Genomic DNA, 144,179 nt, shown 5'->3' with positions numbered 1-144,179 from the left:
ACACAGAAGAAAATGAAGCCAACTCAAAGCTTAATTTGAAGCCAACTTCAAAGCTTGGTGTGTTATATCCATACAGGTGCTTAAGTACAAGAGCTTCATCTTGAGCTTCATCTTGCCATTGTTCCCTGAGAGAACAGGTAGAGAGCAGGGAATTGAAAAGTCAGCCTTGGAGCTGGATTTTCTCTGCTGAATTGACTGCAATTTTGCTACTGATTTTGGAAGTGACATATGTGAACCAGCATTTTCCCACCTGCACAGGCTCTTTCTCTGTCACCTATTCCAGATTAAACACAATCAAGTGAGTTTCTTCATTAGGCAATAGGTGGTGACTAGGCCAATGCATATGACCTGGGCAATGCATTTCCTAAAATTAGTTTCTACTAATACAGGCAAAACCACAAAGCTCATAAAAATAAACAGATTCTGTGTGGTCATGAGTTTATGTACTTGTATATACCAGTGGTTAAGGCACTTGAACACTTCCCACGTGTTAGCTGCTTAATGTGAGGGAGTGGGCTTGGAGTAGGAAAAGTAGTAAAGTAGTGCAGTAGAGATGGGTAGGTCAAAGGTGGTACATTGGAGGAACTTCCTAGGAAATTTTGCCTTTTTGTCCATTTGTCCAGTTTGGTGGTCTGAACAGAGGGCAGAATGGGATCTGCAAACAAAAACATGATGTAGGATGTCCTTTATAACCTTTGCAGGTATGACTTTTTAGCCTGGGAGACATAACTCACCACCACATGGTAAGATGAACTTGGTCTCTGACATGGAGTTTTGTGACCAGCATGAGAACCACAGGTGCAAAATCTTAAACTGCTGTATAAATGGGCTCTGACATCATCAAACTGCTCATTTTCAGGTGACATCTGAATGCAGATTTGTGAAAATTATATTTTGTCTCTCAAGGCTAAAAAATATGTGTTTTGTTCCTAACTGCTCACCAAATATCTCAGCCCTGTCCAAATGCGTGACTGTGTTTTCCCATGTACCGGGAGGAAATGGAGCGTCTCATTGCCCTGCAGCTGTGACTCCCCCTGCAGTGAATAGGTGATGACAGATGGGACATTGGTTTTGGAATTCACATGATTTTTGAAATCCCATATGCCTGTTGGTGGGCATGGCAGTGTTTATTCTCATCGTTTTACACCCAGGTTTTCCCTCTGCTGGTTTATCTTAGAAAAGATAAAGGCAATTACTATGTGTACATATATATATATATATATATATATATGTATATATATTAGTATTATTTGGAAAAAAAAAAAAAAAAGCTTAGATATTTTCTGCACTTTTTCCACTCCTGCCTCCCACTATAGCCCAGCCCAGCCCACCCTGGGGAAACACTTCTCATGCTGAGGGCGTGCATTGTGTGGGTACTGGCAAGTGCTCAGGGGATACGCTAGGAGGGAGGCAGCAGCTGAGTCAGAAGCAGTGTGGTAGCACTGGGCTAGGGGCAGTCAGCAATGAAACAGTGGAGAGACAGTTCTTCTGCTTCTGGCTGCTAATGAGCTTTCTGGTGGCAGCACCGTTCTCATCAGGCCTATTTGTTTTTACAGGCTGCCCTTTGTTGACATTAGGCTTGTTTTCTTTGCCATGCAATACAAATATTCTCAGGCGTTAAGCTTTCCTTGCCCTGACTGCCTTCTTCTCATCTGGGACCATGTAGGAGCTAAATTTAAACTTGATTGATAGCGTTTAATCCAGAGAGGGTCAGGGTACTATTTTCCTGTTAAACGTTCTCTGGTTTGCTTCTTCTGTTTACAATCATGTCTCTAAAGTACTGTACTCAGTTCTGCTTCCCAATGAAATCTCTTCTGCTTTCCTTGCTGCTGTGGGATGGTTGCTCTTAATTATGTGGAGCCTCATGCCGCTTTGTCTGATCCTAGATGGAAAAGAACAACAGCCATGGGTCTTTAAACCAGATGATGCCATGACTTACATTCTCCTTCCATTATAATAGATAGCAGGCCCTGAATTCCACTATTGTGAACCACTAAACATGGAAATACGAAAGAATTCCTGGTTGTGTTTTCCCTGTCCTGGCAGTCTTTGAGAAACATCTTCCTTGAGCAACCACATGTTCAGCATAACCATATGATTTTTTTTTTTATAGCTCTGAAGACAGCAATCTTACTGTCTGTCTCAGTACTGGATGTAAGTAAAAAATTTTCTCTCTACCAGATGTCTGCACAGTCCTATGCACATTATTTGCACATACTTTGAGCATGAGAACTGTTGCTGACGTCAACTAACCATATGCATAGGCTTTTACTGACTTTACCTATTTACTGTATACTATCAATGTCTCTGTGCTAGAATTCTGACATTCTTAGCAGCAGAAGAAAGATGGAGAAATTTAGGGCTAGGGAAAGAAACACCTCAAGCTTTATAAATTTTCACTTTGTCGGGAGAGTGTATGCTTTTATCGAGGAGATACAGTCTTCAGTTTTAAAAAATATTCCCAGCCGGAACTAATGAAATAAACACACATACACCCACACAAGAAATAAATGAAAAAAACCACACCTGAACCATTAAGTGAAGTTGGAGTTCTTTTTAATGATTTAAGACCCCCTGTACATTTGTTCAGCTCTGTAGTCATGTCATATTCTTTATGGTTTACCTGCAGTGTTCTTTAAAATACATTTCCTCATTGACAGTCATCTGCCTACACATGTGTATATAGTTAACTAATCAGTGCTTTTTCATGATATAGTCTATTGGGGTTAGAAATTAGATTTTATGACTTGTTGACAAATCTATCATAAAAAAAAAATACGTGTCCTGACTCTGACACTGCTTTCAAGTAGCTGGTGTTTCCTGTTCTGACAACCTGTAGAAAAAAGTGACTTTAATATGCAGAATTTTGAATATAAATGACTTTTTTAATTATATCATAGCAGAGATAATGGTCCTGGGCAAGCTGCTCTAGGTGGCCCTTCTTGAGCAAGGGATTGGACAAGATGACCTCCAGTGGTCTCTTCCAGCCATTCTGTGATTCTGTGAGAAAACTTCTGTTACCTCGCAATCTAGAATCTTGACAGTTTTCAAACACAATTATGCATTTACATGCTGCAAGAGCTGAAGAAGAAATCTTCTGCAGATTCATGCAGGTGTATACACACACACTCACACCCTCTACTTCATGGAGAGGGAGAACACATTTAAACACGTACATCTTTTGAACCATGCTGTTAGAATCCTTAGGGCTGAACCACTAGAAAACCAAGAGCATCAGACTACCTTGTGTATAAAAAAATAGATACTGCTTGAAATAATATTTGTCAATTGGAATTGAAAAATTTGGAAACAGAAAATTACTCTCCTGAGAAAACAAAAACAATGCAAAAAAAAATAAAAATATATATCTCCCAAAGCCTAACAAGAAAACATGAGGAAAATAGATGGGAAGGACAGTCCAAGATCCTGTGACCCTGTGAACTGCTTGAAAATGGAAGAAGGATTAATTTATTTTTCAAGAGAGAATCACCAGTGGTTTTTTTTCTTTTTTTTTGTTTTGTTTTGTTTTTTAAAAAAAGGCAGATTTCTACATCTTACAGACAAAAGACAAGAGCTTCACCTAACCTACTTTATTTGTGTAAAAAAAAAAAATAAATCTAAAAAGTTAAATTATAAGGCAGTTGTGTAGTGCCTTCTTGACATTTTATCAATGTGGGATATAGAAGTGGCCACAGAAATGTCAGTACTAGTTGAGAGCGAATGTACCTATTGTTGGTCTTCCTTCTGCACAATCCATAAATGGATGACTAAAACATTAGTAAGGGCAGTGCTATACATCTGTGTTGCATGAGGAACCATCTCCTTTTGTTTGCTCCAAACCTGGATCTACCACCTTCATGTGATAGTTTCTACCAGGACTACCTGGGGATCTAGGTGAATAACTTAGGTATTAGGGTAGATGACTCATGGTGAGATTGCTATACTTAGATTCATTTCACTGTCAAATAATCCAATGCTGCTTTCTCAATCAGTTTGGAAAAGAAGTGATGTTAGGTAAAGAAAGACATTAAAACACATCACCATGTGTAGAAGCATGTGAAATTACTGCTCTGATAAAGGCAGTACTTAGTAGAGATTAGCTGCAGGAGTCATTTGACAACAATGGCTGTTTTTTGTTTGTTTGTTTGTTTGTTTTTGTTTTTTGTTTTTTTTTTTTTTTTGTTTTTTGTTTTTATCAGCTTCAGTTGATACAAATATGCTTGAATCTATGGGTGTTAGATTTATATCAGCCAAAGTTGTTTGCCTGAATGGTTCAACATTTTTCTCCCTCTTCATGCTTTTCTTTAAGCTCCGCAGATTTTCCTTCACCCTCAAAAATCATTATGTAGGGAGCAGAGTTAATGCAGATATATTTTTTTCTCACTTTGTTTTTGCTTACCTAAGTGATCCAAGTTGGTGTGTGACCTTTGTTGGCAGTAAAGGGAGGTTGGGAAACACATAGGAGGTAGTGAAGGAGGGACCGTGGCTTTGGCACAGGTTTCTTCATAGACTGAACTAAGCCAGTCATGAAACCTCACCCTTGGTTTACAAATGCTAATTATCTTTTAATATTACCATTGTAATTAATGTTCTATTCCCATTTATTTGTTTATGCCTCTCCCTGGGGGAATAATTTATATTTTCATTGTCTTTCTTTGTACTGAAAAGGCTAAAAACTTAATTTTAAATATGCATGAAACTCAGTACTCCCTTCATACCCTACTGTAAATCACTTGGCATTAAATAGCTCAAAACAACATTACCTTAAATCTTGGTAAGTGTAATATATGGTAAATGCAAAATTGTCTAACCCACCAACCTGAAAACCAGTGTTTCCTCTGTGCAAATTTCATGAGTGCAAACGAAAATCTGAATGTAGCACTGAAAGTCAGTTTTACCCCATCTTTGCCAATCTACATGCAAATGTGTATGTCTGATAGAAGTGTACATGTGGGGTTCTAGAAAAAGAAGCTGAGTTTTGGTTATGGGGTTCTTACCAGATACACCAGCATCTTTAGTAGAACATCAGGAGGCAACTTTTCTACTAATATGTTGATTTATGGTAAACATCATGATATATAATAATAGACTAAGATGTAGGAAATGTAAGGAAAATGTAAGAAATTAAAAATGAAGACTCACCTTATGTTACTGCAGGAATTTTGTTTTTCCAGAGAAACTTGAGCAGAGGAAAAATATTTACATCCCTCCTTTGAGTGTCTTTCCTCTAGTCTCACAACCTTCATGTTGTTTAAACAGAAAATTCTTAAAATAAAAAGCAATCATGCAGGGGCTTAAATGGGACTGTAATTTACACTCTTCAGACTGTCCCCGTCCATCCTGCTTAATGTCTCTCTCTTACATGGCCTTTGCCCAGGTACTGAATTGAGGAAGACTCAATCCCCACCTCCTTTATCACTAATGACAAGAACTATCACTAATTTCAATTCTGTAAGGTTAAACCTGAAATTACTGCAGATTGACAACACAACTAATCATGGAAAACAAATAAATACCCGCTTCTCCCATCTGGGTGATTTATTGGTAGATTACTTAATTCATGATGTTTGAGATTTTGTAAATCACTCATGAATAAATCCCTGTATCAATGTGCTCAGGACATGTCCCAGCATCAACTGCTGTAAATGGGAGCATTCTGTGGATTTTAATAATTTGCTTTTGAAACAGGCTTTTATTGCATGTCTTCTGTTTCTCTTTCCTACTGTAGGAGGCTCTGATTAGAATATTTCTCTCTTTTCCCTCTCTTCCTCCCTCCCTCTTTTTCACGTTCATGGAAACATAATGCCCCAGACAAAACTGCAGCTATGGACACTACACAGATGCCAGGGCAGCATGTCAAATACTTTCTGTTTTCACACTGAGAGTGTAAAAATCTGTTGCCCTTTTTCTCTGCTCCTATGTCTACCAACCTCTTTGGAGTTCTTTTTTGCCAGATTTAGCTAGCCGCTAACCTAACACCCAAGTTGAACTAAAACAACACAGCCACAGGTAAGATAAATTCTGTAATAACTGTGAGGATCTGAAAGAAAGTACTTGGCAAAAATATCTGCTTCATTGAACGCGCAGAAGGTGTCCTGTGAGAGCTCAAAAAGTCCAAAAGTTACAAGTTGAGCCTTGGATCTCTCAGTTTCATCCTGGGTAGTAAAGAAGCAGAACTAACAAAAACACAAAACAAAACAAAACCTTCTGAGTCTTTTTCAATCCGCAGCAACTGCCCTAGGGACAGTCTTGTCTATTATGCACTTTTCTCATAGGCTGTTTCTGGTAAACAGTTTGCCTTAAAAATGTCTGTCACTATTATCCCTGCACTTACATTTTGAATGCACAAAATGCCCCACTGAGACAGCCATGTAGTCAATACCAGGCTGTCTGATGGCACTCTGAAAAATATTCCTTGAGGATTGTTGAGTATAGCTATTTCTTGAACTTGCTCCCTGTGGTAGAATACAATTGCCTGAATTTTTCCAAAAGAGAAACCTCTTGTAAAAAAGTCCCCTGTAAAAGTAGCCTGGTGAGCTACTGGAGGACAAAAACCTTTGTATGAGGAGCTGTTCTCTGTAGAAATTCCTTTTATTTTTTTATTTTTTTTTTGAGTGCCCATTTCTTACTCTTTGCCATATGAATTGTCTGAAAATTAAAGTCCAAGCTGCATGCCATTCCTTCCTTAACTGCCAGATAGATTGTATCTTTCCTTACTGTGTTACCTGTACTGACAGAGAGAACCTGAAAAACAATCAAAACCCCCACAAATTAGGGCAGCATGTTTATGGTGGTTGTGTGTAGGACGCTATAGGAATATGAAGAAGTAAGACAACATCGACTGACTTCATGAAAGTATTACCAGTTTATCTCTGTCATTCTACCATCTTACCCCACCTGCAGGCAAAAATATTTTCAGAGTACAGTTCAGTTCCTGACCCACAACTGAAGATAAGTCCTAAAATATTAATGTGACCAATACATATTACAAAATTACAACCCAATTTGAGAAGAGTTCATTAAGGTCCTTACATCTCCCAGCAAGACAAAGGAGGATCTCTGAATTCTCACCTACAACAATTTGTTGTTGTGTGTCATAGATACACACCTCGAGTACTGTGTTCAGTTTTGGGCCCCTCGCTACAAGAAGGACATGGAGGTGCTTGAGCGGGTACAGAGAAGGGCAACGAAGCTGGTGAGGGGCCTGGAGAACAAGTCCTATGAGGAGCGGCTGAGGGAGCTGGGCTTGTTCAGCCTGGAGAAGAGGAGGCTCAGGGGCGACCTTATCGCTCTCTATGGGTACCTCAAGGGAGGCTGTAGCGAGGTGGGGGTTGGCCTGTTCTCCCACGTGCCTGGTGACAGGACGAGGGGGAATGGGCTTAAGTTGAGCCAGGGGAGTTTTAGGTTAGATGTTAGGAAGAACTTCTTTACTGAAAGGGTTGTGAGGCACTGGAACAGGCTGCCCAGGGAAGTGGTGGAGTCACCATCCCTGGAAGTCTTCAAAAGACGTTTAGATGTAGAGCTTAGGGATATGGTTTAGTGGGGACTGTTAGCGTTAGGTCAGAGGTTGGACTCGATGATCTTGAGGTCTCTTCCAACCTAGAAAATTCTGTGATTCTGTGATTCTGTGATAAACAGTGTTATTGCAAAGGTGTAATACACCTGGAATGCAACTTCAGATTGCATTTGTCAAAGGTAAGAGTTTATTGTGTCCTCTTCCTCTGGTGAGACCTCAGCTGTCCAGACCACACTGAGGAAAATGGAAGGAACCTGGGACCCCACTGGCCCCTGTAAAAGAATTAGTAAGAAGAATACAAAGGAGAAAAAATAATGAGGTTAAAGAAACTTGACCTATGGGAAGGGTCAGAGGAAGGGATTTGTTTAGTCTAGAATTGACAAAAGTGAGGGAGGACATCATGGCAGTTTTCTAATATGTAAACAGTTATAAAGAAGATAAATTAATTGTTCCCCATATCCATTAGACTTAAGACAAGAAATAATCAGATTAATATTAAGTGAAGAGGTTTAAGTTAGACAATAGGAAAAAACACTTTCCAATATAGAAATATTGAAACACTGGAGCAGACAGACTAGAGAGTAGAGGGTTTCATCCATTGGAGATCTCTGAAAGAAGGGAAGATAAACCTCCCACTCAGATTGTCTTGGTAAATGTCATCCTATGTCTGAGTAAAAGGATGGCACAGATAACCCACTGTGGTACTTTGCAGCCCTATAAATCTTTTCTCTTCAACCACCTGTGAAAGACTACGTACAAAAGACCCACAGATGCATAATAAAATACATGAGGATGGAATTTTGAGACAGCCAGCTAGAACCTTATTCTTTTAATCTACAAACAGCATGGCAGGACACAGGATGTGAACAAAACCTGTTCTTCTGGTTGTCCACCTTGAAAGCCTTCTTAGAAATTACATCCAGCATCTGTAGAAGCCTTGACCACATTCATCTAACTAGGACAAAAAGATTTCCCTGCTGCTTTATCCAGACTTCTGCCTAGAATGAAAACCTACATTTTATGGCTTCCATTTTCTACTGTCTTACCAATACTTTGACTTATTGCCAAAAAAAATATCAAAAATGTCCTGTGTAAAGGAGGAATCTCATGCTCCTCTACTTGCTGCACAGTTAGAAACAACTGAACTTGGAGCCAAGGAAATTGTTTGGTTTTCAAGTCCTAAGGGTCAATAAAGAAAGATATTTTTTTGAGAATTGTGTCTTTCTCTTCCTAGGTCTTCCTTCTCTCTAGTAACCTCAAAAACAGACCTGTTCTTTACTTACCAAAACCTAGAAAACATATTAATATAGAAATTTGATCAAAATCTAGTATTGCTGGTCAAAAAGGAACAAAAAAAGTGTTGAAAAGAAACTTGTCACTAGTGCAGATCACTGAATATCCTTCAGCTACCTTCCATGCATCCAGATCCCTGATGACTTGCCTGATTAGAGGAGTTCCTGATATTCTTTGTGAATAGGACTGATTCCAACTCTCTCATTCAAATTTCAGCAATTGTCTTCCTTTCCAGCACTGTCTTTGATACCCACCTGTGTCCATGCTTTCCTGGCTTGCAGTGAGCCTTGGGGATGTCTCAAAAGGCTCTGCAGTCCCACACCGGGCCTATAACAGAGAATGCAGGAATGCTTCATGAGAAAGAATGTAGGGAGGCCACCAAGCTCTGCTTTGTCAGTTCTCACCATCCCTTTGGGGGGAATAAAACATTTAAATTGTTTCTTATTCCATAAAGTTGTCTTTACTCTTCTAATTACAACTGCATTGTTAAGCAATCAAGTATGGGATTTCTAATAAATCCAGCCAACAGCCATTGGCCCGATCTCTTCAAATTTTCCTTCAAGCAAGCTGTAGGTTGCGCAACTCTTCATTCGATCATGATATACACAGGAAGTTTAATGAAATACCTGATTCTCCCCTAAAAAGTAAAATCCATTACCTTTTTTCCAGAGGCAGCATTCAAGCACATTCTGTAGCTTTCTGCCCTTGGATGCTACATTTGTTTCATCATTTCAAAATCCTTAATGTGTTGCTGTATTACTGCCACCTCACTGTAGGCAAAAAATTACTCACAGTAACTATATGCCACATTTTCCTTGTTTTTACTCCTTTCTTTTTTGCCTCAGAACATGCTCCAATACATGAAAACGGGTCTGTCAAGATGAAAAATTTCCTATAGCCCATCCATTCATCTTTAGGATTTGAGATTCCCGTACACTTTCTCTGTGGAAGTTTCTTCACATTTTATTCTTGTTTTCTTGACTAGCTACCTGTCAGTCTTCTCCACTCTACCACTCTTCTGGATTCTCTGTAGTAGTCTTACTCTCTGTCCGCTGCTCCCTCCTTTCAGCAGCATTCACACTCCACTGTATCAGCAAATATCCTTTCCTCTGGGTTTGACAGAGATCTTCTCATTCAGAATGGGACCTTGATCAGTGGTTGCCGTTTGCTCAGAAATAGGTCACCTTGAACTACAGAAATGATCCTTATGAAGTGAACTCTAAAAATTATTTTCAATTCAAATGATGTATCCACATATTCCACAAATCTCCATTTCCATATTCTTTATATCAAAGGCATCCTCAATGAATTGTCTCACTCCAGAATATCCGGCACAGACAATGCTCAGCAGAACAGCAGATTAAACAGGTCTGTACAGTCTAGGTGACTAATAGAAATAGTCCAGGAATTCACCAGAAGACTCTGTGTTGTGTTATCATAGAAAAGCTCTGTTCTACCCAAATCTGTCAGAGAGGTTGTAAAAGTTGTCAGAAGTGAAGAAATGTGAATTAAAGATATGGTTGCTTTATCATCCTAGAAATCGGATCCAGAGAAAATAACAGTATAGTAGGCCTTGAATTCTTTGCCACCTACTTGTGTTTCTACACCAGGAGAGACTCCTAATAATTTCAGCAAATGAGTCACAGCAAGAAAACACAAATAGGATTTGCATCCATGTCCATGGGTAGTGGAATCAAGTCATGCATTTGTGCAACAACATCCTACGAGAACTTTTCTGCTGAAATAACCATAAGCCAGAGTGCGATATTCTGCTCAAGAGTTCTTTCTGGCATCTCTTACATATCTAAGGGAAGACTCAGAAGCTGTTTGCCATCTCTGATGCTTACTCACAACAGGATATCAGGCTTTGGGTCTCATGGTTTCTCATTTTAGTACAGAGATTTGAATGAAAACAAGGAATCCAATTCATATTCTGAGAATCTCCTGCTTCAGGATGCTAGTGGCTCTCATAACCTCTTGAGTAGAGGAGCCAACTTCATGAAGATTCCCTACAGTGGATATGGTCATGCTTATAGACAAAAAGCTGGCAAACTTTTTTATTTATTTGTGTTTGTGTGTGTGTGTGTTTTGTGTGTGTGTGTGCGTGTGTGTGCATACATTTCTGGCATGTTATGGTGCTGGTGGAGATCACTGCTCACTTTCTAAAGACACATATGGTGTTTCCTAGGAGTATCAGACCACTAGAAACAATTCCAGTTTTCCAGCAGCACTCCCCAGTTACCACTCACAGGTAGCAAACAAAATGAGGTTTGCTCTAGATCTTCCTTTCCCTTCAGCTCACTCCTTCTGGTTCCCTTGCTCCTTGATGCCTCTGAGTTCCTGCTCACCACAGGGTATGAACCACTTGTTACAGCAGCAATGCTCATAACCTGGGAGGGTAAATTAGTGAGTTCAGCCACATTTGGGAAGTAATTTCTGCCTCCAGCTGCAAGGAAGCAGCACCAGGTTACCCAGACCCTAATGAGAACAGGGTCTTTTCAAGAGAACTTTCTGAAGAACCTTCTCTTCAGGAGAGCTCTTTGACTTCCCCACGGGAGTCTGAAAACATCTAGCTGGGAGACGAGGGAAAAGCAAGAGCTTTTCTTTCCTTCTCCCTCTGGTTTAAATGTCCTGTTTTTATCAGAGATGAGGGATGTGGAAGTCTGTGCTGGTGGTTGTTAGCAATGAAAGTCATGTAAAGACTTTGGATTTTCAGGCACCAGCCAAGCCCAAATCCTCCAAATGTGGAGCTGTCATACATTTGACTGGTTGATGAGCTGCATTTCCAAAGACAAGCTAGACTAGTGTATGGAGATGATGCCATGGATAGTCCTGATGCAGCGATGTGATGAGCCTAGAACACAGGTTTTGAACTGGCAAGGGAAACATGATGGGTGTCAACTCAAAGTTCAGATCCTGACGGGGAGTGTCTGCAGAGACATTCCTCTACCCAGGGATGAGCTCGCTGCACATGGCAGAAGGAGCATTGCTGTTGCTTTTACCATAGTCACACAGAGTTACAGTTGTCTGTGATAGGTATGTATGGTTCAGAAGTTTAAGAAAAAACAAAGCTGTGAGTGGATTGAACATATAAAATGAATTTGCTGTTTTGAATTCCTTAACAGAGATAGAAAAAAATCCAGTAACTAGTTTCACAAAAGCCTGAGTAAGGCATAGAGAACGGGAACCATAGTTTTTATATGACAGTTTTGCAAACAGTTGGGTATGTCTTTAAATGAAACCAATAGGAACATTAAGCATTGCCTTTCGGGAATATTAAACATGGAGATTATGAGCTGATCTCCAAGAACATAGCTTGGTGCCGGGTTCTGTTTTCTCATGTTGATTTTTCTATGCAAAAATACTCTGTGTGCATGTACGCTGGGCTAGAACAATTTACTCCCATAACACCTCATTTAAAATTGTATTTAGTAGCTTAGACTAGAAGCTGTTTTATATTTCCTTTTTTTTTTTTTTTCTTCTCTTAACATTCAGTTTTAATATGGGGATTGCGGATGTATGGTTACCTGCAGTGTGGGAGGCAGTGTGGAGAGGAAGCTGGAAGGGGAGCATGTAGAGCCTTTTGGGTTCCTCCCTGTAGCAGAGATGACAGCTGGGATTCATGCGCCTAAGCGGTGTCTAAAGCAGGAATGGTCACGGGCAAAATGCCATGCCACAGTCTATGGCATAAGACATTGAGAAATGAAAAGAAGAAAACCATGTTAAGATCTGCAAGTTACTTAAAATTTAAGGAAAGAAAACTTTGACTGCATTATGCAGAATACTTGTGAAAACAAACTTTACACAAAAGGATTTTTGGAAGTATTCTTGGTAGCCTCAAATGACATATTTCCAGTGTCTTTTGAAAATACGGAATGGAAGATTTATTTAAAGGTGCCTGTAGGGGGAGATGGTTGCCCAGGAGATTGGCAGTAAACATTTCATCTCCAGGTCACCAGCCCAAGCCAGCCCCGCTGACTAGTGGCTAAAAGTCTACTGCATTATTGTAATTAGGAAAGGACATGAATCATCTGAGAGTCTGTGAAGACATGAGAATGTCTGGTTCAATAACATATATAAATTATTTTCTTATAATCCTTTTGGGGATTTCTGAAGTACACACACAAACATCTTTCTGAATGTTTACATGAATGCTAGTCTAGAAAACCTAGTCATTTTAGATTTAAAAAAAACCCTAACCTCATTAACTATATCAACTGAACTAAAATCTCCTCTCCTCTCCTCTCCTCTCCTCTCCTCTCCTCTCCTCTCCTCTCCTCTCCTCTCCTCTCCTCTCCTCTCCTCTCCTCTCCTCTCCTCTCCTCTCCTCTCCTCTCCTCTCCTCTCCTCTCCTCTCCTCTCCTCTCCTCTCCTCTCCTCTCCTCTCCTCTCCTCTCCTCTCCTCTCCTCTCCTCTCCTCTCCTCTCCTCTCCTCTCCTCTCCTCTCCTCTCCTCTCCTCTCCTCTCCTCTCCTTCCTTCCTTCCTTCCTTCCTTCCTTCCTTCCTTCCTTCCTTCCTTCCTTCCTTCCTTCCTTCCTTCCTTCCTTCCTTCCTTCCTTCCCTGTGTTTCTTTCTCTCTCTCTTTCTATTTCTTTCACTCTTTCAGTTTGCTTGTGAAGTATCTTAAAGAAGACCCCAAATTTTATAAGAAGGCTTTATCATCTGCTTTCTTTTAAAGTATAGCAGACCATTGGAATTCTGGAGAAAAATAAATTACAGTTGGGACAATTTTTCCTCTAGAAAAACAATAATAAACAAGGCACTAAACAAAATGTTTTGCAGCAGCCACTGTCTGAAGTGTATTTTAGAAAGGCATGATATACTAAAAAGCAACTTGATCGGATTTGATTCAGGGTGATGTCTTTCTTTAATCCACTGGAGAAGAGAACAAAGCTTAAATGTTTTTATTTAATAACAAACAGACAACAATATCAATAATACTTCCCATTTAACTTATGGCAACCATTAATATGTGCTGTGTGCATACCCAAGAAAAAGAGACATTTTTCCCCATTTGATGGGTTTCATCCTTTGAAGCATGTCTCCACCAAAAAGCAGATTTCAATTTCCTTCAAGGACCACAAAATACCCAGCTCTTTTCCCCTCCCTCACTGTGGTTAGAAGTTTATTTTTCAGTTGTGGTAAGTGCTTTGCACCATATTTATCTGCATGTTGTTTGTTTTAGGAGTGGAGCACAGAACATGCTATTTTCAACATAGTCTTCTACCAGGGGAAAGGCTAACAAGCAAGAGACAGCACAGAAATAGTTTAATGAAATTGTTATGAGCAACCATACTGGTTGAATCAAAGTCTGCGAGAGTCTCTAGACCATAGTGGAGGAGCTTCTCCTGCAAGAAATATGTGACTGTAGGCTTGAACACAGGCCCAACCAGCAGTGGGACTGGGCTGCCTTTGGTTTGTAACCCCCAGGCCAGTCATTTCACTTTCCAAATCCTTGTCCACGTAAGGGACGTTTTCTATATAATTCCCACCCCCCACCCCCCCTTGCCTCGTTCACTATGCACTGACATGCATACAGGGCTCTCACAGTCTTTCATATTGCTGCAATGGCAAATTGATATTGACAGCTGGTGAAAGTGTGAAGTCTCATGGAAAACAGGCAAGCCCTCCCTAAGCCAGGATTTTTGGGGCTAAGAGGGATCTTAGTTCATGTAATTTGGTTGTGCAATGATTCTACCACCAGTGATTTCAGTAACTCTCAGACATTTCTAAGGGGTTTGCAAACCTGATTAGAGTTTGGCCTTCTATTTTGGAGGGCAACAGAGAGGTGATGGTAGAGGTCATCATTGTGTAATGAAATTAAAAGGTTTGTCATCTTTTTTTTTTTCCCCTATGTGTTCTGAGGCAAAGAGGGAAAAGGACAGTTAAGCCAATATTAAAAGGTTCATTAAATATGTTTGCGTGTGCACAAGTGTGTACACATGCACGTTTTCCACATTACCGACTCAGAGTTGACTATATTTTTTTTCCCCAAGACCATCTGTGTGAATGGAGAACAAATATTGTAAGGCATCTCTAAGGCGTCTCAGCAATTTGAAGGGGCTGATTTTAATTCATTGTGTATTTTTTTGTCATTAACATCTGTTTAGCACAAACTCTCTGTAAACAGTTGAATGGGATGACCTAGAAGAATTTCTTTGAAAGCAGGAAAAAAGAGACATTGAAACTTCTGATTTTTCCAGGTAAAACTCATGAGGAAAATTACACATTTCTTGTATGTATGTAGAAAGTATGTTTTGTTTGTTTCTTGATTTGTCAGGTTTCATATTTTTGCTTTGAAATTGCTCATTAAGATTCTGGCCTTTATTTTCTACTTGAATTATTGGATATTTTGCAGCTGTGATCATCCTGATGCCAATTTCACTACAGTATCGTTCTTTCATCTTCTGATACTATTATGTTGAAATCAGAATAAAATTTATATGTCCATCAGACTTTTGCAATATTGTTTTTACGTAACATTGCTATTTTTTCTGAAGTGATTTTGAGAGGTATTCAAAACATTTTTTTTTTGTTGCAAATACATTTTTGTTTATATTTCCAGTAATCCTACTCTGTCTTGTATTCAAAGTCATTTTTCACCCCTACTTTTTGCCCTTGCTTAATCATTTTACCTAAGCAAAGAACAGTTCAATAGACCCTTTGACTTCTGCAGTTGTACATAAATGTCTCTACCTCGTACAGAGCTGTGTTAGGCAAAGTGGTTGAGGGAGGTGGTCCTTCCCCTCTGCTGAGAACTGATGAGACACCTGGAGGGCTTGGTCTGGTTCTGGGCTCCCCAGTACAAGGGAGACATGGATGTGCTGGACTGAGTCCAGCAAAAGCCACCAAGCTGGTCAAGGACTGGAGCACAGGACATCTGGTAGGATGAGAGGCAACAGATTCAAATTGTAAGAAGAAAAGCTCCATTTAGGAGTCGTGTTTTTCTTCCCTTCCCTTCCCTTCCCTTCCCTTCCCTTCCCTTCCCTTCCCTTCCCTTCCCTTCCCTTCCCTTCCCTTCCCTTCCCTTCCCTTCCCTTCCCTTCCCTTCCCTTCCCTTCCCTTCCCTTCCCTTCCCTTCCCTTCCCTTCCCTTCCCTTCCCTTCCCTTCCCTTCCCTTCCCTTCCCGAGTGCCATCAAACATTGAAACAGGCATCTGGAGAAGTGAAATCTCCACCCTTGTAGTCAAAACTCAATTAGACATGGCCCGAGCAACCCTTCTATCTATTTTATTCTGGTTATTAATATGGAAACATGGACCATGATATAGTTTTGCTCTCTGATTTCTATGGCTTAGCCACTTTGATACTATGAATAATTGTATTCCTTATTGTCTTTACATGCTTCTTCTCTGCGTGTCTGTCTTTCTGTGCATTAACAATTGCATGCTAATAGTAATCAATGTGTTCCTGAACTCTGAGAAAAACTAAACAGATGAATAATTATTACAATGTATATTTTTTGATTTATTGTGGAGATCTGATTTGGTAGCATGCTTTCATAGAAACAAAAGATAAGTAATAAATAAATAAATAAATAAAAGCCTTATAAAAATTAAGTTCTTATAAGGCTTCATTTTAATCTGAAATTGTTGATAGTGGGTTGAAAAAGAAAACATATATCAGCAGAAGAAAACAGAACTTACATTATGAAATACAAGTGTGTTCCCTCTGCAAAAGTCAGAAGTCTGTGGTTGATTTCTCTTCCACCAGAAAAAAAGAAGCAAAGCTTAGAAAAGTCAGCTTCCAAATATGCTTTGTCACTTTCAGCCTCGAGTAAGACTTATGAACTTTTTTATCATACCCAAAATCATATTTTCAGTATTTGGAATTGCCTTTTCACATAAAGAAATTATGCATTAAAAATTACCATAATTTCATAGTTAAAAGAAAAAAAAAAAAAAAAAAAGCTTGAGATGTATCTTACCAGTCTGCTGGGGTTTCCAGCAGCTACAAGGGAATATTGCTTGAAACAAAGAATAGCAAAGCAGGAAATAATACACAAGGGATAGATGTGTACCACAGAGGTATTTAGCACTTGGAAAAATGTGATGTTTCTTTCACCAATAAGTATAGCATACCATTAAGATAAAGTAATGTCAGAGAAAAAGTGGCCAACAGTATTTTGAATATTATTTATCTAAATCATGCCACATCTCTGACTTGAGATGGAGGCTGAGATTCGAGTATGCAACACGTGCCCCCAGAAGTTAAAATAATATGGCCAAGGAAATGCTCTCTGTTATTGGTTGTATAATAAATTGACATCATAAACTTTTAGGACATTTGGAAAACTGCCTTTTTTACATCAGTTCCTTTTTTGTGTTTTTGTGTTTGGCACAAGCCTCTTAGAATTGATGACACTGAGGCAAAATTGCTGTGTATATTGGATAACATTTATGTGTGGTGTAATTTCATCCTGGGTTTTCATCAGAAGGTGAATTTGGCCCATTGAAAATGGGATGTTTGTCCATAGCTGGAAAAGCTTTGGATTTCATTAGTTGTTGGCACATGGATAATTTTTGAATAAAATATTCTATTTAACTAAATAAAAAAGCAGAGAGCCTGAACTGCAAATAAAATATATGAATGGAAGGGGTGGGAAACTAAATGGGAATGAACTGACACAGTTGCTCTACTTTTAAAAAGTAATTTTTAACTAATCTGCAATCCAGTTCTTTTGACTGCATTGTTTTTTGCATGTACTTGCATGTACGCATTGGGACTTTGTATTAGCCTGCACGAAGTGTCAGATCTAAAACTGAAAGAATGGAATTTCAGTGGCTCTCCTAATGTTAACAAAAGCCATATTCCATACGGTCTTTTATCTAAATCCCTGCTTAAGAAGTATTAAGAAGTACTAATGGTTACAACATGACTGAAGCAAAGATGACTTAGATGACTTTTATTTTATTTTATTTGTAATTAAAATTAATCAAATCAAACAGATTTTACAGCCTTTGTAAAATGACTTTTCAAGACAATTCCCAGTGAAAGCCTTGACTGATTTAATATTAAGAAATATATAGAGGTAAGCCAAAAGTTTCTTTACTAAAAAGCTATAGCATATCCTGGTTTAGGGCCACTTCCAAGTTTTTAAAACCTACATTTAAAATAGACATTTTTTTAATACTTAGTTTCATGTCAGAGGGAGTTTAGGAAAGTTTTGTGCTAAAGTGTGATATTTATCATCATTACTGCTAAAACCAAACTTCGTTCTTCACCAGGGAAGGTTGGATCAGCTGAGCTCTGAGGCCCCTTCCAACCTGGGCTTTTCTCAGATTCTGTGATTCTTTCTTTCACTTCGGTTCACGTGAACTTGTACCTCTGCATTTCCTCTTTGGCATCATATTAAAACAAATTCACTGTCAGGATGAAGCTTAACTGAACTGTATGGAACAGTGAATCTTGCATGGTTCCTGTTTACTGTTTTTCGTGTTTTTTTTTTTTTTTTTTTTTTTCTTTTCTTTTTCTTTTTTCCCCCGTTTTTTCCTGCTGCTTAGCCCAGGGTACTCATCAGTGTACAAGAAACATTTGGTAGAGTCCACCTCGAGTGTGGGCTGATTTCTAGCAGCCTGCTCCAGGCTCTTGTGCAGCATTCACATGGGAAGCTTGGCAGAAGCCCCGTGCTTCCTTCCCTTTGGGGACATTTAGAGGGAGAGCCACTGCTGACCTGCCCTGAAATGAGCACTCGTCCTCCAGGACAGAGGGATTTACAGAGCAGCAGCCTGTGCCAGACATGACAAGGCTGTCCCATGCTGTGCTGCAGCATTGCATCTAATGGCAATTTGGTTTTCAAATAGTACAGGTTTGGGATAAAATCTAGGCTTTATTTGCACAGAAAACACTAGTTTGGTAAAAGACCGGCTGGGACATAAGCTGAGGCATTGCTGCGCAGGACAATGGTATGTGACAACTAGCAGGGAACCTGTCAGCTACTACAGGCTCTGCATGAAACAGTGATGCCAAGTAATGCTGAGTCCTGTGGATGTTGACAGGTTAATGAAAGCAAGAGGTCTACAAACCAGCTAGCCCAAAACCTGCAGCTTTAGCTGAAAATGCCTGCGAAATGAATGAGCTCCAGTAGCAATGATGAGGATGTTTGTGTGGTCAACAATTTTTGTACACAATGGTTACTGTGCATACATATGAAATATGTACAGTTATCTATGTAGATAATTGGCAAAGGCATAACACTATGCTTTTGGAAGTGTTTTGTTTATGGAGAGAGACTGGCTAGTAAACTTGGTGATCCTAGCTGCAGGGTGGTTATACCCACTGCTTGATGTTTGGCCAGTATTCTGCTGCCTGTCAAACTGCCTGAATGAAGGAAACTTGAGTAATGAGTCTGATATCAAGTCAAATTTGTAGCAAGGGGGGGGCGGGAGGGGGTTCGTGTCTCCAGCTAATGGGAGTGGTAGCCCTGGGAAAAAAAGTCATTTCCATCTCCTAGGAATCCTAACTCAATGCCAATGCCTGCTCTCCAAGACCAGCATTGTCTCAAGCACTGATTCTAATCAGGGACCAACGCAGAGTCTCCCTTGTTCATGCCCAGCTCCATTTATCCAGCAGCTCTCTTAAAAGAACTAACAGAGCCAATTGCATGTGCTATTAGCATGAAGTCTTCACCTACACAAAGGCACATGCAGGGTGTGTTTTGGGGGTGGACCTTTTGCCTAAAGGATCCTAGACCCCCCTGTGCAGACACTTAGTGCCACCTACCACAACATTAACAACCTATCCAACTGACAGATGCCCAACAACACCAGGAAAAAATTAAATGGAAACTTCAAATCTAGTAGTGTATATTATGTATATTATATTATTATGAGTTTCAGCACGCTGTAAGCTATCTCTTATACCGAAGAGTCCTAGGACAAACTTACCCTTAGATCCATTCAGCAACTTTGCAAGCAGGTAATTTGCTGAAGTCAGTAGAAAGTACTCCAGGGTGAAGGCTGCTTTGGGAACAGATACCTTCCCCTTGTGTGACTGGGCAGAAGCAGCTATTAAGCAGCACTAGGAAAGTGTCAGAGGATGCATACGTGAAGGTGTGCTTGCCCTGTTGTGACATTGTCATTTCTACTACTGGAGAGCTGCAGTATTCTATATCTCCACGCATACTGAGAACAACTACATAAAACATGAAGCAGCACATCATGCTCTGCGTCTTTCCTACAAAAACTGAGAGAAAATTAGTTTGTCCAGCTTTAGTTACTTACTCTGGAACCTGGCCAAGATAATAGGGCTAATCTCATTCTTGCCAAATCTGTGTCACAGGGTATTCATGTGGTCAGCACCTTGGCGGATACATTATACGCAGCCCCTGTTTAGATAACTCTTTTCATACAAATACAGAAGGATCTGGCTTTTACATACAAAGTAATCGTGAACCGGAATGTACTTATTGCATGAGTGAAGCAAAATATTTCTGGAAAATTGTTTTCCTCCTCCCTGCTAATCGGTTACAATTACATGGGATGGCCAGGGTGTAGTGCAGATGGAAACAATCAGGGCTCAGGAAAATATTCAGTTTCCATTAGCAGTTTTTCCCCCCCCCAAAGCTTATAGTTTGATTACTCTTATTTTGATGTTCTCCAATCCCTTGCAGCATGAGATTACCTTCTTCCCTGAGAATATCTTGATTACAAGTTTAGGAGCACGGATTTGAATTCAGTCAAACCGTTGACTTCTTCAGAGAGGAAACCCACATCTTGCCCAAGGTGAATCTCCACAGACTCCCACTGTAATCTGGGGACTGGCAGATGATCCTCCAAACATTGATTCACAGCTCCCACTGCAGGCTCCTGCTCTGAATCTGACACCAAAATTAGGTGCATAAGATAAGGCCAAGTCAGCATTTTTCTTTGGCTCTTTCCATTGGCTAATGGACCAACTTGAGGGACATTTGCTAGGACAGATAGTTGTTTTCAGAGAAAATACTTAACGTCCAGAGAGGTGGTATAGACATGTACAAATAAAACATGAAAGAAATGTTCTCAGCTGCCACTTTATGCCTGATTGACCCTTGCCTTGAGGCAAGAAACAATTCTGCGGAGTCACTATGAATCTCTCTATTCCCTGTACAAAAAATTATCCCCATCCTTACTATCTGCAGGAAGTTCCAGCAGAAGACATTCTGGGGGCAAGCTGAGGAAGTGAGATAAAATGCCTAAAGGAATTTCATACACTGGTGATTTTGTAAAGGGTCATTCCAGAAGTCGGGGTTACTGGTACTGTACCAAGCTGATCCATATCAGGCCTCAAAAAAATCACATCACTAGCATTGGCACAAGGACATAGTTCCCTGTTATCCTTAATACAATCCAGTATGGAGGAAAAAGTACCAAAGGGAAGGCATGACAGATGTGAGTCACCTCTATTAACTTGCAAAAGTCATGTACATGTGTCAAAACAGCATATTAAAATGGATTAGCCATTCATACAAATAAGAACAACATGTGCATTTGTTTCAGCTAGGATAAAAATCACAAAGGCAATCAATTCTCATGAAACATATGTGAAAGAGAACTTGGCACAAGGGATGGCTTACCCCAAGTGTTCAGATACACATTTTAAGTTTGCATGGTATTTTTTTTTCAGCTTTCAGGTTACTAGTCAGCTCCAGCAGGCCATAAGAAACCACAGCTTGAAGGGAAAAATAATGATTTTGCACTCTCAATTTATTCTATACGGTAATGATTTTTTGTCTCATTTGAACTTTTTTCCATGTGGCTTTAAATCCTATTCATATGACCATGCTAAAACAACATTAAGCTGCACAGTAAATACATTGTAATAAGTACATTTTTCTGGACAATAAATATTTGGACATTTTTCTATGACTGTTTCAACAATAAACAATTTTACCTTATACATAGCTGCCATTTAGCATGCATAGAGGATATTTTCCAGCAGTTGGACTTCCACTGTCAGCCACGCATAACAACCATGTTGATGGATAAACCATATTTACTGGCAATATTTTGGATCAAAGAAGATTATGGTTTAGGCAAGTACTCATGTTTTGTTATTGCTGTATAATATTCCCAATAAGTTGCTCCTTCCACTGGGATTTTGCAAACAGTTACCAGTCATGTTTCAGAGGTGCTAAGAAATGTCACTTTGCTCATCAGTTCTCACATGCAGCAGAAATGTATTGATGAGTAGCTCATCCCTTGAAGTAGGGACGCAGCTTCTTAACTCCAAAGCCTGCTGCCACGAGCTCTGTAAGAGCAGGGGGTCAGAACACAGCTAGATGGGCATCCAGCTTTGCTGCCTTACAGCTGTCCTATTGAAAATCAGGCAGAGAAAAACATTTTAGGAAGATAAAATTAGAGTAGCTGCTTTCCTCTCATTTTATCTGACAGCTCAGCATATCTACGCATTGCCTGCTTTTAAATTAGACCCTACAGTTCTGTTTTCTTCAATGACAATGACAAACTTACAGGGCAATAGTACTGCTTTGGAAAACACTTAAAAGGCCTGAGGTCTTCTTTTGGTCACACTTCTGGTCGGTGCTCTTGTGGCTGAAAAGAAGCTGCAAACCTGTGTTTCCAACCATTACAGTGGCTTTTCTAAAGAAAAAGCACTTTTTACACCTTGTGCAAAATGCAGCAGCTGCTTCAGCACACAGCCCTGAAAGTGCAAGCCTACTGCTGGCAGAGACAGGTGTCACAGCAAGGCAAGGCAGGAGTCTCGGGCTTCGCTGGTGACTTTTGTGAAGTATTGGATCTATTTGGTCCTGGATAAATTGGGGAATATGATGTGATCGCAGCAACAGGTACCAGATTGTGTCCATCCAGAGAGACTGCTGCTTGCTGCTGCTGAGCCAAATTGGCTTTGATTGAAGGTTTGATTCTCAGGCAGTTGGCTGATAATCTATTTGAAATCTTTTCCTTGTGTTCAATTTCTTATTTTTTTTTTAACACACTTAAGTTGGTAACTTTTATGTTTCTTTTTAAATGCCAGAGATCAAGCAAATTAAAAATAACCTCAGGGATCTCTGAGTTCCTGAGTTTTTTTTTTTTTTTTTTTTTCCCCCTGTCATTCAAGGGTGGAAAGAGTTTTCTGCTTTAATTAACTGGAGAATAAAAATCAGCATCCAGCTGAGTTGCAGGGGCTTTCTTCCCGTGGAACCAATTCTCCCACAGAAAAAAAGATGTTTGCGCTAGGAACGCCGACTCGAATGCAATTAGACCACTGTGATCAGAGACGTCAAGAGCACCAGAGATTAACGTTGCATTAAATCCTCGCGGCTGAAAAGAAGCCACAACAGTCAAGCCCCTTCTCCCTGGACACCCGCTATGCTTCATTGCCCTCCCATTCCTCCTTTCTTATATTTCACAACGCGGGTGTATACGTGTGCGTGCGTACACATATGTGGGAGGGTGCTAAGCTTTGCTCTCATTATGCTCTGTTTCCTCTGGTAGTGCCTGCCTTCCTCCCTGATGTTTGCACTGCTGTGAGTGCCAGCAGCATCTATGCACACTCAGTGAATTATGCAGAGTTGCCTCAGAAGCCAAAGGAGGAGGTGACAATTGGTGGACATCTTTCTCTGCCTGACAGCATATGTAGAAACGGTCCAGCTGGACAGGCTCATTCTGTGCCGAGGGGACTAGCGGATCATTTCTGCAACTTACTGGCTTGAAAGCTCAGCATTTTAATGCCTCACTGAGTAGAAAGCTATTGGGCACAAAATCCTGAGAACATGAGAACAGGCCTTGGAAAACAGTGTTTGTGCCTCCCCCTATTTTTCCATCTTAATTTCAGCGGGCAAAGAGTATAGTCAATGTTGAAAGGAGAGGTATAATAATACTGGTAATTTATAATCTGGCAATAGAAGGCAATTTATAGAGTGAAGAAACAGCCATTCAAGTTTCTGAAAATCCCTGTAACAAGCATAATAGTAGCTGAAGTTTTTTGCCTTCCCCCTGTCCCTTCAGAGAGAGCTCAGCTGATACAAAGCAGTGATGGAAACACCAGTGGGCTTTCATTCTCAGAGCTGGTCCCTGTAGCTCAGGTGGAGGCTCAAGGGCAAGAAGGGGCAAAAGCAAGTCCTGCTGCTGCATTTGCCTTAGTTACTAGACTCTGGTCTCTCATCTTCTCATCTTTCAAGATCCAGAAATTATTTTAACTCTTAAAAGAGTTTAAAGTTTACTTCTATTACAGTGAAACCTAAAGCAGGACGTGCAGGGGGCAGGGGGAGGGGGCTGTCCTTCCGTTAGCGATGGTCCCATTGCCAGTGTGGGAGCAGACTGCTGGTAATGTGCTTGCCAGGGCATTTCCAGCCAAAGGCACTTGTCTAGCTCAAAAGGCTATTCAGTTCTCAGGGGAATGATGTTCTTGGGCTGATCCTTCTGGGTGACATTCTGTACTGTGCCTTGTCTTCACTGGGAAAAAAACAAAACCAAAAAAACACTGGTGCTATGGGCATGTTAGCTCGGGGTTCCCAGCCATTGCTGGAGCATCCTAGGAGCTACCTCTGAGCTGGCCATGGGGTCTGCACAGCCCCAAAGCTGGCAGGAGCAGTAATGCTGTTTATACTGTGTATCACAAAGAGGTCCTCAGCCCCAGCGCTACTGCCCAGGGTAAGAGAGAGGACACCCCCCCCACACCCCGGGCAGCTGTGAGGCACTGCCCGTGGAGACTTTTGAGCAACTCTCCTTGGTTTAAGAAGACCAGCAGACACTCTCGACTCTTAACAGACTTTGAAGGGGAATTGTCTTAGAAGCAGTGGTTCTCCCTAAACCTTTTTTCTATTATGGTCATTGTACAGACAGTGAACTTAACACACTGGTGCTTGCACACTGGATTCATAGCAAGCCCTCCTGTGTCATCTTATTTGTGAAATTGAAGCGACACCTTGAATCAGCATCTCTTAAAGACAGGTCTTTGAGGCAATCAAAAGATATATAAATTATATCTACTCTGAATAATAATAATAATAATAAAAAAGTGTCCTTAGGAGTCCGGATAAGTAATTTTTAATTTATGCATTTGGCCAAACACCAAATATTATGAGCCAAATATTATGAGAACTGTAAAGCAGTTCTGTATGAACATTTGACTTGTAACATGATTATTCAAGTGCTTAACTTGGGGCGCACTTCAACATTTTCCTCAGTTTGGAGTCATAAAGCCAGTTCCTACCTCTCCTCATGCCATGGAAAACAGAAACTCAGAGCTGCTCAGGTTATGCTGGAGTCTCTCAGTAATGGGATAGCACAGACGTGAAGTCCTCTGCCTGATCCCCAAGCAGACCTGCACAGGAGTTCTGCAAGTGTCTCTTGTGAGTATTGTTTCGGGCAAAGACTAATTTTTAATTTACCTCTTACCATGTAAAACATCACATTTTTTCCAATTATATTGTTACTGCTTAGCACATTTGTCCCTGAATTACTTTTATATGTCTTGTAAAGGAAAATCAGCTTGTGAATTTTTTTGTTTGTTTTGGTGCAGGCAGTGTTTGCAACATGTCTGCAACATGCAGATTTGTTAGAAAATGGGAAATTCTAAAACAATCCCATAGCAGAAAGTGAAAAACAGAGGCAAAGAGAGTGTGAATGTAAGAAAGCTCAGTGTTGTAAACTGTTCTGTGAGGCAATCATGCTCCATACAGCAAAATAAAAACTAACATTTTTTACCTCTGACAACTAGAGGATACGAGGGTTTCACTTTTCTCTTATCACGCTTCTTTCAAAAGGAGCCACACTACAAAATAACAGATTCACAGAAACATGAGTTTTGGATGGAAATAAAGATGAGGTGCAACAGATATGGGACACATTATCTACAAAATGTTATTAAAAAAAAAACACACACACACAAAACAACAACAACAAAACAGTACTACCAAACAAACAAACAAAATCACTACATCTTAGCATTTTATGTTATATTGCCAATCAATTGAAGTTCTAGATCTCTGTGAGCAATAGGCTGTTCTTACATATCTATTGACTTTCTGAAGAAGCTTGCTAAACTATATCTGGAGCCTGAATTAAGTCGTGTTATATCCTTGCTTCCAATTCATAAATCCAAGTAACTTGGCCTAAGGGAGTTTTAAAATGTATATTTAAGTATGTCTTTTTAGTGTTAAATTAGAAATAGAAGGCATTACATTGGTAAGACAAGTAAACTTTTAAAATAAGCCAAGTTTTACTGGTCCAAGAATTACTTGTTGACCTTTCTAACATGTATCAAAGAATGATAAGTAAATGTAATAAAAAATAAATAAAAATTGTGTTTTTCTCTATTTGTATAAGGTTAGTTGGTTATAAGGTTAGTTGCAACCAATTATTTTAATTTAGCCTGGGTACAACATCCATAATAGCAAGCCCTAGAAGAGCATGTATGTGCAGCTATGTAGGTGGATCTCTATAATTTTCACCTAGAGGGTATTTTTCTTACATGCTGTTATTGCCACTGTTTCCATTAAATATCCCCTGTAGCAAGCACAAATTCACACATGCTTCACACCTTCCAGACACACAGCCATGGTCACACATCCATATACAGATACAATCTTGGAAAATTTGCTGCCAGTTATTCATTACCAAAACCTAAACCTGTCTGCCTGCAAAAGTCATTATTAAATATGGAAGCCTAAAGTAAACTTGGTAAGATGTGACTTATTAGCCTCATGCTTCAATTTATCCATCATAATCTAGGAAAGGAATATTGTCAGGCATTGCAAGAGTGTTCCAGTTCCCTGACAGTAACTCTAGGATTTCAGCACACCTGCCTATGGAGAGGCTCCTACTGCAGCTTCTGAAGCCACAACAACTGGCAGTCAGAGAACTCCAGCATGTAAGCATTAACCTGTACCACTTCTGTTTTCATAGATTACCCAGCAATGTCTGGACATGTAATTACTTATTGCTGGGCATTGTATTCCTGCATTCCCTATGGATCCTACAAACTACTTAGTTTTCTTGCAGGCATTGGTGGTTCTGCTGACATCACCTAGAGCCAGGTGAAAATGAATTTATTGTTAAAAAATGATGAGGAAACTGATGGGGCTTTTTTCTGAAGATGGAGGCAGGTCAGCCCAATGAAACCTTTCCAAATAAATTTCCAAAAACAATCAGAAGCATGCAGGCAATTCCAGGATTGGAGCATGAAGGTCACAGTCAGTGGGACAGACAGTGACGCCAATCTCCATCTAATGGGGTAGGGGCTGTCTGCATTCCCACATCACATGGTGCTGGAGTGGGCAAGAGAAGGAAAGGCAGGGAAGGGGTGAAGCCCCCACAGCCTGCCGCTAATCAGTCTCCTCTTGCCTCATACACTTCCACCACAGTTTGGTCCCAGACTTCATCTTCTTTTGCCATGTTCCGGATTGTGCCAGCAGCCCTACTGACAGCTACCTCCTCTACCACAAAAATGTTCCCCAACCCTCACCTGGAGGAAAGCCTGGAAAGCCTCTGAAAGATCACCAGGATGGCTCCAGCAGCACCTGCACAGCTCAGCTGCGTCCAGCTCTGCCCACCCTCACCTCACTTTGTTCTGGGTGTCCTCCTGCCCTGGTCACTGGACTGTGACCACGGCTTTATGGGCCCTTCTGTGATGGTTATTTAAAAAGGATGGAGGCAGGTGGAGGAAGTTCAGGAAAACTGAAGGAAAAGCCTTTTCTTTTATCTATTCCTGTAAAATTTGTAACCAGCAAATGCATCTTCTCCTTCCTGCAGTGATAATCCTGTCCCCCTTCCTGCGTGACCCAGCAGCAGCCCTGGCAGGAGGAAGTCATTTATTTCACATCCCGTTGTTTTGAGCATGTCCTGGACGCTCAGTTGGCCCCCTGAGACACGTGTGTCACCCGCCTGTCCCTGAGCCGGCCTTCAGCCACCCTGCAAGATCGTGGGTGGCCTCCCGCCAGGCCCCACGGGGTACCCGCGGGCCTTGGCACCGCGCTTCTTTTTCTCCTTCCTCCTTTATTTTTATTTTTTATTTTTTGGTACTGTGAGGAGAGAGGCATTAGGACATCAAAGGCCAGGGAACGTGTTTTGAGGCTAACTGTGACAGGGAGACACATCCCGGCAGGAGTGAGCGGGCTGAGCCCTGCCTGCTGCCCTGCGGTGGCGTGCGGGAGGAGGCTATGGCTGCTGCACGGCAAGCATGCCACGAGCCAGCCCTGACATCTGGTTTGCATCGGCAGCGCACAGGGATCTGGGCGCTGGAACTGGACCGTGTCTGTTTTCTCATGCTGGAGCCCAAATCAAAGTCTTAATTAAAGAAAGCTCGGAGACGCTTTCAGCAAGACGGCCGGGGGTCAGTGTGCGGGGGGGCTTTTTCAGGAATATGAACTTGTCGTGGTCCAGCACGCTCTCTCAGATGAAGGGAGTGTTTGGGGGCGAGGGCACACTTGTGCAGAGCCTAAAGCGGCACAGACATGTTGCACGTGGACTCTACAGCTGCTCTCTGTGTGCGTGGAGCAATAACCACAGTCCCCAAGAACCGCAGTGCCTCCCACCTCCCTCCTCTTGTCGCCAGCAGCTACCCCCATGCCTGATGATGCCCCTTCTCCGGAAACCTTGTGGTTCCCCCACCATTCCTCCTTCACTCCACGCCTGTCTTAGGGCTCCCCTCTCTCTGCTGCCAGCAGCAGCACCGCAGCAATGCCGTCTGCCACCGCTGGCTGCGGGCTGGACGCTGCCCGGCACTGCTCTCTGGCTTCCATAACAGGCAATCCTTTCTTTCAGATAATTGCTTTTCATGCTGTTAGAAACTCTTTAGGTTAATTTATGAACCATAGTGCTCCTATCGCCACTTCTGAGCAGCCAGTACCACTGTAATAAAATGTCTCGAGCACATCAGATCTCCAGAAACCCCTTTAGTCAGTTCCCAATCCCCGTTAAAATTGCAGCAGCGGTTCATCTCTCCGGGGCTATGCTTGCTTTGAAAAACACTCAGCACACATCCTATGCATCCGATGCGAAGCACGCTCCACGCAGCTGCGGCTTAGGCAATTCAGCCCCGAGTCAACGTGTCACAGCCAATCTGCAGCTACGACTGAAAAGCAGACACCCGAAGCAGAGGTAGGTCTGCGGGATACCCGTCTACAAAGACTGGTATTAAAGGGCATTAGACTGCTGGATGTAGCTAAGGCTTCTAGATTGGCTGCTGGTGATGTCACAGCCACCCGTGTGCCCTATAAATCTATTTTTTGTTTTTATGTGCAAATGATGTAATGCCCACAAGCTTCCTCAGTCAGGGTTCATTATTTAATTTCTCAGGTGGCTGAAGTCTTAGGCTTTGTGGCGTCTGCGGCCACCCACGATGTGCTCTCTCTGCCCAGAAATGAACTTCCTCTTGTGCCTTGTTTTATAATTGGCATCCGCAGAATTAAAAGTCCACTGACCACTCCATGTCATGGGAACACTTGGGAAAGTATCTCTGGAATGATAAAACCATTTTGATCCCAAAATAATGTGTGCTTAAACTAAGGGCTTCTCTGATAGAAAGATGACAATTAGAGGCAACTTTCAATACAGCAAGAAAAACTTCAGTTTTCATGAGTAAAAATCACCTGAAAATCACCACTTCCCAAGATAAAATCTTTGCTTTATCTAATCCTGTATTCCAGCTTTGACAGAATATTATTCTGAATTTTCTTTACTAACCTGGGAGTGCATTTTACTCAGTACACCCATGTCATTCCTGGAGGTATCATTCGCCAGCACAATCCCAAGGACTGATCTGTCTCCTGTTCCTCACCTGCTGGGGTCAGGTACCCTCACCTCACACTTTCTTTTAATCCTGCTAAACTCTTGTCCTCAGTGTTGTTTTACCTGAATGTTTATAAATCCAAGGAGTTAATCATCCATGAAAAACAGTTCCCTGGACAAGAGGCTTTCCTGCACAGGTCCAATCGAAACCCTGAGAAATTAGCCTTCACCATAATACTGCCTAGTGCAACTGTACTAAAACTAGGGTTTTTCTGAAAATAACTGGGACCCTTCACTTTTTGGCAGACTGAAATATTGTGCCTTACTCGCAATTAAAATAAATTGAATGGAGCAGTGCAGGGGTCAAATTATTACCATATAAACACTGATTAGCATTCCTTAAACTGTGTAAATACTTAAAGCTTGAACGGATAATCTTAACAAATTGCAGTTGCTTTCATGAACCTAGAATCAAATGTCTCAAATAAAATTAGCTTTTAGAAGGGCCTGGTCCAAAGCCCACTAAACTTTATGAGAATCTCCTGCATCCCAAAGGCTTAGAGGAAACTGGGAATTATTTCCTCATCACCAGAGTTATGAAGCTTGCTGAGGAAACACAGTATGGAAGACAATAGCAAATAAAGGCACATGTTTATACAGAAACTGAGAGATATGTGCAAATATATGCTGGCAGGCAAGTTCATTCTTCTATAGTAGTAAATTCACGCACAAGGTACTTCAGGTAGCAGTTATTTAATTTGAGTCTCTATGCATCAAAAACATTAAAAGAAAAAGAGAGACAATATTTCTTCACAGAATAAAATCTGATAGGGACTGTTAATGTACAAGGTTGTGAATGACTAAAACATTATCTTCTCAAAGAACTTCAACAGAGAAATAACACCATGAGAAGAATGTGTTTTCATGCTGTATATAAGTGGCTCCTGCCCTTTCTTACAGGAAGAATGCTTTTGGACAGGATGGAGTCTCAAAACAGTCTTTTACTTTCTCTCCGTTTAATATAAACTAGAAGTTGGAAGGTGACAACAAGAAAAAAAATTATATGGAAACTTTTTGCCCTCATCAGCATTTTTTATTTTTATTTTTTATTTTTTTTGTTTAACTCAGGGAGAATTTTAGTTGTGGAAGAAGGAACAAGAACTAAGCCCTGTTGTGCAAGTGCAGCTCCTCAAAGGATTGACTCCCAAATATTTCCTCCTATATTTTTATTCAGTCTTTTATACTCTGAATGTATCTTGACCAGGGTTTCATCGCCCATATTCCTGTCAGGTTTTGAGCAGAGCAAATGTGCAAGAGGGCAGCCTATGTACCAAGTACTTCTGGGTGCCTGCAGCCTGCCAGGTGAGCTGGTGACAAGTGGCCAGATGGAAAAGCCACCTCCTTTCACATCTCTGCAGCAGCCAGGCTTCATCCCTTGCCCGGTCATGCAGAAGGGCTGCTGCTTCTCAGGTCTCGAGATGTCAGCCTGGGGCTGACGGGCTGTGTCACTGAGGGTAAAAAATAAACACCCAAGCATCGCAGGCTGCTGCTGGGCACCCTGGATTCCCATGAGAAACTTGCAAAGCTGGGTAATCTGCGTCACAGCAGCGTGCAAACTGGGGGCCTGGGCGGGTTAAAAATACTGACTGCCACAGATTTCCCAGGCCATATATAGTTCACACATCTCACAGTAGCAGGAAGGAGATGCAAAGACATACAGAGACACAGAGAAGGAAGAAAGTAGCAGGGGATGCAGCTGCCAGCGTACAACAAAAATAGGTTAAAAATAGGTTAAAAATAGCCTGTGGTGCAACAGCTCTGTGTGGGCGTCGGTGTGCTCTGCCGTCTCAGGGCAGTATCTTGGCTGCCTATTTTCTGTGACAAGGAAAGGGGCAGGAAGGAAGCTTTCCTTTCCTGTGAGCAGGAGGAGAGAAAACTGCAGCTCTGCTTGTCTGGGCTGGCAGGTGTTTGCTCAGCATCCTGACGGACACCGCCTGGGCTGGGGGCACAGGGCCAGCACCTCGTGGGGCAGCAGTGCTCCAGCCACCCCACAGTGCCCAGGCTGGGTGTGCCCAAAAGGGCCTGCAGCCTGTGGCTTGAAAGGTGTGTGGAAATGCGTCTCCTCTTCCTCCCATGTGCCTGTTGGGTCCTGAGCTGAGGGCGAAGCTGAGCTGTCCAACCCTGCCTTGGTGAAACCAAAATGCTGGCTCTGCCCATTGTCTTCTCACTTAGAACCATAGAGTTGGAAGGGACCCACAAGGATCATTGAGTCCAACTCCTGGCACCACACAGGTCTACGCAAAAATTCAGACCATGTGACTAAGTGCACAGTCCAAACTCTTAAACTCTGAGAGGCTTGGTGCTGTGACTATGTCCCTGGGAGCCTGGTGTTGTCTCTCTGTGACAATCTCCACCACCTTCTCCTGTACTGGACCATGAAAGCCTTTGCCATCAGGCCAGGGTGCATGGCCTCACCCCGCCCCCCCCCCCCCCTCACCCCCCCGGATCCTTTTGCTTGTTGGGATTTCCAGCAACCAGGTGGGCACTACTGGTGCTCCAAAAAGTGCTTAAAAAAGCCACACAGTTCAGTGTGAGGCCAGATTTAATTTGTCTGTAAAAGTAGTAGGATTTTTATTTTTTGATTTGTTGTCACGTCCATCCTGCAGGCCCAGCTTCCCAGCCCACGACCAACTTCTATCAGCTCCCAGATGCTGACATGAGGCACTGAGAGGCGTCCAAGCCAAACGCCTGGATTCCAAACATCCCTGAACTCTGGAGAAGTTCAAATCAGAGCACACATCTTCAGTGAGAAGGGGAAAGCTGTAACGTGATCCCGGTCCTGTGCAATAGAGGTAACACTCAAGTGCAGTCTGAAGGTGACTTCCAGAATATGCAGTGCGGAGCGGAGTGGAGGAAGAGAAGAAAAAGCATGAAGGCATTTTTAATATGTGGAGAAAACAAATGCTCTAGCAGGGATCTGGGTATCTGCTGCCTGTGGGAGGGTGGGGAAGGTTGCTGACAGAGTAAAGGAGGGTAAGAGAGGTGGATGAACTCTGAATTCAAGAAGGAGTGATACCAAAGAGCCCTGTAGGCTGTCAGAGAGGTGTCAAAAGTTGGGAAGGAGCAGAAAGACAAAATCATGAAGGGAGCAATCCACAAGAGCATATCTTGCATATCTGCGATATCTTGCAACTGACAGCTGTTCAGGCTCACATCTGTCCCTGCCCTGCTCTCTGCCTGCCTTTCACATGGCCCCTAATCCCCCTCATGTCTCAGCTCCAGTTCTGGCTGCAGGGAAGGGCACTCTCAGCCAGAAGGGTATCATGGGGCACTGGCTATGTCCTGTGGGGGACATGAGCAGCATCACCCCCATTGTGTGCTGCTGGCAGTGCTTTTCCTCTGGAGCACAAGAAACTGAATGCTTCCCCTCCAGCCCTGCATCAGCCTCTCTTCATCAATCACTTGGGCATGTAAATATCAAGGCCAGGCACTAACAATGTCAGCACGCACAGGCACAAATGCTTTTTTCACTCCACATCTGAATATGGACGATTTGATTTCTTTTTCCAGAAGGGCTCCTTAGATGACTCACAGAAAGGCAGCAAACAGCTTAGCTGGGTTTGCCTAGTGCTATATTAAGCCACCAAGTGTGCTTGGACATAACAGTCCCTGGCTGTGCCGGGAACATGCCCTGCGTGAGCTTTATCCCAAGCCAGGAGGGTGCCAGGCTGCAGGACTGGGCAGTCGGATAGGGTGGTCACCTTCAGAGATTACTCAGGGTTAGGGTTTAAGGTCAGTTTAACATGCTGGCTGCTCTGGCCACGGCTGCAGGAGGGCGAGATGAAAGCCCCACACACGTGGTGTGCGTTAGGGGTGACTGTGTGTGCCTGTGCCCCTTCGCTGGGCCAGGGGAATGAGCTCCTGGGGGTGTCTGAGCTCCTGTCAGTGACTGTTTTGATGGCTTTTGTGCATCCCATAGCACCACAGAGAGTAAGGGATAGCTTCCTGGCTCTCACTTCCTCAGTTAACGAATCCCACCACTAATTAGCTGACAGTAACATGCAGCTATTTTGGACTGTAGGTGGATCTTACCGAGGTCATAATGGTTGCGGGTAACATAATTTATTACCCTGGGAGGCGCTTTGGGATACAGCACATGAAGACCACTTGGGAAGTGCCAAAGCAGTATTACAAGTCAGGATTTTCCCCAGTAAGGTAATATGTTCCATACTCGCCGTGCGTTGGAGAAATAAAGCATCGAAGTTCCTCTGGCTCCAGTGCAACGCTGTCAAGGTTTCCAAACACATTGGTGGAAACAGAGAACTACTGTGCTAGAGAGGTGGGTCCCTCTTTGGAGCAAAAGGAGTGCAGGGCTTTCATTTTTTCTCCGTCACGCAGCTCTGAAAGCAAAACCTGCCCTGATTGAAAGGTGCCTGAGCTCCTGACAGAGGAGTTGAGCTGGGGCTGCCCAGCAGCTGGGGTCAGCAGCCTGGCCACACTGGGGCTCCAGCTGTACTCCGGGTGAACTCGACCAAATTAGCTGTACACGGTGCTGCATTCCCTCATTTCTCAGAGGATCAAAGCTGCTGGATCAAGTCCCAGCTTTCTGCAGATAAGCAGGTCACAGGATTAGTTTGCACCTATTTGCTGCTTGTAATACACCATGTTACAGATTCCTCTGTATTTCCTGGGTTGTACCCATATGCACTGGATGCTTGTGGTCACATTTTTTCACTTTAGTCGCCTGAGCTAATCTAGTGACCCGAGATACTTCTACAGACTCCCAACATCACCGCAGATTCCCTGGCACTGTTACACTGACTATAAACTGCTACTGCTATTCTTGCCCCAGCCCTCTTTATGATTCCTTTGTTTTATATAAAAAGCTCTTTCTACCACTCAAAAGGCTTCTCTCATAGCCAGAGCAGCACGGGGGCAGGTGCAGCAGCTCTGGCTGTGATTAAGCCATTTCTGAATGGTGGAGGAAGAAACACGAGGCTATCTAGTTTGGTAAGCAATGAGGCATCCGTAATTCCTGAGCAAAATGCCTGTGAAAAACAGGGGGGAGAGGGAAGACAGTAATAATTGGAAATCCATTTCACTTGTATGAAAGCATTAATTAGTTGTTTATCTGAAGGCATGCTGCAGGCTTCACAAAGGCACACACGAGTTACAGCAATTAATTACTAGCAGGGTCTGGGAGACCGTCTCTGTAATTAAAATTTGTGACCAAGCAGCAGTGATGGATGATTCGAAAGCAAATAGCAAACCATATATAAATATATATATATATACGTTTCTCAAAAAAAGATAACGTGGTTTTGTGTTGTAGGACTTAGTGAAAACTTGACTGTCATTTTAAAAATTGTTTAAGCAACAGATACATATCTAATATGCTAGTGATACCTTTAAAATGAGTCAAATTTTTAATTTATTTTTTTTTAACCTAAAGAGTTTACCTGTCAGTACAAGCAGAGACATATTGAAACTATGCAGGTATGTACATCATATTTGGCAAATAGATTTGGATGAAAAAACAGAGATAGAATTGAGAAAGAAAAATGTATTTTCAGAAAGATGTATTTAATTTTGGAACTCAAGATCATGACCTAATGTTCCTATTTTAATTGAAAAATAAAAATAAATTCCTGAGTCCAAAGTACTCTGTTGATTTGAAGATAAATATTTTTTCCAGTTCTCACACCCAGCTAGAGTGGTAATAGATAGCACATGCTGCCAGTGTCTGTCCTCTCCAGAACATAAAAAGTTTTTAAGGACAGAATGAAGGAGATATTTAAACAGAGGCATCTGGACAGCAAAGAAAAATACATGGCAATGCTTTGGACAAAGCATTTAAATGTATTATTTCATTAGTGAGTATTATGCTATGTATAATAATAGAATAGCACTGAATTAAACTTGCACAACTCCAGTGGGACTGGAAGCATCCTGAAGATTTTGGCTTTGGATCCTTCTTTATGACATTTTCTTGAAAATATCTGATGGCTGGGGAGTGAAGACCATTCCCAAAATAAAAGTGTTTCTTAGCATTATTTTCATAGGCTATTTTTGACAAGGCTGACTGATTGAAAATGATTTCCAATGACTGGTTTCAAAAAGTGACACATTTGTCTTTTGTTGTTGTGAACCATTCACTTCACATAGACTAAAAATTACTCCTAGCCTATTTTCCAAAATGTTTTTGGTCAGGAGATTATGACAAACTGTGAGTATTGTCCAGGCTCTATCTGAGCGGCGTTCATCGCAGACAATGATTGTGGCATCTGCTTTGTGACTGACTTAACACCTGCAATCAAGATTTTTGGAGGCACTGGAGTTAATTTGTGTTAACTGAAATTTCTCATCTCTGCTTTCTGCAAGCCACCAAATGTCAACTGTTTTCAAGAGTATTATAGCCAAGAAGCCAACAGGAAGGTTTGCTAAAATGTTTCCATGTAGAAAACAGAAAAATAAGCAGAATCAAGCACAAACTGCGTATAGTATAGTACAGCCTGTTTCTTACAGCTCTGTCCAGAGGTAAAGAAAATGTTTCTCTCGGTGAGGTCTTGGCGTACTGTCGGGAAACTTGTAATGGCTCCTCAAAAGGGAATGAGCTTAAAGCAGTGAGGTTAACTTCTCTATGTAAGCACATGATAGCAGTGAAATATGGGATCATATGGAAGTAGCTTGCCGTAGAAGGTATTCCCCTTTCATAGGCAGCAAATCACAAATTCAAAGCAAAAAGTTGCATGAAATGAAGCTGTAACTCTATATCTAAATATGTAATTCAATTATGAACTGAGTATCTTGGCCACTGGCCAGAAGAGAAGGAATGTTCAATTAATCCATGTATAAAAAGAGTTCATATTGAAACACTGAAAAATAAAAATCAAAGACCTGCCCTTAATTGTAACCCAATGCTGACAAAGGAAAAAAGAAAAAGAAAAAGAAAAAGAAAAAGAAAAGAAAAGAAAAGAAAAGAAAAGAAAAGAAAAGAAAAGAAAAGAAAAGAAAAGAAAAGAAAAGAAAAGAAAAGAAAAGAAAAGAAAAGAAAAGAAAAGAAAAAAATCGTAAATAACATCATTGCTTGGTAGTTCTTTAGGCTTCTAATTTGGATGCTAAAACACTCATGATGTTCCTTAATGATGAAGGATGAGACCAACATTTTTTCCTTTGCCGACAAACCCGACTGCAGCTTTTCTTGAGCAGGAGACTTTTTCCTTTCAAAATAATACCTACCTAAATGATCAACCTTACAACATAACTACTAAGAGCTAAATTATGAATCAACAAGAACAATGGTGAGTCAGCATGAAAAAGCAGATAAATCTCAGATTCTGAAAAACAAGGCTAGCAGGAAAGTAAGGATTTAACTTACATCTTTCAATGAACGCTTTTCTTTCTTTCCTTTTTATAGCTGTACAAGAGAGATAAAGTCAAATAACAGCAATGAATAACTGATACCCCAGTGTCAAAAGTAACATTAAAGATACGTATGAAATTGGGAATTTGGGCAGGAATTTACAGTTGTTCAGGATAAATTAAACAACAAAAAAGAAAAGCTTACCACTAGTAGAGTAATAATCCACACCAGGGAAGGCATAAAACTTTAAGCCATGAACTGAGGCCAAGTAAAAAGTCATTACTAAATTAGCAGAGCCGAACTTTAGTCAGCCAAGGCTCCCCTTTCTACCAGTTAATTCAGACAGTCCTCTCCTCCTTGACAGCCATCTGCGCCTCTTTAAGTTGTCATATTTGGTTTGATTGAAATGTTCACATAGTAAAAAAAATAAAAATAAAAATCCAGAACTTTGAGACAGCAGGAGTCTTACTGACAAGCCTTGTAAAAATCAAACCTATTAAAAAAAAAAAAAAAAAAGCACTCCACAAAGAAGCCAACAGATAGACATTTTATTGGGGTGGGCTTATTGAATTGTGAATTGCACAGTAACAAGCTTACAAAGGTCAGCCAACCACGTTATCCAAGACAATTGCAAATCTCACCCCAACAATTTGATAACGTGCCTCTTTTGCAGCATTATGTGGAATTCCCTCCAAATAGCCAAAAAGCAATGAATATTTTTCATGTTGGATCATCATCCAAGCATTGCTGTCTTCTTCCTAATGTCACCACACTGACATGTCAGTATGCTGTAAAGGAACACTTTTGCATGGCGGTTTATCAGAGTGCCTTGCACTGGAATATTGTAACTAGCAGCAGTCTTGACATGCTTTCTTGAGTCTTTGTATTCTTGCTATGCCATTTTCACATTCAGAGGGCTCTCTAACAGGAATCTTGCTCCTGTGCTTATGAAAACATTCAGTGATTTCACACTTAGAAAAACAAAACAAAAAAAGCATATTCTCAGCAAGTGCACACAGGAAGGCATATATGACACCTGCCAATTTTCTCAGCCAATGAGATAGACACTTCACAAAACAGCTTGTATTTTTATAAATATATATATATATATTCTCTCCCTATATATATTCAATAGGTAGATAGATAGATATAGATATAGATATAGATATAGATATAGATATAGATATAGATATAGATATAGATATATATCTGTCCAGAAAACCTTGTAAAATGACTATAAATTTGCATTAAAATAGAAAAAATATTCAAGACCAAGAAATTAGAAACAGCATACTGGTGTCCAAATAAAGAGTTGTTTTTTTTTTTTGGGGGGGGGGGGAGAAAGGAAGGAAGGAAGGAAGGAAGGAAGGAAGGAAGGAAGGAAGGAAGGAAGGAAGGAAGGAAGGAAGGAAGGAAGGAAGGAAGGAAGGAAGGAAGGAAGGAAGGAAGGAAGGAAGGAAGGAAGGAAGGAAGGAAGGAAGGAAAAAGACCCTGAAAATGTCTGAACATTTTCTTCACCTAAAATAAAAACTTAGTTTAAAAGGCAGGTAAGTTAAAATCAGTATGTTTCTGCACAGCAGAAACTCATTATGGTACTACAGTATTTGATTCCCTGTATAAAAAATATGGGATATGAAATGAATGGTACCTCAGATCTACTACAGAAGACAATTCATAATACTGAAAAATCCCAGGAAATTTCAATGGTGCATGGCTGCATGTCTTAGCTTTAAAAATTTTGGAGGATTTATGATCCACTTGCAAAGAAACAGTAAAATTGTGGGTGTAAAGAAGCACTTCATAAAATCCTTGCATAATTTTTTACATATACCTAAAGAATGTGCAGTCAGCAAAGCAAAACGTGAAAATGTTAACATCTTTTTCTTTCTCATTCTAGTGTGACTTTTTCTAATTTAAACAGCACCGTATGGGAAGTTCCTCTGTTTTAAAGATGAGACAAAGGGGTGATATTACGCCTTTGAAGACACCCATGCTGATTTTTTATGTGTGTGTCTTGTTAACTTAATTCAAAATGTACACAGGAAAAAGATCTCCTTTCCCATCTAGGTAACTTTAACTCCCATGATAACTTTTATTATTATTATTATTATTATTATTATTATTATTATTATTATTATCATCATCATCATCATCATCATCATCATCATCATCATCATCATCATCATCATCTAATCAATGATTGCTATGTATCATTAAATTTACAAAGTGTATGAAGATTTGTTATTCCAAAATATACATTATACTTCTGTTCACCTGTTGAACTCACATCTTTCTATTAAGCTAAACTGAATTTCAATAATTATCACCAGTTATGATAAATACAATTTTTGTGTTTACAACACAAAGAAATATGGAGCTTAATTCTTCTACCACTAAGATTTTTGAAGTGATACCCAAAAATTTCCCTGTGCATCTTTCTACTGGTTTCTCCAGGCCTTGATGCTGGTATCAAACAACTAAGTCTAAGCAAATCTGTAGAAATGTAGACACAGAAGTTGATTATTCAGTGATTGGCACGTTTTGTCAGGTGTAAATACCACAATATCAGACATCATAAGTGGTGAAAAAAAATGCTTTTTGTCCTCTCACACACATTCACATGTGTATATTCTCATACCTATGGTGTCATAGCACAGATTTTAATTGTATAGTGAAAACCTGGACATGAGATCTGATTTTATATGTAACATAACATAACTGCCATTGTCAGGTAGTAACACTAGATCACAGTCTAAGGGTGAGGTAATTTGTGTCTTGAGCTATCAAATACATCTTCATGACATATGTGAAACCCAGGGAGTTTTGCTAAGCATTTGCAACCAACAGAGCGTATGAAGCATGCAAACAAACTACCATCCACTTAGGTGTGATCAGCTGAACAGCTGGAGTTCGTGCTCACAGTGATCTCACCTCAAAGGTCATTAAAAAAGTAATGCAAGAAGCTGTTCCTCCCTTACCCTCACTACTATCTGCACTGTGTTTTTTAGAAGAAAGAATCACACAAAACAAAATGTAAACTCATATTTAGAAAGTTTTATCTGAACCTTCCATGAGGCCTTTCCTTTTTCCCAGTCCAAGTTCTGTTGGTCAGCTAATCTGTACCACGTAAGATCACAAATCACATTTGTTTTTCAGTGCATGCTATTTTTCATGCTGTCTCAGGAGCCCTCACCCACAGTTGGCTCCTCTCATCCCATTTCATTTGTTGTATTGGCAGATGGCTTAAACCGGGGAGCCTGGACTTCAAATGCATGATTATTTTTAATAAATATACTGTGCACCATATATCCTCTGTTTCATAATCCTCACCTAGCCCCTATGTCTTCCTTTCCCATCTCCTAGTTGGGCTGAAGTCTCCACCAGCCCCGAAATATCTGCCCCGAGCTCACATGCAGCTGCAACTACTTGTTTTCATGTCCGTGGCTGAGTGGGTGCACTCCTCATTCACAGATGTTAAACTGTGCCAAAAAGAGAAGGAATTCTTCATACAAATTCGAGGCATAACCAAAGTTACTTCTTGGTAAAGAAATCTTGGAGGGCTGTAAACAAAAGATCATCCTTTCTGTGGCTATAATATTCTTTCCAGCTCCCCTTTTATAATGCCCTGTAGTTTGTGACCACATTTGGCAAAAGCTTATTTTCCACAGTCTGAAAGTGGAAGAATTTTGCTTATTTCTCACGTTCATTATTATGTGATTAGACAGTAGCTACCACACTCTGTAACTCTGAAGTGAAATGAGGAATTTGTTAAGATTTACAGCTGAATGTCTAAATGAAGCTTGGAAATATATTTCTACAGAAATAAACTTGATTTTTGACTTAGTATTGAGTATGCATGGCTTCAGAATACTGAGGAAAATCACCATAGCAGGAAATTTCTATGCTGACAAGCTCAGATCGGTGCCACAGTTATGATCTAACTGGGGAAGGAAATGCCTTACAAGAAAGGCTTACAGGCTGGGGTCAGCAGCCCTGCTGAAGCAGCATCAGGGGCATGCGGTGCTTGGGCAGGACTCTCCGGGTGGCAGGCAGGTACTTCTGGAGCATGCTTTACCTTCTAGACCTGTTCTATATTGGAAAATGCTGTCACCTTCTGAAAGGTGCCATCCATTGCCACAAAACAAACCACCCATAACCCCCATCAGGGCTTGTAACACAGTGGACAAAAGACACAGGTGGGCAGCTTTTCACACAGGTTTTGGAGAAGTGGGAGAGAGAGACAAGAAGGAGCCACCTCAGGCACAATTCCAGGTGGCGGGGTGCAGGCCTCACTTCCAGCCATTTGGGGGCTGTGGAGAGGGAAGCCATGCCCACATCTCTGCCTCCTCACTGGCTCCTCCAATGCATTGCCTGGTCTGGGTGGGCTGGGGCAGGCCCTCAGGGAGTACTGCTGTGTGCTTTGGCAAGGCATGGCTGTGCCCTGTGGGGATGACAGGGGCCATTTAGGGCAGCGCAGGATGCCAGAGCCTCACTGAAACGGTATGCAGACGGTCACACCATCTAACTTTAGCCACTGAGGTGAGGTGGCTGGGAGAGGAAGTTAGTCTCGCATGGCTTCCCCTGTGGTCCACGTCCTACACAGGGAGATTCAGAGGCAGAGCCTAATTTAAGGAGTGGTGTTATGGAATGTGAAAACTCTCACATTTTCTGCTGTCAGAGCTGATTAGGATTTTGCCTACAAGTATCCTCCAAGCAGCAGCATCTCAGCAGTGCAGGGTCCCCGCGTCAAGACTCAGCATGGGCGCCCCATGCTGCTGAGGTCACTGTGCTGCCTGGGCCACCCAAACCCCTCTCAGCTACATCAAAGGGCTCTCCCCAGAGCTCATTCACGAGTTGTCTTCAGAGTTTGCCCGGCTGAAAAGTGCGGTGGCATTAAACTGTATACACAGATATTTTTTTTTAAACAAACAAAGCCTCCGAGTCTGACAGGCAAGGGCAGGGATGGGATTAGGCAAACATCCTATACAGACGGTTCCTCTTTCTGTCTGTCAGCTTGTAAGTGCTTTCTCTTCTGGAACTATACAGTACTAACTGAGCCGGAAACAGCTATTTAAAAAGTGATTATAATGTGACATTTTTGTTTGACCTAACATCAAGCCATGTGCAGCTTAAATGTCAGAAAAGCTATTTACTATCGGGGCAGACAGGCCCTAGCATGCTTAAATCTACCCAGCGTCTTAAAACTGCTTGCTGTCTCCACTCAGTGCACATGAATGACACTGAAGCCAAGATGTAAAGTAGAGCGCTCTGTAAGCTGTGATGATTGACTAATATGCTGGGTGGCACAATGCATTCAGCTGGAGGCTCACAGAGAGGAAGACAAAATAATGGATAATTAAAGTCAATCTCAGGTTAGAAAGCAGAGGCCCGTGCAAAAGGTTTCCTTGGATTAGCAAGAGAATGCCAAGAGCTGGTGCATTTCTTCCTGGGATATCTGAGGAGCTCAAATATTCAGACAAATATAGCAAGTGGATTTTTTTTATTATTATTATTATTTTTTTTTTTATTATTATTAGTGCACATGATGCTTTAGTCACATGAGAGAGGAGGGACCACAGCCCCTAGCTGTTGCTGCAGATTGTGCCCTTAGCAGTCTCCTTCCAGGCTGCAGCCCCACAGTAGGGCATGGTGGCCACGGGGCTGTAGACCCACAGGACTGGTGGAGCACAGATCGGGCCATCCAACTGTGGCTGCTATGTGAGGTCGCAGAAGAGAAGGGAGGATTTGGAGCTGCCTCACTCCCTACTCTGCAAAATAATAGCCTGGCGGTAGGAGAGTGTGCGGCTGCGGCTAATTGAGTGCAGCTTTGTTTGTGAGAAGCAAGAGGAATGAAGCAGTTTCAGGTCCTGCAAACATGCACGTGCACTTACAGCTATAATGCTGCATGCAAAGCTATATGGTATCGTGAGCTCTCCCTGGAAGACAATGAACTGGTTTACAGCGGATGAAGATAAGCGTGCTTATAGGTCCTTAGTGGAACTGGAGGCATATATTTGGACAGTGTTCCAGTCTGACCTCCTTCTCAGAGCCTAAAATAACAAACAAATCAGTGTGCCTTTATTTTGAAAAATGTTGCTCACAGTAATAAGGGTGGGTGGGGGAACTCAGCAGGAAGCGAAGCTGTGATAAAACTTCCATTTTGTACTTTCTTGTATGTCAGAAAAAAAAATACATTATAATTCAGAGTGCCTTTGAGGGTTTATTTTTCTTTACATTGTTACATGCCTGATCACATCTGATTTTGGAAGTTAAGCAGGGTCTGACTTGGCTGGCATTTGGGAGACTGCTGAAAATGCTGTAAACTTTGAGCTTAAACTAAACTTACTATATGAATGCGCAGTACCCAACAGTGTGACTCTGGGAGGGGGTACAAACAAGAATATTCACTGTTTTTCCATATTTTTAAATACTGCTTTGCTCCAGATTAAGCAACTGAGATAACAACCATGGCCAAAAATAATATCATGATTCTTAAATAAGCATTTTTTTCAAATTTAAAAAAAAAAAAAAAAAAAAAAAGGAGAGAGAGAGAGAATGCTCATCTGTACTAGTTAATACTTTCTAAAGATCAGAGAAAAAACCTTTGAGCAATCTGATCATCAGATCATTAGAGATAGGAAATAAATTCTTTAATTTCTGTCTGCTTACTAAGTGTTGACAGTAGCAAGGGACTGTAAAAATCCTTTCAAAACTCATTTAAGTTTAATAAGTGAAAACATTATAAGCTTTTTAACAGAAAAGAAATGAGAGGTAGCCAGAGTATTTTTTTTTTTTAAATATGGATTTTCATGTTGTTCTTGGTGTTTTCAATGACAAAGGGCTTAATTATACCATATAAAGGCTCCTTTCTTCTTGCTTTACCTTAGAGAATTCCAGAAGATCAAGGCTGGTATGTTATGATTTTGCTTGGAGGTTCCCAAGAAAAGTTAAAATATTCACAAAACTTTTCTTCATTAAAAATGCTCAACAGTCATTCATATTAAAACAAATATAATTTTAGAAAATAACAAATAACGAAAACTCCCTTCCTTTCTTGCTTTCTTATCAAATGTCAACAGTGTGTCCCTCTCAGATCCTTAATGGGCCTTGTGGTCCAGGGTGAGCTTCTTTTTTTTTTTCTCCTCCCCCCAAAAACAATTAAAAAGGCAGATTATAATGAATCTATTACAAAGTAAATAAACAAAAGAGATATCCTTGAGTATCTTTCTTCCATTCTGAAACAAGAAATAAATACGATATGGCAAAGCAAGGCAAGCTTCACATGCTACAAGTCTCTCCCAGGTAGTGTCTCAGATGCACTTATTCAGTTTTGCATTTCTTCTTTGTTACACTGAAATGTGAGGGATTTCTAAATCCTGATTTGGATGCATCCCCTAGCAGCAGAGAAAAAATGACAATTACTGAAGCAAGGCAAGTTGTTTTCAGTTTAGCAGGTTTTTTTCTAAGCCAGGCTTGTGGTTTCATTTAAAGTTTGAATGCTTCCATTCTCTGAGAAGCCCAGTGGCTTTTCAATAGCTGAAGATCAAATGATGTTAATCAGCCAGTGTGACCTAATCCTCTAATTCAGATGCCTTTTTACATTAGAAATGTTCTGCTCATGTAAGATCAGTTTGCTTTTAAACTGACTTTTTTTTCTGTTAAATGTGCTATTCTCAAAGTTCTGTTCCATGCTCCTCACATCTGTTACTTCTACGCAAATAAAGTATTTGCAAATAAAGTATTTGCGGTTGTCTTTTCTTCATTTTACAGGTTTAGGTAGGCCGTTCCTAAGGGTTCTGACAGAAAAAAAAAAAAAAAAAAAAAAAAAAAAAAAAAGACTAAGATGTTATACAACAGCAACAAGGGGAATATATATGCCTGCTGCATACCTGACGGTGGACATTGCCTCATGCAGGCATGAGCAAGGGTGCATCTGGGTGACCTGCAAACACAGCCTGTCAGACTTGGCAGGTTTGCTGACATTAACAATGGGAGAGCTCCTGAGCTATCCGAGCACCAACAGAGGGACCATCAGCACAGGTTGTGTCTACTGACCTCCACAGCAGTTTTCAGAAAGGAAAGCTGAATGAGCGGATCCTGACCAATTTGTTAGGCCACATGCATTTAACTGTATTAACCACTTCCCTTCATGCATGTGGAACTAAAACTCTACAAAGCCTGAACATGGCCTTTACTCCTACAGGCAACACACAGACATCTGAGTTTCTGCACAAATCCAAAGGCCAGAACCTCCTGAAATATGCAGCTCTCTGGTCAAGTGCAGTCTTGAGTGTTAATGACTAGCACAATTGAATTCTTACCCCTTTTGCTTACCTCTGGGCTGGACTTTGTCAATATTTACACATAATAACAAGCCAATAGTCAACACCATCAGTGTTGAACTCCTTCCTATGAACCTTGCCTGCTTGAACTATAGAGCAAGTCAAAGCTAAAATATGTGGCAGAGAGGAAAGAGCCCCATGGCACACACACAGGTAAGTTCAGCTGTTTGGTCTTGTCTGTAGCATTACTCAGGATTCTTGCTAGGATTTTTACTATCTACTTCTACATTGCTGCTAAGATTACCTCATGTAAAGGAAGATATAATAAGGTTTGGAAAAAAATAAAACATTTTACAGCATCTGGCAAGTGTTTATCAACAATTTTTCTCTTAAAGAGGACACCAGGGTTTATTGTTCCTCCTCAATAGTCTGTGATACGTAATCATCTTACATCTAGTGAACTACACTTTTTTTTCTCAATCTGCCAGAAGATGACAAATGAATCTAATCAATTAATGAATTTTTCTCAAGATATTTCACCAACATGGAGCTTGCAGAATCCAAACTGGCAGAACACACAAGAAGTTTCAAAATCCCAAGTGCTACTATTGGCATTATGTTAAGTGAAGCACAAGCTGATTAAGATACACCTTCAAAGGAGTCAAAATTTCTTTCTCCATTCATCTGGCATTTGTGGAAATAATTTTCATATTACTGTGCCAAGTGTGTAAAACATCTCTTTTCCCCAGTGTTATTTCCTTAAAGAAATTAAAGCATATTTTTATCCTGGCATTTGATAACATAATATGTGGTCGAAGGATTTGTGGGCAAAGTGCGCCATCTCCCGATACTAAATAATATTTACTCAGCAGCAAATAATTTATCATTTCTCCTTTGGATTGCCATCTGTTACAGTGAAAGATGGGGAAAGAAAGCCATCTGATGGAAGATTAAGACTTAAACCTTAACATCAATATCCTTAAACCTTATCTGAATATCCTGTACGGAGACTTGGCAAATCATTGCTAAATTTTCTTAAATAAATAAATAAATAAAACCGATTAAAATTGTAAGGAGCTGGGCATCCCAAATTTGTTGCTGTTTTCAGGCTACTTAGTCAAGAATAAAATTATGTCAGATTTTAAGAGAGATAAAATCTGTACTATATTATGGTCCCCCAGCCCTACAGAAGTTGTATGTATTTAATACTACGCACAATACATATGATTAGTACTTGAAAATACTCATGAATTATAGCTCTAGTACTGTCCCAGGGTAGAAACCTGGGAGCAAGTACTGACAGGGTAGCAAAATACGGTAAATAAGCAGTTCTGTTTGCCTAAAAATTGTAAAGAATTACAATGGTTGTATTAAGTACAAGTGTATCTCATGTATATTTTATCCACTTAAGCAGTATGTTCTAATGTATATATTTAAATAAATTTATTGCATGCTGTAAAAAGTAATTCAAGACATTATTTTTAGCTGATGCCTAGGGAATTGTTCCCCATCAATATGTAAAATCATGCTGTTGCTGTGTTCAGCAACCGTTACATAGCAGCTTTCTGTTCTTCTGAATATGGCTGGAAACTTCAGGTCTCCAGAGCATTCACAGCTCCAAAGGCTTCAAATGGAGCAGAGTTCTTAAGTGCAATAGAAAATCAAACTGTGTATGTGGGCATGCTGAGTTTGACAGCATTTTCTAAACGTATAGGACAGCTACACCTGGGGACTGCAGCATAGCCTTGTTAATGTCCCAGGAGAATTAGTTCCAGAAATGTATCTTAAGGACACTGGTGGCAAAGAAATTATCACACAAAACTGAAAAACATGCCTCCTCATGTGTATAGTACAAGACTGATCTGTGTTAAAAAAGTGTTAAAGAAATTGCAAAAAAACAAGTGGGTTATAAGATTTAAAGAGCTGTATATACTTAACATAGTATATAGAAACCTTCAGAAAGAGTTAAAAGACAAAATATCTGCTATTAGTTAGACTTAAAAATAGCACTGTTGAACTAGACACAACATCTTATTTAAAATACAAATTAAATTACTCTGTGTTATTTTTGTGTTTGTCTAAGTTCAGAAGGTATGCAACTACTGCTCAGAAACCAGAAAGAATCCATTTGCAGCCACAAAGACTGCAAGATAAAGAAAGTTGATGAAGCTCTGGTGGAAAGAGACTTGTGAAGGACAAGAAGGCAATCAAAAACAGCTGGTATGAATTTATGAAGGACAAAACCTCCTGTACTGCTGGGCTCAGTGGGTAGCAATTGATGGCTTGATAACCTGCCTGGAGGCCTACAGCAAATTGAATACTCTAGGGGTTGATACTAGGGCTCACATGGTTCATTATATTCATCAGAAACGTGGACAGTGAGATAGGACATACCCTCAGCCTACTTTCAGATAGTGCTAGGGTAGGGGGAATGATTGACATACTAAAAAATAGAGCTTCAGTTCTGAAGGACTTTGAGAAATTTAAGGGCTGGGCTGCCAGAAGGCTTAACAGGTTCAAGGAGAAATATGCAACCCTGCACCTAAGGTAGAATAAGCCCTTCTGTTGGTACCAGCTGTGAAGAAAGGAGCTGGGGATCAGCTCTGCTGAGAAGAACCTGGGGTTATGTGAAACCCAAGTCCAATATGAGCAACAGCATGCTCATCCCAAAGAGGGCAAACCACAGAGTAGGCCTACATTAGGGGCATGGCCAGCTGACAGAGGGGGACAGTTGACCTGTCCCCTTTTGCTTGGTGGTGGTGAGGCCCTGCCAGGACAGTGTCCAGTTGGGTGCTGCTTCAGTTCAAGTGGAGTGTCTACAGAGAAGGTCTACCAAGATGATCACTGTCTAAATCACTTCCCCCAGAGGCTGAGGGAGCTGGGCCTATCTTGTCTGTTGAAGAATGCAAGGGGTCACATAGTAACAGCCTACAGCTACTTGAAGGGGTTTACAAATAAGGCAGCTAAATGCTTCTTGGTAATACTAGGCAATAGAACAATGCACAATGGCCAGAAATGGCTTGGGATGTCCAAGGAGGATATTACTTACTTGGAAGACAGTTAACCCAGATAAAAAAAAATGTTGTCCTGTTTTGTTTTGTTTTGGAGGGGAGAACTAGGGACTGGATGGTTTTGAGAGCTGTCAAGGCAACACTGTAATCAGACCTACTTTCAGTGGGGAGGCTGGACTGTGCAATGTTCAAAGGGCCCTTCCAACCAACATTTCTGTGATTGTATACAAATGTAAAACTGATGTCTTCCCTTGTTTATTGTGGGAAGATAGCTTTTAAAGTGTGATCAAAATGCGCCTGGGCTGTATTATTTATTTGGGAGTGTGTTTAAGTATACATGGGAGCAAAAAATAAAAATACTCTGCCATCTGTTGATATCTGGCAAACTGCAGATGTTCTTTTCTGAAAGCAGAATATTTAATTGCCACATTTAAGCCATTATCTGCTATTTCAACTGGTAACATAAAAATAGCAAAGAAATGCAATGCATTTTGAAAAGTTACAGATTTTAAAGTAATTTAGTGTATTTATTTAACTTGCAAAAGTGAGGGGAAGGGCCTGTAGCCACATTTCAGGAGTCTCTTACCTTAAAATTTATTGCAGCAGCTGGGATAACCACACTCTTTTCTCTGAATAATTACATTAGCTTCTTTCCATTTACTATGATGCTGCTCTTTTTTTTTTTTTTTTTTTTTTTTTTTTTTGGGGGGGGGGGGGAGGGGAGAAAATAAAATAATAATAATAATAAAAAAGCATGCTACATGCTTAAATGGTCATTGGTGTTATCAGTTTTGACCAGAGAAGGCCTCACCAGCAGTTCTTGCTGTTGCCTGACTTCTCTACATTTGTGGCAATTTTAAGATTTGAAGAAAAGGTTCTGGAGTATGTGGAATTTAATCAGAAGAAAACACGCTGGTGAGCAAATATTGTGCAGCCTGTTATTACGTTTCATTTTGACTCTTTCATCGCAACAGAGTTATGTGACCTGTGTGTATACTTGTGTCACATTGTTGGAGTAATTCAGGCTCCTGTCCCCTCTCTCACCACCACCAGTAATTATCCCCTTGTAATCTTATCTACTCCTGTTCTTTCCTGCACATGGAAGGATTTTTTTTTTTTTTTTTTTTTTTTTTTTTTTTTGTGGCCGTGGTAAGTCACCATGCTCCCGTTATTACAGCAGCCATGGCCGCAAGCACCCGGACTTCTCCCGTTGCTTTCCTCCTCGTAGCCGCGGCCTGAGCTGTTGTTATCAGTCTTCCTTGGGGTTAATCAAACAGTTAATCACCACCGAGGAGCCGGGGAGCTGTGTGTAACAACTCCCCGCTGCACCTTACACCCACCCCACCAGGCGGCTCTCCCCTTCCCCGGCCTTCGGGGAGGCGCCGGCCAGCTGCCGGGGCAGCCCCCCCGGGACAGACCGGGGAGGAAGAGGAGGAGGAGGAAGAGGAAGAGGAGGAAGAAGAGGAGGAGGAAGAGGAGGACGCTCGGGAGGCGGAGCAGGCAGCCCATGGCGGCGGGGGGCAGCGGGGGAGGGCTGCTCGCCTTCCTGCGGCTGCTGGGGCAGCTCAAGGTGCCGGGCCGGGCAGGGCAGGGCTGGGCTGGGCTGGGCGGCGGGGGAGAGGTGCCCAGGGCCGGGGGGTGCCGGGGTCTTGCCGGCTGCATCCATGCGCCCCGGAGCGCCGAGGTGGCAGCGGGGCGGGATTTCCCCGCGTGTGGCTTCAGAGCCTGAGGTTTGCCCCTCTGAGTGACCGCGGTGCTCTCCTCCCGCAGAGGGTGCCGCGGACGGGATGGGTGTACAGGAACGTGGCAAAGCCGGAGAGCGTGTCGGATCACATGTACAGGATGGCGGTGATGGCCTTGGTGAGCGAGGACAAAAACCTTAACAAGGACAGGTGAGAGAGACCCCCTGGTTCCCCTGGCCGCGGGGGAGCTGCGGGCACGGCGCTGGAGCAGCCGTCCTGCTGAGGAGGAGCTCCTAAGGCCCGCGGGTGGTGCTTGGAGCGCTTTCCCCACATCCCTGCCCTCCATCCTTTGAGCTGTTTACCTGGAGAGGTGAGCGGGAGGAAGGCTTTTTATCACTAAAACCAGAGTGCTGAGGCTCTGAGCTGGCTTCCCCTCAAGCCGGAGATAAGCAAGCTGAAGGCGGCCAGGTAAAAGGCAGTTTGAAGCAACAGGCAGCAAAGGCATGCTCGGTGGGTTTGGGCAGGCTGAGTTAGTACTCAGCGGCAATCAGAGCCTCGTAAATCATACAGCATAGAAGAGAGAGCATCATTAGCATTGAACGAGTTGTCAGGGACAGTGTGGGGTCATATTGGCTCTGTCACTTCAGGAGCTGATGAAAGCAGTGAGGGCTTTCTTGAGTATCATGCTACAGGCTGACGTAGCCGCTTAGCTGCAAGCATGTTTTGTCAGCTTATAAATTGAATTTGGGGTGGTGGCAGATCATATTATCCTTGCAGCAGGTAGAATGTAATGTATATAACGTAGGTAGCTCTTGTGTGCTTGATTTTCTGAGATGTGAAAACTACATCTGTTACTTTTGAACGCTGTGCTCTTGTGCAAACTATATTTTTACTTAAATCTGTATTTATAAGCAGCAGGAGACAGAAACTGGGAATTAAAATCATGTCTAAATGGAAAACAAGGCCCTTAGGCCCTTAGCAAAGAAGTGAAATGTATTATGTAAAATCTTTCCCTATATATGAAGGGGATAAATTATGGGGCCCCTTAGCTTTATGAATAATAAGACATAACTTAAAGTGACGAAAAAATGATTGTTCTGTCTTTGCTTTTTGTCAGATGCATACGATTAGCGTTGGTTCACGATATGGCTGAATGCATTGTTGGAGATATTGCTCCTGCAGACAACATCTCAAAAGAGGAGAAACACAGGAGAGAAGAGGTATAGACGTAAGCTGTGAAACCACATCTGCCAAGTGTTTCAAATGTTTTAAATGCTCTGGTGGTAGTGAAGAGACTCTCTAAGCAACCTAATACTGACATTGGCATTGCACAAATAGGCCACTAACAACCAAAGTTTTCAGCTTGTTAAATATTTTTTTAACCTGTAACATAACAAAGTACAAAGTTACAGAAGGAGAATCTTTGAATCACATTGATAATTTGTTTCCAAGCTAGCAGGCTTTTTGGTAGCCTGAGTTAGTCCTGCTGACAGCCTTATCAAGCAGGAAGGAGCAGGGAGTAGGTTCACTGAGAACAGCATATGTTGGTTCTCATGGTGGCAGACATGTGGTGCCAGAAAATTTGATTGTGACATACACTGTTTTTTTTGTTTGTTTGTTTGCTTTAAACAATTTGCACAGGACTCCAAACACGGGTATCATTTCTTTTGTCTTTCATTCCTGAGTGCAGTGTGGCCAGAATTATTTTATTTTTGGCCTTGTACGTATCTAAACTCTTGGCTTGTCGTTTCTACTTTAATGTTTTATTTGAAGAAAATGTAAACCACTCCTTCAGTCACAGCTAGAGGGCAACATGATGCCTCGGAATTTCTTGTGAGGCTACCATTAGCTCTTCAAAGTGTAAAAAATGTTGCAATGATTTTTTTTCTTTCCACTTTTCTGAATACCTTTTTAAAACTTGAGAGTAAGGGTTATGACTAATTCTAGGAGTAAGCTTTTTGCTAAGGAAGTGGAACTTAAAGATCAAAGCAGTGTTCAGTGTTCTTGAAGTACTATCTTTACTGACTGTAATTTTAGTTTTTCTTTATTTCAGTGTACTTTCTAGTGTGCCCTTACACTGAACAAAAAAACACCTCTTTCCCTAAAGCCTTCAGGGTTCACATTTCAATAGAGGAAATTCTAATTTGTATTTAGGAAATGAAAAAAATGTCTTGATGCCTGAGAATATATATATATTTTTTTTCTTCAGTATTTGCAGCTCCTTGCAGCTCTCATTTAGCTCACTGAAGACTTTTTTGTTGTTGTTGACTTAGTGGGAAGCAGCATCAAGCATTAAACATTTAGATTAACTCTGAAGTACTTTGCTGTAAAAACACAGTAAGGGTAACAGCTTCATGAGCTTAGATAGCTTGAACTGAATTATCCATATGCTGCTGCTTCTGACTTCTCTTTTTCCCTTTCACAACCACCTCAGTGTAAGCTGTAGAGCAAGCTGGTCTGCTTGTGCATTGTTTAATCAGCTAGTCTCACTAAGGCTAAGGCAGCAGAAAATTAAAAGAAGCAAACAAACCAAAAAAACACAAACCAACAAACAAAAAAAAATACCTTTTTTTTTTTGGCCTTACCTGTATTTTGCCCTGCTAACCTTGAATTTTGATGAAATCTGAGCTGAAAGGAGCTCCCCAGTGTTGGGGAGCAGCTGATGCAGCTCAGTCATATTGTATAACTCTGTCCTATGTTTCAAGTGGAGAAGCAATTATGGCATAAAACCTTTGTCTTCCCTGTGATGTTGGTCGTTTCAGAAGCAGCCCTAAGTGTTGCTAGGAAAACAGTAGAAATGAGGCTGATTAGCTGGGAGAATACAAAGAGCATGCAGAACAATTTCTGCTTGCTAGTTATGCCATCAGTTCGATATTGTGTTAAATCTTCTACCAAAACTGTTATTGAACAGATGGTATTTCAGTCTGGGAGTATAGTGTTTTATTGCTTCAGAGTATTAAATGGATTTTTGTTGTCTGTTTTTCAAAATCAGAGATTTTTTAAAGGCTTATGTTGCATTGCCTGTGTCAGAAGCTGTTCTCAGCCCTACTAGTGCAAATGTGCTAGTGGCGAGTTTGGGTGAGGACAGTTGTTTGTCAGCATTAGGAGTTTGGATTTTGAAGCTACATCTATGAACTGTACCTATAACCTACCTAGTGAGTACAAATGTTGCCTTGACTTGTTAAATTTGGAAGGCAGAGCTGGTGGCTGGTGGTAGTTGCCTGGCATTTGACTCGCTCTGTTTTGCTCTGGACTTCTTTTTGGATTCTTTAAGATTTTTTTTTTTTTTTTTTTTTTTTTTTTTTTTAGTTTTTCAGATTAGTTCTCTAGCAATTCACTTAAACAGTTTCCTATACCAAGGGGTCCTGCTGTTCCTGTAGAAGATTTCATGTACACATGCACTTCCAAGTAATACGTTGTGTAGTATATGTTTCTACAAACTTGGTAATAGGTAATTCATTCTTCAGGAAAAAAAGATAAATTGAGTATATTTTCACTCAAAAATGGCTATGTACAAATGGCTTCTATTTTTCAGGCAGCTATGAAACAGCTGACCCAGCTTCTATCAGAGGACCTCAAAAAAGAAATCTATGAACTCTGGGAAGTAAGTTTGCATTCTTTTAATCCTTTGCTAAAATTGACAGTAACCCATTATGCTCTTTCTGTTGACCTATGGAACTGTCATCCCTTATTTTGATCTCAAACAAGGTAGATTGATTTGCTTTGGAGGTGAAGTTAACAGCGTGAATCAAGGTCACTTACAAATTTATTTTAAGAGGGAACCCCAAACTTTGGTAGAAAAACCAGTCTCTGCCTTTGGCCTCTCAAACTTCCACATGGACCTGCCCTGGGCATGGTTTGTACAACTGAAAAAAGGGTATATCTTCTGCATCCAGCACTCTTGGAGAAAGATCTATTTATTTATTTATTTATTTATTTTAACCACATTATCTCTTTTGTTGACATCTGGCTCTTTTCAGCTCATGATAGAGGAAAAAAACAATGACAACTGATTATGTCTTGGAGTATTTTCTGCGTTTTATGCATGTAATGGTTCATGTGGCGTCCATTTCTTTATTAGACATCCCATTAAGCTAAAATATTTGCTAGTAGATTTTGGCTTAAACTTAACTGTGAAGTACTGACAAAAGAATAGTGCTTTTCTACAAGCAATGCAAATTGCTGGCTGGTCTTGTGTACTTTAAATGTTTGTATTGGAAAGTATCTTCTGGATTTGAAAGTGATTTAACTTTCTGATGTGAACTCAAGCGTCAGAAAGTTAATTGATAAGATCTGTTAAAAACTGGGGTTGATTAGATTATTTCCAAAGACTTCATGTTTGTAATTACTGTGCTTTATATTCTCCTGGCATGCAATTGCATGAAGACAAATGCATTCACAAACTCTTGTTCACAGTGTGTTGCAAACAGCTATGTTAATTGGCCTCTGTATCTGAAGCTGTACGTGTATTTTGTGCTGGCATTCTTACCTTTCCACTTGGGCTGTATTTAAATTCCAGATGCTGGCAGCCAATTTCTGCCTTGGATTATAACCACCTGCTTGTTTTGCTTCATTTTCCTTGTTGTAGTTGTGTGGTGAAGCTGGCAGCAGGGCTGGGTTTTTGGTTCTGTACTTCAAGGTAAAGGGCATAAATCAGCACAACCAGATCTAGGAAATATGTGCATTTGGTTAGTAAGCACTGGTTCCTTCTTCCTCGGGAAGCTGCTAAAATTGAAGAACAGGAGTTTAGGCTAGATAAGATTAATCTTATAGAATTTCTTTTCCGTACTGTTTTTCTTTGCCTCAGGCTTCTGACTGTATAGGAGCTGATTCTCTATTCAGTTAGTTCTTCAGCATGTTAGCTTGATATCGTGCTCACTAGCTGTAATTTAACATATGCATGCTTTTGATCTTTTGTTCTTTATTCCTACCTTTAGGATAACTTATTGGTTTTGCATCTCCAATGTAGCAGTATGAGTGTAATCTATAGCAATGAGTGCAACCTAAAAATCTAATATTCACATGCAGTCCCTCTGGTCTTATTTTAAGCGCAACAAGTAGGTACTTTTTAAAAAGAAAACTTTATTGTTTAAAGGCAGAAAATAAGAAGCCCAAGATCACTGGGTTTGATATGTTGCTCTTAGGTAGCCAGAGGCATTTTCTTCTCTCTTTGTGAGTGAAGAAAGTTATAGCCCAGAGCAGAACAGTGGCTGGGACGAGATCTGTTGAGACTCTTACTGAGGAATTCCTGAACTGCTCAGCCCTAGTCTCTAGCCCGTGCTCCCCTTCGGCCCTGGGAAGACTGCTGCTTTGGTTTGTACTGGTGGGCAGTCTTCAAGTGCATCTGCGTAATGCAGGGGAGAGGTAGCAGAAAGATGCCCGAGATAATTTTATTTCCTAGCTTAGTTCAGGATATGTTTGGAAAAAAACATTAAAGTAAATGGGTGTGCATGGTTCAGCTCTGTCCTGCTTTTTATTTTCAAGAACAAAATCAGAGGAGTAATTTTAAAAGCCAGGCTGTGGTGTTTGAAGAACCAGGTACTCTTTTTCCCAAGTATGCTTTTATTTCACATTCTTAAACACCTGTGGGGAAGAAAAAGTGTTTATTTGAGCACTGTGCGCAGCTGCACATATAATAGCTGGCGTTTCTTGAGGTTAATGTAAGCTGAGGTATGAATGAGATCGGGTGAGTTGTGTGGCACAAAGATCAGTAAGAGGTTGATACTCCCAGTTAATTGCTGGAGGTGGAACAGACCTTTACAAGCCATCGTTCTCCTCCTGAAGTTGTCCTTTTTAATGCTGCTAGAAGTGTTTGTTCTTTTCAGTGGCCAAAAAAAAATAAAAGGTAGAAATAAATAGAAAATAAACTGCAGTATTTAAACAACTAAAATATGGGGTAAAGTTCAGGTTGAATGGAGGAGAGGAAAATAAAAACACTAACAAAATTGATCATTAAAATAATGATAAAAATTAAATTGAAAACTTAAAGGATAATTTAAGTTTGAGTAGTGTATTTAACCAATCGTGGCTATTAAAATCTGGATTTCTGATTTTCAAATGTAAAGCAGTAAGTGTGATAAATAAATGTGGCAGCACAGATGGGCCTGGTGTGTACTGAAGCCTCTGGTCTGATTATCCGTGGTGGGGATGATGAGTGGGGTCAGACCTGCTGAGGGTGTCATGGCAATGATAACTTATACAGAAAGAACCCTTTTCCTGCAGCTGAAGTCAGGAGAAGACCAGTAGATTCAACGGTGGATTCAAATTCAACACAGTAGATTTAGAAAAGACAGGTGAGCCTGTCTGCAACCATCACTAGCGGCAAATGACAACAAAATTGTTCAAGTTGCCTAGAAATGTGAATGACTCACAGATACATACTGACAGTGAATGGGGAGAGGGTAAAGACAGCAGAGAGATTAAAGGACTTAAAGTCTGAAGGGGAGGAAACCCATAAATTAATGCCCTCCCCATCTCCTAGGAGAGAGATAAAGACAAACAGCTCAGACGGATTAGACCAAAGAGATTAAGGAGGAGTGACAGGAAAAATGTGAAGAACAACTCCTTATAAAAAGAGCAAGTGGTGAAGAGAAGTGCAAAATAGGTCTTGAAAATAGGTAATAGTAATGCATAGGCACACACCATGGTAATTCATAGCCTTAGCAAGGCATAAAAAGATATTTATGCAGAAAACATTGTTAAATGGAACCTGTTAATTAGCTTGTATGTCCTATAGGGCTGTCTGCATATTCTCCCTGATTCAGCAAAGCACTTTGGTACATATTTAAGTGTGGTGGTTTCGCTGTGAGGGGCAGCTAAACACAACCACAGCCACTCTCTCACTCCCCACCCTCAAAGGAAGAGCAGGAGAAAATACGATGGAGAAGGACTCAAGGGTTGAGATGAGGACAGGGAGATCACTCCACAATTACCATCATGGGTAAAAGAAGACCCTGAGCATATGGAGATTAATGTTATTTATTGCCTGTTAAAACAGACAAGCAGTGAGAACTAAAAGCAAACTATAAACACCTTCCCCTGCTCCCCCAGGTCCACCCTGTTCTACATCTTCCCTCTGAGCGGCACAGGGGAACAGGCAATGGGGGCTGCAGACAGTCCCTGATGCTTTGTCTCCACAGCTCCCTTACGGTCCCTCTCTGCCCCCGCTCCTGCGTGGGCTCCTCTCCACAGGCTGCAGCTCCGGCCCGGGGCCTGCTCCTGTGGGGGCTCTCCATGGGCCACAGCCTCCTCCAGGCCACATCCATCTGCTCCACCGGGGGCTCCTCCACAGGCTGCAGCGTGGAGATCTCCATGTGGGACCCATGGGCTGCAGGGGGACAGCCTGCTCCACCAGGGGCCTCTTCACAGGCTGCAGGGGATTTTTTTTCCCTTTCCTTAAATCTGCTCTCCCAGAGGTCCACTCAGCATCACTCTCTGGCTCAGCTCTGGCCAGCAGCAGGTCCCTTTTGGAGCGATCTGGTGCTAGCTCTGATCTGACATGGGGCAGTTGCTCACAGAGACCACCCCTGCAGCCCCACTGCAAACAAAACTTTGGCAAGTAAAACCAATATGTTAAGCTAAAGTATGCAAAAAGAATTTGTCCTTAAATCCTATTACATTTAATAGACATTTACCATGTAGGTAAGTGTTTTGCTGAATAGCTTTCTTAAATTTGAGTGTGAAAGGGGTAACTGAATATTTATGGAGTGTCTTGTACTAGTGAAGAAAATTCTAGATCTATGAAGGGTTTCTGACACTGTTTCAGACTATAACAACTTTTTCTTATAACTGGTAATCTGCAAATCTCTTCAGGAGTACGAAAACCAGTGTACTGCAGAAGCCAAGTTCGTGAAACAGTTGGATCAGTGTGAGATGATACTGCAAGCGTTTGAGTACGAAGAATTGGAAAACACACCTGGCAGGCTGCAGGATTTTTATGATTCAACTGCTGGTATGACACCTGTCTGTGTGTTTGTTGTGGGTTGGATTGTTGTTTTTTATTTCTATTTTGTGGGGTTTGTTTGTTTTTGTAAATGAAATATATGAATTGCCTTCTTTTCTGATAGACGTGCAAAGCAAATGCGAACTAGCTATTTTACTCATTGCTCAAATACCCTAAGTATACTGGGGGAACTTATTGCAGAGTGAAGAGACCTTGCATTAATCTGTATGTATTGAACTCGAATCTCATTTATGCCAAGTTCCTTTTACATTGCTTTGGTCCTAGTGAGAGGCTCAGTTTTTATTATACTAGGATGTGTTTAAGAATCTCCTTGTATCATCAGAGGGGTGTAAAGAAGGCTTCAGTTGTCGCTGGTGCTCTGAGCAGGTTGTTCCTATTTATTTAGTGTTTCACAAACTAGTGAAGTATAATTTGTTATCCCTTCATGAGCTGTGACCTGCCCAAGGTATGTGTGAGAACTAGCTCAGTGAAAAATCTTAAGTACAGTTGTGCTACTTTTTATTCTACTGCTCATCCTTCCTAAAATAAACTAATTGTTAAAAGGAAACATAGGTAAAATAGTTGTCTTCACAATTTTACCAAGGGATTTGAACACCACGAAAAGACTGACTACAAGTAATCCTGTCCTGGGGAAAAACAACAAACAAATGTATGGAGAGGACCTAATACGCTGTCCAGACTGGCCAGTGTCACTGACAAGTCCCATTTATACCTTGGTGGCTCCTCACAGAAATAAGCTCTCAGAAAAATGATGTAACTTCAATATCAACAGAGCTGGAACACTTCGTTTTCTTAGCAGCATCTTTGCCCTTCTATTAGATTTCAGTAACTTAAACTAAGCTAGTTTCTCAGTAGAGCCTAGAGCATATTCCCTAAGTGCAGCTGTAATTGGAGTAGTTACTTGTAGCAGGGTATGTAGCATAGGATTGTCCTGGTCAGGGAGCATCCCTTTTTTAGTTCTTAAATTTCTTAATAGAGCAAAAATATCTGTATAAGTTTTTTTTGGAGGGGTTGAGGGACAGGAGGAAATGACCATAACTAGTTCAGTAGTTATTCCATAGTAGAAATAAAATGGGACTGTTGTTTTTCTTAAAAGAACAATTTAGACTTTATTCTGAGCCTTACGCAGCATCACTGCCAACCTTTCACATGCAGAAAAACGAGAGCATTTGTCATTAACTTTCTCTTTATTTTGCAGGAAAGTTTGTTCACCCAGAAATACTCCAGCTGGTATCTCTGATCAACACAGAAAGGAATAAAAAAACAGCTACTACATGTCATCCACATTCCTGAGGTGTTCCTAAATACTGTGGCTATATTAAAATACTTTTTATTTTACATTCTGTGTGCTGTGTTTCCTCCAATAACATAATTCTGCCCGCAGATTTGTTTTTTTTTAAATGTGTATTCACTGCTGAAAATCCTGAGACCACTTGGCTAGGAACGGGTTTTGTTGTTGTTTTAATAAGTTTTGATCAATGCAGCCTCACAAATAGGCTCCCTGCTGGCAAAATTCAGGTAAGTTCAAAATTTAGCTGATTGCAAACAAATCTTTTCATACAGCGCACTGACTGGGACGGGTAGTCTTGTTCTGTTGCTTCTAAGTATGTGTGGATTTAGGGACACTGCATCACAGAAGTTAATACCTGTTCACTGTGCTACTTGGAAGCAAGACCAGGTAGCACATTTCTCTGGAAGCTCTTGACAAAGTTAAAGATGAGATTTTCTTTGATGTGTACAATCCTTAAGTGATGATGGATAAAACCCTGGTAATCTCATGGTTACACTTTCTCGATGTATTTATTGTTCATACATTTTTTTTTCTACTATGTGTTTTATCAGGGACTGGTGCTGAGGTGAGGTTTACATTAAACCAGTATGCCTAACTCCCACTCACCTCAAGCTGGTGACTTTACGGACGCTTGCAGAGGTAATTGATAATCAAAGAACAGTTGAGATTGGAAGGGGCCTTTGAGGATGCTGCTGTCTAGTGCAGATACCTCCACTTCAGAGTAAAGCTTGCCTTCCCTTGTTCACACGGTTGTACACCAGTACCAATTCTGCTGCAGGTGACAGTTATTAGCAGAAGCAACAATGCTCAAGTACAGTATGTTAAAGTAAAGCTGTAGTGGTGTTAAATGCCAAAGCAAGACCAGTGTATGTGTTATTATCTGTTGCACTGAGTATGCAGCTGGAGATTAGGGTGATGTACCAATTACCTGATAATGAAAGTTTGCCCCTGGAAAAATTATATGGTAGAGACCTGGAGTGAGCTTTTCTATCTTCAGCCTCATGTCAGATGAGGCAGCATGAAAATATATTGAATTGTAATCCCCTTTTAAGGCAGGTGATTTAGCTGAGCGCACGTCTTCAGGCACCGTGACTCCAGGAGATGTCTCCTTGATGCAAACCTTTGGGCCTGACTGAAGCTCGCACTGCATTCTGCAGCTGGTGCCTGTGGCAGAGACACAGAGTGCTTCCCTGAGGGGCTGGGAGCTTTTGCCTCAAGCGACCTGCACAATTCACAAGAGCTGCAGAGTATCTTGGGCTGGATGAGGTGTGGGATGCCTGCTCTGCTCAGGGAACCTCACAGGGCAGCAGTTGTGCCCTGTGGAGTAACTGAAGGAACAATCTGCACTTTACTGAGCACTGAATAGTAGTTACTGGTAGCTGATCGTTGCACTGCGAGGAAGGTGGAGTGAGGCCTGTGGAGCTTTGTCCAGGTCCCACTGTTCTTCAGTATTTTTATCCCAGTGAGGTGCGTGCAATCATAGTCTTTATTAGTTTGTATTGAATGCCAAGCATAAAAGCACTCCAGATGCAGTGGAGGACAGAATGAAGAGCAATCCTGACAAACCAGAAAAGTGGTCTTGAAAAGACGCTTGAGAACACACAGCAAGTGCTGTCCCAGCAGGAACAGTCGGTTCCTCCAACGCAGCCGGAGGCTTTCCTGGCTGGCAATACCCAATGCTGCAGGGGATCTGGGGGACTGAGCTTGAGTCAGCAGCACACTGTTGTAAGAAAGGTAAATATTATCCTGGGAAATAGCCATAGTTTGAGTGTGTTGTGTGGGATTTTGTTTTTGCTTAAATACATCTAGCATGTACTCTATGTAATGCTACATTCCCATCTACTTGCTGCAGTCATATGTCAGCTTTTTGGGCATTGCATTTTAATAGAAATAGGAAATTAGTTGGAAAGAGGCTGGAGAAGAAAGTGCAATCAGGAAGCCTGAGCCATGATGACAGGGTGAAAGAAAGGCCAGTGGCTTCAGGCTTCCTAATACACTACTGAAGTGTATCGTTCACATGTAGGAAGAGCGTGCTACAGCCTGGATGTGTGACCTGTGTGGAAATCTCCTTCTCTCGTATATTTCTTGTGACCCATTCCTATCAGGACAGAGTCTACTCAGGGTGGTAGCTGTTGTAATGACAGTAACACGTAAAACTAAAGACTTTCTGGGCAACCTACCTCAACTAGTTGATACAAGGTCTTTAAATTGTGCTCTTAATGAACGTAGCTAAAAAACAATTTACTGCTTTCCCAAAAATATATTATATATATACACACACGAACAAAAATGAGGCTAATTCCCTGTCCAGTCCATGTTCTTACCTTTTACCTTTACTGACCCTGCTCAAATGTTCAATGTTTTTAGATGTTCTCTGCTGCACGTTTCACACTTACTGAACGCAGTTGAATCATTTTTCTCTTTTGAATCTCAAAGTTTTCAAAAGTTGGGCTGCAGATTTCCATGGGGAAATTCAGATCTGTATGGGAGTGAACAGATTTTAAAAACTGGAGGAATGGCAATTTATATTTTGCAATTTACCTTGATACTCTGCTGTGACAACAAGGCTTAGAAAAGAGATGTGCAATATTAATTGTGAATACATGGAATTAAAAAGAAAACATCACGGAGTAAAAGAGTAAGAGAAATTTATTTTTGCTAAGAATATCAATAATTTCATTTACACAAACTAAGTGACCATTAATATTTTTATTTATTTAAATAAAGTCATGTTTATGCACAAAACCACTGTAAAATAAGCTAGCAAACGCACAAGAAAACTACTAAAGACCTAATTAAATTTGCTTCCATGCTAAAAATAACACTAACGAGGCATTTGAGATAGCTGTCCAAAGTTCTTAATGTTCTACTAGGCATAAGTTAAAGGACTTCTAACTTTGTGAAAACTGTAACAAAAGCCACACAGGAAAAAAATCACTTAAAGCCACATTTCCTCACAAGATTTTAAGCAGTCTGTAATGTCAAACTCACTAACACTGATTTGAAACTTTGGCTTATGCTCAAAACAAGCATCCATTTTGAAAGTAGCCAGACTATTTTCCATTTTGTTTATACTTTTGATGAAGTTGTGCTCATCTCAGTCTGGCGAACTGAGTAATGCAACATGCAGACTGACAAGTGCTCATTAAGACAGCAAGACACTGTCACAAGTGTGCTGCTCTTTTCTTAAAAAGAAGTGCTAAAAGGAAGCAAGAAAACATGCTGAATCAAAGCTGAGAGATGACTGGCTCTCGGTGATTAAGTAGATGTAATGCAGTTGATAGAATTATGCCCGAGAATGAAGCAGGACAAAATTTGGTGCAAAAAGTGAAGCGCTTACTCCTTGTGTGCATTGTAAGATATTACAGTCAAGCTAGCAGCTCTGAAATGTGGACTGAAGGCATGGACTCTCTAACCTATGGCACATCTTTATTCAATTGTTGGGTTTGTATTTCACTTAAGGCTGTGTCTTGACTGAGGCTCATGCTGTTCAGTCGTAATTAATTTACCTTCCTTTCTTTTTAAGGGGAAGATAGGGGGGAAAATTATAGAGGTTGCCCCCACTCCACTTCCCTTTGTAATTAGCTTACACCATTAAGTCTTATCAAACCACAGAGAGCAAGCAACAGAACATATTTTTAAATAGAAGCTTTTCCAGCTACAACGTTCAGCTTACATCAGCAGCTGTGATCAGCTTGATTTCTGTATGAATAACCAGGTGTGCCTTCCTGTCCTTAGCTCCACTGAGTAGCGGATGGAGAAGGGCAACGCCAGACTGTCCTTCACTATCAGTGAAGGACAAAGAACTTTTTTTGGGGTGACAATAAGTGATTTTAATTCCATTAGGAAACAGATCATGTACAGACACTCCTGATCAAAGGGCACCTGGTATGGCTGGTAGACAGCTGGTCTACGGCCTACTGCTGGCAGCAATCTTTGCACAGCTCTAGGTCCATCTGTCTGATGTGGCACTGAGAGGGGCGTTAGAAACCAGCAGGTAGAAAATAGTATACCTAACTAAGTAAGAGAGACTGAGCAATTTTTGGAAGGATATTAAAATGAAAATTATTTTGGTCACATTATAGATTTTAGAGCGTTATGAGTCAATTACTTATGTATGGTTCCTATGGCGTACAAAATACCCGATGATAAAATGGCATATCCAAAATACAAATAGAGAGAAGAAACGCTTCTCTGGTGCTAGCCTAAGGGAGGCAATTTTCCAAAACTGACAAAACCTCATTGCACAAGTCAGGCAGTGAGAGAGGCCTAGAAGCCATGGTCCAGGCAAGTCTCTGAGCAAGGCCATCAGCCTAGCACTGGAGCTCTTCTTCGCTCTCAGGAAGCCGGGTGCCAGCGAGAGAGCTCTGGGCACTGGCATGGGCTGTAGAGCTGAGAACTTCTTCAAAACTGCCCCCAGTGTGGCTTGTCCCACCAACCTTGGTCTGAAACAAGGCAAAGAAAGAACAGTGAGTTCCTCTGCTTGTGCTGTAGCAAGTCCCATTTGCATTTCACCCCATGACTACGGAGGGCTGGGAAATGTTTAAAGCAGGCAAAAAACATGGGTGGTGGTATTTTGTTGTTGCTTTTTTTTTTTTTTTGTCAGTCAAATAAAGCAACCCCTTTCCTCCACCAGCTTTTAAACTTCTCAGCTGCAATTGTCAAATCTGTCTAGAATTACCATAAACCTAAAGGAACTTTTCCCATAAGTAGATTTGAATTAGGATCCTGTATCATGCCAGTGACCTTAGTGTGGTTCTTTATGAGTGCCTCACACTTGCTTTTCTGTTTTTCCAGTTCTGCACAGGCTGAATAAGGGATGGGTATTAAAATGAACTGGTATATATACATCATTTTCCTGAGAGAAAAAAAATAAATTACGTTAATGGGTATAACTGTGCTCACAAGTCATCTACTTTCAAAATGCTAAAGTTTGCTGAATTGGTGAATATAAGAAGTAAAATAAAAAAAATAATAATTAAAAATATGGCTGAAAGTCTGAAATATAGTTTTTCTAAACCAGAAAAAAACTTTACCTAAATATTTGGAAACGATAAAGACTATAAGAGGAGACAAAGCAGGTTTGACCGGGTTGTCTTGGTAAGAGAGCATTCTTTTGTGGTTTTGTCTTGCTGACAAGCCTGATCAAAGTTGATTCATGCCTGAAAATAGGACAGAACTTTTCACTCCATCCTACAACTGCAGCAGGATTTAAAGAAAAGATGGCATTTTTCCAGCTTGCCAGCCACCGAATGCTTAGGAAGATTATTTTAATTAAATGAACACTGTGGACTAAGTTTCCAAAGGGTTAATCCCATGTAATCCTTTGTTTCATCAGCTAGCACAGGAGCTTGCCTGGTTTGAAATTTCAATAACGTAGTAGAATGCGTGATGATTTCTTCTCACAGTTTGAGTCACAATTATTAAAAGGTCCTGTCTCAAGAGGTAAGTCTGTATCCATTCTGCGAGTGAGCACAGCCCACTAGAAGGTATCAGTTTATTCTTTGTTTTTTTTTTTTCAAGTAACAGAATAATATATATAGATATATAGATATATAGATAAATGCTGGCAGGCCCAGAACTTGCAATGAATATGCAGCCACTGCCTAGTAAAGCTGTTAAGTTTTCATAGCAGAGCTCATGACTGTTTCCTAATTAAAATTCTCCACAAAAATAACGTTGATTCAAACTGATCATAGTGAGCGTGAAGGTAGAGACTATTCCTGCACTATTTCAAATGATTCCAATAAGGTGCATCTAAATTTGGGTACCTAAAAACTATTAATGAGGTTTCATTTTCTGTTTACATTTCTGCCTGCTCTTCCATAAGAAAACAAGAATGATGCAAGTCACTTACTGAATGCCTCTGGCCAACACCCCAGTATTTACAACAAACATGTAGTTCTTCAGAATTCTGATTTTCAGAAAAGTTTAAGAGTCAGGCATCCAGTTCCTGTTGATTTCCACAGGAAGGTGAATGAATTCACTCTCCTAAGAAAGCTGCAACCCAAAATCCAACCCAAATCCACTCTCAAAAGCAAATGAAATTGAATTTGAAGTTTGACTTCTAAATGAATGAAATGTGAAAGGCAGTTTTCACTAACAACAGAACACTATAGGACCCTGAAAATCTGACAAATAAATAAATAAATATAATGCTGAGGCTAGTCTCTTTTGCCAGAAGCCTCTTTAGAATATTGTCCCCCTTTTCAGATCACAGGAGGACCCTAGAATTGAAAAGATAGTCCTTTTCCCTCATAGGACTTCCTCAAGTCCTCAGAAGAGAAATAAAAAAGGATGAACAGTTCTGAGGCATTCCACGTTGCCCATTGCCTGTGTTGGTCGCAACCTAGGTCTATGACTCCATTCTCCTTCCTCCATTTGCCCAAAGAAATGAAAGAAAGAGAAGAGAGACAAAAAGATATTTGAGAAAATGTCAGTGGGTTTGCCAATAAAGCTGGACAATGAAATGAAAGTTACATGGTATGCAGAAGCTGACTTCAGACTCAAGACTTCTTGTTTTGCCTTGCTTAACTAAAGATTCTGTGAAGGGGGATCTAAGGGCACCCCGAGCACCTAGCAGGACCAGAGCTGGCATGACAAGGAATTCCTCTAGAAGAATGCCTTGGCTCAATCAGCAAAATACGATCAGGCTCCTAAAGTTGATCACTGTGAGAAGAAATGGTCTTCAGAGCCCAGCAGTTAGAATCAGATTTTCCTCTTTCTAAGTGACACATGGAAACAGACACCCCACCCCACCCCTGACGCAGAAACAGCATCACTCACAATTCTTCTTTAGCCCTCAATGCGAGGTGAAAAGGCTTTGGGCTGCCTTCTCACAGGTTAGCCATAACTGTAAGAAGAGTGGATTTGTGGAGACTGGAGGAGTCCAAGAGCAAGCTTGGGAGCTGAATGTACTGACAGCACTAAAAGCCCTGAGAGTAGGTTTAGTGACTGAATGACTAAAAGAAAGTGCTGCACTTCTTCAACATGGTTTCTTCTAACTGACAAGTGGTGGAAAAAAAAAAAATCCACTTCAGACCTCAGGCATTCCAGTGAGCTGCATCCCTTATCTAAATGGGCATAAGTAGAGGGAACACAAAATCATAAGCAAGTGATAACACCCAGCTGCAACAGGCAGAAATTTGGATCTTTCAAGCTGCGGCATCCTGCTGCATGAATAGCTTTTCTTACAAGGAGATCGAGCATAAAAAGCATTTTCAGCTAAGATTGAAAGAATGAGCAGGAATGTATGTAAAGGTACTGAGCTGAGTCCCTAAAGGTCAGAGTTTTGTTCTAGCTCTGCCACTAGACTTCCTTGGGATGCTGACTCCCACCTTGGAATGATATTTCCGTCTCTGACAGGGTGCAATGGAGATGCCATGACCCTACATTATCATGACTTAAAGCTGTCAAAGCAGACTATCTCCTAATAAAAGTGAACATGAAAAAGCTGAATATGATAGTGCAGCTCAGCACTCTTTGATGCACATGCTGATTTAGGAACATGAAAATAAATTAAGTTCTCTACTGCTCTGTATTTTCCTCAGACACTGACTGGAAAATATTACCTGCTGTATGATTTCGCAGAGGTTTGGAAAGACAGACCTTGACCATGCATCTGCTGCTTCAGTTCTAGTGGTAATTTGCATTTTATGTAACAAGGAATGCCCCTTCCCCAATGGATGGCCATCTTCTTGACACTTTAATATTTTACAAACTGCAATGCCCACTGACATTAATCCAGTATTGTCAGTTCCCCATAAAATGAGGTGCTGCATTTGGCCCTTTATCACTAACAGACTGTACATAAGATGTTAGAATTTTTCTATAGCAGTAAAATGCCATTTCATGGGCACACTTACCAGATGAATAAGAACCATCTTTTTTTTTCCCATTTTTGATGCAAATTTGCCATTCTCTTTCCTGCATTAACAGGTGTTATTAGTGATGCCTGATAACTTTCTCATCAGATGTTTCTGTCCCACAGCAAATATGTTAATATAGTTTTGAAATTTTAAATACAGACAAAATATTGATATTAGAGAGAAAATGGACACCTGCACTAAGGAAAGACTACTTCAGTGCTGAGAGCATAGGTGGTATGACAAAATAGAGTTACATGACAGCTCCCATCAGCTGAATCAGGGGCACTCAGTGAGTACATCTCTAGTGCTGCAAGGAGAGTAGCTCCAGCCAGGACCTAATTTCAGTCTGTAGACAAACAGTTGTGTCTGCCTAGCATGGCACAGCACAAAGCTCATGAGACCACACTGCTTGCAAAACTGGACTTTGTGTCTCCACATGGCTCTGCCTCATACAGCATAATGAACTGTGGTTACACCCGAGATGTCTCTGTTTTCCACTTTAGTATGGGCATATTTTTGGCATTTTTGAGACCACTTGTTTACTTTGGCAGACAACAGAAGTAGTTTCACAGCAATAAAGCAGAGAAAGATTATTTTTCTGATTTGTGTTCACTTTCTAATAATGCTTCTGAAGTTGCATGAAATTTGCATGAAATTCTTGATTCAACAGCAAATTCAATCACCTTTCTGTACAAATGACAGGGACAATGAAGCCATCACACTTCAAGCATAGCCATATAACAGTCTTTAACCATTACCTTAAGGCTTGTGACAGTGGTCTCAACCTTCTCTTCGAATGACTTGAAAGTTGGAGAATTCCTAAGAGAAGAAGAAAGTTGAAGCAAGTCAGTTGCAAACTTAAGGAGGTAATGTCACAATTTCATCAATTTTCACCAAGCAACAATGGACTAAATGAAGAATGGCTGGCAGCACAGGTCTGTAGACTGATAGGTTATAAACAACTGCAAAAGCAAAACCTGCCTTGTAATTGAGACCAAGCAGTGACTGCCCTTCCTATCCTCTGATAAATTTATTATGTTCTCAGAAGGAAGAACCAGTGAACAGCGGCCTAAATCCTACATTTCTATAGTTTTATCCATTTGTGGTTTTGCCATAGTGCAATTAACAATTTTTTTCATTTGATGAGTAAGTTTATAATTAATATGATTAAAAAGATGGTTGTTCAAACTTTAACATTGCAGAGGCTATGATGAAGGAGATTAAAACTACATAGGAAGTGGGTCCCAAATGCCTTTGAGGAATCTTGCCTGTGCCTATGATTTTGTGACCTAGGTCTAACCTGTTGTTTTCAAAGATCTTAGGGAGACTGTGTTCCTAGTGTGTCTGTCTAACAAAGCTAAGCATTGCTTAGCTTTCACTTCCCATAGAAAAGAACACAGCTCTGGTTGTGGGAGAACTGTGAGCTGAACATATCTTAAAAAGAGCAACAGCTGTGATTTTCCTTCTTAAAGCATGTGGCATACCTGGTTTGCTAGCTTGCTTTACAACCTCATTCTTTTCTCCATGACTTGAAACATAGCTTCTCTCTAATTTTAAATGCATGCAACCGTTTTTGCATTTCTTCCTGCAGACAGAACACACTGACCACAACTATTATCTATCTCTTAATATTATGAACATAACATATATACTGTCCTAATGTTCTCAATTACAGCGCGCTTTGTGCTTCATGATTAGTGAATAGTCTGCACCTCAGAAACTGCTGTCCTGCAGGCTTCCTCTTATACTTTCTTCACCACACAACACAAAACGATGCCAGGAACTACCTTTCCCTGTCAGGTGCCCATCCATACACTTTTGCCATCCACGGGGAATGGCAAACATACGCAGCAGCCTGTGGTTTACTCTGCAAAATGATGAAGCCGATGGCTGCTAAAACTTGCATGTTCCTGTTTACATGCACTGGGAACTTACCAAGAGCATGACAGTGACCTCTATTTCTGCAAGCACGTTTACATCATATCCCTCATCAGATTAGAGTTAAATTGGCTCTAATTTAAGGACAGGGCAAGCAGAAGCCAGTTGGAAAAATAATGCCTATTTACTTTTGGTTTCTGTTAAAGGGTCAAAGGGTCTCTGTTGAAGGGTCAAAAGGACCCTTTGAGAAATTGTTTTATGATTTCTGTTTGACCCATGGGTCACTCTGGTGAGTGTTTGCCTTAAACTATTCACCTGTTGAAGTTGAATGAATTGCCATCCATTGCGTGGTTAAGAGGTTTGTTTTCCCCATACGCTTGGCAGGGAGCCGAAATACTAATATATTTAGAGACTGGGAGGGTAAAAAGGAAGCTGGATCCTAATTTTATTGAAAACAGTAAGAGCTTTACTTGAAGAGACATTGATATTTGGCGACAGTCAAGTAAAGCATGATTATAGCCATTAAAATATGAAAGCACTCATAAAATCCCTGCATAGGAGCACGATCCAAAGCTGCTGGAGTGGAAACCATCGCTGACATTAATGGGCTTTGGATGATGTTCTAGAGACAGCAAAACAACTGAATTTCAGGTGCAGTAATACAAATCTGATAACACTCAACTACCCAAATACATCTCAGAAGTGCTCCATTTTTCATTTATTCAAAAAGATCAAACAAGAGGTTAAGCAGTTAATACAATTAAAAAGGAAAAAAAAAAAAGGAAGCCACAGATGGCCAGTCCTACAGACCTTATCTATGTGAATAACCTTAATTGACTGAAGTCATCTGACTAAAAAACTGCATGACTAGGATCAAGGTATGCAATTCCCCCTCATTACAATGCTGAACATCAACATAGCAAGTACAATATGGGTAGCGTATTACCTCATTGCAGGCATGCTTATGGAATGGCGAATAGAGTAACTGTGGGATGAAACCAAAAGATAAGGAAAAAAAGTTGTAAAATCCAGTTTGCAAAACGATCACAACATACTGTTTTTATTATTTGAATATATCTATTTTTAAAGTTCACATAGAAGTATTGGTACTCCACTCTCGAGGGCAACAGCTTGTCAAACTTACCTGTGAATTCCAGCTCACGTTCAGCACTGAAGATCTTGCCACCACACTCTCATGTCAACTAAACTGCAGTTGCATAGGGCTCAAAGAACAATGAAGTTCCTGGCAATGTCCATTTAAAGGACACAGAACCAACCCCGCCATCTAACACAGACGTTCATGATATGACAGAGGAACGGAAAGCTACCTTCATGTTCCTCGGTCACAGACAATAAGCTTTGTGCTTGGTGAATGCAGCACGCCTCAGGTCTGTGAACCTGATCAGAGCTGGCTGGAAGCAGTACGTAGGCAGGCAGCTGCCTGCCTCTGTTGCATGTACAATGCATATAAATGGACTGCACTAGCCGACAGTTTGTATAGCCTAACACAAGAGGTTTCTTCAACAGAAAAGAAAGCCACTCAGCTGTAGAAGTTTCCTATCTCTTCTGGGATCACCAAGCATAGAAAGCACTGTTCTCCAAAGCTCTCGTCCACCTTTCCTTGCCGCACTCTCTTCTTCCATCCTCAGGCTTCCCAGCAGCATGTGTATCAGGATGTTGGAAGGCAGATGATGGAGTCTCTACAACATTCAAAAAATCTCCTTATCCTCTTCTGCACCTCTACCCCTGCAGCTGGCTTCTCATCCTAACCTCTTGACTTAACTAGCCACATTCTTCTACCTGAGCCACCAAAGTCAAATCCGCTGTCCTAATTTCACTACTGCTGGGAAGTCTGTTCTGAATAATCTTTATTTGAAGTACAAGAACTCTCCATAACTACATTTACAACTGAACATTATGAGTAAGTTGCACCCTACAAGAGTACAAGAGTGCTGTTTCCAAAATTCATGTGTGGCTACTTTCAGTGTTGAGTGACAGCCGCAGCTTGGTCTGATTGGAGCAGTTGCTGTCCCTTAAGAGCATTAAGGGACAGCAACATTTGGTTGCAATTAAGCAATGCATGATCATAACATTAAAAAATGGAGAGCTCTCATATAAACAGCACGTGCTTGTTCTGAATTATACAAATTCAGAGAGGCACTGTGTTGATAAATACACAACTTTTTTTTTTTTTTTTCCAGATTCAAGGTGGGGGGAGCTATTTGGCAAGAAGGTGGAGCAGCGAGATGTATACGAACCATTTTTTGTTGTGTGCATTTCAAGCTTTTGCTAAACTCAGATGGACAGAAACTGATACCAGATAACACAAAGTTTTCACGTTCAATTTTTCACATCACATTTAAGATTTATGGAAGACTAGCCCAAACATTTCATGAGTGCAGATCTTTAACAATTCTAGTTAATTGAAACAAGCATGCTTGTCATGTTAGTCTGGTAACACATGATGAACAGGCAGAAAATAAGAGTTTGGAAGTATTTCAGCATAGACTGCTCCTCTTCTAGCAGCAAAACATTTCAAATATGAATCTCTGAATAAGATTACATTGTGCCAAATTAAATTTGCACAGCTGAGAGATGGCATGTGACAGACAATCTGAATACTAAGTGAATATTTTACTAAGTTCATCTTTTAATTTCCTTAAAAAGGTGAGGATGCAAGTTGTAAGAACAGTGACAATACATACAATGTTTTAATGGAAACTTATAATACTAAGCTTTTTTAAAGACATCCCTGTCTGTGATGGTGAAAGATTTCAGAGGCTCAGTGCAGCTGCAGAGGACAGAGATCTTTCATGACAAAATCTGCCAGATACTACATTTTGGCTTCATGTCAGAGTGAGATAGTAAGGTCAATCTATATACCACATTTTGAAGTTTTCTCAGTGAAGTAAAAGCCCTCATTAGTATGACACTTAGCTGAAGAACAAAGTTTTTCTCGAACTGCCCCATGCACTGGCAGTACCACCAGGCCAGATGGACTGCAGGGACTGAGGGCTGTTCAGCCTCTCTGCTGGGTGTACTGACGTAAAGCCAAACTGCGTATAGAATCTCTCAGCATCCATAATTCATCATATGGTGAAGTGCTTTACAGCATTGGTATAGTCAAGCTCCAAAAAATACAAATACCTTCTTTTTTTAATTAGGTTAAGAATCAGTCTTACCACTGGAAATTTCCCCAGGGGTAAAGACTTTTAAGCAGTCAGCATGTAGGCTTCATGACTAATATAATTTTGCTTTATTGATGAGGTGGTAATTTTTTCTTTTAAATGAATTTTTATAAAACTGTGCTGGCTGAACAGAAGTTTTGTGGTGTGCAGAGTTCCAACCTTTGACAGAAAATGACGGTTAGGAGTACGGTATTACATATAAGCAGGTTTCCCCAAGAGCATCTTTTGAACGCATTCATTATTTGAATTTGAGACTAATCTACTCAAGAGCAAGGCAAACATACTCTAGCCACTTTGCCCAGTCCTTTCCTCATTGTACTCACCATGCTGTAAAAATGAGGCATTACACTTAGTAGTGTACCAAATGCTTTTATCATACATAACTAAGTTGAAAGGAGAGAGTTTACTGTGTTACATTTCATAAAACACATCCTGTTAAATACAGAGGCAGTTTTTGAGGACAATAATGTGTCTTACCTAATTGAATGCGATCTTTGGTGGATGCACAAGAAAAGAAAAGCAAGAGTTAGAAGTATTATGAAAATGCAACAAAAATTTACATATGTATCTGTAGTATGCCAAACTGCCCAAGGAAAAAAAGAAAATCATTTGCATTCAAATCTTGTTGCTGGAAATCACACTAGGCCGTAGATCAGTTCAGATTCCTTCAAGGCAAGATTTTTCACACACTCCTTCACTACACGCAGTTGTATACTCTCTACTCAGCAATGAATGGAAGTTCTGTCTGCTAAACCATGTGTCCTCTTCATTAGATCAGATTTAATCAACGTTAGCCAGTTTCCCTCCCAAAGTCCTACCTTACCCTCATTAAGGAGGAAGTACAGGCTAACTGGAAATTTACATGTACATCAGTGAATGTTTTCCTCACTCCTCCCTCTACATTTTTTAATCATCTGAGTTGAGATAGATATGGCAAAAAATAAAAAGCTTATTAATTCCTAAAATTGCATTTTCTAAAATCTTCCTTGTTTAAATTAATACTTGAAACACTCTGACACTGTTTTCCAGCTCACAAAAAAACTTAATGAAGGTAGCAGCACTGGGACAGTCACACTGATATGCAATATTTAAAGGATGTCACTAAGGTGCCGAAGTCACAAAATGAGGCAGACAGCCTCTCCTTCATCAGTGTATTATTGATGTAGCCTTAATTAATGCCCACTTCAAGGCAACACCTGCCTCACGCAGTGAGCCAGATAGGTGGCACACGCTTAATGAACATCTCTCCAATAGTTATTCCTCACATCCTTTTCCAGTGTGTGGTGTGATGCATTATTTACTGCACACTACTCACACTGTGCTCTGAAGAAAAGCAAGGATTTATTCACGGTTATTTACAGGGCTCATCACCATGTATACATGCACTTCTCATACACATATGGATTTAACTCCACAACACGTTTCTGCTTTGAGCAGCTTCAGCAGTATTGTTACCAGTCATAACCTCCTTCTACTACCTGCTGCCTCCCAGTACCAGCCACCCCCTGCTCCATGCTAACACAGATATCTGCACAGCCAGGTGATAAGGGAATCTGTATTACTGCAGAGCTCTAAAAATCAGCTTGACTGGAGGGGCAAGTGACAGTAAAAATGAGAGAAAACAGCTGTTTCACCTGTCACCAAAAGAAATGCTTATGAAATTATATTTTCAAATAAGATAATATCAACATCTCCTTTAGAGGGGATATTAAGAGACACTGAGGTTTAAGGATGATAGTTTGGTGTATGACAGCTACATTATTTCAGGGAATTTAGCTCTCAGTGACTTCAGCAACGGTTCTTGAGTGTCCAGAACACCCCTAGGTGATGGAAATGCACAAAGAGAATGCACAGCAAGCATCCGCTCCTACAGCACTAACAGGTTAATGATTCCTGAGCCATCTCCAACAGATATTGGCCTAACCTGCTTCTAAAAACATCCAATGAGAGAGAGTTCCCAGCCTTCAGAAGTAACCTGTGCCACCGTCCAGTTTCATAGCTGAATGCTTTCCTGAACTTGCACATAAAATTTACTACATTACTACATTCTCCCTCTTCGTTCTTTATTCAGTCCCATTTTTCTATGTTCACATACTGTCACTGGCTGTATTTTCTGAAGCTCTGAATATCACTGTGATATTTCTCCACATTTCTTCCAGATCATGTGCATACCCTGCACTGCCCTGAACACTACAGTTGAGACCTTATCTCAACTGAGCAGAGCAAAGCAGTCCTCCCCCAGATCTTATAGGCAACACTACTGTGGAAGTTGGAATTAAGTTTGTAGTAGCAGAAGTAGCATGACAACATTGAATTGTGCTACATTCGTGAGCCACTAGCCTAGCACCTACTAGGCCCATATCTGCAGAGCTACCGCCCAGCTGGCTGGTCTGTACATCTCCATGTTTGATTTTTTTGCCCTCTGTCAATACAGCACCTTACTTTCCTTCATCAGTTTTTATTTCAGCATTTCATTTTGAATTCTACTCCTGCTGTCTAAAGTTGCCTGCATTCCCTCCCACTGCAGTCATCTTGGGGTTAAGTACATACACGATGCCATCACCTAAACTAGGTAGTAAAGTGATGAAGAGCAACGGACTCATGTCAGATGCCTGCAAAATCCTGTATTATGATGAGACCTATTCCCTGAATGTAATTTTCCGTTCCCTATGCCCTCTTCCTGCTAAAACAGTAACACTATCCTGTGCCTCCACTCCATCCTCTACTAAAGGTGGTGCCAGTTCAAAATAATCTTCTTGACAAACCCTTTTTTGTGTATGTCATTGCGTTATCTTCTAGATGCTTAGAAGGCAACAGGTTAATGCTTTCCTCCAGTATCTGGTTTACATTTCCCAGAACTTCCCTTGTCCCTTTCCTGAGGGATGAACTTTGCTTTCCTCCACCCCTCTGGGACCTCCTGTGCTTTCCCTGCTGGCTCCAGTCTCCTCTGAGAGGCACATTCATCTGCCTCATTCACACCACCAAGCTCTCCCTGCCTGCCCTCTGTCTCTTTCCACACATGCCTTTCAGCTCCTGGCAGGACTGAGGAATTATATTACCTTCACTCATTTTCAGAGTTTGCTTATCCCAGACAATGAATTTGAAAGAGGTCTGCGTGATCATGTAATTAAAGAGAATGTATGGGACAACTGAATGAAGGATGTATAAGCAGTATAGCTGCTGACATCCTAATTTGCATGCATACCTTTGTTAGCTTAATCTTTAAATGCATTTACTTGGATAGTAATGTAAGTGGTAGTGTACACATAGTAGTAATGTATGTGGTTTCCTTACTTTGTAGTTTCATTATTTATTTTTTCTTCTTTAAAACAAAAAAAAAAAACACAGAAATTCTCCCACTTGGTATGACGACTTGTTTCTAGATAGGCCATAAGCAGATCTGAAACTCTTGGATCTGCACAGACAGCTGTGGAGCAGTCCATTAGTATTGCAGGGCAAGATCCCAAGTTCACCATTATGTAAAGGAGCTGGGGATAAAGACCCTCAGCCACATGTCGTATCTGCTCAACATGGCAAGAGACATGCTGAAATGTAATAACATGTTGAAATGTGTAACTTCTGCTTCTTAGAGATCTAGCTCCACATTACTACCCTGCGAGTGACCTGGGACTCCTCTCTTCTTGTCTGCCTTCCTTCTCCATGTCAGAAAACGTTAACAGAGATGATAAGAGCTGGGAGTAGAAGGAAAGAAAAAAAAAAAAATGGCATCAGGATGACTGTAAGCTCTTTCAAAACCATCACCACCCCAGCAGGGGTAAAGGCCAAAAACACCAGACCTTCCAACATATGGGGAATTATGATGATCATCTGGATTTCAGAAAGCAGTTTCAAGTATCCATTCTGAACAGAAGCAGAACAGGGATTTGCATCTGGATGCCACTGGTGAGCATCAGCCTTAATGTCTAAACAACAGAATTAAGCCAGAGTCTGATGTGTGTTTAAACCAGCATTTAGGGAAGGGGCCATGATAATCCTTATGCATGAGATAAAAATATATGGATTAGCAACAAGGCAAACAATGAAACAAAGGACACATGCTTCCTTACAGCTTATTCCTCCAACCATGGCAAGGGCTGGAGTGGGAGAGGAGTAGAATTTAAACACAGCCATTTATGTGGTAACATTTACAGTGTGACCCGTCGCAGAACTGTTCCTGCTCCAAGATCTTACACCAGTTTCATTACTGGGGTAAACATACAAAGTATTACTCCAGATTTAGGGTTTTCAGCAGATGTAGAATGCCCAATTCATGCCATGCTTTATGTAACTAGGGGACACTGGCTACACCACCTGCTTCTTCATTGCCATGTGCCAAGAAAACTCTCCTACCCGAAAACAGCATGCTTCCACAAAAAATGGCAGTGCTAGTAAGTTTGTATCTTCCTGAAAAATGTTTGAAGATACTCATTTTGATCAAAGAAAGCTACTAGAAACAAGCTTCTCAATTAATTGAAACGTTTATGGACTTAGCTTCTACTTAGAGCCCTTGGCTAAAGGGTTAATGGGTTAAATACCACCCATCTGCTTTCCATGTGCGAATGAGAAGCGTGATCACCATCGGGACAGGGGCTGGCACTGATACATAGGTGAAAGAAAGCAGCCATTAATTAAGGGAAATATTAAAGGAAAGATGTCATTTATTACAGTGAAGACATTTCTGCCTTAGAAGAAATCTCACATGCTATGCAAAGCACGACTGATATGACCTGAGAAGTATTAAATTGTTAGTCATCCTTCCCTCCACCATCAAAAACTAGGTATTTGCACACCAACTCTTCGATCACTGCTGTAGGATCCAAAGCGATGAAGCAGTATGATGACCTGTTCACTGAGCACTGGCCTTGTTTTTCTTATATGAGGAAGTGTTAGAAAGAGCAGAAGAGACAACAGAATAGATGTATGCCACATGCTGCACAAATTTCTCATCATGAATTTCTCAAAAATACACAATACAACTGTAAAAGGGAAGGCGGTAAGAATAAGCAAAGGCATAAAAAAGAATCGTGAAAACAAATCATGCAGCTGAAATCTCAGCCTGGAAAGAGGGAACTGAACAACAGGATAAAATCTCAGGAAATAGCAAATGACATTGAAGGACAGCAGTAGGACTACATTCAGTATTTCTTATAATAGACGAGCCAGAAGGCATCAAAGGAAAAACCAAGTAGATCCAAAATAGGGAATGAATGATCGAATAAACACACCTCACACACCTCTTTATCACATAACTATCTGTTAATCTGAAGGAACATGAGGTGTTATGAATGTCAAAAGCTCATGCAAGTCAAATAAATAAATAGTAAATTTATGAAAAACAACCTGTCAAAGACTCTTAAATGAAAGCTTCCACCTCTGTTTCAGTGAATTTTCAACTTGGATTGCTGGATGCCAAACAAATGTACCAGGAAAATGTAATTGCATGCCATTTTACTCTTATAACCTTTCCTAGGCATATACTATCAATATATATCTAGCTTTATTAAGTCAAAAAGTTCTTAGCTTATGTTCATAAGCTGGTTGTAAGTCACTCACTAGATTTCTGTTTTAAACTGTAATGTGGAAAAAGACACTGTAAAGCAGACCATACCATGATGAAGTTTTTCCTTTTTTCACCTGCACCTAGAAAAACAGCAATAATTCTGCAGAGGGTGTGTTAACTGTATGTAAAAGGCAGATACAACTCTAAAGATTTCTGAAGATTCAAATTAAAAATGAGAGTGGTAAAAAATCCATTTGCATTAAAAAACAAGAAAGTATTTGAAATACTATAAAATGAATTCACACAGTGAAAATTACCAAAAAGTGAATATATACCATTATTGTTAATAAATGAGACCCTAATTCTGCAGCTCGGACAGTATATTGTAGTTATTCAAGTTCATTTATTTCATCACAAAAAATAAACTCCCTGAAACACCTGAGAAGCAATTCTATAATGCTGCTATTAAGCTGAAAACATAAGTGGTGATTTGCTGAGTAAAATTTATTCATTTATGCTTCCATTTTGAGGAATTTTAAGTTGAACGCTTTTAAAGGTACACCAACATATACAGCCCAGCATTTAAGTTGTACTTAAATGGGAATTATTACCCTCAATTCCTGTGATTTTCATTTATTTATTTTTTTAATGCAACACAACCACAGAATAAAATTTGCCTCCTATTTTAGGAGGCCTGGACTACCAGAGTGAATGAAGCTCAAGCGCAATAGTCAAATACCTTTCAGATAAGTAAAACATTAAAAGTTGAAAACACCTAGAAACAAATATATGGAAAGTATGCAGATAGTGGGAAACAGATAAAATAAAAGAGAAAAAAATAAAGAAAAAGAAAAGACAAGGGAGTAAGAATTTGCTAACTAATAAAGCCTGCCTTCAGAATGTGGTACTACTTTTGTTTTATCTTTTGTACACTTGAAAGAGATGATATAAAATAGTTTGAAATGTTTTTTCTTCTTAAAATTATCTTTCCAGGAACAGCTCCAAGGCAAGCTTGTTTTCTTCAGACGATCTTTGTCTCCAGAATCCATGTATGAATAAAACTGGGTTAATAAAGATCTAACTGCAGTATTTAGTCCCATTTTATTGGTATATTTCCTTGAGCTTGCAAAGCTGTTCCAAAAAGATTTTTTATTTATTTAAAAATAGGACTCAATTAAAATTACATCTTCATTCATCATTTTCCCCTTTTTTGGTTCAAAACTATTAATGTTATAAAATACTTCAATTACCAACTATTTGAAAGCTTAGAACACTAATGTAGGTGGAAAAGAAAGGCTGAGGAGAAAGAACATAACAATTCTGTCAAAGAAAGAACAGAGAAGCAGCAGATCCTTGTACCTCATATCTCCGAACTTCTTGCTTATGGCAGTTCCTACATTGCTGATAGCTGCTGTTGCTTTATGTCCTGCATGGCTCAGGGTCTCATGTGTTTTCTTGTAACTAGAAACAAAAACGAAGAACAGAAATAATGATAAGTTTAAAAAAGAGAGACTAGAATCCCCTGCAATTATTTTTCCTTATTTCTGCATCTTAAAGTCCCACCCATCAAAACTTTAAGAAAAACAGTAACCGTAACACAAATCAAATTACAAAGATGCCCACTTCTGCACAGCTTTGTAAGTGCAGTTTAATCCTAATGCGAGCAAAGCACTCTTCAGAACAATCCTTCACTGTCTGTCCCCCTTGAAGATAACATCTTCCAAGAGGGTAAGCGCAAACTGTTAAAAGCAGAATGGCATGATTTGTTGAATACTCGTTTGATACAATTTCTGTAAATTTACATCAAATAAGCATTCTGTCAGCAGACACTGACTTTCTGGCACAACCTGTGGTCTAAAGCACAGAAAGAATCAGCTAAGATACGTGCGCTTCCATGCATACATACAAATTAGATACATTTCAAAGATGCACTTCAAAATTATTTATTGGTATTTCAAATTAGACAACATCGATAAAAACTGTTTCCATATGCTACAACTCGACCTTTTTATTTTTTAAATATAAAGGAAGAAGGTTTTAGGAAAGAAAAAAAAGATGAAAACAATCTAGACAGTGAATGCATATTCTAAATAGCATCGATCACTGATCCCTTTTTGACGTTATTCATTTCATGTGTAGCATACACATTCAAACACAGAATCATCTTAATTTACTGATTTGGACTATATGCTCTGATCACACAGATCCTTCAGTATAGTTAAGTTATGTTCTCAGAGTAATCAATAAGCTTTTCTGTACAGATGCTTTTTTTTTTTTTTGCTCAATAAACTAACTCTGAACATGTCAGAGACCTCCTTCCAAGGAAATCATCTGGCACTGGGAGCAGTGACGCAGACGAGTTCATAATTAGAAGTACTGGCCTAGTAAGAGAAGGAGAGCATATTACAATCAGCCTTGTATCCTGTGGTGCGCCTTGGCAGACAAGGACTGCAGAAACGATCATGAAAAATTCAGAAGTACAACTCCTTTGGTCCTATTTCTCCTTTGAACAAGTTCTGTAAGATTGCAAATGTGTACCAAAATACACCAGAGATTAATACAAAAATTCCAGTGCCTAATTCTTGTAACAGTAACAGAGTATTTTCTTCTAACTTTTAGATATATGAATGCAATATAACTTGGTAGAGATAAGAGGAGAAATAAGAAAAGATTAACATTTGCAATTGGGCACATCAGATTTTATGTCAGGTCCTTTCAGCCCTGGTAGTACCTACAGCTGGAAGCCTGCCGATGAGGCCTCTGCTGTACAAACCATGGGCTAGAAGCAGATGCCAGGTAATGCCTTACTCTCTCAGACAGAATTCTATCAACAATTTTTTTCCCCAGCATAAATACTTTGATTTTATGATCCTAACCCCCAAAATACCTTGAAGACTGCCTAACAAGTTCTAAAACTGCCAAGCAAAATGTGTCAGTCTGTGAGGGTCTTCTTCTCTGTCTCCACTGACTAGGATGGCAGTTTAAAGGAGGCAGCTGAGGGTATCAGATCTCCAGAAACCTGGAGTTGGTTGGATGACTTGAATTAATCTCAACCACTAATGCTAAATGGCAAGAAAGGCTAAAACACTGCAAAAGTAACAGAGGGAGCACAAAGTGTAATTAGAAAGGAAGGAGCGCTGGTTATGCCCATTTTAGGTCTTTTTCAACTGCAGAGCACAGACAAGACCCAAGAGATGTTTTTTACTGGGTGTCCTTTCTCCTCTGCCCTGCCATTTATCACAGGACAAAGCAAGGTTGCAATGCTCTTATTTCACTGAGGCCTCATTCTCTAGCTTGACTAGTTAAATCTCTGTCCTTTTTCTTGCTGTCATTGGACACACTCTCATCTCAGAGAGTGCAATGAGACCCTAAAATAGATGTTGATGATACCTCACTCGAACTACAAACATGAGTGTTGCCTATGAGAATAATAATAAAAAAACAAACAAACAAACAAACAAACAACAAAAAAAAAAACTTTCCATTACCTGTTAGCTTATACATGCATATGGGCATTTGTTAAAATGCCCACGTTATTGCTTACATGTCTTTAGACATCTTCCTAAAGAAGAATTTTCCAAGTCTATTCAGCACAATTCTGTTGATGACAAAAATGAAGGCCAAAATTTGACTTCCAGGTCTGAAAGGTCCTTGGTAGCATGGCAAAGCATGTTTCATCTACACTCCATCCAGTCTGGTCACAACACCTGTAACCACACTCACCTAGCCTTGTCACAGACTTCAGGATGACAGTTGGCTCAGCTAGTTCTACGAGAAGACAGGCAAGAGGGAGCATGGATCTTTCTGCAAATTACTGTGTTGCTATTCAGTTCAAATCTTAAGTCCGTTAAGATTAAGAAATGTTCAGTCCAAATCTTAATCATCAGACAAATTTTTAAGTTGAACTCTTACCCTAAGTTGCATTTGCAGAAGTAGATCCACTCCCAACACTTCCCTTCCCCTACCACCTCCCCAGCCTTCTATGGGGGGCTCAGAGTCAGAAATCAGAAAACACCACAGGGATGCTCTGAGAACTGGGACCATAATAAGGATTAGAATATTGTCAAGATCAAAGTGTCCCATTAGCCATACAAAAGTATACGCAAATTTCCACATATATATATATATATATATATATATGTTTAATGAAGTTGATAATCATGTAAAAATTTATATAGGAACAAACACTATTTAAGTAGAGGCTGCTTGTACATAGTGAAGTATTTTGCAGCCTTCATTCTGAGTTTTTGTTGTTGTTCAATACACTTCATAGTTCATTTTATGCAAGGGCATGCTTAGCTTTATGAGATGGTATCTCCATGTCCTGCCTTTGTGCTGCAGGTTCTTCACACCACATAAAACCATTAAGAGAACAGTCCCAAATGTCCCCACACAGCAGACAGTCATCACTTTAACTGGGAAACAGTGGATCCCCTTACGTGGTTCTGAACATTACTTTGGTCAGAATACACCTTCTGGGAATTGGCTGAAATGACTCTGATTTGTGTTTTCCCTGTAAAACCCCTAAATGCAATGTCCTCCCCAGTATTTTTACCAGCAAGAAAGACTGGGAGACTGCATTTATGTTTCTAATACTTTTGATGTTACACAACAGCGTAAATCCAGATAAGACTGTTATGCAACTGGTCTTTTTTCAGCATCAACTCGCAAAAATGACCTTTGACATGCCTCCCTCCACCAGCAATGCTGAAGAACAGCTTTAAAGAACAAAATGAACAAAGGTAAAAATGCTGTGCAACTTGTAATGCCTGCCAGCAGAGACAAGAAATAACTAGCATCTTGGTAGACCTTGCAGATAACTAGCTTAAAAATCAACACGCCATCCTTACCTCTCCACCATTACTCGTATCACTATGTCTTCTTCATAAATTAATGACCCTTCCAGAGTACACTGCCTCACTACATTTAGTTATACTCAGTATTGACATATAGCACAGCATTTTGGTTCAGATATTTTTATTATAATTGTACTGTATTTACAGCATTCATTCAATACCTTCCCCTTGTTACCTCTCTGTTATCAGTGACCTCCAACATATCCTTTCTGACCTCTGGGAACCTTGTCAATTGCACATAACATTAATAATCTGAGCCAGCAATTCTCATATTTGCAGGTAACACACAGCAGTTTGTAGTTTTAACACACTGAACAGCTTACATAATTTTCAGAAGCATCTAAGTGTAGAAATTAAGTTTGCTATTCCAGTTAAGAACTACTGAAATTCATTCCTGGGAAAACAGTGTTGTAAGAATGTCTTTTCTCAAGGCCTCCTGCCAACACCAACAGCTCTGATGTGCCAAGTGATGTACAATACCTTCAGATTCTCATCCTTTCAGCACCTGTTAGTGGCAAACATTAGGCAAGTACTGATCACTGAGCTCATCAGGACAGGTGAAAGCATCTCAATAGTTAGCCATTGGCTAAAATAAGGTTTGTGACCCTGAACCACAATGCAAAAAGGCTCCAGCAGGAATTGGAACTCCATGAATTTAGGGCACAGAGGTTCCAGAAATACTACCAGTGTGGTGCATTTTACACCAATACATCATCAGGCTCCATTCCTTTCTTTCTAACAGTCATACAATGTCACCATCATGGTCATGAGTTTTAAAGCATTATGCCAGATGCCCAGTAGCATTAGTAAAAGCAGAAACAGGCTAACTTGGTACAAGAGACTCTTGATTTAGGCAGTTAGAGTAGGAATGTCTGCTCTGTTTTTGTGGCATCTAAACATATTCCATAGCACAGGAAAATTAGTTATAGTGACTAACAAGGATCCAGGTTCATGCTTTTCATTTAGCACTTCCTAATACCTACAGTGTATTTTGTAGACAAAAAAAGGTTTAAACAGATATGGTATATGTGAATTGCTGGCACAACTGTAAAATTGTAAATCAAACTCATTGTCATTTCAAATATTAGCTTTTTCAGATGACTTTCAAGTAAAAAAAATTATCCGTTGACTTTGATTATTTATTTTTTTTAAAAAACAAGGAATTCCTTTTAAGAAATAAAATGTCTATAAAACTGATATTATTAGAAGTTATCATAAAATACATTGACATGCCACAGTTATATTCTGGCAATATGCTCTCCTCAACACATTTAAAAGAAGCTTTTAAGAGAACTCACATCTCTAGTACCGTTATGTACACTGTTGACAAAACAGATTTGCAGCATATCTTGACTGCATTTTTACCTGACAGCTTTGTATATAGCATTTAGGTTGTATTATCTTATGACAACCAAGTCTCACTGCCTCATTTTTTACAGCCACTCAAAGCAAATTAAGGAAGATTACTACTTCTTTTCATATTAGCTTTTACGAAATGCTGTTTCATATAAAATACAGCCAAACAACAGACGTATAGAGAGGTCAGGGAACTGGATTTTTAAATGACCAACATCATCTGCAGGATAAGACAGGATAATCATATTGTATGCTATTTGATCTCATCTCAGCTCAGTATAGAGCTGCCCTTTACATGGCAGAGTTAAATCTAACCTTCCGTCATAAGCACAATACACGGTCTACTGACAGAAGTAGGCTACAAAGATAATATTCGTATTTTGCATGGCAAGCTGCGTATTTGACCTACTACAGTGAATAATAGAGATTTTAAAATCAGCTTCTGTAAAATATGACAACACATACAGCTAATTAGCATTGTTAGAAGCGTTGTTCTTCTCCATCAATGCTTGCTTGCAAAATTAATCCATTTGTGAAACCCACTTCTGTGATAAAGATTACATTAGATGCAACAAAATGCAAACAATTAACAACAAAACCATATTGTAGAGCAGAGCCTGGTGGCACAAGTCATGTCCCATGGAGCTTGCTTCTTTTTACTTTTCAAACTATTAGTCAGCTTAAGAATATTTTCTGGAATCAACGTAAAGCATCTAACTCTCTGAGAAACTCTCTACTAGAAAACTCCTTTTCTGCTAATTTTCTGTGAAAGCAAAGCTCAGTATTAATTAAATTATTCTAATGCTCAAATGAAATAAATGCGTATGTGATAACATATACTTAAAACATTCTCTAAGAGCATTCGTATTCCCAAATGCACTCTGAAGTGTCTACTTTCTTTAATTTATCACATGAAATTCATTCCAACTTCAAAAACAACAACAGATGTATTTTATAGACATTCTTTCTTTTCCCAGATAAGCTGAGAATCGAAACTGTGCTGGCACCTGGTTGAGTGTGTATGCCTAAACCAGCCAAAAGAACTACGCCCCAGGTAGTTCCTCTTGCACAGAGAGAGGAAAGGCAGAGCTGAGGGAACCGACCCTCTGCAGGTCACAGGGGACCTGCCTCAAGCCAGAAATCTGCATGCAGCACAGAAGATTTGGCTGTTCAGCAGGCTGGGGAAGAGTCAGAAAAGATTCCAGGCAACGATGACAAATATTCTGTGCTGTCCTGCACTGTAGTCTTCAAAACCATGGAAAACACTAGGGATACAACGGTAAAAGGCATTACTTGTGTGGTATAGCATAGAATGAGAGAAAAACAAGCAGTTCTAGTACAGTTAATACTTGAGTAGAAAAGCCATAATATGTTGGTTTAAGCACAGATGAGCTTAGGACATTCCAGGACAAAACTTCACAGTTTATCACACCTTAAATTGCACCAGTAATACTGTCTGTGGGCTCTGTACTGTAAGCTACATCAAAAAAGAGAAAAAAAAAAAAAAAACACACACAAAAAAAACACAAAACTGCAGATTAAATGTATCTCTGCCTCCCTTTTCCTTTCTTCTCATTTTGTTTCTCTTTTTTCTTTTTCTTCTTATTTCTCCATTTTCATTCACTTCCCTTGCTTTATTTTTTCTACCCCTTTTTCCCTTGACCTTCCCTTCCCTTGACCCTGGATATTTTAAATCCTGGTCATTCCGGAGATTCCAGTTTACATTTGGGTCTCCTCTTCTTGTAGAGAGATATAAAATTTACAGACATCTGCAATACATGCGTATACATTTTCTGGGTCAAAACCATAATCAGAGTGGATTTTTCTCTGAGAAGCTAAGATTACATTTAATGATCTGTTCCAGATCAACTGAAGTCACTATGGAATTTCCATTAGATGAAGCTTCTGGTGTAAACAAATGGCCATATATTTTTCAGGAATGGGACAATGAGAATAGACTATGTTAACTTCCTGAAGTCCTTTCTCCAACCTTACTTTCCATTATGGCTCCCTTCCAACTTCAAGGCCATAGGTATATGTAGAAAAGTGGCCAAAAAAAGAACATCTTTGAAAAAGGCACGAACATTGAATGGCCTGACCCAAAAGACACCAAAAAACACTGAAAGTTAAAGGCTCCCTTTACTTCCATACAGTTCACACCCACACACAGGTAATGCGCTTGCTAAAGCCAACACGCCTATTTCTTCACTTACACAACCAGTGCATTTACTTGCAAATTTAGAGAAGAAAATGTCAAAAGGTGATTACATATTGCAATGAACAGAAACACCCACATTTCCATTACTACCACTCATAACAAGCATGTGTGTGGGAACACAGTATACCAAGTTCTTAAAAGTCACAGTAGGCCTGTGGCTGCCCACAAATTATAGCCAACTTCCTGAGAAGATTCTGATCCTCTGGCACACATTGCTATATATTTAATGTTATATTAGTGGAGACTCCAAGTACTGTAGATTTCAAGTCCAAAACGCATGCAGTGTAACTATTACTTTCTATTTTCTCATCACCTGGCAGAAATTTGAATTACAAAACACGAGTTCCCACTATTTGTGGAAATCCATACAATTGTCCTCAGGTTCCCTACCAGCAGAACTAAGCTTGCGCATTGAGTTTTCAGTGAGTAGCTGAAGACGAGATCCTTACTCTGTTTCAGTAGGGAAAGGCCAATTTAAAAATAAGAAAAAGGTTCCTCACAGTAAGGGTGATCAAACACTGGAATAGGTTGCCCTGAGAGGCTGTAGAGCCTCCAGCCTTGAATATATTCAGAACTGACTGGATATAGTCCTGAGCACCCTGTTCTAGTTCACTCTGCTCTGAGAGGGGAAGTTGGACTAAATAATCTCTATACTTTGCCTTTGTAAATATTTAACCTAATTTTGTACAGGATCACAGAACAGTTGAGGTTCGAGGCAGTCATCTTACCTGTATGCACTACACAGTGAAAATCTGAAGTACCGAAGACTAGAAAGCACTGTGAAAGCTTTATTGAAGCACGACCAATAAAAAAAGATTTAGCTAAGTGAACACACTGTATTTAGGTTAGATAAAACCTTTCCTTTGTAGCAGGATGTTAATTAGAAAAGCTCAATTGTGGTCTCTAAATATCACTGCAAAGATATTTTTAATGACTCCTTATGCTAAAATAAATAACCTGGAAATCTACCAACATTATCCTGCTTCTAGCATCTAAATAAATGAATTATCTATGTTTAAAACATAAATAAAAACCTGAATTGCTTGAAGTTAACACAATATCCACCCACCTCTATTCACTGAAAACCTGATCTTTAAAAAGGCGTGTGTGGGAAATCATACCAGCTGAGCCTGCTACCTTCCCTAACATGCGTTATACTAAATATCAGTGCATTGATGAATAGCAGAGGAAATGAACAAGGAGCATGAAAAATTTATTAGGATTCTGGTCAACATCATAAGTGAATGACTTCCATGTGTATTTCACACAAGATTGAAAAAGGCAAACAACATTACAAACAACGTTTGTAACAAAGATTTTCTTTGTTTTTCTCTAAAGCTGACTAAAAACCCTGGGTCGATACAGAAGAAGCTGCACATTACTTTTGGAAATACAAAGCAAATACAATGTCTTACTAGAAGTGGTTAGGATTGCTTTTGGATACGCCAAAGCATGCATTAATGACAAGGAAACAGACTTTGTGCAGAACTGTATGTTGAGCCTGCCATAATCTTGAATGAAGGACATCAGCCTACTTGACCTCAAGTTGTCTCTCCTTTTCATGAAAACATTTTTTTCCCCTTTTTAAATCATAACAGAATTCTTTAATGATAGTTTCTGACGTACATACGTAACACTATGTTAACTTTTAAACTACCTGGCCAACCTTTTAAATTGTAAATGCTTAAAAATAGTCAGGATCTCAAGTTTATATTCAGTTATATTCAGTCATTCCAGGTGGCATCCATCTTTTGAGTTAGGTACTGAGTCTCTGAGTCCACTTTAGCCCTAAGAATACATCCCTAAATAGAGGGCTTTAAAAGAAGTATTAATACTATTGGCAGAAAAAAAAAGAAAAAAAAAAAGCGCCTAATTGTTCCTTGTGGGTTTGAAAAGCTCTCCATTAAAGAAAAGTGGTTTTAATTTCTAGAAAAACATAGCAACTACAAAACCCAATAAGATTCAGTGAAAGCAAAACTATACTCCTTAAAACCACATCTCTTCAGAATTTAAAATGACTAATTGTGGATTTCGAAGCCTAAAATAAAATAATGTAAATATTTTGAACTTTTATTTTTTAAAGCAAGCTTTTCAACCGTACTAAGTCAGAGAATATTGGTGAGTAACACTACCCCATTACTATTTTGGTGTAACAACAATGAATCACCTCTATTACTTAACACATCCGTTCTCAAGAATGCTGAACTACCGTGACTTGTACAGTAAGTGTCAGCCAGAATTATAGAGCAGTTGGACTATGGATAATAGGACTTTCAAGGGCACATATGAACTCCTGCTCAATCCTAAATGTTGGTGGTCTTGAGGTGGTCACTGAACACCTAATGGCTTGCTGTTTCTAAAGCTCATCTTAAAGAGTAGCAGATACCATACTAATAGAGTCTATTAAAGTCACTTTATCCTTCTGTAAAATGTCAACACTGTGAAAGGAAAATGAAAAGTTGTCTTGGAATTTGGTAAAAAAAAAAAAAATCAATTTAAAGTAAAATAGTTTGATTTTGAAACTCTGCTATCTGCTAAAGCATTTTTAATGTCACTGCACCTGCTCTGCTCTGTTTCTTCAGGTCCTGTGGGACTGCTCCATCATGGGTGATGCCACTGCCCTACCTGCCTTGCTGTTCACTCCCAGCTCACCTCTGGCATGGAGCAACTCACTCTTGCTTCTCCCTAAGAATCTCAAATCCAGTTGTTAATTGTGAAAAAAATAAAAAAAAACAAGTAACTTTTCAGACAGCAATTCATGAAAGTTAAGTTCTTCTTTCTACCAATGTTGTTATTAATTTGGACAAAAAAGTTTTAGAGGAATATAGAATACGGTGTTTTCACATTTTCAAAGATCAGTACTGGCTGAGACCAACCCCTCAGTAGTTATGATGGATTTCTTGCATCTTTGGAACTCACAGTTTTATTTGCCATCTCTCTCAGTGATGCTCTATTTCTCAATCAGCTTTTACATAAGTGACACAGAACAGAAATTGTTTGAAACTTAGAAAAAACACTACTTATTCCAGGCTCAAGCATTTTTGTGGTAGATTCAGGACAGGTTTTATCACTATTTCCATATGTGTATTTTTTAACTCCTTCTTTAACCTAGACAAAAGGTTTGTGCTAAGAGTTCTTATGCAACTCAAATAACATCCCTCCCCAGCTTCTTCACCCAAGATTTCAGACTTTTTTCAAATGCACCTTACTGGAAGGCAGTAACTGGGTTAGACTACAGACTGCCACAGTATAATTGGTCTTGTTCTAGAAGAAAAAAAATCAAGTTAAAAGCATTTCAACATCAGCAGTGGACTAACAATTCACATTTCTACATTACCTTTCACCCTGAGAACCTAAAGCTGCTTACACATACGAGTTTCATTGAACTCTTGTGGACCAGTTACCCACTCTACACAGTGGTAAGCCAAGGCTGGGATACGCAACTTGCCAAAGACCACAATGCTAGCAAATAACAAAAAAAAAGATGTGCATAGGACTTAAGAAAACCTCAAAGATAGCACAGTTACCCCAAAACCTTTTTTGTTGTTTCTTTTGGACAGACAAAACCAGAAATTCAACGGTCATACGTCAGCTGATTCTGTCAGTTGTTCTTTAGAATTCAGATGATGGTAATATTTTTTTAATGATTGCTAATATTTTAGTAGTCTTTCTTTTATGTTGTCTGTCTTGGAATTTCAAAATACATAACACACTGAGATAAAGAAGTATTCTTTCTCTCCTTAGTAAGGACTCTGTAGGAACGTGTCATGGGACATGCAGATAACCTTCTCAGTTCCATGACAGCTTCAGCTGCTGTGATTTTGCAAGGGTGAGGTGTGACACAGTAGCAAAGCATGTTGCTGCTGTGGAAGGCTTTTTTTCAAGTCTCTTTGGTCTGAGAAGCCTGAAGGATTTGTTCCTGTCATCTACCCCTTTTGGCAGGTATTCCTATTGATACATTTCATACCAGGGCTCATCAAGGCAATACCCACAACATGCTACACAACACATCACAAGGAATTTGTGCAGTCTGTACTCACGCAGAAGTTGTCTGCATGTCATGCCAGCTTTTGCTAAAGTTCTGCTTCAGTTCATTCATCAGGCTTATGCCAAGCTTTTGTTTAATTTCAACCAGGTGCTTTTCTTTGGCTGCTAATACTTGCCGCAAAGTTGAAATTTCATCCTCTAGCTGAGAAAAACAAAGAGGAAGGAGAAAGGAAAGAAATGTTAGCCTGTTCTCAAGGCAAAATAAACACAGATTATGCTAGGAGATTAAATGAATTTTGCACAAACATGCTTTTTTTTTTGTAGATGCCTAGAGAGGCAGATAGATTCAAGCACTTGTGTAGATCACAAGTGTCCAGAACAAGTTTGGCACTACTGTTCTAAGTAACTTACTCTAACTGTGCCACCCACGTGCACTACTGTACCCATGCACCTGTTAAGACAAAATAATTCTCCAGTCCGTAATTCATTATTCATCAACTTGACCAAGATCTGCCTTAGGAGCATCAGGAATCTCAAACATCAGCCTTTCATTCACAAATGGAATGGGAATCAGCAGGACAAAAGAAGACTGGATAATTCAGGTAGCTATTTCTCTTTGAATGCACAGGCTTTTAACTTCAAATGTGCATTTTTCTAGTCTTGCACTTATGTAAAAATTGATACAAATTCTTAGGAGCAGGTTAAAAAAATCATAACATACCATATGAGTTAAGAGTATCATGGGTATCATATGTTTTATCCCTATAGCTTAGGCCTTACATACTTGAAAATTAAATTGAAAATATATAGCAGGAAGACTGTTAACAAGAAGAAACAGGCATTACTTGAAGTATAGAATCATTTAAAAAATACAGCAAATTAATATTTTCAGAGCTCATAGTCATTAACCTAACCATGTAAATTCAAGTTGTAACGATGACATTCAACCCAAACAATTCTCCGTGCAGTGGATGTTATTTCAATCATGTTTAAAACAAAATTGAGCTTTAGCATGGCAGTGACCAGAACACTTGACTAAGAAGAGGGACCACTGAAACAGTCAGCTATTGACTCAGGATGCCTATCACTTGGACAGCACTCCTGAAAGCACAGGTGTGAATTCTCCTAAGCCAATTGTACAAGCAGCACTCAGAGGTACTGAAGTTAACAAGGGTAAGTGACATGAGACCAGCTGCCTTTCACTTCAGGTTTTTAAGTTCCCTTACCAACTGTGCTCCTTCCTCCATGTGTTAATAGGATAACATATGGTAACGTGTCTGATTACCTTATGTTAAGTTCCCTGGAATGACAGTTTTCCTGTGATTTAACTCCGTAGGCTGCAGGGAATGAATGAGGCAAGCAGCAGTAGAATCAGTTGTGACCTCCAGGGCTATGTTTAGGATGTCAATACCAGCATTATTTTTATCTCACACACTCATGCATTCTGTTTCCCTGTAAAACTGGCTGCAAACTCATTGTTCTTTGAAAAATCTCACCCTTTAATCCACCAGCTATCAGCTTCTCCTTTGTCACTACCTGCTATCTAAATTATTCAAGAAGCTCAGGAAAATTAAGCAGCAAGACTACGAACACAAAGCAAAATCATGACCTCAGCAAAGCAGATAGCAGCATACACCAAGTCTTGTGAGGCCAATACTTCACTGGTAGAACACCAAACAACCCAAAATTGCTTTATTCTTTCCCCATATACTTTATGCTGCATTATATCCCTAACCTGCAAATGAAATGCTGTCAAGAAGGCAGCATGAGTTTCTATTCTAAGAGGATAACTGGTACAATTCTTACAGGAAGGAGAAATCACAAATTTCAGCACACCTAAGATGGCAGTTGGCAGCTCCCTTTATTTGTTTCTCACAAGTTTGCCTGAATAACATTGTTAATGAATTTAACATTAATGCTTTCCATTTGGGGTAGCACTAGGCTGATCATTAGGTACCTGGATATATAAACATTCAAAGGCTTCTATTAAAATGTCCTTCCATCTGTTCACTTGAATAGACACACAAAGCTGTAAAGCCTTAATCAAGCATTAACCCTGTGCTCAATGGAGCAACCATGAACATTTTTGACTGTGTTAAAGATAACAAACTATTTTTCTGTAGAGATTAGAGACTTGTTTAAAACCGACAAAGCCCTCCTCAAGTTCCATCATTTTAAACTAATAGTGGACACGAGGCCTGAAGTGCTCAGATATTAGTGATTGAAAACAGGAGTAGGTAGAAAGGATTAGGGAGTTATAGTGGGATCTTGAAAGCATTTAAGCAGGTTACATACCTAACTCCCATGGAAGTCAGGAATCACTTTTTTTGAAAAGTCCATTACTATAAATGCAGGTTGTATTATGAAAATAGGGCTTAAGTCAACAGAAACACAAGCTTCAAGTCCTTATGCCTCCCTTCTTTCTAAGTGCAACAGTCAGAAGGATACAGATGCATCCTATGGGGACAATGTTCCCTTCTCCCTTTTTGTGGTCTTAAGAAACACAGTTAATAACTGTTTTTCCTTTCCTGTATTATTGTATTTATCATGCATAAAAACAAAGAGTTGACCACCTAAGAAACTACAGTTCCCGTGAGTAGCTGACATGTAAATCACACAAAGGTGTGATCTCAGGAATAGATCCACAAAAACAGACATCTCTCTGAAATCTGGGAATGGCTAATAATATAGAAGGAAGATGGTAAATTCCAGCAAAGAAACACAAGAAAACATTTTCTCTTGTTTTGCCTTTCTTGATTATTTTAGGGCAAATTATTTGCTGATAGGATTTGGTAGGTCAGGTTGATGGTTGAACTTCATGATCTTGAAGGTCTTTTCCAAACTAAATGATTCTATGATTCTGTACATTTTAAGGGTTTAACATCCTTTTAAGATGGTGGAATGCTAGAAAAAACAGCAAACTAATTTTCCAGTATAAACCCTTTCCCATTTTTTTTTTTAAATTAAAGATTCATAGAACAGCTCAAAAAAAGTACTTAGGCAGTAAAACAGAACATTTTGGATAAACTGCTATTAATAAGGAATTATGTAAATTAGCATTATCTGTATTGTGAAACATACATAGTACTATGTAAAATGTGGAAGTGGAAAGATTCAGCCATTGTTTGTAAGAATACAGATGAAAGGCTTGAATGGTAAATTGAATAGTAAGCTGAATATTTATTATGCTAGCTTTAACAATCAAGGCAGTAAGTGATTAAATATTAAGGGGCCCCTGCAGAAAAGACAAGACAGCATAATTAATCATGTATTTCTGAGTTAGACTAAGCATCCTTTTTTCCTACCACACCATAGTATCCTGTTCTGGGCATTTGCACAGCCCTCCTCATCAGAGGGAACTGAACTATGTAAAGGCCATCAGGCTGAAAATACGAGCTGCTGTTTTCAGTCACATCAGTTTCTATATCCATTGCTGAGAGGTGCACAAATACCTGTGCCTGTGCAGCACGAGGGGCACAAGTAGCTGGAGATGAATGATAAATTTAATGGAAAGACAACAGACAGCAGTGAGTGGAATAGCTCAAAACCACAGCCTTCGTCATGAGTCAGGAGTCATGACGAAGGAGTACCACACTCCTCATACCAAAGAAGGAGAAGAAAAATCTGTTCTGCAAACAAGCTTCTGGCCTTACATAAAATTTTTGGGCTACAATTTTCTGCTATTATTCTGAAGTGCGAGACTGACCTCCATTAATTCACATGCTTGTTATAAATTCCTACAACAGGTATTCATTTTACTTGTATTGTAGAAATGCCAAAGACTGATTAGACTCAGAATCCTGCTGTATTAGCCATGCTACAAATAGAAGAACAGAGTTAGTCCACGCTCTGAAAAGCTTCCAGTACAAAAAGACTACTAGCAGGAGAAAAGAGGACACAATAAACCTGTCAGAAAAACAGTAGTTTTAGCTCCCCTCCTAATTCCAGAGGGGAAGGAGAATAAGGGATGAAACATGGAGAATATATACAGCAGACACACAACACGGATACTTATTTTGCTGTTTAAATACAAGCATAACAGGTCCTCACAACCCCTCCCCATTGTATCAAATATTAAGTGATTGCAGCATTAAGGAAGATTTGGACCTTTCAGAGCAGTAAGAGGAAAGGGTGATCCCACAGGCTCAAAAAGACAGTCTTATCCAACATATATGGATATGGAAGAAAACAAAACTACCACTGGTAGCGGTAGCTCAGGGCTTGAAAGTAAAGACAAGCAGCTTTTCAAAAGGAAACATTACCCAATTGCCACAGAGGTTTCTTTCTGAAAGAGTCTTACCAGTTTTTGTAAGTCTTTTCTGAGAATCATAAGTGTCACTTAAATATTGACTTTGTTCACTGAGTTGAAGTTTTCCAAACCTTTCTTAGCATAATTATCAGTTTTGTTTTTAAGCATAAGTTGTATACCAGTAAACTGCTGTGAGCAAATTAAAAAAAATAATATTTCTAGGTCAGCCACGATTACAATATTTGAAAGGCAATCTCTCATTTGTGTGTTGGTACAGGAATTAAAGCATTTCTATCATGAGCTACTGAGCACTCTCAGCTCCCACAGGAATCTGCATGCACAAGATATAACTAGAAACGCTACAGACAAATTCCCTTGAGAGAAACGTATCTTTCTCAGATGTCTGCTGGAAGTGTTTTTTCTTCCTTGCTTCTCTAATATACCTCATCTGTCCCTTTCAGAAAAGGGAAGAGAATAAAAGAAGGGTTAAGATTGCAAGAGACCTCTGGAGGTCAACTGGTCCAGCCCCCCTGGTCCCCTCAGCTGAAGCAGGGCCACCCAGAGCAGGTTGCCCAGGACCATGTCCTGGTGGCTTTTGGAGATCTCCAAGGAGGGAAGCTCCACAGCCTCTATAGGCAACCTGTGCCAGTGCTCAGTCACCCACCAGTGAAAGAAATGCTTCCCGATGTTCAGACAGAACCTCCTGTGTTCCAGGTTGTGCCCAGTGCCTCTCATCCCAACAAAAGGCCAATAATGAACATGCCAATTCCTACCTCATTGCTATGTGATGAACTGAGTACATAAAATTTCAGCATCCTCTTGTAATTTACTGAAGTAACAGGATCAGCACAGAAGTAAAAAGTAACTAACAACACAGAAACAAGGCTCAATGTAACATTGAGGTGAAAAAAATCTTTTGTTTTTTGTTTCACTAGAAAATCCTAAATCAGCACTGAAGGTAAATGACTTGAGAGTCACTAGGAATATGACTTAGAGTATTTAATATTATAACAGTAATTTAAATATTTCTGTCATACAAAAGACAGGAGCTATTCTCAGCAAAAGAGCTGTCTCCTGGATGAGCCCATTCCATGTGCAATAGCAGCAAACACTTCACAGAGCACTCTGATCAGAGGCTGAATCTAGACAATCACCTTAACCTTTGTAATCAAAAGACCACAGAGCTCACACCTTTTTTCTCCCATTATTTCTTTTATTAAGTACTACTTTTAAACCTTTTCATGGTGTCCCGAAGTTCTTTAATTAGGAAAACAGTAAATGCAAATCAAAATTGCAACTGTCTCCAGACACATCGGTGATGAAGAAAACAGAACCACAGTGAAATTACTGTGCCAATCATCATCAGTCCTGTCTGTAACCAGCAGCAGCATCTTTTCCTTTGAGCACCATACAAAGAATCTTTTCTATCAGGTGTCACACCACCATAACAACAATTTCATAGATCTGATAGAGGAACACCTTCCATTTTTTGTAGAAGGTTTATAAATAAAGAAAAATGGCCTTTGTTGACTAAAATGGCATATTCAGCTTTATAATCATCAGGTAAAAGATAGCTAACATTCCAAAAACATCTAAGGAAAATAATTGTTTCACATTATTGTATGCTGGAAGAGTTTTACGCAAAGGAAGAACAATTTTTATGATGTGTACTTCACCCTACAATGAATATATTTCAGTTAAAGGAAGTAGAAATATTAATACTCACAGAAATTTAAATTCATTACCTTGGCCAGCTCAATTTTTAACTCTTCTTTTTCTTCTTCAGAGATCATATTGGTGAAATCAACATCAGTGACCATGTCTTCATCTGCCTCATTCAAAGCCTGGGTTTCCAATAGACCTTAAAATAAAGAGTTAAAAAGTTAAAACAATTGCTATCAGTTATTTCAACCGTAATATTGACATCCTCTAAAAGCAAAGAATGCTGTAATATTCACCCACTAGGAAAAAAAGAAGTTAACTACAAAACAATGCTTGCCTGCTAAAGGTCATGAGCATTCTGTTTCTTCTTACTTTTGAAAAACAATTGGAAGTATTAGATGGTATCTGCCGTAATAAAAGCAACTTAATATGTTAAAGCACCACTCATTCCAAGAAGGCAATCACCTTGGATCCCACCAGTCCATAGCAAGACATCTTTTTTTTTTTTTTCTAATACAGAAAAAAAAAGCAAACAAAAAAAAAGCATAAACCAAACCAACCAACCAAATCCAAACTAAACAATAACTAAAAAGCCCTGGTTTTCTTAAAAAAAAAAGTTGATTAATGTGGATCACTTATGTGAATAGTGGCAATAGCACATTGAGCAATACAGGAAGTGTATTTCCAAGCAGGATTTGCTTTAAGAATACCTCTGTGACAATTTGAGAACCTTGCAGGTGGCCATAGTTTGCAGAAGGAAATGCCATACCTCCTGCTTGCAAATTTCTAAATGTTAGAGAGAAACTTACCTTGATTCCTCATCTAAACCTGTAAAGGAAGAATAATCATATTGTATCTCCAGTCACCACCTTCTTCTGTGTGTCCAAAATCAGCATCAGTATGTATGATAACCAAACTATTCACAAAAAATGTCTGTGAGACCTGGAATTGGTATATTACATTCAGAAGAACCACAATATAACCTATCTCCCAAACACTCAGTGAAGAGAAGAGTGGCAGCTGGGATCTCACTAAATAGCAGCCTCTCATTCTTCATTGTCTGCAAACAAAACAATGCAAAGCATAACAGAAAACAATCCTTTAGAACTTGTTTTGAAGTTCTTAATCTGTTCCTGTTGTAGAAGAAAGTTTTCCTCCAGGCTACAAATCAAACAGCATTTTTCCCTGTATTTCAGTTCTTCAGCTGGCTAACCAGCCATCTCAGTTGACTCCTGACATCTGTGTGCTCTTTAATACAGGAGAGACTAACTTATTTCAGGCCTCCACAGACATCCGTATACTCTCTTCCACAGAGATTAGACTTTAACTAAGTTTTGACATTAGGGAGTAGAGGTTACAAGCAGCAAGCCAAGAGTATTCAACAACGTGAAACCGAGTACTTCATTCAGTATGCAAAAAGAAAAAGAAGAAAGCAAAACTCCCTCCAGCCTTTCATCATTTCTTCCATATAGACTCCCACAGCGTACCTGGATTTCCTCCTATTTAACAGAATAGAACAGATTTGATTCTTAGCAGCAGCTTCACCGCAGAGCACAATGTGGCAAACTCAGTCTTACTAATTACAACCTCCCATGAGTGGGAAGAGAAAGAGAAGTAACACAGGTGCTGAACCCCTGTCTGGCACCATATGCAAAAGTTGAGCACCACCCATTGGCACAAAAATCTTTTAAAAAGAAGAAAGCATTTAAAATAAGTTCTTACCTTTGCTATTACCCAAAAAATCAACTTGCCAGGATATCCTAGATTGCCAAAGTCACAACAAAAGAAAAGCACATTTATTCAGTAGGAATGCTCCCAAATTACCTTTATTAGCCCCACTCCATCCTAACCACAATTGTTTGATTTATTTTTTTTTGAGGATTAACAGAGTTGCTATGGGAATCAGACTAAGCTTACTCCCCCATGGTCCTGGCAGCAGTCTCCTTTTCTTCACAGATGGGGGAGCAGCAGTACAAGTACAGCTCTTGGAAATACTGGGGTGAATCTTAGGGCCAACAGGGTTAAGGTTGAAAACTCTTAAGGGAAGTCTTGGGGCTGAATTAGTAGAAGACATGAGATAAGGAGATCTAGGACCAGCTGATACTTAAGCTAAAAAGGAGACAGATCTGTACTTAAGGGACAGTATTAGTTTGGGATTGCCTAGGTTAAGAGGCCAGAACTGTTCGACAATGGATAGACAGATACATGGAAGCCAGCACAGACCAAAATCACCAAAGATCGAGTAAGATTTCATTAGACCAAATGGTCAAGTTTGATCTTCAAAATACTACTGAAATAAAAATCCATTCCAAAAAAAAAAATGCACATGCATGTCAATCTTCTTAATGATCCTCTGCAACCTTACCCAGTGTCTGTCACAATTCTGATCTTGTTTCTCGCACAAGTGTCAAGTCCCCTAAAATCTATTCTGATCCCTCAGCCTCCACCTTCTTTCTAAAGCCTCTACCACAATCCTCCCTAATGGTCCCTGTCCTTCTGCATTGGCTTTATTTCAGTCACCTCAGACTTCCAGTCTGAACATCTCTCCACCATACTGTGTGTCTTGGTCTTCTTTCAACTAATCTCAATTCTTAAACTTCTCACATGAGCACAAGGAACCTACTAGCAACCTACTCTCTGACTCCTCCATTGCTCTTCTCAGTCTCTGCCTTTCCTTCACGATCCTTGGTTGTTTTTTCCTGTTCACCCCCCAAGAAGCTGCTTTCAGTCTTCAACTTCACCTCCCACTGCCACTCCACTCTATGCTGAGGACATCTTCACTGGTATCCCCTCACCATTTATGACAAACCATTTCAGTCCTGGGGCAGGCCTATCAGCACAGGTAGGATGTTCCAGTTCTGGTGCTACCTCATCTGAACTTCCCAGTTTATTCCCCACCTGAGCAACAGAAACTCCTTTCTTGAATCTGACCTGATCTCTTCAGTGTCTGGGGCTGCCCTCACAGACTCTCTCTAGTTTGTCTCTCTTAGTCTTCAGCTTAGGAAATGGAGGAATAAAGAATAAAGGAACTTAACCCCTAGAGATTTGAGTGTCCACAAGCAATTGCAAGGCAGTCTGCAAGTAGGGTTCACAAGAATTTGTTCCTTCTTTTCTTTTTTTTAGACTTAAGTGCCCGTCCCTATTTCCCCTCTAATAACCACTGACTCCTGTGTTAGACCTCAGACAGAGTTAGAGCTCTCTTATAACAAGCTTAATGAAAACAGTCAGTTGGTAGAGAAGATGTAAAGTGATTTCACAGACAGACAGAATACTAGATGTGCTCATTCTTTTATGAGTTATCAGAGAAACCAGAGAAGAAAGGCCATTCGTAGTATCTCTTTTACAACAGAAAAAATGGCCAAGTTTGCACTTCTGAGCACCACGGCATCCATTCCACCAGAGCATGCCTCCTGCCAGGTTCCTACAGCACCTGACCAGGGGAGTTCATCACAGCCCCTGGGGAAACTACAGCATTAGCTTGATTCACAGGAAATTATGCTACAGAGATTTTCCTACTCATAAAACAGCTTAATGTTGTAGCCCCCAGGGAGAAAAGGAACCTGCAGCGAGATTCACACCGATACAAGTAAGAGTGACTTTTGATTTTGGTAGTAAAACAGCTTCTATTGCTAGTATTGCTAGCACAAAGCATTCTTCCACCTTCTGCTTTGTGCAAGAAGCTCAGCCTCCACCCCACCTTGCCTGTAGGGTCCTTTCAAGTAGGCAGCAATACATCTTTCAGACATCAGTTACAGATGTACCAGATACAGAAGCATAACGGAATTAGGAATCTCAGTGAGCTCCTGTATTCTCCAATTAACTGCCTGAGTAATTAAGAATCAAGGAATGAGGTACGATACTATTTAGTGCGTTTAAGCTAGCTATACATTTTGTTAAACATACTTAATCTAGCAACTCATGAAAACATACACAAGGATGAGTTGATTGATCTAAACAGTTCCTTCCGAATCCTAGAATCTAGTATTATTCTACAATATAAAGTGCTATATTTAGTCATCTAAAGCTAGAATTTTATGATAACATTGCATTTTTATACTTGACCACTGTGATAAATTAGTAGGGGTTTGTTCATTGTCCTTGAGAATTTAAAGAATCTACTGAGGAGTTAAGGTTTCATAACTCACGGCATTGTAACATGGGGACAAAGCAAGACATCCTGTTTTGCCCCCACCTGAACACAAGCACAACGCATGATCACTGGAGGAAGAATGACGACCCCCAACAACAGACTGCGCAGTCTCAGGACAGGTCTCGACAAGTCGACAAGTGGACAGGTCTCGACAAGCTGGAACTTCAATGCTATAAAACAGCGACACTGGAAAGGGGAAGTTGCGTGCCGTGGTGGAGCGGAGACTCCCCAGCCACCCAGCGCTGTTTTGCTTGTGTCTGCTTACTTGATTAGTAAAATAATTTCAATAGACCAGTAAATTGTGTGGTCTAACTTATAACAACCACGTACATTCAATTCCAGCAATTATGTACTTTGCCCAAGAAAAAAAAAAAAAAGGCATTTTATTAATCCAGACTTTCACCTGTATGGATGTGCAGACATACACTTTATAGAAAATTGCTGCAACCAAGTAGACAAACACAGAGCTTTTCTTGGTTGTTTCATGTTTTTCCTTTGGCGGTAGAAAGAACTTAGTTGGTTTCTAATTCACCTGGAATTAAACATATCAACATCTATATAGGTATATATTATACTGATATATCAGGCAAATCTTTCTCGCCAGAAGGCTGCAGCACTGAGATATGCTAGTCTTTGCTGTGCATTTAGATTTGCGTTTGCTGACCACTGCGTAAAACCCATCTTTTCCTTTAACTTTAGATTACTTTAAATAATACTATTCAAATGATCACTAGCTGCTTATTAAAATATCAGTTTTATTGGTTATTTTATATGACCACAACGAACAGTTTGTGCAAAGTACAGGCAGCCTATTTTCTATTAAATTACCCATGTTTGCTCTCAAGTCTCTGGAGACCCTGTCAAGTCTCATTCCCTTGCAATGGAATCCCAGGCCCTGAATGGTTTGCTTTGATTTCGGTTGTGCAAAATGCAGACAAAAAGACCACTTGTTGGGAGGTCACAAATCCAGTCAGGTAACATTTCAAGGCTCTGTTTTCACAACAGCCCACTGAAAGTATGGGGAAGCTGTAAAGTTAATGTAAGTTACTCCTTCTCCTAATTTACAGAATTAGAGAAATACTTATTACTCATTAACTTCCAGTGAGGACCCTATCTGACAAAAGATAGAAAGCATAAAATTTCAAAGTTGCAAAATTTCCCAACAGCTAACAGTTTTCCACATGAACTGACAAATAAATGCCTAGTCAGAATTATTATTAACAAGTTGCCAACTGGTTTTATGTGCAGGAAACTAAAGCTGAAAACAGCACGCTCACAAAAGAAGGCACACTAAAATAACCCTACTCTACTAGGATTCCTACTCTGATTGTTGAAGTTAACTGCATTGTGGTTTAAGCTGGCAGGCAGCTAAGCACCACACAGCCATTTACTCACTCCCCCTCACCCAGTGGGATGGTGGAGAGAATCAGGAAAAAAAAAAGTAAAAGCTTGTGGGTTGAGATAAAGACTGTTTAATAGGACAAATAATAATAATAATAATAAAGAATATACAAGGCAAGTGATGCACAATGCAGTTGCTCACCAGCCATGGACCAATGCCCACCCAGAGCACAAGCAGCTCCCTACCCCCACCCCAGCCAACCCCCAGTTTTATTGTTCCACATGATGCCACATGGTGTGGGACATCCCTTTGGGCAGCCTGGGCCAGCTGTCCTGGCCGTGTCCCCTCCTAGCTCCTGGAGCACCCCCAGCCTCCTCACTGGCCAGGCAGCACCAGGAGCAGGAGAGGCCTTGGCTCTGTGTGAGCACTGCTCTACACCAACTAAACATCCCTTTGGTATCAGCACTGTGCTCTTCCCAATTCCAAAACCCAGCAGCACAGCAGCTACTAGGAAGAAAACTAACTCTATCCCAGCTGACACCAGAACAAACTGATTTCACTGGCCTGAATCTAACGTAATTCTACGACCATAAGACATCTGATTGTCCCCAGACCAGTCCATAATAATGCATCATGCTGAAGGATTAATCTTGCTAAATGAAAGTCAAGGTCTGCGTTCACAATGCCATCGATTACACAGCTACCACAAGCAGAGTTGTTACAATTAGGACACATTTATTTTTGAAATGGAGCTCAACATATGGCTCTATCAGCCAGCTTAAATTCAGGCTACAGCTGCATCAATAGACTTCCTTTCTTGTAGTTAGTGATGCTTATCAGCTCAGGCACATATACTATCATCACATAATATACTGCTCTTGAGCCTTGAACTAGTACTTCTGCTTTGGATCAAGGCATATACCAGTTGCTTGGAGTCTGTGGGCATCTCTGCATTGTCATGCTCTGCAAAGGATAGCAGAAAATTTCTCCCAATCATTGCTTTCTCTCTACAGATTCTGCCATCTCTCACATTTGCAACTAGAACCTCCACACAGATGGAAATACTGTGAGTGTCTAATGATGACTGAGCTATCCTCCAAGGGCAGCTTTCCAAGAAGCAGCCTATCACCCCCCAGTGCACTCTAAGGGTGTCATATAAGCCTATAAGCCCATCCACAAGTACTACTCTCATAAGGATGCACAGCTCATAGTTATGAGCCATGGAGTATTGGTCACTATGGGGAGTGAGCTGAACACAGCTGAGATTGAAATCTAATTTGAGGGATACTTCACAGCAGAATCAGGGAGAGGAAAAAAAAAAAAAAAAAAGACTGGTCTGGATTGCTCTGACGTTCCCAATGTTCTTCCTTTTCTCAACTAGAATATATGTGCTTCTTCTTGGAGGAATTGCATTCATGCTGAATTCCCAGCTCTCCTTCTCCACTTTTCCAAGAAATACCAAATACCATGCCTTGTTTCTAGCCATGGTTTAAGAAAAAAACAAACAAAAAAAACAACTGGTAGGATTGTTAAGGTTATTAAATATGTTCAGATGCACAGCTGGTATAATTCCAAAATCATACCAATACCCAGATTTGGACCTGGGAATGAAATTTCCACTTGTGTAGAATAGCAGAGGTTATTGGGAGGCTGAATGCCTTTTTACTTCACTTCATAGCACAGGTGTTGCAAGCTTCCCAGGATTAATTTGGAGCTTTGCCTAGCAGATTACCAGCCATCACTGGAACTCACAGCATCCTGTATCTCATGTCCTTTCCCAGCATAACAATATTTTACACATTGATCTCTGAGCATTCAGCTAATGTAAAGTCTCATTCCAGTAGGCCACCAACAGGTTGGACATGAGAAAAGAGGTAGGGGGAGTCCACACAGCACCACTTAGTAGCATCTACTTGCTTGTAGCATCTACATCTATCTTGTCCAGATCAAGCCATTCGTGTTTCTCCTGAATTCAATCTTAGTTGCTGTGTCTGGTGCCCAGCAATTCTCCTTCATGGGGAAAAAAATCAATCAATCAGTCACACAAGAGACATTGAAGGAGCAGAAGCAATCTTGGAACCTATTCTACAAACCTACCACCTCTCATACTCCATGGTCAGCTAACAAGACCTCACTGCCTCCTCTGTACTTCTGTTTACTATCAGGCTCAACACAGAAGCCTGATCAAGGCTCAACTCTAGGAGGCACCATTACAGGCACTATTACAGTATAACTATCAGGCTAATTCTTATACACTGACCTTGTTAGAAACACAACATAACATTATTGGCAGTGATGTCTGCTGTATTAACCACAGTGACAACAAAGTTAAAGGCAAGAACCACAAATTTTTTGCTTGTGTACATTCCCCAGCATTTATTTCAGGGAAATAAATAGAACATGATCCTTTACTTTAACAAAACAGTAGAGTATTGAAGTCCTTTTACTGCTCTAATTTCTTGTTTCCTGACCTGTTAAAAATCGCATACCTACCTTGCTATCTAGTATTCATATCAAAGGAAGAAAACATCTTCTAATTGCATAACTCTTGGACTAAGCAAAATAACATTTCAGCTTCTTTTGCCATGTCATTACATTGCAGCTAACAGCATAGCAAGGTATGCACAACTCTGTCTTATTTAATATTAGAAAAAAATTGTTTACAAATTTAAATTGCAATTAAAACTTCAAAGGGATGAAATGGCAAGTAGAACAAAGGCACTGTCCAGACATTGCATTAGTATCTTTGATCTTCTTTATAATGTAGAATTAATGCCACATATATAGATTAAGGGGGGGTGGGGGGGTGGGAGAAAGGGGGCCTAGAAGCCTGTACCATAAAAAAAAAAAAAAAAAGATCAGAAAAAAAATATTGCAAAGATTTCCAGGACCTCTTCTATGCTTCTGTTACTACAGGAGGATCTAAATGGGAAGATACAGAATCACAGAATCACAGAATTTCTAGGTTGGAAGAGACCTCAAGATCATCGAGTCCAACCTCTGACCTAACGCTAGCAGTCCCCACTAAACCATATCCCTAAGCTCTACATCTAAACGTCTTTTGAAGACTTCCAGGGATGGTGACTCCACCACTTCCCTGCACTTTCATTTAATCCAACTAGAAAAGACAGAACATGAAGGAAGATCTTTTCTGTGTTTGGTTCAGTCTGTGGAAAAGTCTAAAACTGCTTGAACTTCACAATTACCATGCAGACTGTCTTTCTCCTAGAGGACTTAGAACTCAAAGGAGAAGGAAGACTGGTTTTGAGGCTATGACCGGGAAATAAAACTAGAGGCTGGGTTTATCTTGGTTCAGAGAGGGAAGAACTCAAGCCACACCGGTCATATTAACCAAAGGCATAAAGCCCCCTTCCTGTGAGCAAGGAGGCTCAATCTCCCTTCTTCAAGTATGCTCCCCATAGCAGTAGATATGGATGGGCAAATCTCTTCGTTTCCTCTCTCCACTGGGCTTTGGGCCTAGCATAGTGTGAAGGAGAAGGAGGGAGCACAGCTTTTGGGTGTTCAAGAGCTCTTGGACACAGCTGACTATCTTAGAAAAAATGTTCTCAGTCACTCTGGAGCAGCTCACTACAGACCTTAGGCTTTCCATCCCATCTCTTAACTCCCTCAAACCAGGCATCTATCCCTAACTGTGAAACAGTCTGTCAGGTTTCCAAAGGAACACTTTTATTTGAAGTCCCTGGTTAAGCAGCCAGTTGTAGTGTGTTAATTCTTCACTTTCATTTTTTTTTCTAAAACAGAAAAGTAATTATACTTTGAGGATCTCACTATGTTATTTTCCCCCACTAACACAGTTGGCCAGTGGAGGAAGACAACCTGTGCAAAAATTAATTGGCAGAGAACCATCTCCACAGCTTGACCACTACACTGAGAAGCCACACACATTGGTAAAGGATTTGATAATCATCCTAAAAAAAAAAAATGCAATACATAAGTGAGAACAGCAATAATAGCAGAAATATATATATATACATATCACTTACTAAAAGTAGGTACCAAGCTTCAACCTAGAAACTGATTTTCCAAACAAAATAATTAGCTGAAACATCCAGAAATGTTTGGCTGTCATGTTATTAAGCATTTTATCCAAAAATATCTAGCTTGCTTTGTATAAAATAATAATCCTGTCTACCCGGGGAAGACAACGGGGACATTGCTTTCTATGCTGTAGCTATGGAAATACAAAGCAATTGTTGTGAAATGCAACAGTTTAAAGACAGCAGATGCCTCTATTATGTCAATACTGAAAGTAATGACAGTATTGTACCACTTACTGTGCATTCTATTGATCATTCTGCACAACCTTCCATGAGGTCAAGGGAGAGAAAAAGATGCCACAAGTGGAAGGGCTATCATCTCTTCCCTTTCTTTAGGCAGAACAAAAAATAAATAAATAAATAAATAAAAGAAAAAAAGAAAAAAAAAAAAGAAAGAAGATGAAGTCACGATGGAATAATAGGGAATGAGAAAGTGGATGACACTGAGTCACAAAGGAGACTTGTTCTCTACAAATTAGGTACTCTAGAAGCTCTAAGACTGCATAACAGAAATGAAGGAATAAAGCATATATAATCAGACTCGAGAATAAGAAATGTAGGGGAAGATAAGAGCTATGACATGGAAACGCTGGCAGTCAGAGGTGGAAGTTGTCAGTTAAAATTTTAAACCCACCCTTTCACACTAAAAATACAGAGAGGTGCGTTTTTCCAATCTCAGAACAGACAGGCATCTTGGGTGCCATCCTCAGCTGGCAGAAGTGACTGTGATGCCACCAACTGTATAATTAAGCTCACACATCTGCTTCACTGAATCAAAAATCACAGAAGCTTAATGGCATGATTTAATAACCTTCCTCTCCCAAGAAAGGATCAGTTTGCTGTATTTTCCCAAATCCAGGTGCAAAAGAGTATCACTAGATAGCAATCTAACTGCAGTATAATTAAACACACAAGTCTCCTCAATTAATTTCCAACAAAGTATCTGTGTTACAAGAAGCGATGAAGTGTTATTTTTTAATTAAAGAAGAAATTCCTCAAGTAGCTGTAATTTGTATCCTTTAGATCACAGAAAGCATAAGTAACAAGATCTTTAGAAGTCTAATTAGAAATGAGAAGAATCTTGCAGCCAGCAGCTTTTTTTTTTTTTTTTTTTTTTAAACAAAACTAGCTATCTTAACCTATAAGGCAGATATGCCACTTCTGATCTCGTAAAATTCCTATGGAAAATACACAGCAAACAATTATAACTGGGTACATGACAAAGTCTTATTCACTTCAGGCTCAAATTCATAATTCCCATTGCTTTAATACAGATTAAATCTCAGCTCTTTTACAAACGCTAAAATACAGAATTAGGAGTGCTGAAATAAAAGGGACAAATTATCCCTCCTGACATCTGCTCAGTCTCTCATGTTGGGAGAGTAAAGATTACAGTTTTTAAGGACCAGGACTGCCTTTTGCATACTGCTTGGCACAAAAGGTCTGTGACCTGTGACTCAGCCTAGTAGGCAGCATCGCAGTTATAAATTACTGACAATAACTCACCCACAAAGTTGGGATAAAGGCACACACCTTGCCACCAAAGTTTTCCTTAAAGGCTGATGTTAAACTATGTAAGAGCTCACGGCTATCCTGAAGCAGTAGTGAATCAACACAGGCCACAAACCAGGCAGCTCTTGTGTCCTTCCTTCCACCAACCCATTTTTAAGCATCACCTGCTTTGGTTTGTAATAACCCTTAATCCCCCTGGGATTATGATGAGCTACATGGTGCCAGTTCACTTTTGTCTTCTGAAGGGGTCATTATCTCATAGGGCAGACTTCTACCAGGCTTACCTGCAGAAACTTGACCTACTCTTGGAAGCATCTATCTACAATAGAAAGGCACTCCCATTAAAACCAACAAAAATAAAGCTTATTTTGTCAATATTATTTTAAAACTATACATTTTATCTTGTATACCCTTGCACAGGCCCTTTAAGATAGCATTATTTGTTAAAACAAATACTCCAAATCTACTGAAAAGTAGCTTTAATCTGTGCCACCTCACTGCTTGCAAATGCATGGCCTTGCAGCCAGGCAGCCATTCCTACTGCTGGCTGACCTGATAAACCTCAAGTTTATCCCTGGAGTTAGTGGCATGACTTCTTTGGACACAGTCCCCACAAAATACTCCTCAACCAGAATAGTACCTTATAGCTGGGCCTGTTCAAACCAAAGTTTCATTTGTTTTTCCTGTAGTCTTTCAGCCAGCACCTTGAACTGTGAAATGAGGTATTTATTATTCTGCTCCTAATGTTCAGCTCCATGCTAAGGTCCTCACAGTTTTTGGCATCAGTACTTTGTGCCTTTGCCCACTCAGTGCTTTGTAGCACGCAATTACCAAGAAACGTGTTGGCTTTGTGAGCCTGTGGGTGGAGGCATCTGGGGCTTAGGGCCCTGGGTGTCTGTGAAGTTCCCATAGAAACAGGTTGCTCGGCCTTTTCTCTTGGGTAGGGTTTGAGGACAGGAGATAGGCCTCTGTAGGCAGGCTGGGTCACACAAATGATGTGTTCCAGGATGAGTGACCACCTACCAGGCCAGGATACGGAGACTGGCAGGTGCTTCCAGCCACACCGTACAGCCTCCATCTTTCAGGTTCCTGATTCACACTCAGGTACGAGCCACTGTGGCCACAGTGGATCAACAGGGAAGATAAACCCTGAACCAAAAAGGGTCAGCTTCTCTGACAGCTGCTCTGGGTACAGGTAATGGCAAGCACATTGACAAGAGAAGGAAGGGGGTTGGGAACATCACCGGAGTTTCTACGCCCTCACGATTGCATTAGATCACAGTTGTAAGAGCATCACCCAAACCTCTGCCCCAAGCCACACACATTACCCTGTCTGCTATCATCCTTATCGCACCTTCTGTACCTTAAGAAAGTCTGAGAAGAGACCAAAGGACAGTCTTGGTCTTTTCTGCACTCTTCTGCCGCCTCATATACAAACAATCTTCTAAAGATGTTGTCGTAGGATGGGCATAACATGATGTCATTTTCTGAAATAAACTTACTCCAATGCTTGCATCTCTGCTAATAGCTTCCATTCATGCCTTCATTTCTATTCATCTTACATGTTAACATTGCATTCTTGCTTGCTCACCTTTCTCCAGTCCAGTTCCCACCTGTAGCACTTCACTACAACAAGAATACCACTCCCCTCATATTTCTGTGTTCACATGGACACAACTAACTAGCCTTTGAATTCTGGATCTAGACCATCTTTGAACCACTCTGGAATGGCACAGACCATTATACACACTCCTCCTTTCCTTTTGCTTAATGCAGACTTTGCATACATTGCTCATGATCTATGCTTCTCTATTTTTTGAAGCAATTTAAAACCACAGGGGACAGAAATATTTTTCTCCACCCATAGTATATGTCTTCCACTTTCCTGACAATGCATGTTATTTAAATCTGCAAAGACCTTACTTAAATCTTCTAAACTGAACCATGAATCAGTTTATAGGAATAACAACATTCAGCAGACTTTTTATTATTATTATTATTATTATTATTATTACTATTATTATTATTATTATTATTATTATTAAATCAGGCTATTCAAGTAATTGTTCCTTCTTCACCATCATTTTTTCCCCCCTTTAATCAATGTTTCTGCACAATCTGACCCCCAACATGACTGAAGGACCTACTCCTTCAAGACTACATGGTTTCACTGGTTCTTTAGTATGCTCAGAGGCACATAATAGTGTACAGCACCAGTTAGATAGTTTAATTACATGGCAAACATCATTCTCCCTGATTATGACTTTGATTCCTTCCTCCCACAATAATAAGTTAATAGCTGCCATCTGCCTATTAAAATACTTTGAACAGAAGATAATCTTCTGTTCCTGGCATAATTGCCACTCTAACTCTGCAATGTACATACATTTTATTCTTCTCTAAGGAAAGTCTGCTTGTGTTTAAATACAACTCTCTCTGATCACTTTTTAATTAAAATTTACCATGTACCAACCCAGTAAAGAAAGAACTAGTCATCCTCTAAAAATCTGTTGGCTTTCCCTAGAGTGACTGACCTGAGATCTACTCAGTGGAGTTAATAACATTTAATTAAAGTGTTAAACATAGAAAGAGGAATTAGACAAGCTCCTAAAATGCTTAAAGCAACATCAGCACAAATTATTAGCAAATTCACCTACAACATACTGAAAGCAACTATTCCAAGGAAATTATGGAAAAGTATTGTAAAACTTTAAGAAGGTTATGAATAACCCTTTTGTAACCACAAGCATCCACCACCTTAGTTTCACCCAGGTGACAAGGCAATTGTCCAGGGAACAAACTGGTGAACACAGAACACCTGAATAAACAGGTAAGCACAGACCCACCTACATTTTTCCTGAAGAAGCAAACATGGAAAGCATCAGCTCCCTTCAGACACCATTTATAAACATTTACAGAATATAAATCATACAGACTTTTAAATCCATCCGATATGTAGTTTTTACCATGTTTTCATACTTTACTTGTGATTTATAAATTAGTAACTGGCAACTATTAATGTATCTTTACAATGAGGCACAGTTACTAAAGAAAGAGACAACATATGTTTGGATGGCTAAAGAGGAACAGTGTTTCACAAGTTAAAGCAAAACCAAGGCAGAAGTCAGGCCATACAAATGAAAAGAGAAAACAGAAAGGATAGCTCTTAAAAGACGAAGAAATAGTATTGGCAAGATCTGGTCCCTGGGGGCCTGGGAAAGCAAATAATAATTTCACTTACCAGCAAACAAAAGTAGTCCTCTCAGCAAGAAAGCATGTGAAAATAAATTAAAATTGCACTGCCTGCTACAAAAACATTTTGAACAAACACTTTTTACTGGGTAAACCAACACCAGATCAATAAAATAATATTCTTGCATAAATAAGTATATGTATCAAGGTTTCCAGTGTAATTTTATATCTCTCTGCTAAAAGCTCCACTAGAGCCTTCAGTTTTTGTGTCACACTAAATGCCAAATCATGAGTTTGCATTTTGAGGAATCTATTGTTGTTAAAATTACTTTAAATTCTATTAACTTACAAAAATGTTAAAAGTCCAGTTTTGCCTCTAGAACAAAGCTAGAGTGACTGTTTTCCTTTACAGATTTTAAGTACTGTACTGCTTTAAAACACTTTAATGAGTAGGTTCTTGATGGACAGCAGAGATGACGGCATGATAAGGTATATTAATGGTGACAGCAGAGCAACTTTACAAAAAAAATAAAAATAGAACAAACAAAAACCATTAAAAACAAAAACAAACACAACACTAAAAACAGAAGCAAACACTTTGTCCTGACAGCCCTCCTTGCTTCAGAAAGAGCCAACTGCTCAAGGCATGCTGTCACCTTCCCTTTTCTGGATGTGACACAAGGTATTTGAGCTACATCTGAGCTACCCACTACCTGCTTAGCTGAGCTTCCCCCGATTCTCCTTCTGTGACTAAAACACAAAGATGTAAAAATTGCATAAGAACTGGATCCCCGACTAGGCAGTTCCTAACCATCTGTTAGCCCATTAGCTGGACTAAACGACAGAAGCTATTATATCTGGTCACAGGACATACACATTTAACCATGCCTTTCCCTTATTTCTGTAAACCTGCATTTATTAATGTTACTACTGTATTATTCTTATTTAGCTGTTGTAAAAGCCCTGGCTCTCAGCTTCAGAAATTACATGTCTTTCAGCAACCAGCCTTAAGTAAAAATACTCCCTGACAGATACTGTGGAGAGAAGTCCAAAACTAGTATTTTATACAACTGTTTACAGTGGGAACTTTATGGTTTGCTTAACATAAAGGGGATCCAGTAGCGGATCATTCATTTTGCTGTGCCATTATTAAACAAACAAACAAACAACACCTTGTTACTGGAATAAGTGAAAGAAGATCAAGAAGTACAAGAAAACCTACACAAAGGTAATTAACGAGAACAGCATTTCAGAAACATTTATTATTATCCAGATGGTTTAAGTCCTGCAAGCAAGTAAAATGTGACAAGCAGAAGAGGGAGAATGGGAGACCCAGTGTAAGACCTTTATCATCATCATAAAGACTGTACTTGGGGCACTGTTACTTCACGCATGTCCAGCTCTTTGCATTTATTTTGCATTTTCATATCATTTGTAGAAAGATCCTCACTGCGAATATTCAGCTACGTTTTACAAATCAAAAGAGAAAGGGAATGAGAGATGACATGAGAGAGAAGTAGATTTAATGCTAAAGTGCAGCACAGGCACTTGCCAAGTTACCGTGTCTTTTACAGTTATCTACCTGCAACAGTAAACCATACTTGGATTCAGAAAAGTAACGATAGCCTACCCAAATATTATAATATGACTTTGATCCATGGATATCAAAGATGTCCAGGCAAGTAAACCAAACAAATCAACTAATGTGCCCAAGATTTTGGAGAAGGTCGATGCAATGTCTTGTATTAGAACCCAGATTTTTCAGTTCCCTCTCACCATTTCTAGTATGTTAGGGGTTTAGAGAATGCTGCAGTGAAAATACTTTAAAGAGCAACAGTATGACTACAGTAGACCCCATTTCTAAAATTTGCCATTGTAACTGTGTTTCTACAAGATAAAAATAATGCCAGACAAAATTAGCCTGCCCAGGTTTAGTACTTACGTATTACTCCAAGAGGTATTTTCTGATTAGTAAGAAAGATCTAATTTTACCCTTAAAACACTTTCTGAAACAAAAGCTGACTATAGTTTTTCTAAAACCAAATTTCAGGATTACCCCAGAACAAACTACTGAACTGCATCTATATTCCTAAATATGTCCATACAAAATATACTTCAACCACTCTGTAGTCTTCCGACAAACTTGTGCTACATCCTTGAGCTTCAAGCAACACGTGCCCTAAGCACAGCTCCTCAAAACCTCCACACTTTCCTGTCCTGTACTGGACAAGCCAGCAAGGCGCATCAGAATACCATTAACAAACTAATCTCTCCACAAATGCATTTGAGAAGACTGACAGAAAGTAGACTCAGACTGTACTTGAGCTGCCTCATAGTAGGACTCGTATCAGCAGTCCAGTGAAAATAAAAAAATATAGGAGAAAAAAAATGAGCAAGCATTTAAAAACTTGTTTTGGGGTCTGATATGTTTGGTTTTCTATATTCTGAATTTTATATCTTCATCATTGTAAAAGTGACAAGGTTACAATGCCTCATAAGATTGGCCAGGGATTTTAGAGGAGGTGTCTTTTTTTCTTTTCCAAATCCCACCGTTGTTCTATTCTCAGTTCTCTTGCATTGCATGAAATCACTCAGCTTTTCTCAGCCTCAGCGAACAGAATCTCTTCTTGTGACAAGTGTCATTAAGCTGCAAGTAGTACAGGTTCAAAAGGGTAAAATAGCAGCACTGCATTTTATTTCAGACATTTATTTGATTAAAATCTGTTATTTCTGATAAATCATTCCATGCATTCCCCTCCATTTAGCATAAAAATGGATGAATGATAGAAGATCAATTATCTCAAGCTCTGGGCACTCTCATTAAATATTTAAGAATCTCACTGTAACTTACAGCCCTATCGTTTTCACTCGACCTCATCGTCAAGCCATCTTATTAAGACAGCAGCTGAGACTTCCACCAAGCAGTCATATATACAGGTTATCACTGGCCAGTCCAATTATCCCAATATCCTCCTGACCTTTTTGTACATCCTCTCTCCTGCTTTCCAAAACTAGGCAATGATGAGTTCCAGAGGCAGCAAGGAGATAGCACAAACTCCTGGTTAACAGATTTGATGCTGAAGCCTCAGAGGCAGGCACACCCAACCCTTCTAAAGGTAGGTGGGGAACGTAAACGCACTGCTCCCAACAGAAGGAACTAGCAGCTGCTGCTGGGCAAGAAAACTGAGGTTCCCCTTGCCTCAGCTCATGTATCAACACTGATAAACCTATACGCTGATGGACTTCACAGAGTAGAGGGATTTTATTCTGCAGTAAATCAGCCCCAAGCCAGCAAGAAAGGTTAACACAGAACAAAAGTCAATGCTCCTTGGCAGAGCTAGTAGGGTAATGGTTGGACCAGATGATCTTTGAGGTCTTTTCCAACCCTAATGATTCTGTGATTCTGTTTAGGAGTAAGAGGGAAAAGGAATGCTGACCAAGTTGCCAATGCCCTGTCCCGGGGAGTCTTGAACACCATACCAGGCTAACACCATCAGACTGTGTGATGGCATGTGCCAGTATGACAGGGTAAGGGCATGGTGCTAATGCTGCAGACTCTAAAAACTTTGTTCTGATCATAAGCTCCAGACAAATTGCATATGCCCAGGTACTGCCTGTCCTGCCCTGTAACCTCATGTGCCAGATGTAACTGGCCTGAGGACCACAGGTTGAGCACATCAGCTTCATCAGCAGAGGAAAGCAATGCAGTGCTACAGGCTTATGAGACATAGGACTCAATGAGGATGAGTCTAACTTTTAAACTTACTACAGCTCTCACCCCAGTACTTTATGGGTACTGTATATTACTCTAGATGGGCACACCACTATGGCTAAAATGCGCAACTAGTGGCAGTGGATGTGACAAGAACAGCTGTAAGAAGAGTTCCTAGGACAGGGAGATGCCTTGTCAAGGATAGGCAAATACTTTTCAGCGGTGGGAAAGAACACCTATACGGTAGAATAAATTGCAAGCTAGGAGGAAACTGAAAAGGAAATTTAGCTGCAGTTTTCTTACATCTTTCAATGGAGCTATTACCTGTCTTCCTTGTTGCAAGTTCCCAGTTTAGCTGTGCATGTTATGTACTTCATACAAGATTTTATCATTTGACCAGGTTTTGCCAGAGGTTTAACAGCAACAGCTGCAAAGATGTTGAGTGGGTAGAAGGCCAAAGAGCAGATAGCTGCACCTCAAAGCTTCATCAGTGTTTGAGTCAAGAGAGGACACGAGAGGGGTATGACAGGAGGTAAGACTATAGCTGGATACAAAAAAAAAAAAAAAAAAAAAAAAGAGAAGCAATGCAAAAGGAGAGAAAAGTATTAAGAGCAAAGCTTCAGTGTGTTGAGTAACATGGAATCCTCTGATAAAGGACAGACAAAAACATCCCTGGTATTATCATAATTAGAGGACATTTACAATTTTAACCTAGAAAGCAGGACAACACAGGATAGTGAGTTAATCTAGACATGAAGCAGTACAAGTATCAAGAGATGCAAATACACAGTTCTGATCTTCCTGTCTCTCAGACAGAAGCACTGCTCTTCTGACTTCCAAAGTTTTCTCTTTAAAAATGTGTGATAGCCAGAAGAAAAACAAATAAATTGTTACTGATTTTTTAGCATGTACCTAAGTATAGCTGACATTCCCAGGATCACCTAGCTCCAAGGACCATTCAGAGGAAAAAGTGATGTAAGACAACCAGCCAGAGGCTTAAAGGTACAACTTACGTAAAGTACAATTTATGTTTATTATGTGTGAATTTGTTCACACAGAAGGTATGGTTATTTCTTTAGAAAATAATTTTAACATTAATTACTAATATGCTCCACCTGGTAGTCTGTCTTATCTAGCTGGCATCAAATGCTGCAAGACATATTTAATACATTTAAGTATAACAGTAATTCCATTTCAGTCCATGAAACCTCTCTATTTCTTTCAGCTCAATATCAGAGCATTTAACTTTCACAATCTTTGGACCATAGGCAAACGTTCTGTGCCTTGCACCACACAACCTCCTGATAGTTGCTGTGACCTCTATGCAGTACCTTGACTCAGTTACATGGAATAATACTTTTTTTCCCCACACACAGTTGGAGTAAGATTTATAAGGCTGGTTCATGCCAGTATGTAAAAATTCTGACAAAACATATTTTCCTGTTCTGAAGAAATCCATGTTTCATATTTCCTGAACATGAAGTTGATCTACCCAGGCATGGCCTCCCTTCAGGAGGATATAAAATGGCACAAACAGAATTATTTAGAAAAGTCCTTTTGAAGAAAGCCTTCAAAATGCTAAATAGGAGCAATTCAGCAGTGCTTTCAAATGTATAGATTTTATTTTGTCTTTTCAATTGCAATGCAATCCCCCAGCGGAGCACACTGGAACAAACTATTCAGGATTCATTTCTCTGTGGGTATTTGAAGGTTCTTTAGAAGTAATTCATAAACTCATTAAAATGTATAAATATTTCTCCAGCTGCTTAAGCAGCTACTTGAATTCAACTTTTTTTTTGTTTGTTTGTTTGTTTGTTTGTTGTTGTTGTTTTTTCCAAAGCAAATTGCTACTGTTTTGCTAGTAACCTCCCATAACTGTGGTCTGCAAATGGCATAGTGGAATTGAAAAATTCAGATTTCTGCCTGGTGCTTAGATGTACTTCATTGAATTCAACTGCATTAGAGGCATATATATTAAACTCTTTTTTCCAAAAGTCTCCATAACTGCAGTAGCATGAGCTGAATTGAGTCTACAAGGAAAAAAGGACATTTTGGAACAGAAACTTGCTGACTTGCAAATACCTACTACAAAACTCTTAGCTTGTGCAGCTAGTGTATCAAAGAAAGATTATAATTATTTTTTTTTAAGTAATGGAAGACTGTTCTGAGAAACTGCAGAAATAAAACAAAGAGTTGAGAAATAGAAGAAAAAAAGTGACTTAAGAAGTGAGAAGAACTGACTGCATAGCCTTGAAAAGTCCTGTATTCACCTTTCTGTCAACTGTCAACTAAAACTAAGTTGAAGATTACCAACAAAAAAAAAAAAAAAAGGAGGAAAAAAATCCTGCACTGGGAATTAAGAATCTCTAACTAGATGAAGCCCAGCAACACAAAATGCTTTTATATTCTCTTATTAGCCAACAGATACTCATTCATATGAAGTTATTAAAGACAAAGACCTTCCTGTGGCAGTAACAGAGCTACTGACCAAAACATAGATTAGCAAGACACATTTATTGGCTTGAATTCTTAACACATACAAAGAATATTAAGAATACTAACACAAGTAAGAACATTTCAGGTTGGATATTAAAATAAATTTCTTCTCAGAAAGAGCAGTTGGGCATTGGGACGGGTTGCCCAGAGAGGTGGTGGAATCACTGTCCCTGGGGGTGTTTAAGGAAAGGTTGGATGTGGTGCTTAGGTTTAGTGGGTGACAGTGGTGGTAGGGGGCTGGTTGGACCAGATGATCTTGAAGGACTTTTCCAACCATAATCATAGAATGGCTGGGGTTGGAAGGGACCTCCAAGATCACCTAGTTCCAATCCCCTGATTCTATGATTCTAACATATTTACTTACATGCTTATTAGTCAAGGAAAGGCAATTCAAATGAATATATACCCCTATCTGGCTATTTGGAATCATATAGCATTTTCTACCAACTCTACAAAACAAGAAATGAGCAGAACTTTTACCATGCGAAGCTCCTGCTTAAAGAACAGGATCTCCCGCTGCTGTCTGCACAGATGCATTTGGTTTAGATAACAGCCTGTCGCTATAATGTTTATGCTGACTTCTAGAACCACCAGGAACCAAGCAACACATCTATTTATTCTGCCAATGTAGCCATGAGGATGGCACATACAGCCTGCTTTAGCCAGAAAGCCCTTCGCCAGCATCAGGAGCTGCACCTTCCCAATGGAAAACCTTCATGTACAACAGCATACCCATTTGCCTCCTTTGTTTTTGTTTAATGCAGTTTTTTTTACCTATCCTGGAAGAATGCCTTGACACTTAATTTCAGTAGACAGATATCTCCCCCCTTCCTTTTTCCCCCTATTTATTTTACAGATGAGATAACGCAGTTTCCAAGCATCCTGCTTTTAAGGAAACATTTGTTCCACCACCTGCTTAGTGCTGTGGGCTTGCGGACACGCGCGACGAAGCCAAACGGCTCTTCAGAAAACACAACCGAGACCTCGAGGAGAACGAGATCTGTGCAGGCAGCACACCTCCGTCCGACCCACCCCTCACTCAAACCTGGCAGGAAAACTTTCTCCTCTGATCAGTTTCACCCGCAGAGGGAAGAGCGGCTGCCCTGAGTACCCAAGAGCCGCAGTCCCCAAAGGAGCTGCTCGCTGCCTGCCTTCCCCCGTGGGGACCGCGGCTCCGGGCTGAGCTCCCCCGGCACCGGGCCGAGCCTCCCCCCCGCCCGCTGTCCCCGCTGTCCCGCTGCCGGCCGGACTCACCCCGTGCCTGCGGCTCCATGGCCCCGCACGGCCCCGCACCGCAACCGCCGTCGCCCCGCGCCGAGCAGCGGCTCTCTGACGGCGCCGGGCCGCCGCTCCCCGCCCCCGAGCCGCGGAGCCGGGCGGCGACACCTGCCGGCACCGCACGGCACCGCACGGCTTGTGAGGGCACGGCTCGGCACAGCCCGGCACAGCCCAGGAGCCTCCTGAAACCCTGCCGGCGCCCCGAGGCCTCCGTGTCATAGAATCATTAGGGTTCCAAAAGCCCTCCAAGATCATCTGGTCCAACCATCCCCCTACCGCCAATGTCACCCACTGAACCATGTCCCCAAGCACCACGTCCAACCTTTCCTTGAACACCCCCAGGGACGGTGACTCCATCACCTCCCTGGGCAGCCCGTTGTGTGTCGGATGCTTCCAGCTGCCTTCCAGGACACACTGAGCACACCTAAGCTTCTCGACACCTTTAACGTCAAAAGTGACCAAGGAAGAGAGTAAAGACACCAAGGAAGCATTAGGCATTTTTTTGTGAATTTATTCTAACAGGTAACATTTTAGGTGAAGAGAAGTTAAATCCAAAAGAAAATGATTATGCAGTGAGGTTAAAGAGGTAGAAAATAAGCCCTTCGCCTTAAAACACTGCAGAACATTGCATAGTGTCAACTTTACTTATTTCCCAGCTTCATTTTTCTAACAATTTACAAAATTAAGGACAAGGCAACCTTGATTTCTCTATATATTTAAAAATGTTTTGCTTTAATATGCTTGTGCTGGTGGTTTTGAATTTGAATTATTGTAAAACATGAATTATTTTCTCTAGGCAAGCCTCTCTTCATTGTGATTTGACATCTCCTTAGGCTGGAATTTAGCACTTACAAAAGCATATCGGAGGTTGTCAGAAGAATGAATTCCTGTACTCGTATCATTTCAAATAATGAGACATCCTACCGTGACAAGATTTGAGCTTGGAAATGCCATCAGCTTCTGCATTAAAAAACTCAATCCCAAGTCCAGCAATAAATGTATGAAACAGCTGGAGAAGTTTCTCTCAACAGGTGAAACTATCGGTATAATTACAACATGTACTTGTCCGTAAAGTACACTTTGACACTAAAGTACACTATGAAGTGTGATGGAAACTGAGCAGGGGATTTTAACAGGGCTATAACAATAGCGATATTAATTGGTAAGTGATCTCCCCATCTTTACCATTACCACAAGTTTTTTTGTTGTTGTTGTTGGTGGTGGTGGTGTTTGTTTTGTTTTGTTTGTTTGTTGTCATTATTGGTTTGTTTTGTTTTCCCATCTTGTTTCTCTCCCCTGCCCTGTTGAGGAAGGGGAGTGAGAAAGCAGCCGCGTGGGTGCCTGGCACCAAGATAAGGTGAGCCCACCACGTTAACCAAATACTAAGCCCTTCCTCAGGGATGCAGGAAAGACAGGGCAGGGGCCAAAGGCACAGTGGAAACTAGATGTATTACATTATTTTTCTCATACTGGTATATCTACCTTGGGACAACATCGTCTTTTACCTGAGCACCCGATTAATAAGATTTTGTTAAGAAGTTGCAATTCTGCAGCATGGAATTTTCTTATCTGTCTAACAGGGTTTCCTAAAGTTTCTTCCAGGCTGCATGGGAAGTGCTAGGGACATGTAAGATCAAACAGAATGCATTCAACATATATATTTATTTTACCTTCATGTGAACTCTGTAATACCTAAAAGTGGATGTCAACAATTCTAACCAATAAAAATGCCTGAAAAAGTTGCTCTTCAGTGATTTAATCTGTCTTTGAAATCTTACATTCTTACACTTTTATCAGCAAATTTTCATGACTGTTCTAATAGTTACAGAACTACTTTCAGAATTAGTTTAATGGTCTGGTGACAAAGTATTCAAGTAGTTTATTTTTTTCTTCCTATGAAATGTATTTTCTCCAGCTGCTACTAGCAGAATGTAAGATGAAGATAAAAACCTTCTGTTGATTAGAAGTTGTTCCAGCGTTCAGCATTGTATGAAGCATGATCTGTGGTGGAACCATATGCAGAAAATTATTCTCTTCTTATTAGTAAGAAATAAAAATGCCTGTATGATTCTTCTATAGCTCAATTTTCTTTTCAGCATCCTGACTTTCTCATAACAGGGGTCTGTGGAACTTAACTTCATATTGGCTATTTGGCATTGATCACTATACTGCTATCAGGAGAAAATCAGCAGCTGCTTCCAACTATAAATGCTGCATAAAGAACCTGAATCAAGATCTTTATCTGATGTCAACTGACATCTCTATTATAACCAATAATATTCTGATTAGCCATTGAGGTAGTCTGTGATAAATGGCCAGTATGACAGTCAATAACAGAGTATTATGGCAACTCATATTTAGAAGTGAAATAAATATTTTTTTTTGCACCACTCAACAGGTTTCTGACTGTCCTGTCAATGGAAAGTGTTTCTTCCCCACCTTCTCATTTTTTTCCCAGTTTTTCTTAGATAAAACATAAGGTGAATGATGGATGTTGAGCAAGTAGCTAAGCACACCAGAAAGCTCACCAGAATCCAATAAAATAGAGAGATAAAATGTGAAGATTGTATCAGACTACATTTTTTAGGCAAAGTGATTGTATAGCGTTGGATTCTAATTTGCATTTGTAATTTTGAGGAAGTGGGAATTTAACCGTAATTTATTGTTGAAATACTAAAGCTTGGAGCCTTTTGGAAAGAAAAGCTATGAATGCTGAAAGGTGATAATTTTTCCAGAAGGTACCATTGTGCCTACAATGCATTAGAATATAGAAGCTCAGAAATCTCGGGCTATTGAAAATTGTGTTACAAATATTTTTATATGGATGGAGAGCAAATGTGAATGCATAAGAGCAAAATACGATCAGGAGAAGGGCTATTAAAATGGCATGTGTGGCTGACACCTATGGGTGTCAGCTCTGAAATAGAAACAATGACTAAATCCCGGTGACTCACAGAGGTTGGACAAGAGAGAGAGAGATTAATCACAGTCATTCCTGAAGGGTGTGATAAGACATCCAAAATCAGCACACACCTAAGAAGAACCCACAAAATATGGGGAGGAGCTTCAAAACTGATGTCTGAGATGCCTACACAGAGCTGCCATGTGATCTATGGGAGATCTGTGAAGTGGCATCTTGGGACAGGCAGGATACCCTAAGATATCTGAAATGCCACTAGATGTCCAACTTTAGGCACTTGAGTTATTCCATACAGATAGAATTTAGTTACCTACAGATAAATATCCAGTGTCATCTGGCAGTACCTGGGGGATCTGAGACACCTTCACAGAGCAGAAAGATGCTTTAACTGTTTAAAGGTTGTTTCAAAAATTATTTTCCCTGTTTAGTCTGCAATTTGAGGCATGTGTCCCCTGCTACAGATTGTTTTAAAACCATGATTATATTGAACCCAGTTTACCTTTTAGATCAGTGGTCCAGGCACACTTGGAAAATATGTCTAGCACTGTCAAGATGTATTTAATGCCTTGCTTTGTTTGGAAAACTTACATATTCACCAAGTCTGCCAGTCATCGTGCATCTACCTCTGCTACAGTCACCTCGTTTCTTTTCAAAAGTATTCTGGCCACCTTGTGTAACATGTAGGTGTCATGGTTTGCCAGTCAGGTTGTCACTGGGCTTCTGGTCAGACCAGCAATTGACCCCCGAGTCTCCCCAAGGGTCCTCACAAGGGTCCTCAAGAGCACAGTAAATATCCTTTAACAGAAGTGGTGGCATACATGTAGATGTGTCTACTGAGACACCGCTGCTACATACATGAGAAAGGAAACACCAATCGATTTAACTCAGGCAGACAAATCCTTTGTGCATCCTGATCTAAGGATAATGAAGCACACCTAGCCCCAGCTTGCACCCTGTAGTAGTCTCACAGGTAGCTGTACGTTCCCCCACAGCTAGGGGCAGAGGAAGGTGCCCCTACCAGGCACCCTCTGTGAAACCTGAAGCATAACTTCCGATTCATGGCCCCAGTGGCTGGATCTCCCGGTTCATGTCATCTTTTTCTTGGTATCCCGTTGCGTTTCCCTGCACTGTCCCCATGCACATGTTCTTAAGTGACAGCTTGTCTGTGTTTTCCAGTTTTGCAGGTGGGGTTGGCTGTGTTCTGCAGCACCATGCCCAGCACTGGGTGCAGCACTGCAGGGGCAGCACTCCGAGTGTGGCATTGATAGTGCTAATTAGAGGGGAAGGATTCCTTGCCTGGACCTGCTGGCACCACACTGTCTCAGGCAGCCCAGGACACCACCGTTGTCCTGTGGTGTCCCCGTGCTTCATGCTGCTGGTCACACCACCTCAAGGCCAGTAGCTCAGACAGTTTTCAGTCCACCTTTGTGTCCATTTACCTAGCAATGTGTCACTCTTGTTATACAAAAAAACTCGCTGTTTTGAAAAATACAGCAAAATGGTGAATCTATATTAGAATTAAGATTTTAATGGGTCAAAACTAATCTCTGACACAGAGAGATCCAATGCAATTGATTTTTAGTTCAGCATAACTCATACAGTTATTTGCATCTTTTTTTTTTAATATCCAAAAGATAAGCTTTCCTGAAAGCAAGGGTACAATTTATTTTTCATATGTAGCTAAGTGGAATTCGTGACTGGGACTGTTTAGATTCTTTATGGGGTTAGAAAGCATTCATCTATATGTATGCACTGGGAAGCTGGTACACAAGATACATTTGGGAAGCATTTAATTCAGCCTCTTAAAGGAGTTCTCTCTTTGAAGCACTCTTGATACTGATGGAATGCCTAACACATTTAATTATTGCTGTATTGATGGATTTAATGTGCATTTCTGGGGTTTAAATCCTGCATCTCCAGACTGAAGTGGAAATGTGTCCTGCCACATGATGAGGAGTGACTGAACCAACCGGAAAACATTCCTGCCTATTATCTGGATCACTAAAGCCAAAATATAGTACAATTACATCACAGGCTACGTCTTTATTTTTGAGATGTCTGTGCAGTTTTGTGTTTTTCTTAATGGAAGCAGGTTCCTTTTGTTAATCCATGTTTTCATCCATGCAATAAATGTGACACCCCTGCACGCTCCCTGGCGTTGTGAATTCTGCATGCAGGAAGAGTCACGATGATGTGAGGATCAAACTGGGGGATGTGTGATCTATAAAGCACTCTCCTCTCTAAGGCCTGAAATGAGGCATGCCAATTCCTAGAGTATTCCTGCAAAAGCTTTCCAAGGCAGACAAGAAAAACTGACTTGCCTAGCTTTCAAGGAGTGTATAAAGGCTTTGCATGCTCTCTACTTCCCATTATCAGAATCCTAGGTTTAGTTAAGAATAAGAAATAGAGAACTAAGTTTTCACCTGTTAATAAGATATTGTGCTTATGTGACTGAAGAGTAGATTTACAGAAAGGAATTTAAACTGTAACAAAAATCATTTTCTTTCCTTTTATATCCACAGCAAAATGTTGAAATTTTTCCTCCATCAGATAAGCATGAGGAGTCAGTCCAATTAAATTCCTTGAGTTACTCAGCGATATCAGGAAAACTACCTTTGATGTAACATAAGGATTTTCTGTTCACTGTTATTCAGGTTGGTTTGCCACAATTTTAATTCCTGCCTAGCACAAATTATCTCCATCTCCTTGTCAGAGATCTGCCTGTCTGTTTCTTCTTTGTCTTTGGTTGCGTGATCTCATCCACTAAGGTCTGTTTCTCATTAAAATGAATTTTTCAGAAATGAAAAATGTTATTTTAATGGGAGTAAAGCTTTTTTTTTTTTTTTTTTTAGCACGGAAAGGTCTTTTTCATTCTTATTTGATAAGCACACACTGACAAAATTACAAACATTTATGAAACAATCAACCAGGATAATTATAGATCATTTTACCCCACAGGTAGGTCAATTATTTCTTTAATCAAGTTATGCATATATTAAGTACTACCTGTATCCAGGCTGGTGCTAATTGAAATGATTCATGATTACTGCATACTTTAAAATCTCATCAGATTTCAGAATTGGGTTTGGCCTAGCAAAGGACTTTGTTGTTATTCCTCTGCAGCCAAATTAACTGTGCTGATTTAAATTCTATATTTCATTTCTACTCCTTTGGTCTGTCTACAGTTGTCTCTTTTGAAGACAGATGTCCTTTACCAGTAGCTGTCTGCATTCAAGCACATTCCGTGGCCAGTGGGGAAAAATTAAGCGAGACTAATGACCATTAGGCTACTAGTTCTGTTCTCATTTTATATAACTTCATTTTTAAGGCATCACAAAGATCAGAATACCTGAGAAATCAATACCAGCTTAACAAACCTTATTTCCACGTTGATCATCTGTAAATAAACTCAGCCTCAGGCCTTTAGGCTGAAAAACACCAATACTGAATACTGTAATACATTAAAGCTGAAACAATGATTGATACAAGTTAGATTGGGTGGAAGCACAAGTATTTAAATCAGGAAATTTTTCTGAGAAAAGCTCAGGAACTTCTTCATATAACCTCAGTAAACTGTATTCAAAGATTCTCTAGGCATATTTGTAATATTCAACTATATGGTTGCCTGCTTTTTTACTTATCGAGACTGTTACGAATAAGCAGTACACCGTTTTACCACTTGATGGTGCTAAATGTTTTACACTCTTAAGCAATGCTATAAACACACTTAAACGGAATCACCGTTTGAAATACAGTTCAAGTTGAAGCTTGAGTCGTATTTCATTTTTGTAGGAAACATACACTTATCATTTGATATCATGGGTATTTAAAGATTTAGCATTACAGTTCACCTGTTGTAACTTTAGCACTGAAAGCTGTTTTAAATGGGTATGTGTGCCAGTGATTCATCTGGCCTCCCCCTCTCGATTCCCCACCGACTGGGTATTTACATCCAGTAGGTAATGACAGCCAGGCACGTACAGCTCTCTAATGTGCTCCTTTTGCTCATACGCATCCCTGCCAGCACGTCTACCACATAGTTATCATCTCATTTCCAAGATCAGCATCATGTCCTCACCATTTGCAAGGCTCTTATTTATATTTAAGTCTAGGACAAAATGAACTTACCTGGGCAGCTTGACTCACCCGTGGAAGGAGGCTGACTCTGGGTCCTTGGCTTAGCAATTAGCTTGAGCAGCATTGGAAGAGACCAGAGCAAGATTTTTCAGGGAGCTCTTAGTCTTGGTTAGCAAAATTGGATGGATAGATTTGATATGGGACAGTGAGCGGTAGTAGAGTTTAGGGGCAATTACCAACAGTCATGGTAACTAGAAAAGGTATGGGTAGGGATCCATGCTTAGCTTGTAAGATTTGGGTATGTTAAAAAAGACAGCAAGGATGGAAGCAAGAGAAGGATCTTGTATGTACTCATGTTAGGGCTGCTGGAGGCAGGATTTATGGACAAACTGACATTTTGCTGTAGAGTGGGTGCTCTTTGGAGATGTTACTGGAAAGAGACTGCCCAGGTGCTGCTACTCATAGCCTTTTTATATTAGATCTAAGAGAAAAGGTGTCCACAGGCTTGCTCTGCTTCAGTAGAACATGAACAACATGTTTACAATAATTGTAAAGGGAAACTGTGAAAGCTATGTGAGTGCAGATGAAGGAAAACAAGGAAATGTAATGCAGGAAGGTGCAGAAGGCTACTGTCTTGAGGATGCCTTGAAGATGTTAGGATGCTGTCTAGCTGAGAAAGAGTTACACAGGTGCAGGCCTAGATGTGTGTGCACCATTCTATGCACAAGGTGAAATTGTCTATTAGACCTATGAAAGATAAGACCTATGACTTATTGCAATTTGAGAAAAGGATGCATGACTGCACTTTCTGACCTCTCCACTAAGGTAGAGGTGTCTCAGCCATGTGTCTGCAATCATCTTTACTCTGATTTACTTAAGACTTTGTTATCAGAAACCATATTCAAAAACGACAATACAACTTTTGGAGTATCTGCAAAACATACATTAGCACAATATTCTCACTACCATTACGCACACTGTATCTGTCTGCTACTTTTGTATGACTAAACTGCTTCACGGAAGTCTAATTGAATCATATTAAAACGTGTCTGTTCTCAAGCACTGCCCCAGCCCAAGAGCTTGAAGACACACAAGCCTGCCAGAGCACAATTAGAATCAAATTGCAAAATCACACTACTGCTTCCCAAACCCTGACACGCACACAAAGCACTTTTTAAGGCAGGTTTTCCTGGAAAACAGTTCTCGCTTCCAGCTTCTAACTGTTCAGGTAGGTCTGCTTTTCAATCTGCTGCGCTGAAAACAGCGTGTAGTAATGACAAGCTCAGTCTCTGAGGCTTTACTTCTCTGCATTTTATTAAAAGAACACTGCTGTCTGTTCAGTGCAAGACCTCCACTGTTGCTACTTTCCTACCCAATTCTGCCTTTCAGCATCCACCCTGCTTAGCTCAGACAGGATCCTCAGTTCAGGCTTGCACTTGCAATAGGCACTGACATGAAAAGCTTCTGTTCCCAACTAATAAATAGAGCTGGCCTAACCTTAGGTCATCTGCGGTGGGGAGGATCAGTTAGCATAAATGTTTCAGCGTAATTGCACGTACAGTTCGATGCAGCCTTGTTGCCAGAGCTGCTGCTTAAACACGAGGGACAACAAACATAACCCCTACAAATGTAGTGCAATCAGATAGATAGGACTAAAAAAAAAAGGGTTCAACAATTAACAGGATTCAAATTATATACATACACATATAATAGTTATGTAGTAACATATTTTAATATTTTAATGAATATTAATAAGAATAATTAATAAGAATATAGATATAACCTAGAGGGGAAAATAATCTGCACATAAGAAATATGTTATTTCATTATTTTACTAATTTGCATAACATTCAAAGCAAAACAAATTGCTCAGTCTGAGTTTTACTGTATGTATATGTCCACAATGTCAATAAGCAGGCTGGAAGTTTTTCCGATGAGTTAACTTCCTAATGTGGGTGGAGAAAAAGACAAGCAGAGAATTTTCCTTTTGGAAAAAAAATCTGTAAGGCTGTATAAAAAGTCTGTGGATAGGTAAAAAGAGAACTTTTTGAATCGCTCATTTAAACAATCTTTATTCCTATAGATGAGAGATAAGTGGGGTTTGAAAACTGTTTGAATAAACAAGAATATCAGAACTCTGAAAAAGAACTGGGAAGGAACCAAGCTCTCTTCCATCTGAGCACATTCTAGTCTTTTAGTTACTGCTCTTTGGAAGGATTTTTCCTTTTATCAGATGATGTATCAGCTCCCCACTGCAGAGTTTCTTCCTGCTCTTCTGGAAGTAATAATCAAGAGGGTTTATCTCTGCTGGGAAAGGAATAGTAAAATGGAAGGAATAATTGCTTTAATCTATTACAGCTATTCCTTAGATCGTAATACTGCGAAGACAGGATATATATATATATGTGCATATATATTAGAATAATCTACATTTCAGGAAACTTAGTAACAAATAACTTCATTAAAAAATGGTCAAAACCGATTTTGTTCCTTTTGCACAGGGGAAATAAAAGATTCAGTGAAGGAAATCGAAACAACCTCCTTTCTCTATTGTCTCTTCACTGTGTTAAGCATCCTGTCCAGTTCTCAGTCTAGTAAAGACTAACTAGGATTCAGAAATACGATCTTGGTGTTACAGCAGATGTTTTCAAACTTTCACTTTCTTGCTCATTAGCAGTCAAAAAAGCCAACCATACATGAAGATTAAGCCATTATAAAATTCCAGTTTCCCAGAACTTCAATACTATGTGTACTTCTCATCGACCTTTTGTATTATACCACCTATCTCAAAAACAATCTGATGGAACTAGAAAAGGTATGGAGAAGAGCAATAAGGACAGTAAGAGCATTGTAAGACCATCTGTTCTGTGAGCATCTCACAGGCTGGGGTTCTTCAGCTTGGAAAAGCCATATTGGGTGAGGGAGAACAGGGATACAAAATGTTATATACAGCAGGGAAGTCTCATGAGTGACATGGGGCTGATAGTTCACTGTCCATTCCCATATAACGAGTATTGGCAACTAAGATTAGTATAAGGTCACAAATTGCAAATAAACATGAGTAAATACTGATTCAAGTAACATGTACTGAGCTGTGCAACTCTTTGCCACAAGATATTGTTTTTAATGAAAATTTGTTCAAAAATGATTGGGAAACTTCACTTAAGAAATACCTGTGTTAACACCTGTTTAATATACTTTATCCAAAGGCAAAGCAGGAAAAAATTAGTCTTGTGATGGACTAAGTCAATTATTCTTGTGATGGACTCTGTGTTGAGGCAGCAACATACTAAGGACATTGAGTGACAGGGGTACATTGCCCCCAACAAAAGTCAACAGAAACACGTAGTAGGTGAAAATATCTTTCTTGTTCAGTTATGCATAAAAAAGGGAGGTAGTTCTAACTTCAGCTACCTTTGAACTCACGCACAATAAAATGCAGAGTATGCATCTGGCTAAAATCTATTTTGAAAACATAATTATAGTCTCTTTACAAAATCTGTTGAAGATGTATGCTTTTACCCAACATTTTTCAAACAGCTCCTTCTCCTTTAAATTGTGAGTCTGGGCAGCATTCCTGAAAAAGACAAGCTGATGCTAGGCTTCCAAGTACATGGCATCTTTTCAAAGATACCTCACATCTATCAGACCCACTGAGGTTGCACGGAGACACTATCCCATTTCAATGCATTTCTGAACAGTACTCCAGTGATTATGTCTACTCCAATTTAGTTTTCTGTTCTTGGGCAAAGAGCACAATATCCTTATTCAGTGAAATGGCTGCATTCTTTCCTTTTCATTACATGCAGAATGTCTCATAAAAATTCCTTAATTTGATTTATAATAACAAATATGCTTGATGTGCTGTTCTACTAGTTCATTTTTAACTTTCGTTAACTCCTGCACAAATTCATTAAGTGCCTGGTAACAGAAGACCGTGTCATACAATATCACTTAAACATGATGTAAACCACTAACACACAATAAATCTCATGTCACGTCTCTTAACCCACTTGATCATTTCCTTTTTCTGGCATGGTGGGCTGTCAATAAAATAAGCAGGCACGAACATGACAGATTTAGCAAAATGAAGTGTTTTGTCTCTTAAGGCTTCATATCTTTGCCAACATAACCAGACTGAATCAGAAAGCTTTTTCCATATATAGTTATATTTAACTATATTGGGGCTTTTGAAAGACATCTGCTTTCCTTACTGATATTAAGCCCCTTCTAGGTAAGGGAACAGACTTAGGTGGACCACATGGCTCATGGGTGGATACTTGGATATTTTGCGGATACTATACTGCTAGGTGAAAATGAAGGGTGAGGCTACCATCACCTAATAATTCCACTGTCACCAGGCTGGAATAGAACATGCAAGTGAGCACTTGCTTCAGGATCAACATTACAAATAAAATAAAATAAAAAATAAAAAATAAAGATTTTTCCAAGATATTTCCAAGATAAAGTAACTACTCCAGAACAGAATGCCCACAAGGAGCACTTACACTGGCATAGATAAAGAAAATAACTGCTCATTTTTAGCTATGCTGGTCTATTGCTTTTCCCTCAGTGTCTTTAAGTCCCTAGTAATTAACTGTGGCTTTTTCTTTTAATGAGAGAAATGCCTTAAGAGAACATCAGGGGAGATAGCTGAAATCTGTCTCTTTCTCCAGCATCAGAAAATTTCAGAGGAAACTGTTATGATGACAGAAAAAAATTTAAGAAAGTTGAAAAACACATATTGGCAATATTGTTTGTAACATTTAAGCTTATGACAACAAATATACTCCAGGGGAAGACTGGAGTCTTTAGTCTTTTATTATTTTTTCAGCTTCAGAAACAATCCATGGCTGAAAATACATGGGTCTTTTAGTCTGTGCAATGATGCCTAAAAGTGAAGTTTGTTAAGCAACTTCTAATTTGTTACCTAGATTTCAATTTTGTTGTTGCTTAAATCTAAAGAAAAATATTAATAATAAATTAAATATATATTTTATCACCAGCTTTTCTTTGATATCTTTCTCTAGCAACTTTTTGGCTGGTGACATCCAAAGCACCACAAAGGAATTAGAAAATTCTAGTTCCAGAAATTGTTACTGGAGATTCTGGATATATTCAGACCCTATGCTTGAAGAAATAGTCTCTATAACTGTGAAAGATCAGATCAAAGCTATCTGTACTTTTCAGTTCCTGGATCAAGGATTTATTCTCATTGTGTTTTTCTATTTACCTCTTCTCATCTTTATATGTGTTCATACCCACCAGTCATAGTGGTATCCAGTACACAGTTGGCATACTTTCAATGATCTAATTACCATTTCTGTGCTTTAGGGCTAATGTTCAAAGAACGAAATTTCACACTGAGGTTAAAAGGAATGCTTATACATGCAGAAAAAGACCATGTATGGAAATCTACATATTTCCTTGGGATTCTAAAGAAATGGGGCTTGTAACACCACATTGCACAGTGGTCTAGAATAACGAACCTTAAAGGTGTTAAGTTCCTACATGAGTTGTGAAAAATCAGTACCTAGGCACAAGAGACTATAGTAGAAGTGCTTTCAATAGAAAGAAAGACTGCAGCACAAGGTCACCATTACCTGGCCAGCCAGCCTGCCCACTCCTGAAAACTGATCTGGCAACCAGCACAGCTGTACTAGATGATCAGCTGGCACATATATACTTCTGAAAAAGGTAGAGCATTTGCTACTTCTTGCTCAGCTGGAGATGGTGTCAGGTGAGAACTGTCAGGTTCTAGAGATTTAATGAGGAGGAATAAGGTCATATAGGATGTATTATAGCGGAGGGATGGCAAAAATAAATACACAAGAAACCAGACTGTATTAATCTTTCTGTTCATGGAACAGCTCATTTTAAATATTGTATGCCCAACAAGCACAGGAACCAGCAGAAACAATGGCTGGTCTCTGCTTCTCATCAGTGAGTTAAGTTTTTCATGTCTAATATGGTTGGTCTCTAACCTAAACAGCAATGTACAATTTTCATGGGATCTGCCTTCACAACAATCATTTTCCTTTCTTGGAAATCATCTGTTGCCACCAACTTCATAACTTTGAATCCTTTTTGTAGTTCTTGTTTCACTTTAAAGTATCTGTATATTCACATCCACAACAATCTTCCAGTTCTTGTTCTTATATTAAAGGTGGTGGATAATAGTTATATAAAAATACAACTGCTTAAGCAAAGAAATACATTTCCACACTAGAATGCAGATAATTCAGTGCCAAAGACTGCCATTGAGATGAGCTAACTAGCAAAATAATAATGACTTCAAACAGCTAAAAAAGTATATGGGTAAGAAAACAATGGTGAAATTATTTCATAATGATTATTTTGTTATGTACCATGCTAAACCATCAAGGAATGAAAAATGATACCAGTCTGTAGTTTTTATCTAGCTACATATGAAAACATAATGTAATATAGTGGTCTGAAAACATGACATGTCTGGCTTCCTGTGTGCCCATGCTGACCCCTCAGGTAGTGAGGGAAAATGGAAGCTAAGGACAGGCAGCCATCACCAAAGCAGTTACTGCAGCTCACATTTAAGCTGCCTTTTTTGGGGCACTCCTCATCTGTCAGGATATCAGCTGAATTAATAGCTTTGGTAAAGGAAGCTGGTCCTTGCTTATCCCCTGCTCAGGCAGAGGCATGCCACAGGCTCACAAGGGAACCCTGTGGAAGATCAGTGTTTATGAATTATAGTTATGACAATCATGTCTAGTCCTCGAATGCTCATTGTTGGTGAAGAAAAGTCATTTTTTCTCTGTCTGGTCTCCTTTTACTGCTATAAGAAAGATAACAGATAAACATGACTTAATAAATGATAGTTAAATGGAGGCCACATGTTGCCTGTCATCTAAGTAACCTGTTCTGTAAAAATATCATTGTAAGAAGAGTGGTGATATAAAGTGCTTGTTATAAAGGAATTTGAGAAAAAAGGCAATGGCAGATACTGCAGGTCAGAAACACTGAAGGCTTTATTCGAAAGCTATACCAAATTAATGTTTGATTTGGCAAAGGTGCGCCACTAGGCAGTATATTATGAGCTTTGACTTGTCCACCACCTCATAAAAACCACATGAAATTATGACAAAGACATGTTTTTAGAAGTACTTTTAATAAATAATAAACATATAGTAAAACTAAAAGTTACAGTACACATTGTTTGAAAATAAAAAAGTTGAAATCAAGAAGCCTTGAGGGAAGCTCTGAGAAGCAAGGGGCCTGCCCCAGCAGTGTGCTGCTGCAGCACATGTGCAGCCTTTCCAGCAGTTCACAGGCTTAAATGTTTTCTGCTTCGTAAAGTTATTTTGGTGCAACTCACCGAACACTTGAGACTCCCATTACTGCTATTTGACAAGATAAGAGTTAAAAGAATAAAATCTGCATTCAGGTTTCCAAGCAGATGGGGTAAGGAGGAGGGTGGATGGGGAAGATCCCCTGGGTTAGGCAGGGAGCTCAGGGAGGAACTATCAGCTAGGTAAAACCCAGGGCCAGGCCTGTGCTGTATTCACCAACCCCAAACCCGCTGGGCCAAGGTCCCCTCAGGGGTGGTGGGGCCTTCCTGTCACAGGGGGAACACTGAATGGCTGCAGCCAGCCTTGGGCCTGCACCAGACCCTGCCCTCCCTTCTCTAGCTGGGGTTTCTCATCCTGGGCAGGCCCCAGGAAGCAGCAGGCACCCCGCGGCTGGGAGCCAGGCTGGACATTGGGTGCCTAGGCTGGGTGGTGTGGCCCCTGCTGGCAACTCCTGGCTCTGCCCCGCTCTCTACAGGTGCTGCATTCCTGTGGCCACCTCTGTCAGCCTTGCCAAGGGCAACGGGTAACATGAGTTGGGTCATGCAATGTTGTTGGGACCGGGGTTCAGAAGACAGTGTGTCACCAGTATCATCATTAAAATCCATCCACAATGAAACTTCAGACTTGATGCCACCCTTCACTAGCGTAGTATTTCTTTACCCACCCCCACGAGCCACCCCAAACCACCGCACAGGCAACTAGATGCACTATAAATGTACTAAAAAAAAATAATCATAAAATGAAGAGTGTACGGGTGATCAGCAGAGCATTCTCTATTCACTCACACAAGGATTCTTTCTAGTCTTAATTGGCTTTATGATTTCATTTTGATATACTATACTTTTCCTACTATCCATTAAGGAGATTGGGTAGTGTCCAGTATTTTTCAACATGAAAGAATAGAAATCTTCATTTTGTAAGTAAAATGTGATTGATGAGACAGAAGGCAGACAAAAGCGAGCAGTGGGTATCTAAAATTGCAACTAAGAGACAGCGGCTTCTAGAGACCAGCGGTATTACTTATATGCAGGTAGGTCAAGGAGGTGAAGTGTAAATCACTACAGAACATGGACTTTGATGTGTCTATCACTCTTAAGGAATAATGAAAACAAAGCTTGGCTTCAGATCATTTAATATTACAATAGAGTAATTGTTAAGGAGGAGGGAGAAAAAGAGCCTGGGAAAGGCTGAGGTGATGAGTGGATCTAGAAGAGGATAAGGGGGCAACCTAGGTAAAAATTAGGTTGAGGCAAAAGCATTGCTCATATCAGGACACAAAATGAGATGACGGTGAGAACAGCACACTACAAAGTGGACAGGCTCAAACCACTTCTCAACTTTGCAAATCAGTGTCTTATGTGTCAGCATGTCTGCCTGAGAAGTGGGATAGTGTTTCCCATAGGCAAGTAGGATAGGGGAGGCCATCCCCAATGGATAACTGCTGTAGGTTACTGTCATGTCCACCCAACCTAGTGACCTTCAATATAATGATAAAAACAGAATGATCTAGAAATACTAGGCCTGATCAAGGCTCCAGGGAGCTCAACATCCTACCTCTGACAGCAAAACTAGATGTCTGGGAAAGCATGAGAGTTAACACAACTGAATGCTCCTGTCCAGGCCCCCAAACACTCAAGTCAAAAATTGATATCTGTACAGTCAGTGACTTGCGACAGATTTCTGTTATAACTTGTTATGCTGTCCATGTCAACATGTACAAAATTCCGTCAGTCTTTTGCTGTTTGCATAAAGACTGATCTTTTCTTTTTAACAACTCCTGCTAGACTCATTTGATGTTTCCTAGTTCACCTGATAAAGGAATACTGTCAGGACTTTATCTTTGCTGCTACACTCAAATACAGAGCCATTTCATACAATCATAATTATGTATCAGTTGTGTCATTTCAGTGGTGACAAGCCTTCCTCTACTTCACTGTTGTCAAAAAGCATTGTCAATCATTTCTCTCATCTTTACTCTCTTAGTCATCAGCATTTTTTTACCCCACCACTTGCCCCTTTCTTCAGATTGCTTTACAAATGTATTTGAGAGCCAAATCCAAGCAGAGATCTCTGCAGAATTTAATTGACATCCTCCTTCACTGCAAGAGCTACTTACTCCTGCCCTGTTTATCTTCTGACAATATGATGTCCACATGAGATCCTCTTCTCTAGCCCACATCTACTTAGTTTCATTTGAGGAACTCCAACAAAGAATTTTAGAAATCCAAATAGGGTATATAAACAAGATGACTTAAATGCATACTTACTGACCCTGCCAAATAAACTTGATAGGTTGATGAGGATGTTGATTTTTCCAAAGCATGACAATTTTACCCATGGGGCTGCTAATTCTTCTTTTTAATTCTGTTCTCATTAACCAGTATTTCACGTGTCCTACATTCCAACACATCAGTGCCTGTTTGTGCTGCTAAAACCAAAGTACTAAGCAAACACGTGACAAATTCAAATGGATTTATTCAAAGTTTTTTGAATGTTAATTTAATTATTAATAAATGTAATTTCTTACAAGTAGGTATAAATCTATTCATTATCATTACACATCTATTTCCTTTACTCACTATTTGAAGCACCCACAAAAGTACTTGTCAATCATTGGACGGGAAGTATCTAAAGTTATGGCTGCGTTTCTATAATTTCTGGAGAGCAAATTTGACCTATTAGAGAAGTATCAGATTTATAATCAAAACCTGCTTTTCTGTCTCTTGTCAAACAGTTTGAGACTGCAAATGAGAATTAAGTCTAACTTCAGTTTCAGCTGTAGGAATATTACTTCACTTGGACTCCTCACCATCCTTTCATTGCTGTAGATTGCACGCTAAAATTCCTGCAGATAAAGAATCTCAAGTATGATGCCCTTGACATTTGGTTGCAAGTCTGGGCTGTTTTGGAGGGGCTTAGAGAGAAAGCAGACAGATTAATCATTGCCAAGAGGCACCTAGCATGTACCTCAAGCTGGAGTGTATTTCACTCCAGTGATCCCCCCGCCCCCATTATCTTCTCTCCAGCTTTGCATCCTACAGAAACAAAGTGTAGAGGAGTGTGCTACCTTGTCTGCTGCCTGTCTGCCTGTGCATGAACATGTAAATTCTATTTTAAAAAGTGTTTAAAAATGCCCAACACATTAGGCAAAACTTCACATTAGTATTGTCAGTTCACTAGCACGGAAACTAAGACCAGTTCCTTTTCTGAGAACAACACCTGGTTCAATTAATAGCCCACATTTCAAGTTTATGGCTAGCTACAGTAAAGACCACTTTACCTAAAAGACTGTCACTGAACAATGGAGCTTAGAAAGCGGTCCTACAAGGGAATCGGAAAATTGGATTATGGTATTTTTTTCCTCATTTTTATTAGGTTGTTTTATGCTAAAATATGCTTCACAGGAAGGTAAAATTTTATGTGTATATTAATTTGCTTTAAAAAATGAAACCAGGAGCACATGGATGACAACAACTAGCTTTTTTTTTTTTTTTTTTTTTTACATAAAATATTAATGACAGTAATTTTTACCTCTGATTTAACTTCAAATTTTAAAACAGACAAATATTAACGTGATTGTAATACAGTGTGAAGACATATTCTGAAGTATGTCTTTCAATATATTTTTAAAAAAATGATTACATAATAATCATAAGATCATAGATTTAATCAGGACTCCTTGGAGTTGGCTGACTAACATTCATGCATACAATTGTTTGGAGAAAAACAGTGAAACATTCAGACAGCTTTTTTTTTTTTTTCCCTTTTTCAAAACTTTATTAGGTAGACATTACTAGATGACATTGTGAAACCCCTTGTGTGCAAGTGAATGAACTCTACAATACACGTCTTCCCACATTTCATTAAATGCACCCCTGCCCCCCCCCTCCCCCCAATTTCTGAATGTTAGCTCTAAGACAGGTGGAGTGCATTCAAATGCTACTTGACATTCTTCCATTTCATCATGGGGAAGCACTTCTTAAGTTTGTTAATAACAGGGGATCAGGATATCAGTCTAAGTGAAAGGAATGCCTTGAAAATAAATGAAGTACCGCAAGTTTTGACTTACGAACTTCACTCTCAAAACAGACACCAGATTCATCGCATAGCCTTTTAAATTAAACTGCCTACCATGAATGTGATTGTATTTAGCAAAGTGAAGCAGTACAGAGACATACCTACTACTGAATACTAGTGAGGTAACATTTTGAAAATAAACTGTTAAAAAATTCACTTACTTTCAAAAGGTCCTGTCCAGCAGGACAAACATTGGCAGAACATCTTCCCTTGTATCCACGCATGTACATGTGCATATACAACCTGTGTCATTACAGCTTTTTAAAGAACAGGATTTTAATTATACATTCATCAGGACAAGTTTAAAATCAGACATTACTATGGCAGATTCAACAGAAGACTTCAGTGAGTTGTCTCTAGACCTCCTAAATTAAAAGGCACTCTGAAGAGGGTAGCAAAAAATGATCCTTACAAAACATTGACACAAAATGAAGCAGCCACAAAGGTAGCATACTCAATAGTGGTTATTGGTATAAATTTAAAATACCAACTTGAACATTAATTATTTGTAAAATATTGCCCAGGAATACTGAACATCTTTGTCAAATTTTAGCATGAAGACCATTGTTGCTATACTATGCAACAAATATAGTTATCAGCTAAAAGCAAAAGACGGGTAACAGAAAAAAATTAACAGCATTTTGGTTCTGTGCCTGCTGGTTTTAAGAAAGCAGAATGACATTCAAGGAAATAACTTCTGAAAATAAACAGTAACTCTTGACAGGAATGACATACTTTGATACATGGTGCCTCCTATTCAGTGGGTTATAGAATGAGTTAATGCCTAGTAGCTGGAGATACTACTGAAATAAAAGCTACTAAGATATTGTGATAATTCACTTAAAATTTTATTCAGTATGACACTAAATCAAATTACCTATCACCAAAAACTTCAGATTTGTAAGCTGAATCCTGATTAAGCACTCATGTATGATGCTTCATGAAGAAATAACGCTCTAAGTGACAGCCATATTACTAATTAAGTACTCCATGGGGGAAAAAGGCCTCTTCTACTGTTCTAAAAAAAACAAAAAACAAAAAACAAAACTCATGAATTTCAGGAGAAAAGGTCCTAGAAGATGAGAGATTATCTTCATTTCTTTTTCTCCTTCACAAACTCTTAGTGGAGTAAACTGAACACAGTGAAACCATTTTATGATTATGAATCCATGATAAATACTTTTTAAACATCATTTTTCATCCAACCCTCACCAGTTACCAGCTGTCAATTTCCTTCCAATAACTAGCATTTTGTAGCTCCAACTTCTTTTTTTCCTAAGCTAATTCATAACAGAATTTCATATAACTCAGGATAATTTTAGAGTAGCTTATTATTGGCACCTGATTTCAAATAGATGGACAAAAAAGTGGGAGCAATGTTGGTTAAAAAAAAAAAAGCAGATCCTTTTAGAAAATCTAGATCACAAAGGCAAAATCCCACTGACCTCTGGGAAAGTAATCCTAGAAAAAAAAACAACAACACCCTACAATAGACATTTTGAAGGTATCTGAACATGGTAATGTATCTGAACATGCTGTTTTTCCAGATCATCTGGTAATGAAGGGCAAGGCATAGATCCAAGAGCTGCTCCACTGACCTCCCTTGATGGTTTGGCCCATCAAGGTATCCGCTCCAGAGGAATTACAAACTTGTATGAACAGGATACATTAGTTCAAGTTGGATACCACTGAAATGCTGTTAAACTGCTCCAAACCCCAACCTAGCCACAGTGCACAGAGTGGTGTGAACAGGGCCCATTAGAGCCTTGGAGTTTGAGGTTACACATACTCAAGGCTCTGGTGTAACTTAACTTCAGTTGAAGTCTCTTTTCCAAACAGACACATGTTCTTTTTAGTGGTTGAAAACTCCTAGCTGAGTACGCTGGAAGACCAAACTCATTCTGACAACACATATAAGATGCATTTCTGCAGAAGTCTGAAGATGAATAGGAAGTTAGAAAAAAATATTTCTGAAATGAGATGAAGATCAGCAGATCAAAATCAGCAGATTAAAATAATGCTAGATTAACTTTGCCATTCTTAAAAAAAATAACTTGTTCACTAACAATGTTCTTCAACCTTCTAAGCAAAGCAGTACTTAGTTTGGCTTAACATGTCTGCACGTAGGACTACTTAACAGAAATCCCCATATTGCTCTATCAGGGGGAGGGTAGAGAACACCTTTCCTTTGTTTCAAGCAATAAGGCACTTACACGTATAACATTTTTCTCACACAAAACACAATACTGGAATTCAAGTGTTGATTACATGGATATTGCCTGCCTCCAGTTTTCATAGCCTTACTCTTAGTCATGCAGAAAGTTCTGATCGCTAATGCATACAGATTTTATATAGCCCAAATGTGGAATTAAAAATTCTTTTCTTAATGAATCTGGATTATTTGTCCAGCATTCTACTTGCGCCAGAAGCACCTCGACTAAAAATGATCTATTGTTTAACTATCCCTGACTCCCGGCATTCAAATTAACCTTATTTTAAGGGGAATTCTTCACATTAAGATATATAAAAAGAGATGGGACAGGAAAGATTTCTCATTGACTTCTCAATTAAGATGAAGCTCAGATTTGACAACCTTCTCAGAAACATAGATTGTTTTTCTTCTTCTCTATTATTTATTCTCATCTCTACCACAGGCAAAATATATTTCAGTAAATACCTTAAAAAAATTTATTTGGGCTCAGATGGTTAGTTATGTAACAGAAAAGGCGGTCTAATTAAATTAAAAAAATGCAAAACTTTCTAGCCCTAAGGAGAAACAAATTTCAGCAGTTTGCATTTAAGTAAGTTAAATACAACAGAGAATCTTTTCCTGGTATAGCTCAGCAAAATCTTACTTAAACTACTTATTACATGATCATTTTCCAAAATCCAATTTTGTCTGTGGCTATTTTCACAAATCAGTTTCCAATTATGAAATTTAGAAGTAAAAGGAGAACATTAAAAATAAAGCGTATAATAAATGGAAATATAGTAAACATTTCGTTATAAGATGGTAAACAGTGAAACGGAACATCTACTCTGTCCTTGCAGTTTCTGGACATGAAGTAGCATAACGTAAATCGATATGAACACTTTACTGTGCATTTTTTAATGCAAAAAGACAGTGACTGAATTCATCTGTTTACCCACAGCTTGCATAAGAATAGAACAGTTCAGTAGGAAGGGGCTTACAGATATCATCAAGTGCAACTGCCTGATGACTTCAAGGCTAACCAAAAGTTAAATCGTGTCACTGGGCATGTTCAAATGTCTCTTGAACACTGACATGCTTGGGACATCAACCACCTCTCCAGAAATCCTATTCCAGTGTTTGACCGCCTCCATGGTAACAAATACAGAAGAAGTTTATTGACTGCATCAGCACTTTTACAAGGCAGGTTTAAAATATGTGGACAGATTGAAAATCTACTTACAGCACCTAAACATTCTAAAAATAAGGTAAATGTGTCATTGTGTTATTAATATCATGATCAGTTAGTAACAGAAGGATGAAATCACAACAACACTGTTTTCAGTTTGCCAAGTTTTCAGCAAGATAAAGGTTGAATGGGGCTAGCATGCAACAACGTTCAAACAGGTATGTGCAAAATCAATTTTTATGCAAAAAATCCACTTTTTAAATGCAATAATTTTCTCCTCTTCTGTGATCCATACAACACACTTCAGATCTACATTTCATTTTGATAAGCCAAGTAAGCTCCAAAAAAGTTTCTTCTGCATATTTAAACTAATTACTATTACACCTGTTCCTTATTTTATTAAAGGAAGATATATTTAGAGGTAAACAGTTGGAATTATGTTTAGAAATTTATGTATTTATTTTTAAATAGGGACTAAATAACTAAAGCTTACTACAAATGTTCACCTTTGAAATCAGAGCATGCACCGATTTCATTTTCCTACGTTATGGTGTTTTACTGTCTGGCTAAGAGCATCAGTGATTAATTGCCTAGTATGAGCACTCCACTCCTTACTGGAGAGAGAGTGTATAGATCCTGAGCCCATATGTACAGAATAAGGAAGAAACAGCTAAGAAGTTATAATCTTATGCATTTGTTAGTTTGTGGATTTTTATTTTAAAAAAGTTTGTGGGTGTTGTGTCAGCTTCAGCAGTGAAAACACCACTAGTCTTGACTTTGAATCAAGGTGCGGCTGTTTTTTCATCGAACAGTAGCAGAAGCCAGACATACCAGCAATTTAATTTATTAAATACGTGCCGTCTTTCTCAAATTTGTGTTAAGTCTGAGAAATATTAAACATCTGTAACTCCAATTCCTACTATGTGTTAACATCTGTTACACTGAAGGCAGCAGAATTTTAAAATGTTTAATGCTGCCTGTGGGGGGTGTTTCTTATGTTATTGGTGACTCAAAGCATTAAGGTCTCTTATACTAAAAGCTTGTATTCATTGGCCATAGAATTTACTTGAATAAGAATACTGTTTGTGAAATCTTTCCTATGTCCTGCTATCTCCTGCACTTATTAGACAACACTAGTAGTATTACTCTGCAAGTGAGAGAATGGTCATTACCATAGTTTGCACTTCTTCAGAAATAAAACAGATTTCAAGTTGCTGAACAATGCTTATCAACAATGGCTGCCAACACACTTTCTAGTATTTTGGAACACTGAAATATTTTGGAATATCAAAGTATTTTGGGCCAGTTCTGTGCTGGCATAGAAATGGATATAACCTGCCTGGCTTAATGGGGCTATGGCTGATATTAAGAGCTGACCCACTGTAAGTATAAGGCTGCAAAATTAGAAGAAACAGAAATCTCTAGTAATTTCCTCACATGGGATTCTTTCCATCAGCAAAATTAACAGAAGACTAATACAGATTATAAAGTAACAGTAATCCATGGTTCTCATCCACTACTTGGCACCACACAATTATTACCATACCAAGAATTATGAATGATGCAAGGTCTGCTCAGGAAACAAACCGCCACAGCTAAATAAAACAAACAAACAAAAAAAAAAAAACACAGCTCAGCCTATTTGGCCATTGAACACAAAACAGTTACTCAGATCTAACTGAGAAACCATTCAATCACTGGAAAATTTTTATCCTCTGGCAGAATCATTGTCTCTCCTACCCACCACTGAACATCACACAGACTAAGGCAGTCTTCAGAAGAACAGAAAGCTCTCTGGCTAAAAGGAACACCTTACAGCAATCCTAAATACTCTCTAGTGGAATTGGCAGTAGTCCCTACAAATTAATATTTTTTATTAAGTAAAACTTCACATTGATCAAACTTTCAGAACCAATAACTAGATGTAAATTAACAAACAAACAAAAAAAAAAGCTATCATACCAAGAAGAGTTATGATGCAAGCATTAGTAACATCAAAAACAAATGCAAAATCCTCTCTTCCATACACATTTGCACTGCCCCTGAGGAAGATAATAGATCAAAGTGCACTGTATTTTAATGACATTTGAAAAATGAGTGTACTGCTATATAATAAAGGCAATGAGAATTGAAAAGTAACAGTTTTTTTTTTCTGCAGAACTAAGACTGATAGGTCAGCCAAAGCACTGAATTCAACTCCTGCCTCTTGCTTGTATTCTTTGTTTCCTACTCTTACCTGCAAAGATTTACAAGAAGGAAATAAACAATTATTTTCCAGTGACTAACTGGATGACCTCTGCAAATACACGTAACTATATTCTGAGAAGCTGCAGCAGGAAAAATCATCCAGCCATAGATATGGTTGAGCAGCCCTGAAACTTGACCCTACTGATGAAACTTCCTCAAGAGCCTAAGTGTAGAAATGAAGTAAAAGATACCTTGAAAAAACAGAACTCAAGAAGCATGCACACAAACATTTATTTGGCCATGCACATATACCGGACATACAGAGCGTGTACCTAGAGTGTCCAGTTTGAATGCATGACTGAAAACTGTACTACTAAACTGTAAGGGGCTCTAGCAACAAAAATGATTCTGCATTGAACTGAAACTAGCTGACCTAGAATCAGGTGCTTAGCTTGAAGACATAAGGTACATGAAAGGGTAGTGTGACACATGGCTAACGCAACTCTTGGTACATAAGTCTCCTCTGCAGACCAAGAGCAAGACAGTCATTTGGGGCACTAATTGCTGTGAATTACTGATGGCTCCCACAAAGACGGCAGAGAAAGGTCATGCATGCTCTACACCACACGGAAGGCCAGTGCTGTTGAAGCTCAGGGCCTCCATCCAGGCTGGACTTGTCAGGAAACATTACTAGCAGCACCAGTGACCTTCAAAGGGGTTTTCCAAATGTAGGGAGAGGCAATGAAAAGACAGGTTGAACCCAAAGCATTCCCCTTGCAACTGGCATGTGCTACAGTCCTGGCCCAGCAGATGCCAGAGGAGCTCCCCTGAGCCCAGAGCACCCAGCTTCTGCAGCACAAGTGCAAAAAAGCCTCAGTATGTGAGCATAATGATTTGCAGGCAGTCTAGAAATAAGGCTAATGCTGAATGGATTTAAGCACTTAATTGGAATATGGATATTGGTGAGCAAGAACTTCTCAGCAGAATAAATAGTCTTGAATATAGTGAAAACAGTTCAGCATAAAGTAATGTGTAATCTGCCTTAACATGTTAATTTGACTGTCTGATGAAGTTTCCTGCTAACAAAGACAGTAGAACAGTCTGATGGCTTCTTAAGTGTACAGCTACAGAAACCCAAACAGCTTTAGGTAGTAGAAAACATCCCTGAAATTCCTTACAGCTAAGCTTATCCCATTTCCTTAAAACTTACCGATTAATGATTGTAAAATAAATGGCATGACTTTGATGTCTGTAAGATTTCCTACAAGATGAGAATAGCTGTTTAAAAGCTAACATTTTATTGAATGAAAAATTCTGGTTTGTGTACTGTTCAAATGGGTAAACTTTCATATGGATAGAAAGACTTCTATATTCCCACTCTGCCTAGATCCTGATTTTTTTTCCCCCTCATCTACAGAGAAAAGCAAAACCAAATACAGTCATTCCTATTTATTTTTCCCCCCAGAGAAAGCAAGATTATACTCTCATCCTCTCAAAAGATGCCTAGTTCTGCAATGTATTAAAAATGAATAAATATTTCACTTTTATTTAGTTTGTTCTCATAAAATCAAAATGGCCTAGGTGAAATGATAATGTAGGAGCTGAGATGTATATGCCTTTCTCTTCACTCACAATGACATGCTGTTGAATGTAAAATAAATGCAGATCTATTATCTTCCCTTTATGCTCTTTATTCTAGCATCTTAATTTCTGATTTTACTGAACTCACGGAAACTGTGAAAATAGCAAACAGCAGAGAAAACAGCTAAGACGATGGTATTTCTCATATTTATAAAGAAACAGGAAAACAAAGGAAATTAATCTACTGAATAGTTAGTTACAGATAATCTCAAGTACTAAAATATTCTCAAGTGGAATAGTTTGACACCATATTACAGACTGCATTGCAAAACCAAATCTATTTTTTATTTTTATATATATGTATATATATATGCATCTCTCACTCTCTGAGGTCTGAAGGTTTGCTAAATAATACAAAAATATCTTCATTATTTGACATTTAAAGAAAGGAATAAGAATCCCTGAGTAAGCCAAAGACAACTGATATGTACAGCCTCAGAAAACACACTCAAAAACAAGACTTGATTTTAAGGCAGCTTCCAACCTGCAGGTAGAACACAAATAGAAAATTGATGTGTCACAGAAGAAATCTAATTAGCAGGTGCATTTGCATTGAGAATAGTATTTGAACTTTACCTCTAAATGTCATTGCTTCCTAGCTTAATATGCAAGTCTTAGAAAGATACTGTTTCTATTGATAGGACAACAGGGTCAACATGCCCTTCAATTCAAATGGAAAAATTAAGTACTGTTGACTTCCACAGTGTGCTTGTATGCACTGTTTTAACAACGGAAAAAAAAAAAAAAAAAAAAAAAACACACAAAAAACCAAACAGGAAAACAAACCAGAAGTTGTCTGAAAACACACATACTAGCCATCTACAGTAAGCTGATATTTGTGTTTCCAGGTAACTAAAATTATCAGTTTCTTCCACTGAGGCTTTGAAGTCAAAGTGAATATCTTACGATAACAGAGTATTATGCTGGTGGGGAAGCAGACTATTTACTTGGGAAAGTTACAAATAGATTCAGATTTAATAATAAATTTTCAGAGAAAGTGG

The 144,179-nt window shown here is 39.8% G+C and overlaps 2 protein-coding genes across 2 annotated transcripts; one reads left to right on the top strand and one right to left on the bottom strand.

The window, feature by feature from the left end:
- Positions 1-49,597: 49,597 nt before the first annotated feature.
- HDDC2 (HD domain containing 2) lies at positions 49,598-59,116 on the top strand. Its single transcript, XM_084283278.1, has 6 exons — positions 49,598-49,703; positions 49,904-50,025; positions 50,933-51,035; positions 53,351-53,419; positions 57,628-57,766; positions 58,977-59,116. The coding sequence occupies exons 1-6, from the start codon at positions 49,641-49,643 to the stop codon at positions 59,069-59,071; spliced, it is 591 nt and encodes a 196-aa protein (XP_084139404.1). The 5' UTR covers positions 49,598-49,640; the 3' UTR covers positions 59,072-59,116.
- A 4,266-nt stretch (positions 59,117-63,382) lies between these two features.
- Positions 63,383-95,977, bottom strand: TPD52L1 (TPD52 like 1; the record flags this gene model as incomplete). The annotated part of the gene is made up of 6 exons (XM_084284150.1): positions 95,915-95,977; positions 89,974-90,122; positions 78,863-78,964; positions 69,762-69,800; positions 67,696-67,756; positions 63,383-63,514 (listed from the first exon to the last, which is right to left on the bottom strand). The coding sequence occupies exons 1-6, from the start codon at positions 95,960-95,962 to the stop codon at positions 63,383-63,385; spliced, it is 531 nt and encodes a 176-aa protein (XP_084140276.1). The 5' UTR covers positions 95,963-95,977.
- Positions 95,978-144,179: the final 48,202 nt, after the last annotated feature.

Source organism: Netta rufina, assembly GCF_964035555.1.
Source record: "Netta rufina genome assembly, chromosome: 3".
Lineage (NCBI taxonomy): Eukaryota > Metazoa > Chordata > Aves > Anseriformes > Anatidae > Netta > Netta rufina.
The sequence above is the reverse complement of the archived record's forward strand: the minus strand, read 5'-3'. Positions and strand labels throughout refer to the sequence as shown.

Excerpts from the sequence above, each read along its gene's own strand:
- HDDC2 (XM_084283278.1), top strand. The coding sequence starts at position 49,641 with ATGGCGGCGGGGGGCAGCGGGGGAGGGCTGCTCGCCTTCCTGCGGCTG. Across the intron at positions 50,026-50,932 it reads AAAAACCTTAACAAGGACAG|ATGCATACGATTAGCGTTGG; the intron begins GTGAGAGAGACC and ends GCTTTTTGTCAG. Across the intron at positions 57,767-58,976 it reads TTTTTATGATTCAACTGCTG|GAAAGTTTGTTCACCCAGAA; the intron begins GTATGACACCTG and ends TTTATTTTGCAG.